The sequence below is a fragment of the Larimichthys crocea genome, chromosome II, assembly GCF_000972845.2.
Source record: "Larimichthys crocea isolate SSNF chromosome II, L_crocea_2.0, whole genome shotgun sequence".
NCBI lineage: Eukaryota > Metazoa > Chordata > Actinopteri > Sciaenidae > Larimichthys > Larimichthys crocea.
Genome location: NC_040012.1, coordinates 7,090,803 through 7,234,981, shown reverse-complemented (window position 1 = coordinate 7,234,981; position 144,179 = coordinate 7,090,803). Strand labels below are relative to the sequence as shown.

At 40.8% G+C, this 144,179-nt stretch overlaps 2 protein-coding genes and 1 long non-coding RNA gene across 8 annotated transcripts in view; 2 read left to right on the top strand and 1 right to left on the bottom strand.

The window, feature by feature from the left end:
• Window positions 1–13,707: 13,707 nt before the first annotated feature.
• Window positions 13,708–15,664, top strand: LOC113744049 (uncharacterized). Of its 2 annotated transcripts, XR_003461249.1 has the most exons (5): window positions 13,708–13,759; window positions 14,562–14,748; window positions 14,838–15,003; window positions 15,117–15,196; window positions 15,384–15,664. It is a non-coding gene; the product is annotated as an uncharacterized LOC113744049 (long non-coding RNA). The 2 variants fall into 2 exon arrangements; XR_003461248.1 differs by having other exon boundaries at window positions 14,838–15,196.
• Window positions 15,665–55,894: 40,230 nt separating this feature from the next.
• Window positions 55,895–114,848, top strand: LOC104931262 (netrin-G1). Of its 3 annotated transcripts, none has more exons than XM_019276240.2 (7): window positions 55,895–56,182; window positions 61,862–62,477; window positions 82,641–83,284; window positions 101,242–101,414; window positions 104,610–104,636; window positions 105,687–105,731; window positions 112,128–114,848. In XM_019276240.2, the coding sequence occupies exons 2-7, from the start codon at window positions 62,112–62,114 to the stop codon at window positions 112,364–112,366; spliced, it is 1,494 nt and encodes a 497-aa protein (XP_019131785.1). In that variant the 5' UTR covers window positions 55,895–56,182; window positions 61,862–62,111; the 3' UTR covers window positions 112,367–114,848. The 3 variants fall into 3 exon arrangements, with proteins under 3 accessions (XP_019131785.1, XP_019131784.1, XP_019131786.1); XM_019276239.2 differs by lacking the exon at window positions 55,895–56,182 and adding an exon at window positions 56,997–57,589; XM_019276241.2 differs by lacking the exons at window positions 55,895–56,182; window positions 105,687–105,731 and adding an exon at window positions 56,997–57,589 and having other exon boundaries at window positions 112,128–112,393.
• A 10,342-nt stretch (window positions 114,849–125,190) lies between these two features.
• The window catches only part of LOC104931257 (guanine nucleotide exchange factor VAV3), a 55,136-nt gene continuing 36,147 nt past the window's right edge, over window positions 125,191–144,179 (bottom strand). For all 3 annotated transcript variants that reach the window (XM_019276259.2, XM_010746218.3, XM_019276258.2), the window contains exons 20-27: window positions 143,752–143,882; window positions 139,058–139,123; window positions 138,771–138,805; window positions 138,503–138,619; window positions 134,420–134,507; window positions 133,837–133,966; window positions 127,515–127,663; window positions 125,191–127,088 (exon numbers count right to left, since the gene is read on the bottom strand). In XM_019276259.2, the coding sequence (XP_019131804.1) occupies window positions 127,047–127,088; window positions 127,515–127,663; window positions 133,837–133,966; window positions 134,420–134,507; window positions 138,503–138,619; window positions 138,771–138,805; window positions 139,058–139,123; window positions 143,752–143,882 (758 nt within the window). In that variant the 3' untranslated portion in view covers window positions 125,191–127,046. The remainder of the gene's footprint in view (window positions 127,089–127,514; window positions 127,664–133,836; window positions 133,967–134,419; window positions 134,508–138,502; window positions 138,620–138,770; window positions 138,806–139,057; window positions 139,124–143,751; window positions 143,883–144,179) is intronic.

The window sequence follows — 144,179 nt, the reverse complement described above, 5'->3', positions numbered from 1 at the left end:
AAACAACAATATGATGACAGCTGTGGGGTGTCAGACTACTGTCAGTGAAATAAAACACACAGTCCTGATGGAGCAAATGAGCTGAGTTCTCTCGTTAAACTCTGAATAAATAATACTAAATAATAAAAATGACTGTTTAGATGTTTTTATCACATGTGGCTAGCACTATATGTCACTTATTCACCTGTATTTATCCCAACAATGACAATGTTGTAATGTTTTAGGTATTTTTATTTTATTTTAATAGGATATAACAATAAAAAGTGGTTAATGACTGGTCCTGCACTTGGGGGCTTCAACTTGAGTTTCCCGATGGACAGATAGCTTTTGAATTGCTGCTGACTGATTCTGATTATTAGCAGGCAAACAGAACTAACTATTGTTTGCCCGACTAACCTACTTGACTCAGTCCTGGGATTGCAGTGGCCAGCGCTGGTTCCAGAGGTTGCTTGCTGCTTTTTGAGGCTACCTTCATGCTAGGAAGGAGAGCGTGGCGTGACAGCAACTACACCACTAGATGGCACTAAATCCTATACATTGATCCTTGAATTATATAGATGAATGCTCAAGATTGAAACCAGGTTTTCAGGGGGCTTTAATTAAAATTCCAATGTTGCCTAAATCTCACTATTTAAGTGAGAAAATCAGTGGAAACAGGGTTATGAAATAATCACAATATTGTTTAGACGACATAATAAAGTGCAATTACAATGTGTGTATCCTGTATCTGACCACTCGTATTACATATTGCCATAAATAAATAAGTAAACTGTGAGGTGTAATTTGTTTTCCTTTGACAGTGAAGTATATGACCCTGCAGTAGAAGACCCACCTTTAGTCATCAATGATCTGGGGATTAGCCGCTGCTGGTTATCTGAAGTCACCGATGACAAAGATAGAGAGAACTAGGCAGATTAGACGAGAGTGGTATATTTTTGTGCTCTCTGATCGGGTGAAGGAAATGATGGATGGACTAATACCTGCCTGCGTCTTTCTCCTCTCCTGGCTCGGGCTTTATTGAGGTCTTTAGATTCACTTATCTACAGGCCCCCAGGTTATCACTCTCTACTCCTTCAATGACAAGTGCCACCTCAGAGAAGGCCTGCAGACACTCTTTCCCCAAACAAAAGAGTTCACAATCTTGCTTTTTCCGTGATGCAGATCAAGCATGAAGCCGATGTTTTTGCTCAAGTTTCACAAACAACAGATTGCATTGTATTTTAAAGAAGAGCAGTCCTTGATCCCAGTTGCAGTGTAGTCTGGTTACACCATCTACTGCTTTGCATGTAGTAAAATTGCTGCATTTTGAGAGAGGCTGGCAGAAAAATCCCACTCTTTTGCTCTGACCATATGACTGATAACCATTGTTTTCATTTTTAGTTTTCTTATCTAATTCTGCACATTGGACCGCAACCAAATAAGCAGCAATACCTTTGCATGGGTTTGAACATCTGTGTTTGATGATTGTCAATATTGTGCCAGTTGTCCTTGTTTTCCGCTGCCAGCGCAAACACACAAAGGCTGAAAAACTGAGGTGGCAATTCAGTTCCGTTTGATCGGAGTTTATCCTTTTGACCAGGCTGTATTTAAACAAATGGTGTAATCTCACTGACTGGCATATGAAAGGGGTGACCCAACACAATTACTGGTGCTTACATTCAGGCTGTACTTCAGCTAGAATTGGTGTTAGGTTTCGAAGAACCTTTGTTGTCTGATTTCTGATTTTGTTTTGTTTGAGTTGAAAGACACTTTTTGCAAGCCACAATTGTGCCATATGAATTTTACAGGCGCGTTAGTTTGAGCACTTTGCATATCTGTCTTTGCATGAATGATATTCAATTGGATTTTTGTGTCTGTATTGGTATCTAAAAAGAACCTTAGCAACAACACCCACAATTTTCCTTGGTCATCCTATTCAGCTGCATAGAGGTTGCTTATCTACCTCCCCTTCCACTGCCCCAAGGGAAACTAGCACCACTTTTCCCTATATGAGGCTGGATGGTGTCATTATCCAGGATCAAGTCCAGATCCCTGTCACCACCACCACTAGGCATCACTCGATGGAGTATTGACAGCATGGACTGCTGTCTCTCCTCGCTGACGATAAATTAACTGGTACACACCACCTAGTGATAGATAAATTCAATAACTAAATATGTACCCTGTTAAAAAAAACTGTCATTTCTATTAATTAGTGTGGATGTCCAGAGAAATAATTTACTGCTGTGTGGGTTATGAAGAGTAAAGCTGGGGCTTTTATAATAAGGATTATGTGCAGCTATTATAAAACCACAGGTAAGAATTCATACCAAGAAGTATTACAACTAAGACTTCCACTCCAGTGCACCTCTGCCTCAGCAGTAACATTTATATAAGAATCCATGTCAAGAAGTTGCAGGAAAGTTTGGCAGACAGTTTGCAAGTGTGACACTTTGCAAGGAGAAGACGGGAACACCATGATGTCACCTGGCCCGCTTACTTCAGATGTCCCGGCTTCTCTGCCTCAGATGGGGGACTTGTTTCAAGGGACGCCCCAGGGCTACGGTGCCTCAAAGAACTCAGAGAAATACCATTGACCGTCTCGGGAGCACTTCCTCTTCAAAGTGCAGGTGCATTTAAACAAAGAACAGTTACTTAGCTGACTGTGCAGTGTCCACCTATAATGTCAAACGTTTGTATTTTACAAAATTGCAAGAAGTAAAGGCTCAAAAATCGAAGACACAGGTTTAAAGGTAAAAGAATAAGAAGCAAACTTAAATGTATTTCTATAATAACACGTCTGAATATGTCTGAATTTTCAATGTGAATTAATTATCATTTTTTTTATATTAACAGTGGATCAAATGACTACATGTAATGTGAAAAGGGTCATTTTGATAAACCCACAAATAATTTTAAACCAACTCTTCTCTAATCAGCAGGTAACTGCCCTAAAGATCCTGTTCTCAGGAGTTGGTGGAGACCAAAGCAGCGCTAAAAGTGAAAATTGGACTCATGCAGAAAGAGAACCTCAAATGAATACTAATGCTAATGTTGCTCTGTGTATACAGGCTGTGTAAATAGGCAACATGTTTGTTGGTACCAGCGTTATATAGTAAAAACAAATGTGTTTACAATATTCTGTGCTGCAAATGTCGAGCTTCCTTAAACCAGCAGGAAGAGCTCGAAGTTTGGTGATGATTCTTCTTGTGTTTTTTTTTTCTTATGAATAATAATTATAATAATAATATGCTATATGGACCTTTTCCACACCTGGCTGTGTTCACAATGTAAGCCCCCAGATGTTGTTTGCCATATTCAGTCGGTATTCATCAATCTGCATGCATGTGCACCGTGTTAATGACATGTGTTTATCCATATTCGGACACCTAGATATTCCATATTAATGTAAGTCTGCATTTTCCTGCAGTCACATTTATTCTCTTCCATACTGCATTTGTTTTATTTGTGTACAAGGATCTTCATTACCTCTTACATAAGGGAAAAAAAGAAATAAGACTGTGATGAAGCATCTTACTGACTAAACAACAAGTTCCACAACAAATGCATCACAGTAATGAAAAATAAAGCCACTGATGCAATGCTGACGGTGGAGAGGGAGGAGTGGGAGGTTACACTTTGTAGTTTGGAACATTTTTAAATGAATGTCTGAAAGATATCTGGATATAAATATATATATAGGATGAATGTAATCCAGCCCTCTTTGAGGAAGTTGATAGTTTTGAGAGATAGACAACAGTGAAAAATATTTGTCTAAAAGTAAGGGGAAACTGCTGGATCAGCACTGTCAGGCATTTTGAAGATTAAACTCTCAAAGAGGAGCCCCTTTTTTTAAAAAAAAAGAAAAAGAAAAAGTGTCTGCCAACTTACATCAGTGCATTCCCTGAATCCAATCTAGAGCTAGCAGCCATGGTGACAGTCAGTGAGCAAGGGAGAAACAATCGGCTTAAATTCTGGGAAGTCTTATCCCACTGGAATGGATGTAATTCATTTAACAGGTGTTAGACAAAACAATTATTTCTTGGAAGATATTTTTGATGATAAATACACACCAGACACTGATATCCAAGTAATTACTGCGTGGCACATCTCCTTTAAACCTTCTTTAAAAATAAATTCCCAGTCTGCAAATTTCAACCTTAAAATTCATCATGAGTTGAAGGACAATGGCAGATGAAACATTATCCATCTGTTCTGCGTCCACTTGCAGTTCTCCCTCTGCCTCTCTCCTTCCCTCCCCCGGTGAGGCGGTGGCAACCTGCGCATTACAAGTAGAAGGCTGATGATTACATTGTTGGACTGAGAGCGATGCTCATGGTGCTGTAATCCCAGCAGTAATCAATATCTCTGGCCGCTTCCCCGTCCCATCCCTTCTACTGCATGTAAAATATCCCCGAGCAACACTTAGCCCACACTTTAATTATTCTCTCAAAGTCATCAGTGGCTGGAACCAATACTGGTCTTGAGCATACTACAAATGAATCACGGTTTTTGTTTAGGGTCGGTTTACGACACGGGGGACTGTGACGATAAATGATCGCCGCTGTGGAAGTTTTAATGTTGGAAGCGTTTAGTGAAAATTAGAAAATCATTGTGGATTAAAAGAAAATACCCTTTAAAATGTTTTTAAATCTAAATGAAATGAATCCCTATGCTATAGTACAGGTATTTGGAGGAAAAAAAAAAAAAAACTAAAAAAGACTAAAATTGCTTCACTTTTAACCATTTTGCAGTAACTGTCACCGTTATTTCGAATGCCATTTACAGCCAGGCAGCAGCCTGCCACACAACACAAAACATGCATTAGCCTTAAACCTAAAATCTTCTCCTCCTCTTCCACGTGTGGACATGCACCTGGGCATGCCCAAAGGAATAGCTTTCTGGCTTAACTTAGCATAAACACTGGAAACGGGACCACAGCTTTTCAGGCTCAGAAGGTTACAAAAAGAGATAGCTCTCTATTGAGAGACTGTGGATAAAAATCTCAATAGAAATGTTTTAAAAATTGCTCTGAGAATGTTTTTCATGTGAGGAAAAAAATGGATAACCTTTGTGACTTCAGTTGGACTTTAAAGATGTGGCAACCATTGGCAGTATCATTAGTGGAAAGAACTTTTGAGCGAGCTTCGTAATGAGTTTATGTTTCCAATCACTAGTTTCAGGTCTTCTCCCATACAGCACAACGCTCATTTTGTAAATTATGGTTCCATTTAAGTAGGTGTAAATGTGAGTGTGAATGGTTGTTTGCTTCTATGTGCCCTGCAATAAGCTGGCAACTTGTCCGGGGTGTACCCGGCCTCTTGCCCGAAGTCAACTGGGATAGGCTCCAGCCCACCGTGACCCTGATGAGGATAAGCAGTTATAGATCGATGGATGGGTTCCATTTAGAGTAAAAAAGATGATAAAGCAGGGTAGGGTGTGGTTACCTTCATTCCCTGTGGGTTTGTCTTCCACATTTCTTTGGAAAACCAATTTACAATAGGTCACTTGCTCATTTTCAGCTCAGAAAAACCGAGATGGTAACGCTCACAATGCCAAACCAGTGGTTTGAAAACGCTTCTTCAAGAACCAATCGGGGACATCATGGGACTTGGTGTCATCTATGTTCTTATTTTACAGTTGTTGACCAAACGTAACCTTTTCAGGCCTACCAGCACTTATCTGACTTGCAATTCAGACATAACCCTGTAAAATTCTCAGGAGATGATAATGAGTCCAAGAGACCTTTTTTAAGCACAAAACTTAGAAAGTGATGATGGAAGAGCTGGAAGCTAAAATTAGATGACTGCTTCCTACATATTTTATCTCTGCTCATCATGTACAGGCAAGCTGGAGAGAGGTCAGCAGTCCAGCACTGAGACAACTTCCCTTCCTTCACGTTCCGCTGTGGTCGCCAGCAAATTACACTCAGGTCGAGTTCGCACGTCTTTGTATTAGAGCAATGAATTACCAGTATTGACGCATTAAGGTAATTTTACCTTTGTTAATTTAACACAAAACAGCAGCAAGAGATCATTTAGCACATGCAGAACTGCTGTTCTGATTGTTTGGGTTAATTATACTTATTTTGTCTGCACTGATACTTTTGTTTGTTTTGCTTTCCAATGCACACTTAATTCTATGAAAGTATTAAGACAGAAAACCATTTGTGATCTTAAATTTATCTCCAGATGGCTGCAAACAGGTAAAAAGCTATTACTTTGGTTTTTGGCCTCGGTGCCCCAACTAAACAAAATTTCTTTTCTTCCAGCGTTCATTTATGTTGATGCAGCTATTGATCATGCTCACAAGGAAATTATGTCTCTAGGCTTCGATGTTAGTAGGTGGGCCAGGACATTAATCAGGAAATCAATCGAGCTGTCGATTGGCCCGGCTGTGTTTGGAAAAGGATTGCAATCTAAAGAGTTGGATTGGAGTGAGAAGCTACTTATTCTGAAATTACACAGCAATATTCCAATTTGTAGGAAATTTGAAATGGTATTAGTTATGGTGCTAAAGTGCATTGCTGGCCAATATCTTTCGGCTTATATCACAGCACTGGAACGTATGATTAAAGGTCACTATCAGTTTGGCAGCATTTATTGGCTTTCTGTTCTTTTTTTAAGAGTGAGGCAGGTGATAATTTATATTTTTCTTGTTGTCAACAAACCCCATGAAAAGACCAAAACTAAGAATTAAATAATCCTTCTGAGTATGTAGCCAAAGTCTGATAAAGCTTATTCCCCGGTGCAATAGACCTTCAAGTTGTCCAAGAACTATTAAAAGCACATTAGCGAGCCACAGTTTATTTTGAGACAATCCCTTATAAAACCATCCTGCTGCTGTAAATACTCACAAGAGCACGGCTGAAAACTACCCCCAACAATCGCACTGCTGGTGTTTGAGTAATGTTCCCTAAAAACCACAGTGCCCCCACTGTTTCCAGAAATGTCCATCCATTTTCTACGCTTATCGCTTATTATTTTTTGTTCCAGGTCTGCAGTTCATCACAGGGCTAACACATGGAGACAAACAACCATTCGCACTCACATTCACACCTACAGGCAATTTAAAATCACCAATTAACCCATTGGACCGTGAAAGGAAGCTGGAGCATGTTGACAGAACCCATGCAGACATGGGGGAAAAACTCCACACAGAAAGGCCCCAGCTAGCTGGGGGATTCAAACCAGAAATCTTCTTGTTGTGAGGTGACAGAGATAACCACTGCAAATTATGGGAAATTGTTGAGCTTGACTACTGACTACATTTAAAATGGCCATAATCAATATGTTTGAAATAATGTATCAAATGGCCGTGTGAAAGGTGCCGCTCGAAGTTAAGATCCTAAACGAATCTGCAGCTTCACAGAGCAAGTTTCACTTCCTTGCTTAGTTGTCCGTCCTGCAGTATCATTGTTTTAGTTCACTCTCTATAGCGTCAGTCCCTGAACGGAGCTAACAGGAGAGTGAGGAGGGCGCCCAAATTAATGATAATGTGCACTACCATTATAAACTTTAAGGTGATGATATATCAAGTTGTTTCCGCTGCCCCCAAGTGGCCAAAAAATAATCAGTTATTACAGGTTTAGGGGCACTTTGTTTTGTTGGGCTCAGTAGAGATAAATGGGCTTGGGGCTGAGTGCCACAGACATGATATGAAAAATAAAGAAGTAATAAGTAATGTGGGAACACGGGGCATAAAAACATGCAGCACTGCCCAGCAAATAACTTTAACCTGGTTTGACTTTCGCTGTAAGTGCGTTGCAATATTATCTGGCAGGGCGCTTTGGTGGCCAATTAAATATATGCGAGCGCATATTTTCCGGTAGATTACTTTGTAAAATGAAAGCCATATTTTTACTGTTTACTTAATAACTGTCACAACATAGAAAAAAGTAATTAGCACTGTGATAAAATGGCTGTCAATCACTTTTTTTCAAGAGCACATGTTATAATCTAACGTTAGAAACCACTCAGCGGTGTTTGTTTCATTGTTTCACCAGTAACTGAAGCAACATGCCCTCACCAACACAGCCAGTAATTGCAAGTCTAAATGGCTATTAATGTTGACAAGAAAAATACAAAACACAACACCGGGCCAATTACAGTATTTGTTTCAGTACATACTGTTTGTCATCCAATAAATGACAACCTAGAGAACAAGTGTTTTTGTAGAATGAAACTGAATTTATTTGCACCACACATTAATAAAATATTAGCAGCCTGTTGTGTTTTTAGATTGTTCTCAGCGAAATAGAAAGCCACACTAACCTCGACATGCACCCAGTATGCACAGTTCTCCTTTTTTCTGCAGTTATTCACTCGACAATAATCTATCCACTATAATTCCCATGCCACTCCCCTTTGTTGTTTGCAAATTGAGATGTAAGGTGCGCCAGTTCAAACATTAACACCACATCACATCAACATGCAGACTACATGTGGTTGGAATAATGATCAAGAGAACAACAATGCCACTGTTCTTGGGGTGAGGTTGAGGTTCTCTCTCTTTTTTTTCCCCCTGCCTCACCATCACAAGGCTCTTTGACATGCTATGAATCACTGGCGTCTCTCATTCCATCTGTCAACCTGTCTCTGTTTCTATCTTTCCCTGCCTGGGTTTCTCTCTTCCTTTGGACAACTTCAAACATACCAGCTCCTTTTGACAGCTGCATCTGTCTTTGAGGTGCTGGTCATCAGAAAATGGTATTCTAAATAAAAAGAAAAGACAAAATTGAAATTTCTTTACCGTAATGCAGTTGCTCCATTGGGTAAATGGCGACATAGCGACATTTTATATTTCCTTTCAGAAGCTGTAGGCATTTTAGAGCCTCTTTCAGAAGATATACAGTAATTTCACAGTTTTATCATCTTTTCTCTTGGACATGCAAGTTTTCTCCGAGCTGTACAAGTTTCTTACTTTCTAGCTTTGAAAATGCCCTTGCTAGGATGGATTATGCGCAATGAAAAGAACCTGCAGAAACAAGTTTGATTGCACCAAATCTGTCAGGGAGGATCATTATCTCTAGAAAGTTTCCTACAGTGAGCAGCTGGGAAATTGTCAAAAACCATCTTGTTGTGGATGCAAATGAACCCCCTTTGAACTCCACTTTATGTATGTAGGTGTTTATAGCTGTCAATCACCATTAAGATTTTGAGAGTCTAGGAAATAGTGCACCGATTCTCATTTCTAGTCACCTTCTGTTGTTTGGATGCCACATTGCTGTAGAAAGATTTGCCACATTTCCTTTAAACCTGGCTAAATATTATGATAAAACGATTTGTGCGTTTGATTCCAAACGCTGAGCCACTGGATGCGACTTCTTACGGCCTCAGACTATATAGGATAATATTGGATATTGGATAAATAAACAGATTATCAAACATACAGAAGGAGGAGGTCGAGGAAATGTAAAATCATAGTGCATTTAACAAGGAATCATTCAGGTTGTAAACAAATGTTTAAAATGAAAAAAATGAAAAAGATATGTGATATTCATATGTGGTTTTATGTAGGCTGTGTACGATAGTGCCAGAGGATTAAAGTGGGGCTGTCAGGATTGGCCGATTGTGATTTCTTTTTACCAAAAAACAGCTTTTTATGAAATTAGAGCCTACTGCTAGTTGGCATTATGTTTCTCCTTTTTTAATGACTGAAGTTCTTATTAAAAAGAAAGAAAACAGACTACAAGTAGATTTTTAATTGCAGGGACTCAGGATATATTAAAAGACACTGTATAAAATAATAAAAAAAAATATACAAGATGAAAACAGTTTACAAAAAGAAAAACAAAGCCCATGAATGAAATATAAACTGGTATTTGATTTATACTGTCATCCTAAAAATATCAAGTGGAGCGATCTATTTTATTTCAAACTCTTTTTGTACTGTTAAAAACTGAATGAAGGTTATGGATGATGGACATGTCTGTGTGTGTAGACAGAGCAGATTTACCTGCTCTATAGATTCAGTCAGCATGACCCACACTTGAATGCTAATAACACGTATATATTGTGTACTGTATATACTTGTATATTGTTGTATGTACTGTATTTTTACATCATTATAACCGTACTTCTGTCTGTACATGTGCTGCCTATTGCATATTTTTTCCTGGAAGTAGGATCTGTACTCCGCTGCTTTTTCTCCCTGCTATTTATTTTTTGTGTGTTTGTGTGCAGTTTTTTCTAAACCAGGGAACCAACAACACAGGATGTTGTATGCTGTATAGATTTTAGTGCTCTAGACAAACCTGTTGTGTACATAACACACCTTAACATATGCAGTTATTCTGTTTCTAACATAAAAAGCAGTTGTCAAAACAAGTTTAAATTACAGTGCTACAGCATGTTTATGTACTGTACATGCCATTTTTCGATCTTTTTTGCATCTTTGTATTACAAACTGAAGGCTGTAGAAGTATCGTGGCAGTGCTGCTGCACAGTTGACTTGACTTGCCTCGAATGTATATAATGTATGTATAATTTTATTTGAGAATCTCGAGTGTCAGACATGGGCACAAATGTTTTCTGCTAAAGTACAGATAGACCGTTTTCAAGGCTCCTCTTTTTTCCCCACACAAACCATTGTGATCATTTCGTGAAAGATGGTTTATCTTTCACCCAATCATTTATCATCATGTATTTTTCCAGTGAAATATTCTGCCTCTGTCTCTCGCAGATTGACAAATTTACAGCCTCCCTGTAGCTCGGTTGAATCTTGTGTGGGAGATGGATGTGACGAAGACTCCCCGATGTTTTGGTTGTGACATATTTGGAGCGCAAGAGATGTGGAGATTGGTGAACTCTGAATTTATACATTTTAGCAGCTTGACAGGGACTCAACAGTTTAGGTCACAGAGTCGAATAGTAAGTACACTGTTAATTTTAAACTTGATAAAAAAATATATAAATATTTGTGATGTAGATCATGAGGTGACAGTTTTTTGGGGGGGTTTCTGCATTATTGCACTATTACAGGAACGCACTTGTAACCATAATACATCCAGCCTTATATTTTAAACAAACACTATATTTAAAACAAATAACTCAAAAGGTTAATAAATAAAACTGGGCAAAACAGGGCATAGATTAATGGAAATGGTGGTTTAATGCTGAATGTGCATCTGTTTATCTGCTGTTTATCTTCAGCGATAATTATAGCCCACAGTACATTTTGTGTGTTGTGTTGTGTTGTTATGCAAGCTAACACAAGCTGTTTTACCTCTAGTGCACACTGTCCACTAACTCTGTTTAGATTTGTGTATCTCAATGTATATATTAGCAATCTATGTTTTGGACATGAGCAGCAGGAATAATATTCAAACATAACATACTGTATTGTATCTCTCGTCATCTTACTTCAAATCTATTAGAGTTCAGTCCTTTAGTATGCTGTTTGTGGCCACTTAAATCTAGTATGATTGAGGTTACACAGTAAAATCATTGTATACATAACCACTGATTTTTTTTAACCACTTAGAAGCAGTTGAATTGAAGTGTTTACCTTATACACTTGTTCATTTAAAAATGTCAGCAAACGTTTATTTATATATCCAGCAGAGATTAAGCAACATTTATTCGGAGTTGTGCTTGTTGCCAGCCGACAGATCTAAATCAATCAATCACTGCCGTTACCTACAGTCTAGTCTCCACAGCTTTTTTTAGCTGTAAACAGCTGGAAATGATGCTGATGAAACCAAAAGCAAAAGCTAAAAGACATTAAAATGCTGACTGTGATTTTGTCAGTACAGGTGAACCCTTTAATGTTACACATCTGAGAGACTGGAAGCAAACCTGAGCTAGCAATCTCTTTACAGACACATCCGGCACTAAGTTCCGCTACGACATTAAATGGAAATCATCCAACGAACAGTCACTTATGATTGTAATTCATAGGAGGCATGGGTTAAGTGCTACTTCATCAAATGTTGCTGCCAGGAAGTCAGGCTTCATTCAGCGGCTAAAATTATTAAGGTTTTGGCAAATGTGTATTTCTGGAACGATCCTATTGTATTCAAAAGCCCTTCAGTGAAGTCAAGGAGCTCTGATGGATCATGTTTAAAAGCTTTAAATAGAAAAACATGGTCCTCTGGTTTGGTTTATTCCACTTAGAATTTATTTGTCAGTGCCATATAAAGTACTTTCAAACCAAGTGACCTTCTCCTGCTTTACACGTTTTTAGAAAAGTGACACCGTTCCTCTGATTTTGTTCTGTCTTCTTCGATAATAAAAAGGTGGATATGAAAGCTGGATCAGCTGTGTGTGATCACACAGTAATATAAGCTTTTTGTTAGCACACTGAGGCACTCAGGTAATTATCCAAAGCGGTCTAGTCAATTCAAAAAGCAAATTTCTTCATAACATCACGTGTCTGATCATATATTTGTCTACGGTAATGAGGTTACAGCTGTTGAGAAAGAAGCTCCACAAAAAGGATTTGAGTGGAATATACTTTGAAGAATGAATGAGGCTTGTGTATTAAGCTCCATCAAAAGTAGAAAATATCTATTTTTCTAGTGCTTTTCCCCTTTCCCTGTCCCATAAATTCACTGGAAAGACACATTTTTGGATTGTTTTGGTCATTTTGCATGCAGTAAATGAGCGAACAAATCCTAGAATCTAAAGTGCAACGCCCTATCACCTGCACTTTAATCCATCCTGTTGCTCTGTGCTAGTATTAATGGCACAATGTCACTTTGGCTTCAATAAAAGTAAAAAAAAACAACAACTCTAAAGCACCAAATTCCCATCCTTCTTATAAAAAAAACAGCAGGTGAGCCCATTAAAAGGTAACGCTTCAAGCTGTAGTACTGGACTGTGTAGTCGACTTTTTGGAAAATTCATTCAGCAGTTTACTTTCCAAGGAAGTAATTAAGGGACAGTCTTTTGCATCATAATTAATCATTTGTACATATTCCGTCTAGAATTGCCCTTCCAGACTCCCCTCGCAACTGCTACTGAACTCCCGTATTAGCTCATAGCCACATTTAGTAACTAATGTTTCAGAAAAGACATTGCAGGCAATAATAAGTGTTAGTTTGGAAAAAACATCAGTCAACTCTTTCCCTACATTTGTACTTGCTAAATTTACACCTGTAGTGTGAGGTGCAACATATAGACCAGTTTCACAGCAGATAATTTGACTTGTCATTGCAGAAAAAAAGCACAGGTGAAAGTATTGTATTAGCGATGGCCCAGTTCCAGTGAGCCAGCATGCACAATACCAGCACCCTGAAAGTGGCTCACCTAAATGGAATGATATTTCATTTTTAACATCATTTTCCTGCTATGACAACACAAAATATCTGTTGTGAAAAAGATCTATTCACTGGATTTCAGCTGGAATTAGCAGGCAGATAAAACCACCATAAAACCATAAAGGCCACCAGCTCTGTGCCTGTCAACACCCGTCAACTCCATCTTCATCATACTGGCTAGATGTTTAATAGTGACTCAGGATTAAACCCAGAGGCAGAAGCAGTGTATGACCAGAAAACTAACAAACAAAAAAAACACAAGGAACTGTTTAGAGGCAGATGTTCATGAGAACAGGTGTGTGGAAAACAACAGAATAAAGGCTGAGAAGTTCAGGAAAAAATAGCCAGTCAGCAACACAGAACTGGCAGCAACTGAGTTCTCATCCATGAATACTGTGACTAATTACTGATGAGGAGCAGCTGGGTGAGCAGGTGAGCGGGTCAGGAGGTGATGAGCAGGAGGAGCGGTGACGGCTGGTAAGCAGGTGAGGAATGGCAGGTCAAAAGCAAGAGGTTGAGGTGAGTGTGCTGAACTCTGACAGTGTCTTTCCACCAAAAATTAGTGCCTGAAACGGTTTTTGTTCAGGACTCTTACCCCTAAAATACACTGCATGCGGAACGGCTCCAGAACGGCTCACGACAGCGAACGGCCACCGAGTGTTGCGAGAATGCACAAGATCTGATTTTGGACCTCCAGAATCAACTTCTTCTCATCCATGGTGTCGACGGGGTAAAAAGACCCCTGAAAACCCCTCACCTGTTGACTTCAGGTCGCCCCCAGCCATTATGACGTGTTCTTGTAATGAAACTCGATCCGTGGTGAACACAGAGTATTTTATTTTGAAAAACAACCAGGGTTTTATTTTGTATTTTGGAGCCGATTTCCTTCCCGCATAATTTGCTCTGCGCTGAATTTATGCACCGTGCTCCGGAGTCCGTGAAAAATAGAAGCTCCGCGTACGTGTTGCGGAGGGCTGCGCAGTCGTTCTGGAGCCGTGACGCAGTGGGACCGGAAACTGTGTGAGCTGACACATTGACTAAAATTTAAATGTATTGGCTCCGTCACCGGGGTGGAGCCGTTCCACATGCAGTGTATTTTAAGGGTTAGAACCTGAGAAACGAGCCCACGTTTTCATCAGCATCAAGAATGCGTCATCAGCTGAGCGCTTTGCACAGTGTATAATACACAACAGAAATAAATGGTGGTAGCAAGCTTTTATTTTTCTATTAGTACAGATGTGTTTTTATCCAAAAGACAGGCCATTATTAATGAAAAGAAGTTGAAGATGACAAATGGTATATAAAATGTTTTTGTTTGCAGGCATACAGGTGCAGCAAGGGTGGATTGCTCCTGGCTTCAACAACAAGCTGTTCATGAGCAACTTTCAGGTGTTTCAGGAGTCCTTTAACTACATTTGTTGCCACCATTCTGCAAAGAAAAAACACCAACCCTTTGCTTATACCAGTAAATAAAGACATCACCGACACGAGTCGCCTATTTGTCACTGGTATTGTGACTGTTTGCCATAGTGTTCAGGACTTTTTGAGCGCAGTTATAAAAGTGCCGCATCAAGACCATGTCTTTTTTTAACAACAGATGGAAAGCACCTCATTGTGTTGGAGCGATAGACAGCAGCCACTTCCCCATAATAGCACCAGAACCACACTCCTATCACAACAGAAAAGGATGGCATCCTGTCACGCAGGCTGTTGTTGATGGAAAAGGTCCATTCAAGGATGTGTGTGGCAAATATCCTAAGCAAGTACATGATGCACAAGTGCTGAAACAGTCCTGTGACTGTTTCAGCCAACACACTGTCAATATCTCTGGTCGTGACGTAGAACACTTGGCTGATGAAGCATTTCTCTGATACAGGCCGACTAACCCAGCAGCAGCAGAGGTACTATCCCAGAATAAGCATCGTATTGTGGAGACGACTTTTGCAAGATGAAAAGGTAAATGGAGATTTCTTCTTAAGAGAAATAAATTGGACCTTACAGAGAAGATGGTTCTGGTCTGTTGAGTGTTCATCAGAAGTTCCAGTCATGCATGCAGACTTAGAGCCGACTGTTCCTGTGTTACAATGACGACAACAGCAGGCCACTAAACATTCTTCTTCTCCATCCTCTCTTGTACCTGTAGACATGCCAAGTGATGGCGTCACGGTCCGTGCTTCAGGTCAAGGAAAACCTGCTATTTTTTTGGTTCCAGCTAGAGTCTCCTTTTCCAAACCAATTTATTTTTGGTTGAAAAGGTTCAAAACTAGGTGCGTGAACCGGAACAGAACCTGTTTCATATTGCTAGAAAAGGGGTGTGAGGGGAGCTACTGTACAAGCGGAGGGAAGAGAAGAATAAACAAGTGAAAAGACGAACGGCATGAAGTAAACTGTGACTGCACAGGAAAAGGCATCATGTATGTATCAAGTATTTAGCACAAAAATAATAATAAAAAAATACAAGAGATTTCCTGTTTCATGTTCGAAATCCACTCAACTTAACCAAATGACAGTTATTAGTACTGAAGCGAACCACATTTTAGCCGGGTGCACTTCCATATGATTTTGTTTGACAAAGTATCAAATTGTAATATCTGTTCCACTTTAACCATCTGGATAAAAGATTAACACCTCAGGACACCAGACCAAAGGAATAAAGGTTGGGATTAGCCTTCCGCTATATCACACAATGTTAATGTTTCTTAGTCCATTCCCCAGCACAGTTCAATGAGCACGTCCATTAAGTCAATTAAGTTCAAGTCAAAGTCAAAAGAGAATGGGCATGTGCTTGGGAGGAGAGTGAACAGAATCGATGGCCGCCGTGTATGCTACCACCTTGGCAAGAAAATGATGTTTGATGATTGTTGGTGAGCTGCATTGTGTGTCTGCAGTAGAAGATCTGGCTTCTCTCATTCACATGGTGGCATTTTCTGACATTGTAAACATAGCACATGACATAGTGAAAATATGGAGGGACGTTCAGTGTTCACTTCAGCGTTCAGTCTATGTCATTTCTGGCAAATGCCCAGGATTGTGCTTGGTTGTGCTTATGGAGCATGAGCACAAGCAACAGGGTGCTGACTGCAGTCCACTTAAAGGTGTTGTTGTTATTATTAACAAGCATTTTCTGAATGTTACAGCAAACCATCATTTCTACTGTAGATAATTTATACTGGGAGTCCTGTGGAAATGCAGTTTTGAATGAAAAACACAGGTGTTTATAAGTGTCCCGGTGTTGCAGTGTTATTAATTACACCTGGTCTGTGTTTTTTTTTCTTCTGCTAAATGTCAAAATGTCTGCTGTGAAAAAGGTCAATAGTATACTGCTTACTGACGTTCCAAACAAAAGTCAACCAGACTAAACTTCTTTCATTGTAGTTTTTCCATCATTCACTCATGAGCGTGAGATGATTGACTATATTAAGCATATTTCTCTTTGATGGTTGTGATAGAGAAAACACAGGAATGTATTGTGCCCCTATGACTGATGAAGGTTTCCTTTAAGGGCGGATAATTAAGGGAGATGGTGTGAAACACGAGAATGGAAAATCAGCCTGAAGCATTTGGGGATTTTGTGGAAATCTTATAATTAAGTTGTTTTTTTTCAAGAATTAATTCAATGAAGATAAAAAAAATGCTTATGGAATTACAGAGGCACTTTTATTAATCTCTGGTTTGATTCTGCTACATAAGATATGCATATGTATAAAGCAGTGCATGGATGTGGAAATGTATCTACTGTATAATGTCAAGCATTTACATAGCACATGTGGAGAATTAATCCTTATTATTTAATAAAATATCCATTTGTGTGTCCGTTGTGTGAAAACCACAATGCGTGAAACAAACATTTGTCACCAGGTAACACTGTGCTGTGTATCTCTGCAGGGTTTTCCCCTGTTAGACTGCGGAGTATTGGCCACCACAGGGAACTGTTTCTTCACCCCTTAATGTCTAACATCATTCTTTAGATTTAAATATCCTATTACAATTCAATAGATGGAGAGAAAGGGGATGAGCGTCTGAAGAAAATGCTGTGGACCTGCCTGGGAATACTAAACAGATTATACATATGCGTAGAGGCCAACACTCCTCTGTGAATAGAGAGCTATGGATTTGCCCAGACTCTGTCTCTGGCATTTTAATCCAGTGGGGAGATTAAAGCAGTAATCCACCTTGATTTTGAATAATTTGACACATACTGTACACAAGGTCTTCACCACTGCAGGTTCAATCTTCATATAATTTAGGGAGGTTTTAAAAAAATATTGTGTAGATATATATTTTTATAGATGCACAAAATGTCCAATAATACGCTTCAATGTCATTTTATTGAGAGAAAAATGAGTTGTCAGGTTTTGTTCATGATTAAAAGAGGTTTTCCTGCCCAACCTTTGACACTGTTTCAGATCAAAATTCAATGAGAGATCTCGTGATCTTGCCAATGATCTACAAAAGCTGCTATATTTCCGACATAGACATCAGTTTTACCAGTGCTATTACTGCTCAAAATCAACCTAAACTTTTCAGCTGCACAGAGACGGAGGGTGGTGGGGGGTGACACCAAATGTTTTAGAGTGAAGCATTTTGGGTCTTTGAGCTCCAATTTTTGGCCCCCGGGGGTAAAACACAGACCTGTCTGTCAGCTGTTGCTTCCAATGTATATAACTGCTAGAAATCTTGTGACACAGATTGCTCCTGAACTTAATGCTATGACAGTGTCTCGTGTGCTGTGCTGCCTGTACTGTCTTCATGGTTTTTGCTGCATCTTGTGCGCTGCAGAATATAGATTACATAGCTGCTTGCTCGTTTTATTTTTCGTTTTAATCTCTCTTGTATTTAGTATATGTATATATTTTTTAGTCTGCACCATGAATTAATGAGAAAAGACTGCCGGTGCAACTTTAAGTCCCCCTCCAGTCAAAAATGTGTTTTGCTTATTGTTACTTCGCTTGGGTGCTTGAGCTTCACTCTGCAGGATGATGTATGTGCAAAGTTTGGAGGCTGCTAACAGGGGGAAAGTTTCTCTGTCTCTCACCTCAAATCTGAGTTTGAGATGTGTTCGTACAAGCTGGATTTTATGACATCACAACTAATTTGAAAGCCAAACATGGTCCACAGTTTGTCTGTCGCACAAACACCGAGACTTGACTTTTCAGTGAAGTAGGAAACATCTTTTGTCCAGCACTTAAACTTTTTAAATGAACAATATTATATTCATATATTCATAGATTCTGGATTTTTGAGGGAGAACAAGTTGAAGATGTCATTTTAAGAATTTTAACTAGTTCTTTAATACTTATTAAAACATGTCTGGAGGAGATCTTTACTACAGCAATTTCATTAACATTAGACAATGCTGCTGCACACAATTTAGGTCCAATGCCAATATTCAGTGCCAATGTAGGAAGCAGCATGTCCCTTGGTTAGTGAGGCAGAAACTGTACTGTAAGAATGTGAAGGTTGGTTTGATGGATGAGCATGGTGTGTCAGACTTCCATGGAGACCACAGTTTGTCTAAAAGTTTATTTTCCACCTCGCCCTATTTGTGACCTCGGCACTCAGTATGTTGCACTGAGCAGGGCGATGTTTTTAGTGCTGTTGCTGAAAAGCTGGGCACAACCTGTGGAAATTCAGTCGGTTTTAAAAGTTGGTTTCACTCTAGGCAAAGATGTTCTTATGGTAAACGGACTGTACTTATATACCATTATATTCCTTTCTAGTCCTCAGACCACTTAAAGCGCTTTACACTACATATCTCATTCACCCCATTCAAACACATTCACTGATGGCATTGGCTGCCATGCAAGGTGCCAACTGCTCATCAGTTTTAGGAACTAACCATCCATTCACATTCACACACCGATGGCACAGCCTTCGGGAGCAATTTGGGGTTCAGTATCTTGCCCAAGGACACTTCGACATGCAGCCTGGAGGGGATCAAACCGCCGATCATCTGATTAGTGGACAACCCGCTCTGCCTCCGAGCCACAGCCATGTAGCCAAGACAATAAACACTGTTTTACAAAAAATGGCTTTGAAAAGAGAAACCTCTGCTGCACAACAACTAAAATTGTGTCCAGATGGCGACTATAGATTTGTGAAACTCTCGCAAGATTTGTACACACTAATTCTGCATGTAGGAGTATATTGCTACTAGAAATCTGCTGTTCGTGTTCACATGAAACCAAGTCAGCATTTACTAACCCAAACCATTTTTCCTAAACCTAACCAAGTATAGTTTTGGTGTCTAAACTGAACCAAACACTGACTGAAAAATCCCTACGGCTGGTCTTTGAGTAACGTACGGAGCACAAAGGTCACAAATGGAGCTAGGCTAACTTCTATTTATAGCCTTTGTACTGAGCTAGGATAAACTTGTCCTGGAGGTTACTGAGCACTGTTGGCCTTGATGGAGTGTTCCTTTAAAAATACACCATAGACCCTCAAAGGAAACCTCCAAATATAGTTTTGATATCCAAAATGAACACCCCAGGTTAGCTAGTCTGTCAGGTTCCCCAACAGTTTGTATCCAACCAGCACTTGTCCTGGTGATGATGGTGCTGCCTGTAGGATATCAGCCATAAAATGAATGTACTGTACTGTATTGATCACTGTAGGGAAAGTCTCTTTTCACTTGTACCTGTCACAGTGAGGTTAGGGCTCGCAGTCAGAGAACAATGGTTGAAACTGGGAAGGTGGTTTGATTTCACTCACACACATTTCAGCAGGGGCTTGACTGGGGCAACAACATGATTCCATCCATCCATTTATCCGTTCATCCCTCTGTCCGTCCGTCCGTCCATCCATCCATCCATCCATCCATCCATCTTTGGATTTGCTATTCACATGGAAATGTGAAATGGAAAGAAGGTATTATTTTCTTCATTCCCTGTCAGAAAGGACACTATGGGGTAAATCTTTTCTCCGCGATAGCCTCAGGCAGTCAGGATCTCATTGCTATCACCATGCTCCATCTTTATAATCCTGCCTTATTCAAATGGTGACTGTTTGCCAAATGTTGGTATGTTTTATTAAATCCTCATGTCTTTGGATCCACTTGGCTGAATCATGGAACTGGATGAGACACTGGCACAAAAAAAAACAACAACACACATTTACAGACGCGTATTGAAATTAGACTTGAATTAGACCAATTTCAGCTAATCTCCTATTTTGATTTTTCAGAATTGAAGCTTTAATGTCTCTGAATATATCTTTAATAGTCGAGGAGTTAAAGTGTTTGGGAAGAAAGTGCATTTACCAAAATATTCATGTGTAAATAATTATGGAAAAGACTGCATGCTTTTAGCAATATCCAAACTATTAATTTCTACATTAAACATTTAATAATCATCATCAACACAGTGGAATGATGTGCATAGTTTCGTAGCCTCTTTATACAAAAACACCAAGTGATGTTATGCATATATTGTACACACTGTATAGCTTGTTGCCCTTATCATTATTTTTAAGAGTTATGAATCATTATGCATAAAGCCGGCTTTTCTATTCAAGTTAACGACTTGTTATCAGCAGCTACTGGACAATCAAGATGATACATTTCATCTATGCTTCAGTATCATTGTATGCTTCCTATATAGGATACTTAATGAATCAATTGAACCAGTCTTTAAACCACTATATAAGGAGGGAAGGAAGGCCAGTGGTGTGCTACAGTGAGCTCACCAACAAATCAGACTGGAGATTTAGAATTTAGGTCACGCTTCAGTTTTTAGCTGATCCTGAAAATACATTAATATTGAAAAAAAAAATTATACCCTCTACATTTTTTTGTGCGTACGGCTTTGATCACAAGTGGGCATCTTCTTTTTTTTTCACTGCTCTGTGTGCCATCTTTAGCTCAGCGGAAAGCCAACAGTCAGGAAAAGCCAAGACGGCAAAGTTTTCAAGAGGATTACAGGCAGACTTTGTCAAACAGCCCAGGACAAGGAAATCACTTTCACTAATCCCACTCTCTGATGTCCGCCCCACAAAATGTCCCTTTCATCAGCAATAATTGAACACTGAGCAGACTACCATTGTGCTCGAGTCATTTCCTTTGCCCTTAGCCTTTTGACTTTCAAAGTATCTCGTCCTCCCTGTCCTGACATTGCTCTGATACTGTGCGTTGAGTGATTCTTTCACAGTGCTGCTGGCTAGCCTACACGTCTGTTCATATCTAAATTACCCATGAAAAATTCCTTAAACCCCAACGTGATTAACTGCTCCTGTTCCCTGAATTTGTTCCTGCATGCCACATAATCTGTTTACAACGATAACGGTGACAGGTTTAACACCAGAACTTACACCACTACACCAAAGAGAATGGGTCTTTCATTTCAGACAGAGGAACGTTCTTATTTCTACTTGGCCACGATTGATTTTTCCGCCTGCGATGATAACTGTCGCTGGCAGATTCAATCATCTGTAGGTAGCAAGCTAATTCAGTCGACATTAGCTCCATGACTTGGTTGAAAAGGCCGCCTCTGGCTAACTCTTTAATATTTCCAGCTATTGAGTTGTTTTAAAATGTGAATCTTGCAATAGGGGTTTTGCTATGCTATGTTAAATGCTAAAAGATTAAGACTAAGGTAAAAAAAAAAAAAAAACTGCATGTGACAAGCAGAAATTGCTGCATCCTCACCAGAAATTGCAGTGTAGACCTAGTTAGCTCTAGTATGGATTGGATGCATAGCTGGCATTTTGACAGAGCAGGAGTTACTGCTACTGTTATTGAGTCCAACTGTGTTTTTCCAGCTTTGAGAAGTCAAAATATCTGTTACTAGTAAGACATAGAAAAAAATCAGATCAGGTTGGTATTTCCTTCATACATAACCCTATTTGTTCATCTTATGTTCATCATCTTCTCTTGCTTCCAGAGTAGAACTAAAGATTTTTTGGGGGGGTGATGGCTTACATGTGTGTTGGCAAATGCAACTTTATCTATGTTGGCCAGAGTTGCTTAAACAGTACAACAGCCAAGAGACACTAACATGCTATATGTTGCCGTGCTATAAATACTATAAGTCCACCACCCAAACTCTTTTTATGGCAAGTATCCAACAGCACCATGCACACCGCTTTGCCCTGTGGAGAAATCCAAAGCTTGACAGAACTGCAGTGCCTAATTAGGGCTGCTTAACTATCATTGAACAATGTGTTTGGGGAACAGGTTTAACGAACACATATTAAAAAAAAAAAACCTTTAATTATGGGGCAAGCTGTGTGTCACAATCAATCCAACACAATGTAGATATTTAATTCAAATGTGATTCCACGTGTTCTGATTTATTTCAGTTTAACCTCAATACAGTGATACCCTACCTGCATGTGAACCACGATTTCAAAGTGCTCTGTCCCAAACTGAGTTAGCGAAATGTCAAAGTGGCCTTTGGGTATTGCTCATGCATTTACAAGGAAGGACAGAGTGTTAAAGTTTATACATTTGGGCTTGTTGTTTTGTCTGTGTTTCCCCAGCAGCAGGGAGTTCTCAGGACCTGCCTGGATCTTCACACGTAGTTTAGCCTGGGGCACTTTAAACCCTCTCCACAACACACACACACACACACACACACACATATATATATATACTCATAGATATATATATATATATATATATATACACACACACATTGACTTCTCTCCTCTTCCACCTCTCTTGTCTCTCCTTTTCCGTGTCTGTCTCTCTCTCCCCTTCTTCCTTCCCCTGTTCAGCGTTCAGTTAGTGAATCCCTCAAGTCTATACCGGACCACTTCTTTTGACACACACAGCAAAAGCCTGTCTATCAGCTCCTGCACTGACAGGATGAGGCCAAGCATCCCCAAAAGTTGTGCCGGTGTACGTGAGTGTATGCAAAAGTGTGAATACAGTACTTACTTGCATGCTTTTGCATGCATGTGATGAAGTTTTTATTGAAAGAGTCCAAAACAAATGCAGTAGTTAGAAACACCACATGTATATAAAATAGTCAAAATTGTTCGGACAGTAGTAACAGAAGTGTTTGTAGTTAATTCATCTAAAATTTGACATGACCGGTTGTGTTGTTTTTTCAGTTCTTTGCCCTTTTTGTGCGTTTTTTTCACTGCACATTTTTACAATCAATGTATTTGGCTAAATATAGCACCATTATATATCAGGATATATATCACTGTCCTGGATCCAGTTCTACTCACTCAGGTATTTATAAAATTCATAGTGATAACAATACATGTGCACAAATACAATAGTAAATACAAAGTTGTTTTCATCATGTCAACCAGATGCAGCACTGAGGGAGCGTGGGGGGGTGCTCCTGTGCTATATTTGATTTCACAAGGTTTGTATCGACTTGAACTGAAATCATCCCTGCCGGAGTCCATCATGTTTGTTCTCACTTTACATCGGCCTGACATTGATGTTTTCCAGCTTATTTAATCTTCTTATAAATCACTAAGCAGATTGGCTGTGGTGAGTTTGTATTTTCAATATCCTCTCCGTAACAAATTTTTATGAATGCCTGAGTGACTGAAATATTTAGGTTCCATCTGTTAGTCCTCAAGGAGTGTGGTTTATATGGACAGATATGATGGCACAATGACTAATATAAAAACAAGCTGCTTATTCCTCAGTTTGAGTCCTGTTTGTCATTACTGTGAGTTTTATTGTTCTGGAAGGTTTTTATCAAAACTATTTGTGTTTTTCTCCTATTTAATTGCAATGTGCTCTTAATTAAAGAACAAAGGTGCAGTTAGGTAGGATAAAAATGCGCAAACAGCAGTATTCATTCAACAATTTCATCCAGATGTTGTAGATGTTCTTCATCAAAAGGGATTAAAGCTTCTGCCATGGGTGGGTATTTTCAAAAGCTGTTGATATAATTTCAATTAAAATATCGGTTGCATTTAATCTTCTCTCACTTTGACAGTGAACAAGTACAGAGAGAACTTACAAATGAGTCACAGGGTGATTGTCTTCCACCGTTGCACCTTCATGACAAAGCGCTCAAGAAAACGAGGCGCGCCTTGGACAAACTGCCTAGTTGACTTTGCTTTCTCTCTTCAAGGACGTTTGCTTCATCCTTACCTCTTTGTCTCTGCAGGCTTGACTGGTGCGATGGAACAAAAACGTTGACACCTTGTTTCAACAAATGAGAAATGACAAATGCATAAATCATTCAGGCTCTGCCGCGTAGAGATTTCAGTTTGACACAGTCTCAGTCTGTTTGGTGGCTCCGCTGATGAAAACTTCCCCGGAGGACGACGGAAAGCTCGCGCCACCGCCGATGTGCTAAAATGGTCAGCGTTGCTCAAGCATAAAAACCTATACCATCAAAAGAGCCATGATGATGTAAGATAATGTGCAACCGTGCAGACCTGACCACACTTTGCAATTTCCCACATTTAATTATTCATGCATCTAATTTTAGCAGATTATTCGCTTGGTCAATATAATTTAAAAATAAATACGTTGAATCAATAGATGACTGTAACAGCCTCATTGTGACTGTATTGCTACTATATTCTGCTTGAACTCAACAGTGAAAGACTCCTTTCTACAGTGTGTCAGAGGTCAGTATTCCTCCGTGAACTAAAACAATATGTGAGTTTTCCAGAGAGAGATCACCTTATCGAATAAAGATATACAGTATACCAGTACTGCAGCTAAGATAATATTGCAAACGCACCAACGCAAAGTGGTTAGATATTTGGTCTTTACCTTGACAGCATGTGAAAAAGACACAATATTTCACTAAACCTGTAAATAAAGTGTTTCATTTGTCCCCCCCTCCAAAAAAAGCAATTTCTTCCGGTTTCATTAACATGCAACGTTTTAATTATTCTCATAATACGAGCATGAAACGCAATTACTGTAAATTCAATGTCTTGCATTCTTTCAAAAGTTACTGTATTTCCCAACAAGACCAATATTCCACAGATGCACTAATCTGTCTTCAAGCCCATCCAATTATCTATTTAGCCAAATGTATAATTACTCGTCTGTGTGCCAAGAGTGTTTATTAGGATTCCTTACACACAAATTAAATTGCCCATAAACAATTTCTAGGAGCCATTAGTGCATCACAAGAAATGGTTCACTTAATGAGGGGGCGGGATGGGGATGTTGAGATGAGGAGACGGGGGGGTTGTGGTGAATTCGCAGCATCCAGTGACACTGGGGAAATAGACAATTAGATCTTGGCAAGCTAAACTGCTGTACACTATCATGATGGCTTGTTTGAAATCAATATAACGAGCTGCACGTAGAGTGCTGTAACACTTTTTTACATTAAACAGATGGAAATAACCCCTCCTGTTCATGAATGAGCGCTCGTGTAGAGGGCTGCGTTGGATTTTAAAGCAAAACACTGAGGGGTGAGCACAACGGTGTTATCAAGAGGCCATCTTCCTGTCGCTGACGTCTTGTTGAAGTTGGTCCATGACGCCTCCAGAAGGCTAAACAGTAGGTGTGTGAGTGGAATAATTAATCTGTGTAGCAGCTGTCCCTCATTTATGATGATTGATTTACCCACTCAGTACCCCGCAGTTAGTGATGTGCAACACAGAATACATATTTGGACAGAGAAATACCTCTGGAATAACCCAGTCACTGGTAGAAGAAGTACTCGGATCCTTTACTGGAGTAAAAAAGAATGCTTAATTACAAGTAAAAGTACTCTGTTACAAACCAGAACCAGAGATGGTAACATTACAGTGCTAGGGGGAAGGGTTAGACAGTATGTATGGCTTCAGTGCATAATCGAAACATGATTTAAGATCGCCCAAAAGCAACTATTTGCCAACATGTATAACAGACTTTAAGAAAATGTGCAGAATTATTATCAATTACCAATAAATAATAATGGCTTCTGCAACTGATGTGTATGATCACAGTATATACGACTTTAAATAATAATGGTTGAGCAACATATTAATGTTGTTTTTTACTGTTCAATACTTAGTAAAAGAGTCCAGTGGTTTCCCCTTTAATGAGTCAGAAGATAAATGAGTAAGGGGAAGAAATGAAGAGAAAACAAAGATCTGCAGCATGAATTTATAATTTATACTTTTTTTTTTTTTCAATTTTTGTCAATACTTTTTCCAATTCTACCTTGAACAGTTGATGAAATAAATCCATCTGGATAGTTTCAAGGCTAAATGTTACTTCAAACAACTTATAGACTGATCTGAAAGGCAACAAAGTTTCCAACCAGGAGCAGATTTTGTTTTGAGGGGTCTCAAGACAAAAAGTTGGGAATCACTGTTAAATCTTGTTTTTATATTAAATGTGCTTATCCTATGTTTATTGAAGTAAAATCCTTATATGCAAAGTGACTAGAAGCTCTAGCTGTCAAATGAATATACAAAGGTAAGAAAAATGAATGTAGAGGAGTCGAAGTGATGGAAAAGAAAATAGCACCCAAAAACTGTACTTTAAAAAGAGCTCCAGTGGTGACATTAAATAAACTAAGCCGTTAATTCAGTTTCTTGCCACCCTTAATATTGACATCACTCTGACGTTTAAATTGTGTCGTAACATTTCTGCAGTAAAAGCCAACCGAACACGTATATAGTATGTTTTGAACTTCTCCAAACAAACCTTGAAGAATATCAAACTTTGACCACAAGAGGTACTGCCATAACTTATTCACTACCAAGTGAGGATTCATGTTTTGACACCTAACTTCAAAGTATCCTGATTCTATTTCATGTTGGCATTGGAGGAAAGTCAAAAGGATACCAAATGCAAAATCCGTCACCGAGGTCAAAGCTTCTTTCCCAAGATGACAGAGGGGTCGACAGATTCAGTGTCAGTTCAGAGATACAATGCCACCTGTCCTTGAAATCCTGTTCTAAGCATTAGCTTTGTCTTTTCTATCCGGCATGACCAGCTCTCTTTTCTCTTTAGCTGCTCTTTCATCTGTTATTTAATGGAGGGATTGCCAACATGAAAGACACGACCACTTTGCCTTTCATCACAATGACATCATCCCTCTGGCTACACCTGAGAACTTGTCTCATTAAAATTGAATGCTGCATATTGAGAAAAAAAATCCTATATAACTGCTGTTGTTTGAGTTCAATCAAAAGTCCTGCTTAGACATAAAGGTTTAGGGTATCATCGGGGGTCTGAAGCCTCTGCACCAGTAATGAATCTTAAAGGGAACTTCTGTTTTCGTTTTATACTTTGGACCATGGAAACACTGTACTCCCCAAAGTAATTCCAGAGAACACGAAACATGACAGCGTCACTATCAAGTTATTAGAAACTGGAATTATCCTTCAGCTGTTATCTGGTTTCTGGATTGTAGAGTTGTTCATGTTTCTATGTTGACTTGATTTTCAAAGGGTTGGTGAAGACATTCAGTCTTGTTTTTCAGCGCTTCCATTGGCCGTGAACACAAATTACTTTCACATTAGTTGGCGTGTCAATAATCAGCATTCACAAAGCAGAAGGAGGTGCGTTTTTCATCTGTTGTACAAATGAGCGGATGATTATTACTTAGAGCCCACAGGGCAAACACCTGCACAAATAGATACGGTGTATTGATTTGACATTATTACTTTAAATACAAATAATGGATTCTTGTCCAACAGGGAATATATTATAAATATTCAAGTGCTGGACAAAAATGAACAAATTGTCATTTTCTACTTGTACTTTCAGGTCTCTAGGTCTGCACTCACAAAAGATTTTACCTTCTCCAACCTACCCAACCTTATGTGTAACCGAACTAATTGCCAGTCATGTCGATGGGAGCATTTACAGTCCTAAATAGTTTTGGAAACTCAAAGTTTAGCTTCCTCTAAGCAGTGTGGGCGGTGACTGACTGATACATGTTTTCTCGTCGTCTGCTTACTGTAGCTGTTTTGCTCCTGAGACCGTTCAGTACTACAAATCTGTACGCTCGACTCGACTCAACTGCTGCCAATGCCGGCTACTTACTCACAGCACTGAACACTTCCTGTGCATGTCGATCTGCAGCTTGTAGGGCGAGGAATACCGAAGAGAGCGCTCTAGGAACTTTGGACGGCGGACTCAGCGTTTGTTAGCCTTTTTAGTATGTGGATTAACACTCACAGTTACAGTTTGGTTCATAGTTAACAACCTTTAGAAGCTGGTAGTGTTCTGATTGAAATACCTTCAACGTCTCCATGTCTTATTTCTGATGCTGTCATGATATCTATATGATAAAGTTGCACAACACCCAATAATCAAACCCTACATCAAACAGAGGCAGCATAACACTCAACCCTCCCAGCACTTGAATATACAGCATTTTCTGTTGTTGCCTGTTTGTGAGTGTTGACTGCATATTCCTCAGCTTCCCTACTGTTCTCTGCTGTTCCCTCAGTATCGCAGCATCGCTTTTCAGTACAGAGCAGATTGCTATCCCAGCTTTGCAATCCTCTCATCTGGATCCTGATAAAACCCTTCAGCACCCATGTAATTGTGACAGTCTCTTAGTACTACTGGAAAATATATATATAAGGCACACCAAAAAGATGTATAGGTAATTCATATTTATCACATTATCTGTGTGCTTGAGAAAGAAAGGGAGGGAAACGGGGGTGGTGTTGTTGCTGCGGCGCCTTTTTTAACGTCATTAATTACAAGGCTCACACATGTAAGTAACATTAGTACTTTTACTTTAGATTAACCCCAACGTTTATTGGAGAGAACCCTTTTGAACCAGCTGCACGGATTTTTAAAAGAAGCTTTCTCTTTTCTATTGAAGTACTAATGTTTCGCTGTACTCGGTCCCCCGGAGACGGTAGAGACATCTTCAATAGAACACCTGCCCTTATCAGTGTGCTTGACCTATTTCCCCAGCTTCTTTGCTCCATCTCTCCCTCCGTACAGCTCGGACTACAGAGGACAGGTAATCCCATTGACACTAGCAGAGACTGATGTAGTGCACCTGTGATCTGGTTATCTTGCCCTATCTCGATCTCAGACAGAGCTGGCAGCAAACCAGCGTGGTTCTTGTAAGAGTTATAGGGTGGTCATAGATCATTGACTGGTGCTCAGCTAAGTGAGCATTAAACTGGATCTTATTAGGGATAACATTGCATAGCAGAGTTTAATGATGCTGCCGATAATGGATGCAAGGAACGTTGCGCTTTCACAGAAAGAGACAAAAAACTCAAGGTAACAGTGCTGGTATGTATACATCGCTATATGAAGAAGACCTTGACTATATACTGTACTGTAGCAATACAGTATGGGTTATATTATATCATGCTGAGCTTGTGTGCTTTATTGGAATACCAGTGCAATGTTTTGTGCTTTTATTTTTTGGTGGGGGAAACAAAGTGTTTTGCACAAAGCAATACACAAATCAGACTGCTGAGGGCTGTTCCATTATGAAAACAAAGATATGTAAATACATATAAAAAGACTCCCGAGTATGGTCAATAAAGAGAAAGAGCTAAACATAAACAAACTTAAATATTGATGGAGGAAGTGAATCTCCTGGGAGGGAAAGCAGAGGCGTCCTCTGGTGCCTCCGCGTCTCTCTGAGCTACGAGCGAAGCTACAGGGAGCTCCTGCAACTATAAAAGATGTGAAGCAGCAAACGCCGTCTCTATCATTGCTTGGCCTCTAGGCACTTAACTCAGTTTTTTACTCATTTTAAAAACATAATGTGCACTCTGTTTTATCACAACGGTGCAACTCAATCCGCGCAAGAGTTGTCCACTCATTCAATTAATTGATTTTGCTGTCATCAGCCACTCTTCTCCTGCGTACTCTCTCTCTATCCCGTGCAGTCTCTCTTCCTCTCCGACCTCTCTGCGGGCTCTTGATGGCAGCCCCGAACGGTCATAGCGAGGCCCAGCAGGTATTTAGGCTTTCAACGGCTCAAGATAATGTGCATCTAGTCCATGAAGCTAAAAATGTAGCTACTCAGGCCTCCTTAATTCATTTAGCCAAGCCAAAGGAGGCTGCGCGCTGGATATGCAAAATCCATCATCGGGCAAACTGCCTCCAAGAAGCTGAGATGAGTGCATGGAAGAGTTTTAATCCTTTGTCACAATGGCTGCTTTTCATCAAATACGACTGAAGAGCTGCATATCGTGAAGGGACACCACAGGGAAAGAAAAGAGAGGTGTTGATTAGTCTCAGTAATATCAGATTAAATCTATTTTGTCTGGTGAATTTCTCCGGTTTGCGAGCTTTTTCTGATGGTTATTTTTTCCTCTGCTACAGTCAAGCAGGTTGCATCTCCTGCACAACCCTAATCTTTCTTGCTAAGGAAACCAGGGCAACCACCTTCTGACAACTCCCTCGACTCTCCTGGCTTATAGAGTCAGACAGCGAACACATGCATACACAAAGGCACACGCCAACACATACTGTAGGTGGTGATAGACAACTAAGGGGAAGAACACATTCACACAGATACTGTATATGGTGAGAGACACGCAGACGTGCAGAGAGAGGCTGGCAGATGGATGGATAGGGAGTAAACAAGACACAGACAAATGTGCTATAAATGCAATTCATATTTTACTGTTTGTTATTAATCACGCAATCCTATTACCGTTAAGAAATGCCTCTCCGTCAATGTGACAAACATCTCGGGAGCATTTAAAATGCTACAAATATCCTCAATGTTCCCCTAAAATATATTTTATACCCAACTTGCTGTTTTTTTAGTTCATAACTTCTAGCATGGTGGAGTTTATTAAAAATTGATTGAGTCTTGTCTACCCAGACGTATTTGCTCGGCGTTAAAGAAAAATGTCATCTGCAAACTTTAAAAAAAATTTTTTTTTATGTATTCACACTCTCACGCCAAATTTTCTCTCATGGCAACAGAGGTATTGAGGCCTGTCTTTGACTGATGTGCTGTGGCACAAGTTGTCTTCGGCTGACATGAGGACTGCAGAGGATTTTTGACAGTGTTCACTACAAATATCCTGCTCCAAGTGGAGCTGATCAGAATAGACGCCTCTCTCAGCACTGCAAGACGAGCACCGCATCACAGTCTGTCACCACTGTCAAAAAGTGGGGACTGCAGTTGGATGCTCACTTTGCAACATGGCAATGGCCTGTAACATCTTGTTAAACTCTCAAATGTGTCAGTTTTTCTTTTCTTAGACCACGCTTTAAGTATAGGTCTGCGCTTGTTAGACACAGGATATAATATTATGGAGTGGAAATTGCCCAAAACAATATAAATAAATAAAGAAAATACAGCAAAAAACAATGAAGTCTGTATGAAATTTTCATCCCAGGTACATTCAATTCATCCCCACCTACATCAGAATGATTGGTGGTGATAACAAAATTTACAACAAGCTATAAACATTTCTGTATATGCAAATTCTCCAGTATGTCAGTGCAGTTAATCTTGCCAAGACAACAATGTCAACAAGCCACATTAATACTATGTTCATCCGGGGACAGGATCAGTGTGAATCAGGGTTGGATGCAAATATTCATCCATCTGGATATTTTCTTTATTGAGTAGGTATTTGGTTTTCTATTTTCGCATGCACACCTACATCTTTCTCTCTTACTGCACACTGCTGTACTGTAAGAGTCCTGTATGTAAGATTTAGAGGGCTTTATTTAAAAGAATATGACAGGAATTGAACATAATATTTATAGCTGTAGGTCATGTTCCATGAAGTTTGACGTGTTGAACCGCTTGTGTTTCTACAGTTGCCCAGAATGGATAAACTAAAAACTGACGTGGTTGCACTGGTCCCTTTAAAAATGGATGAGCAACTTCAGGTATCATCAGACAGACAGACAGACAGACCTGAGCCACACAACCTTCTCTCCACCATGAAAACCTGGAAGAGAAAAGACAAAACAAACACACAAGAGACAAAGCTCAAAGACAATTCAAACAGGTAAGAGAAAAAGAACAAACAGACAGAGGCAGAGAGTGAGCGAGACGAAAACAACGGCAGAGAGAGAAAGAAAGGGATGAGGCTCATATAAAGCACAGAGAAATAACTCAGATATCCATCCATCAGAAGTTAACTGGACACAAATACCTCTGTGCGTTGCTTTATTACTTACTGACTCACCCAGACAGAAATGACTTTCCTAGTTATTGTGAAGTGAAAAGTTATGATCACTACGCCTGCAGGTATTAAGGTATAGTTACTTAAGATTTCCCGTGAACACAGAACAGCATTCACTTAAAGTCTCTCAAGTTGTTTGTTCAATAAAAAAGTTTTCTGTTCTGACTCACGACCTCGATTCATAATATACCTGTTGGTCGGATGATTTTCAGTGTTTGCTCCATGAGGTAGGCGTGGGATGGCTTTTTCAAACTTGCTGTATGTCTCGTGTTCTGCTCCAAAAAGTTTAATAACCACTTTGAAAAGTACAGCAACTAAAATTTACTGGTTAAAATTTCATTGCATACATACATTGGTCACGCCCAATCATGCCCAACAGTGATGTCACAGTGTACTGGCCACACCCTGCAGTACACATTCACAAAATCAAGTCTTCTGTTGAACTTCTCTTTAAAACGTGCCGTGTTTTGTTAATTTCCCATTAAAGATGACGTTAAAGATGTGAAAGATGTCCACGCATTTGAAAATTTCCATTCTGATCATTGACGTGCCTGCACAGATTATGACATAACTTGGTGCATTTTCCAGTCCTGTTTTTATCATCAAGAAATAATTTCAAAGATAAGTCACTGAAATTGTAACTTGACAACTGCAACGGTCTTTTAACACATGTAGACACATGAGTCCATACAGAACACAATTCTTGTTCAGCTCATATTACATATTACTTGAGTGGTTGCCTGTTTCTGCTAATTGATTTGACTACTTGTATGACTCTACAGGTTCGTTTTCCAAACCTCCCAGGCTGAACAAGACAGATTACTGCAGGTTTATGTGAAATGTTGGAAGGAAGGCTTTTTGTTAATCATTGCGTGTACAATAAGATGCAAAGCTTGATACAAATAGGTTTAGTTTATGGTGTTAATTCCAATTCCTTAAAAATAAAACTGGTAAGAAACTACTTTCATTTTGCAAGCTCTAGGACAACAAGGACCTGACAAGCCAATCAACATCCGTCAGCAACAGAGCACGAGTGCATTAAATCATGGTACATGCTTGCGTGTTTAAGAATAGTCCACCATAAGATGGATATATCAGCAATTTAACATCACGATCAAAACACCATATTTAAGTTGGTTGTTGCCATTTAAATGCTGTTATAGATCCGCATGCGTTTTCGCCTTTCATCTTGAGGCGTTTCTTTGTTCACTTCATTTTAGTTTCTTTTGGTCAATTTAGTAAACTAGACTAAACATAACAACCGTTTCTGTAGCTATTTAAGTCTCCCTTCACTAAAGACAGCCAGAAGGTAACTCACAAAGTACATGCTGCATTCCTGCTGAGCCCTCTGGTGATAATAGCCTCCCAATGTTCAGGTACTAACAATAGATGGTGTGAATTAGTAAAAGTTAAGGGAAGGACAGAACAAGTCATTTGGGTAATAGGACCTTGTAATAATCTCATTAAAAAGAGGGAGATGAGCACAGGGACAAGACCATTATCTCAATCCATTCCCTACATTAGAGGTATTTATTACTTTAGTTTTGCAGTTCTTTTCTCATCAGCATCTTGATTGGAATTCTGCCTCCGTGTTTGGCTGCCGGGAGAGCTCCCATCAACGCTCAGGTGAAGTGAAATCTCAGACTGACGGAGCTTTCCCTGGTGACTCGGCAACATGGCTAATGGCCTTGCTCAGGGCCTGCCCAGGCATAGCTTGTCGATACAATTCTCCTCTGTTTTGCCACTTGCCAGTTCCCTTCTGGAGCCAATTCATGAACTGAGATGGTGTGTACCTTTCCCGCGAGGTCACCGTCTGTCTCCGCATAACACTTAGCCCCAGTCCACTTCTCCACATCCCCTCTGGTCCTCTCTCCTCTCGCTCCACTGAGCTTCTCTTCCTTGTGACAGGCAGTGCAGCGCAGTGCATTACAGTGAGTCAACTTGCTCTTTACTGTAAGGGTTTTATTTCAAGATATAGTGCTGCTCTGGGGCAATGAATACAGCCAAAGCACCACTTCACAATATATGTTTTATTGCTTATGCAGACTGTGAACAAAATTTCGAGGAAATTCCATATTGGATACAGTTTACAAGTTTATCATGTAATCCTGCATTTATCATTCATATGTCTTTAGGCATTTCCTTTCAGTCTTTATGCTGACTTTGACTTTGGCAAGCATCTCCTAATGTGCTGCCAGTTTTAATTTGGCGGTTTGGGATTGACCACTCATTCAAAAAGTAGTGATTCTTTATATCCCTATATATATGTAGAAGGGATGCCAAGTGGATACAGTGGGAGCCTGGGCGATGATATGACAGCAAAGTGTTCAATAAGAAGCTGTATAACTTGGCTCCCACAGTCATTGTTAACAACCACACTATTGTCTGCATATATATCACTGCATCCAGTCAGTAATTTCCCCCAGGCAAAATTTAGTCTGACTGCACCGTCATCCTGTACACATAGGTCTATCCAGTCAAGTGTGATTTCAGGTGACCCCCTCTCCCATCACATAATACCACACTTGACGTTCTTACCTTGAGGGTAACTAGTGGAGTGATGTGTGAGCATGAGATGTGCGTTGAAATGATTTGCCAAAAACCTACCAAAAGTGTGTGGTTCTTGTCAAATATATTCATTTCATTTTCATCCATCCTCAAGATCTAGGTTTGGGAGGATGGCTGAAGAGGATGTGCAGATTACTGTAGATACCTGAATAAAAATGAAATGAAAATGTCTTTTTTTTTTCCCCAGATCGAGCTCAACACAAGACTCCCATGTCAGAGTAAAACACTTTTATGGGTTGCTGCAATCATTCCAAATAATGATTTAGCACAAGTCCTTTTCATGTCTGTGAATTGATATCAAATGGTATGGCTCCAAAATATCACAATGTTTTAATTTCCGAGCATTCTCGACTTCATTGGTCCTTGACCTTAATCATAAAAGGCAGCGATGTACCTGATCTTCATCCTTCGCTGCTCCCTCACTCATCATTCTGTCAAGATTTTTGATTTCCTGGAAATGAATGACAATTTGGGTGTCACAGACGTTACTCTTTGGAAACTTTAAAAAGTTGTGATCAGGGGTCACACAGACTCTTGAATCTTTGCCTCCTAAAAAATGAAACTAAACTATCACAAACTTTTCCTCAGCCCTTACACTATATAGAATATTCTTAAATTGAATTAGGAATACCACCCTATCTGGTCAGGTATGTAACCAACTATTTAAGATCAGACATAAACATTTTAAGTTAGGGGATAAGCACATAAAGTTGTAGTAGAGCCATGCACGAAATTAGATCAAAATCTGGGAAATTAGTTATTGATCCAAAAAGGCACATTTCTGATTGGCTGATTCATCTGTTGAGTGATGCTGCTTGAAAGGCTTTCAATTCTGATATCACCACTCAAAGCATTTTGCCGTTGGGGAATAGCATCCAAAATGTCTCTCTTTGATAAATCTGCACACAAGGCTCTCTGACCCACCTTTTCTGAACATGCACCAAAACTATTATTTTTTGGAGCGACATATTCAAAGTAGTTCTGACATGATCTGACCTGATCCGGCAACATTTCCATACAAATCACTATAATGCACGGAAATATTTTTGCAAAGAAAGTTAGACCGTTTAAGATGCATGATTCACAATCTTAATAAATAATGATTCATAATTAATATGTGTTTCTGGAGCTCCTTGCCCAGTAATACACTGATCTTTTGGTCTTTTGTTTCTTTTCTTTCTCTTTTTTTAAGTGCGTTTGTTTTCTGCATTATGGAAAGTAATAAAAAATAAATACAAATATTAAAAAGATTAGACATGATCTAACTTGATCTTTAAGCACTTTTCTGTGATAACTTATCTAGGACTTTTCTCTGCTCAGTGCAATAATTGCATTCACCTGTCACTTGATAGGTAATCACTAAAATCTTGGTTGTATTAAAAATGGAATAAATATGTTTAAAAGTTGTTATAGGTGTCAAAAAACGATTGGACCAGTGCTTGTAGTGCACGCAGACATAGCTTCCCAGTCAGTTGTTGCAAATAATAAAGCTGAGTCTGAGTTGCTTTCATGACTTCATCTAAAGGAATAAAAAAACAAAAAAAACTTTTGCTCATCTCATTTCAGTGTGGCATAGTTTGTTATCCACCCAAAACATACCATCCATAATAAAAACAAAAACTTTGTAAGCTGCCACAAGTCAAGCGGTGAACAGCAGGAGGCTGTCAGGCAGCCGGGCTGAGGAGGTTATGGTTTCCACTCACCCAGTCAAAGTGCATATTCATTCACGCCGCTCCGCTCTGGTTCAGCACTGAACTGTTCAACTGTGTCTCAAGGGTGAGCATCAGACAGGCATAATTTTCAAGGCCATGCACTGTTGCTCTCATTACTATTCCTGAGCCATATTTACCTGTTTAACCGAGGGGAGAGAGAGTGAACAGGTAAGTGTCTGATCGGTTTTAACAACGGGGACTTTTGTTTTAGATTTTCGAATCGAAACCTTAAAAATTATGATCTGTTACTTTGGACGGCAAAATAAATAATTCACAGAGAACATCTTTTTTCGTCCAGCGGCCTGAGCATATGCCAGCATATATTGGGCAAAAAACATTCCCACCTGTGAGTCTCCACTTGACTGGGCATGTCTTTAGAATTTGGAGGGAAATGAGTAGACACAAGAAAAACACACAAAAAGATTGATGGCTACATTTTGTAATCCTGGCTCTTTGAAGTCAGTTGGAGCTATATAATGCTGCTCTGTCCATTCAACTTCTTGTCTTCATGGCTCAGTGTTCTGGGAATTTGCATGTACCTGTTAAACCAGTGTTGATGAGCTCACCCATGTGGGAACTGGCTCAGTATATACTGTAACTCCTCTATTGCCTTGTTTGTCTTGAGCTAGTGGAAAGCTGAGGGCTTCTAGAGAGCTCTGCCTCAACAATTTGCATCCCAGTATACAATAATCACTCTGCTTTTAAACATAGACTGTACCCCATGCTGTAATACTGACACAGAGACCACCTTATAAGTGGTCCCATAGTGCTGCCACTATACCACTGGTTTCTAACCTTTTAGGCTTGTTACCCCTGAGTCTACTTGTCAGGATATTCCTATTGGTCGTGAACTGTTTAAATGGTAAATGGACTGTACTTATATGGCGTTCAAGTCTTCCGACCACTCAAAGCACTTTTACAGTACACCCATTCACACACATTCATACACTGATGGCATTGGCTGCCATGCAAGGTGCCAATCGCCTTCGAGAGCAATTTGGGGTTCAGTATCTTGCCCAAGAGCACTTCAATACGCAAACTGGATGGGATCAAACGGCCGATCTTCTGATTAGTGTACAACCCGCTCTACCTCCGAGCCACAGCCGCCCCGAGCAAGAATATGAAGTGCTATTTAGTTTTACATTTTAACAAGAAATTCACAATAAAAATATTATCGGTCGGTCTGTAAAAAATCATTCTGCGACTCCTCAGATCTATGTATCTGCATTTAGGTATGTGCATTAGTGCCCTGCGTTACCTACTTTATGCATTTTCATGGTTTAAAGTTTTTTAATAACAGAGTAATTCTTGTATTATTGACATATTTGCAGTTCAAGTTTGTGTGTTGTCCTGCTCATTCTTTACTGACAGTCTTTACATCTTCTAAGGGGTTTGTACAGTATGGGTATAGCACTCTTGGGCTCTTGTGGATTACCCAACACTCTTGATACATCCATGGCGAGGCCCAAAGTGAGAAGGCAAAAGGGCAGCAATGTTTTGTTTAAAGCACACAGCTCAATAACTGTCACTTTACACGAAGTTGGCCAGAACTACCATGTTGAAAGTGGTGGGAAACCCAGTTGACATTGGACGAAAGTGCCAGTCTTTCATCCCCACGGGTCTCCCCCCAGTGTGTACTGCAACTGACACACACCAACCATCAGGGAGACGTGCCACTTCCCACGTAGTTTTCCCCTCGGCAAAGGTGGTGCAAACATACGGTAAATCACTCAAGGTTTGACTCGGTGCGCAGCACTGTAGGCCCCGGCATCTGTCTCTCACACCCACAGGTCTCTTCTTGGTCCACAGGTCTTTCCAACATCAACTGCGCGCAGGCAGAAAATGCCACCCACCAGCTATCGCAGCTGCCAAACAACGGATGGTGGGAAGCAAAATAGGCAGGTGTATGGAGTACAACAACACCTCGAAACACAAGCCACAGTCTCATAGGCGCATCGGTGTCCTCTTGGTGCCATGTAAGGACACAGTGAAAGACGCTGAGTGTCATTTGTAAACATTACTTACAATATGTGTATGTGAAATTAACATCGTAAAACGAACTTTATACAAAGTTTTTCCAAATTAAGAAAAACGACAGCTGATTGCAAAGTAAAGCAAATTACGCAGCCTTCTAATACATACGCAGCATATGATGGCGAACACACAGACCTCTCTTGTTTGTTTGTTTTTGTACTTTGGAGCCATATAAAAAAGAAAAAAAAGAAAAAAGGCCTCTGAACTATGTTAAGCTGTCTTTGCACACAAGAAAGCAATGGCCCATTAATATGACACGCAGGCAAATCCTTTGCCAGATCTGTGTCTCCTTCCATCTGTGGAATAACACAATTTATGATGCTGTATCCAATTATAGAAGGCAGAAACTTGTCAAGGGCAATGAGCTCTAGTGACCTCTGACCCTACAGCCGATTTGTCTTAATATCCAGAATGTCTCTGCAGATCACTGCTGCTGTGACATTCAGCTCATTTTCCTTCACTGGTTATGCACACGGCCAGCAACGACTTTATTAGAGAAATAATGTTTTAGTCATGAACTTTTGTCAGGCATCAAATGTATATCTTTATAAACAAAATACTCAGACTTGACTTCATATTAAGTGTAATATTACTTCAAATTAGCTCGGATGTTCTTAATTAATTGTCCTCGTCTTTGATAGATCTTTATTATTAGACGTCTGAAAGAAAGTCTCTGTCTTATAAATCAGAATATGACAGCACTTAATTTGACTCTTACTTCATGCCAGAATATAACTATCAAACAATCTCTGCAAGCATGTGTACGTTAGTCCACCTGTCACATGTGCATTTTACTTTACTATTGTGCACCAGTATTTGGAACGCATGTCGGCACAGAGACGCAATGACACCAGAGATTCACCATGGACCACATGTCTCCGTGCAGAAAAAAAGAGAAACGGTGGTGAGTTGTCAGGAAGTTACTGCTGTTCTTCTTGGTCGTCGCTGTCATCATCACGCAGCTCACTGAGGGCACGACAGCCAAAATGCTCAGAGTGCTGCCAAAACACCTTACAACCGGTGGGTCCTCCACCAGGATGGGTGGGCGTAGAAAGGTCAGAAGTGTGACTCCAGAGTCTGAGGTTTGCATCCATTCGACGCCCCATTTGTAGGTTAGACAACAACAACAGTGCTTTGGATAAAATTTCTTTGATGATGTATTCAGCATCAGCAACATTACAGAACATTTCCTCTTTATGTTAAAATAAAATGTGGTCATTATGATTCCTGCTGGGGCAAATTAAATCTAGAAAACAGGATTGGAAGTGAAGGAGTAAAAAGAACAACACCAGCTTACGCAGGCGTTTTCTCAATCAGTGTCTCGCTGTGAGCAAACGTGAACATACAGCAGCAGGTTTGGTGGTTTCACATGGTGATTCCACTTTGTTCTTCACACTGTTTTAAAGCAGAGCAGAGCTCTGTGGGAAAAAAAAGGTGATGTGAACTTCTGTGCATGAATCAGAAATTCGTGATATTTGTATTAAAGCCAGTTGTTGGGGTTTTCTTTGCTTATGTAGCCAGACCACTGTCAATTAAATGTGATCGAACCAAAGCCATACATAGGCTTTGAATGTATATCTAAATGTCCTACCCGCAGATGCAGGCCTATCAAGCCCTTCCAAACATACAGATTGGCTTTTTTTTTTTTTAATGTTCTCTGTAAATCCTGGGGGGAAATTACCCAAGCCCAGTCACCACCATTTGTGACAGATGGAAAACCTTTCCAAAGGGATTATGATGCCCTAGACTTGCTCTCGTTCTCATTTCTTTTAAAGCCCAGGTATCAGTTATCTGTCAGCCGAGCTCTGGATTGCCTTGACAGAGGTGCACATGTCTCGCCTCGCCCCTCGCCAGAGACCGGATGAAATTCCCCGTTATGACCTCTCTGTCTCTGCCATTCACAGCTGTCAGGCAACACAATGACAGGTTGGTGACATTTCAAATGCAACCTGATAGCACCCTGTTGGGTCTTGTTACCACTATCACCCCCCAACCCAAGAAGAGGCTTTATAGTGTGCCACATTCACAATTGCCCCTTAAAAATGGGATTAACTCTCGAGCACATAGTTCTGAGGGGAAATTGATGGACTGCTCTATTACAGGGGATGCTGTTGACTTTTCTTTAAAGATATTACTGATGGAAAAAGGTGGTTCAAGCATAAATGGGTTGGAAGCTAGACTGCTGTCAGCATGGCGTGGAGGATTGTTTCTTTTCCAGGATATGATTTACATTTATTTTTTAACAAAACTGCAAAATAATTGATGATGCACAAAACATTTTTTGCTCACAGATTCAGTAGATTATGAGACAATGCATGCAAAACAAACAGAAACTCTCAAAATAAAATTGAAGCATGTATATAATAAAATAAAAAAATCCATCGTCTTGATCTTTCTGTAACCTGAATCTGGATGTATTTGCTTTCTGTTTTTTTTCCATGTGGAATTGCTGTTGACAGTTAAAATCAATATACAAGTGTCCCTCCCCACTGGAAATATTTTCTTGTTTGTGTACTGCTTCATGACTGCACACCCACACTGATGCACTGTATGCGCGTTGAAGGCTACCACACGTTATCCCAAAAGACTCTCGTACTTATTAAATGCAGCAAACACAGAAAACATGTTCAATGGCACTGAAACCTGACTTCATTGCCTCCGAGGAAAGGAGGAAACGCACAGGTAGCGAAAGTCACAAGGAGCAAAAAACATTTCATAACATTTTCACAGGATGCTTACAACCACCCTCCCTCTGGATAAGAATTCATAATGTGAGCTCTCTACACTTACGCTTCGTGACTGCTACATCAATGGATTTATTGTTAAGGATCTGAAATTTTTGAGAATATCTAAGAACACGTCTTCATTTTAAAACCATAGAGAAAAGAAAAAATTATAATATATGGGCAACATCTGGAGGTTTTTCAAAAGGTTTCTAATGTTTATGAAGGCAATATTCCAAAAGTCCACATGTAAATATATTTATTTAAATTTAAATAGTTTAAATAAATTGTAGTTCTTTTTTTTAATTTTGCAGTTTTAGGTAAACAAGACAAAGACCATGAAAACCAGATGCCACAGCCGGCCGTAGTAGCAGATCAGAGAAGATGGCCAAGGCAGACCAGACACAGCATAGAGAATCCAGACAATTTTCAAAATAAAACACCCTGTGCAATCTACAATCAAAATTATTTAAATACATATCCTACTTACTGTATGGTAGAAGCACATAAACCAAGAACAAATGACCAAAAACGATGCCACGCAACGTCATAGAGCTGAGGCCATCCTCAAGCACAGTGGTACTTTGGGCAAACTCAGCATGCTAATGCAATGACAATGGTAACATGGTAATCTTTAGCAGTATTTACCCTGTTCACAGTCTTAGTTCATCATGCTGGCATGCAAACATTTGCTAATTAGCTCCAAACAATCTAAGAAGCCACGCTGATATCTGGAGCCGTTCACGACTGGGGCCGAAGTGCTCGTGCCTCACTGATTGTAATTATATTAGTCTCATGTGTGTGCAGTAAAACACATGTTGTTCAGAAATCCTGCATTGAATGTGTGTTATTGTGCAGCAAAATAACAACCAAAAAAAACTGACATTAACTATTTTTGTTGAAACAAAACATTAATGTACTTTTAAAAAAATGTTGTGTAGGCACAGTGTCCATTGTGGGCTCATGTGGTTTTACTTCATGGTTGATATTTATAACACATGAGTCACAATGGAGTGATTGGAGAAGTGTTGTATAGCTCAGTGGGAACAAGTCTGAACCCAAAAGCATGACTCAGAGACCAACAAGGTAAAGTAAAAGTTCAAATTTACTCATAGTCAGGGACAGGCAAAAGTCAAAACCAGGCAGGCAGAGGAAAACAAGCAAATATATCCATAAAGGGATTAGGATGAGCAGAAAGACCAAAAGGCAGGCAGGGGGTGATGCAGGCAGCACACAAGCAGGCAGTAATGGATTGCTAGGACGCTAAGGCGGCACAACAGATGATCTGGCTGAGAATGAATGGAAATAGGCCGGTATATATACTGCAAGGCTGACAGGGAAAGTGGAAACAGGTGTGCAGGGGAAGTCAGGTGATGAGGAATGGCAGGAAAAGGGGGGTTACTGCAGGGCAAGGAGGGAGTGGCAGGACCAGAAATGACAGGGAAGTTATGGCGAGTTCTAGACAACTCGAAGCTTTCCACCCTCTTTGTAGAAAAGTAGAATTGTGATACATTTATAAACGCTGAAAAATAAAATGTATAATGGTGTTACCTCATGCATAACTTTTAATTCTGTACCAATCAACGTTTTGAACCCATCGTCTCATTCAAGGCTTTTTCTTTATCTACATTGTAGATTAACACTGAAGATGTCAAAACTGTGAAATAACATAAAATGTGTTTAGCCCCCTTTTGCTTTGATTACAGCTTTGCATATTCGTCGCATTCTTTCAGTCAGCCTCCTGAGGTAGTCCCCTGAAATTCTTCTCCGTTAACAGCCGTCTCTTAATTTAAGTTAATTTGTGGGATTTCTTGCATTCTTCGTATTTGCTGTTCACAACAGTAAATACTGTAGCCCTATTTCACTACGGTGCTGAACCATATTATGGCAAGTACCGCTCAACTAAGTAAGGAGAAATCACATCATTACTTTAAAACATAAAGGTCAGTCAATCTGGAAAGTGCAGTTGCAAAAACCATCAAACAATGATGATGAAACTGGCTCTCATGAGGACCGCCCCAGGAAAGGAAGACCAAGACTTACCTCTGCTGCAGAAGATAAGTTTATTACGGTTACCGGCCTCAGAAATCACCAGTTAACAGCGCTTCATATTAGAGCCCACATTAGAGTTCGACAGCAGACACATCTCAACTGTTCAGAGGATGCTGTGTGAATCAAGGCTTCATGGTCAAACCAGCCACTACTGAGGAAAAAGAGGACTGCTTGGACAAAGACACACAAAGAATGGACATGTACATGGACATACATGTATGAATGGTCTCTTGGTCAGTTGAAGTCTGAAAAATGGTGTTCACTTTAGTTTTGGGCCATCATTTTTGAACACATGCAACCACTGAAACCCTGAAACAAACGCAGCAGAAGGTTTAAATAATGAAAGTATTTATCCATCATGTTGACATTGCTTTGCTGCAGGTATACACAAAGAGTCTTGCTTCAGAAGGGACTGGACAAGGATTAGCTTTAAACATGAACGTAACGCAATTGCTTCTCTAACCTATATACGTCTGCCACCTCCCTCACCGCCGCTGTGTTTTTGTCCTTCCTTTTTCAAGTGTTCGAATCTATCCATCTATGGATAAAAAAATCCATTATTTAACTTGCTGCGACACATCAGCAGGAAGAAATAGAGGACACACTTAACGACATGAGCACCTAGCCTCGACCCAGGAGGTTAAGAGACAATTCAATGCTTGATTGAAAAAAAAAAACAACTTTAATGGAAGTCTGCATTTGCCGTTCTTGTAAGCACTCGCTTTTTTGTGCAACCCAATATTCCCATTGGTTTCCAGGCTCTAATTCTAGGCTAGCCACAATATGAGTAGAAATAAAGCCTGAAGGCAGCTTATTACCATATGCTGCCCTCCTCGTCCCTGCACCGGCTAAGAGTAGTGAGAGACTGTACTCTATATAATCACTGTCTACAGCTGCACCAGGGGTATAAATATACTTCCTTACATGTTTGACATTCTTATAAATGACATTCTCTCTTTCAGTTGCATCAAACCTCCCAGGCCCATTAATATCTGCTCTTCCATTACCTCCAAAGTAAGACAAAGAGAAGTATCCACGAGGAACTGTTTAAATAAGTCATTTTAAGAAAGAAGAAATTACTCAGTGCATAGAATGTGTAGTAATTTGCAAGTCTCGTCTGTTGCGCTCTATAATGCAGGAAATGTTATAGCTTAAACAGAAAACGGCAAAAGCAAACATCATTTTACTCCTGAGGGGCAAACAGAGTATAATATCTGCCTAGGTTATTAGTTATTTAACTTTAAATGATAGTATATAATAGTATAATAGTAGGATGAATTCTGCCTCTATCATTGCCACTCTCTGTTCTTGCATTGTGTAACTTTGGACTCTGGGATGGGGTGACTGGATCATATTTGGAGTATATATATTTTCAAGTTTTCCCTCTGATGTTCTCTGCCTCAACCTTCTGCTTACTCAACCATTCACAGAATTTCTTGATGGCTGTTAGTTCAGTCCATACGACTGGGAACTTAAAGCACCAGAGGAGTGTTGGTAATATTTATGGAACAAGTAAAGGAGCCAGGAGGTGGAGGTTTTCATGCCGAAGGTCAGGAGGAGCCATTTTAGGGAATACTGTCGTGCCAGAACCTGAGCCATGCATGCAACTGTGCTCAGCAGCCTTTGCGGACCTGGCAGAGGCTAAAGGACCTTTTGCTTATGTACAAATTACGGTCATTAATGAGCTTTGATGGACATATTTTCAAACTTTCTACAGAGCCAGTCTAGCTGGATCACTAAGCTAATATCTAACTATACGTGAAAAATCCCAAACTGTTTCTTAAACAGCAGCAGAAAATAAATTCTCTCTCCAGAGGAATCTTGAATACTCCTCCGTTGGACCTGTGGGTAGCCCAGTTTTAAATATTTATACTGTTAACTCTTGCTTTCGTTTGACACTGCCGTCATGGGGACGTTTTGTTGTGCATGTTTAATTCATTTCCATAACTGTTTAAAGCCAGATATAACCACCGTCTGTATCTTAGATCTTTTTTTCTGACTGACAATCAGCATGTAGTACTTTTCACCGTTTTTTTCCCTAGATGTCACAATCTAATTGAAAAACGTAATGATTATGATTTAGTTTAGTTTACTTGACATCTAAAAACGAAGTCTTTAAACTGGCCAAACTGCAGAAAAGAGGGAGAGAAAAAAAGAAAGCAACAGGGAGACAGGATTGTAATTTTACTAAGTGAGTCATCAAAGATAGCCATTTAATCCCAGATTTGTCCCAGACGGGATGCGAGAACTCGTTTGATCAGGAAATGAGGCCAACGCTGGGCCTCCAGAGAAATACCCAAATCCATTTTGGCGATTGAAGTCAATTCAGGGAATGAAAAGATCAACAAACTATCTATTTGTCCAATGCAAAGCCTGTGGTTATCTAATTAAGTAAAATGTACACAAATGAGAGTATTGCTGGACAGTAGTCTTGTCTCTTGGGGGAATTTCTAGAAATTTTGTTGATATTTTAGCCGTCGAAAGACAAAAAGAACAACCTGACAGCTGATTCGGAAAGAGACATTTGTGACATTAGAAACATAGTTATTCAGCAGAGGTCATGAGTCATCCATTAGATCTATGGCCTTGTAACATACACACAATTAAACGTCTATCTTTTGGCATTGACGCAAACATGTAACACTGTTATGCAACCATCACTCTCTCACACACAGAAATATCACAGCTTCAACGCCCATCCTCTATTATTGAATAGAAAGAGAGAGAAAACTGCAGGTAGTCTGCGTTTAATATTTAAGTGGTTTCGCTGGATTCCGGCACATGCCTTGCATACTGAAGAAAAACTGAGGATTTCTCAGCGGACCTGGCCTGCAGACCCTGTGGCCTCCACACCTCTCTCCATCCCACAACACCCGCATACTCACCCACCCACCCCACCACCCCACCACCGCATCTCTCAACCCAACCCTGCCTTCTTACACAAAGCCTGGTCTGCACCCAAACACTTCTGCCTTCATGCCTTATTCATTTTCCATAACATGAACATCACAAGTAAGTCTGTCTGTCAGCCACTCTCCGGATTCTAGGATTAATGTAAATCCCGACAAACAAAGAGGATTCAGTAGTGGATGATAATGGATAGGTGCTATTTGCATTGTAATATGAATTCATTAGATCTGTCTATATCCACGAGACGACGGCTGACTATTTCAGCTCTGATGTGACGTTTTGTTTTGTGCGGGAAATGCTTCCTCCAGATGAGCAGTGGAGATAGAGGTGTCCTTGTTCATCTGGAGAAATGTTTATCATGATTCCTACGCACTCCTTTCTTCTCTAACAAATCAACTGCAGCACTTTTTCACCAACATTTGGGGGGAGATATATCCCGGCACGCTCCCTTAGGACCCCCAATTCTGAGGCTTCTCGAAGCAGGGTAGGACGAAATGTTTTATGTTTAAAATGAAAAGAGGTGTCACTAAATGCACAGGGACTGTTTGATTGCTTCACTCCGGTATGAAGGGCTGTTCTCGGTGCCTATCACTTGATGCCGGTTCGCCCTCATCATAAATAATGCAGCCTGCATCCTGCCCACCCAACAAACACCTAAATGAAGAGAGCCTGCATTGCAGATTCTCAGAATGAGTAAGGTTACTTCAAGGAGCACGGCAAAACCCGAACGAGAAAATAAGAGGAAGCGTCTGACGAAGGGAAGCCGCCGTTTGAGGGCGGTGTTTACAAATGTGTGTATTCTTGTTAGAATGATGTGTGTGTGTGTGTGTGGATGTAAGCGTGCTTGTGTGCACATGTACCTGCTTGTGTGGGTGGAATAAATAAAGGCACCATACATATCAGGGGTAGTATAGAGGGAGAATAGAGAACTCTATGGGTGAGCCTGTAAAATACAGTAGGTCTATCTCCAAAAATATCGTGTTTTCTTTTGGGGGGGGGGCTAAGATTGGCATAAAAAAATATGTGATGACAGTTATCTTCCACATAAAAGTCTGCTCAAGCAATGCTCCAGAAAACTTGTGGCTGAGACATTCCAACAATCGAAAATCTGCTTCCCCCTCTGCTTTTAATCACCTGAGTTTCTGATGAAACACCTTAGCTGGAGGCATGTCAGTGCCTGTTAATACTTGGAATAAAGACAAACCAACTGTTCTCCGACTGCGGCATACCAATGAACAGCCGGATGTGTAAACACAAGCGGTTATAAGTGTTGCTAATCCATTCAGAAATATTTGTGGGCTGCAGTTTTCAAATGTTAAAGGGTCATAGGCGTTTTACTTTCTAGTAAGTCATTAGCCAGTCATCTGCAAAGTGGAATATTGCATTTTATTACTATCAATAAAATGTTCTTACTGTCAACTGAGTCTGTGTTTATAAAGGTAGCAACTTTTCTGTTCTGGCAAATTCATATCTTTCGCCACATTACTGCCAAAACAATGATTCAGTGGCCTCATACACCCAGAAATATTAACTATGAGGATAGAAATAGAAAAGCTTTTTTATACTGTCTCATGTTACAGTGGATACTGTCAACCCACAATAGGTTAAAACTCATATTAGTCGATGTAAAGTGCAGTCCATATTCTCTTTAACTCACAGAAACATTTAGATGTCATTGACATCCAACATACTACTACATACTGAATGGATGGAGCAGTGCTTCTATTCGGATTAGCTGGAGGTCGAAGAATAGGTGACCGAAGGAAAGATGGCACATTTATTATAGGGACGCTTTAAAGAATCAGTAATTTCATACTAAAAAGACTTGTTTTGAAAGGTAGCATCTTCAGCTTGATTTGACTGGCTCGGATTCCTGAAGCCTCATATAATCTTTTGGCTTAACTTTACGCCACATTAAAATGACGACTGTGGATTTTGTGGATTTACGCTAAGAAGGAATCACTTAATGGCCATTACGGACGGCAAGAAGAGTTGCAGCAAACCGAAACCTTGTTTAATGTTTTTACATCCATAAAGACTTGAATGTATTTTTATATCTTCAAATTTTGTGAATTGCAGCTGTCTCTGGGCCCGGTCTCATCCCTAAAAACTGGATTTGCTCTGAGAATGACCCTGACATCTAACATTGTCTGGACTCTGGACTGGATTAATGAGGCTACAGAAGTCATGCTTGGTAATTCTTAATATATAACACGCAGTAGGTGATGAAGTAATAACATGCCATGTTTAGTGGCTGAAGACAAGCTGCATAATGTTCTCGGAAAACAGCAGTCAGCCAGTTTCTCCACTATTCTAATTTCAAAGTGAAATACCTGCAGTGTAAGGGAGCTAGTGGGAGCGAGAGGTTTGTTATTCATTGAGCTGGTTGGATTTTTCCAAGACGTGATCTCTTTCCTCCTGATACTTCAGCAGCTTTAGCAATTGAGTTCTGTTTTATGAGCAGCACAGGTCTCTGTGGTTCATAACATCCCGATATGTTAACCTCAATGAAAAGAAGATTAGGCAAGGGTGGGTGAATGCTTAGTCAAGCGTTCACACACACAAATCAACAGAGTGGACCTTACTTTACAGTGTAATGCTAAACTACTGAATCAATATTCTTCTAAGTGCACCTAAACACTAGCGAGCATCAAAATGTGTTACCCTCAATCAAAAGCAGATTAGGTAGAGGTCAATGACTACCTTGTCGGCTGCCAATGGTCCATGTTGGAAATAATGAACCGCTCAGAACATGACAGACACAAATAGCATGATATATGAGACTAACACGCTCAGCACGGCCTGTGCAGACTTAATTGATAGTCAGGTGATTAATAAGGCAGAACACAAGAAAACTCCAATCAATTAATAGTTTGATGTTTGCAGGACAACACCCCACACTGCACTGCCTGTTAAATACAAAGATGCATGTAGTAACGATTAAAAAACAAAACAATGAATGGCTGCTTGGAATTTTTAATTAATGACAGTCGCAACGTTTGTCTGTGCTAAACTGTGTTAATATGCGCCCGGCGTTAGTTGGTTACACTCTGCTGAATGTCTCCTGAGTGCCTCTGCGAGACTTATTCAGCACTACTGTTCCCTGTAATACAATCCAATTTATAGATAATTGATTCTGGGATATATTCCATCTTAGTCTGCCTTCTGGGAAGCAGGCAAGTGGTCACACAACTACTGAAAAGCTTCAAGACATGAAGAAATACTATCTTGGCCTGATTCCTTGTAATGATTTTCTTATTCATTCCCCCTGACAAAAAAAAAAAAGATGTGATTTAATAAACTTTGCTATATGCAGGAAACCCATGAATCAGGGTTTGAATATTACCTAATGCCGTCCTGGCAAAGGTCAAACTACAGAGCAATTAGTGTGTTACGGTCAGCGATTACAAGTATGTAATCTGAAATATAAGCTCGCCGTGAATACTGTAGTGTGTTTGTCAGGATGTCAATCCGCCAGAAATCTTGCAAAGAAATCGCAGCTCTCCTCTGCACCACGAAAAAAAAAAGTCTAAACCTTGTCAAGACACAGCAAAAGAACCTCAGGGAATATGTGGACTTTTTGGCATGCCGTACCTAATAAATGTCAAGAGGCTCGCATGGGTTTGTAGATGTGTGGATCAAAACTTGGAGCTATCAGAATCAATGCTTTACCACAAAAGGAAAAAAAAAACATGCAAGGGCTCCTTCAGTCTATCAGCTGGCAGGATGTTCTTTTTCACCTCAAAACCAGCAGTATTTCTTTTTTTTTTACTCCTTGACTTCCAAGCTTGTTTTGTGACATCTCAAACACTTTGATTGTATCCATATGAATACAATCTTTATCCAAGGTTATCGTCTCATTAAAATGTCAATAATCCTATAGCGTGAGCCATTCACAGCGCGCACAACCACGATTAAACACTCAAGAGCATCGTCTCGTCTGTCTCTCGATGTGAGAGAGCAGGAAATAATCTCAAAGTGTCAATTGGCATATCGCTCAGATGGGAATAGTTCACAGTTATCACCTCATTAGAGGTAAAAATGTAGTCCTTATCTTTAAAAGAATGCCTTTTTATCTCCTCTCAGATATTAAGGGGAGCTGTTGATGAACTGATCTGTTGTTACGGTTAAAAATGACTCGTGCCATCCATCATGTTTTGAAATGTAGCACAGCTCCCAGAGAGGTTGGCATGTTGCCCGCATCTCTCAAGGCAAGAGATGCCGGCCTCCAGCTGCTTGGATGCCCTGGTTTTGGTGCAGCTGAGGTGCCACCCGCTTGCCTCGTATACCTGGCAGAGAATGGAAATGTGCCACCCACTCAACTCAACTCGACAAGACTTTTGATTCCATATCCCAGTGTGCAAAGTGCATTTACAGAGTACATCTATCTGACTTTGTCCTCAGAAGCCTTTTGGATTTTGTTCTGTCAGTGGTTTTCCAATGCTGTTCTTCCTAACAAAGCCAAGTCCAGGTTCCATCAATGAATCTTAATGGAGGTTGGTGTGTATAGATTGGAAATGCTGTCAGTGTTCAAGCGCCGAGTTCCTGCAGCTGCTCTACCTCAACTCTTAGTGATTTACAGAGTTTCCTGACGGACAGTAGAGTAAACTGAAGCTAAATGTAGCTGCCATAGTTAGTTAGCTCCGTTAGTTATCTGTGCTGCCTGGACTATAGGCTCAGAGTGTATACGCTGGACAGGAAGAGCAGGTCAGGGGGTGCGGGGGATGCAGACAGGGAACAGCAGCGGGGCGGGCGGCAGAACCAGAGCCAGGCCAGCAGGCAATGTAACCGGTCTAAACTGAGGCAGAGCATGGCAGAGGGCAAGGGACAGAAGAGAGACAAAGAGAAAAATAGAGAAGGACACCAGACGAGTAGATTTGGGGCTGACTTTTAGTCATTGGTGAGAGCTTCATGAGATAAAGCTGAAGAGACTGTTGTTACCATGTGGTTGCACTCACAATCACGCACATCAAAGGTAAAGTAATCATCACAAATGTGTGTCCAAATTTACATCAGTAGCATTAAACTCTGAAATTGGGTACTAGTAGAAAATACCAAATGTTACTTGAATCATAACAAAATGCAAAAGTGATGAACTGAGAAAAGGTCCACTAGTATTATTTCTAAGGCTTTCGAAGGTCCAGTGTAGAAGATTCACCTATGGACACACCTAGAAAGATGCAAGTAATGAGAGGAGAACAAAAAGCGAAGTGTTCTTTGCAAACAGGAAACAGCAGGGTTCATGAGTAAACCTGGTCTCCATTTTGAGAAACAGTCGCTCCAGCAACACCACTAGTGTTAGCTCGGTAATCAAACTGAAGTGCAATTTCCTTTCACTTCATTTATTCAGCTTGTGCCGAACATGTTTTGTTCGTGCTTCTGGGCTTTCACACTATGCTGTACAATTAAAAGATTTTTCGTGGAAAGTGTGGTGTGGTATGCACTGCACTGATTTACCAGCAGCAGCAGTTTGGTGGAGTTTGGGGCCTAGTCCCACCTCATCACTCCCTGTAGATATGTATACATAGAAATTGAGGAGCGACGAGCAAATACCCCTAAACATCCCAGTGCCTGTAGGTGGGTGCTGGTGCTGAAGAACAGGCAGTGATGCTGATGCAGGCAGTTATGGCATTGGCAGAGCATGGAGAGGGAGAGATGGGAACTTAAATAGACCGCCAAGTTTGGATTGGATGATTGCGGAGTGGGAGGCGTGTCACGTGTGTGAATATGCAGTGCAGTTTGAGTTGTCTGCCTGAACTGTCTCGGCGGCGGCGCTCCATTAAGCTCAGTATCCGCCTCTGTGAAGTCACTTTGAGGAAGTTGAGGGAGAAGAAAGTCAAAGAAATATGGAGAGAAATATTAAAGTTGTTAATTCAGCTGTGTCAGTCCCATCCATTATTGTTACCAGTCATGTGGCTGTATCTCTGTTAGCCAGCTAATTTTGTAGGAAGATGACATCTTCCATTTTGTTTTTAGTTTTCTAAATTCAGAAGTCTAATTGGTCGAACAAATAAGATATGTATGTAGTGCAGGCTGTACTGGTGTGGAACAACACAGTCATGTGATGTGTGTTTGTTTTTTCATAATTATGTCGTCCTATGTGCTAAACATAATGAACTTATAGTATTTTTAATTAATAGAGATGAAGATTTTAGGACAGAGAAGTAATTGCTGTGAGTTTTTTTGTCTCTCTTTCTGTTTCACCATAGAAATAAATAAGTTACAGACTTAATCATTAAATTTAAAGTGTCTCAAATGAGCATGACTTTCCTCCAACGCACACACGGACACACTGCGGTGTTTGAACTAATTCCAAAAGCGTGTTTCCTGACTCCTTCCCATCTTCCTTCCTTACCCTGATCACTTCCTGTTCTAAGCTGCCACTGCAGTGGCTTTGGCATACTCTCCAGAAAAAGTGTCACATATTCCGTGTACACAGAGACTTTTATGTGTGGTAACAACCCACTCAAATTCACAACTATGTCTCACTTGGTGAAAAGCTACACTGTCATATGCCACCACATGGTTGCTCAAGTTGTCACTTTAAAGGTGAAGTTTCACTCCAATTATCAGGAGGCTTCTGGTGACGCAATCAGCAAAGGTAAACAGTTAGAACAACCGTCTCTCTCAAACTCTACTACAGATGAGTGATGTTTGTCAGCGCTGTGTGTATTTCACTTTAATTATAGCCAGGAGCTCTCTGAGATCTTTATGTAAATCACCAATACCTGAAAAAACAACTTTTGGGTTAACTTTCACAGGGAACTGGGAAGTTATCTAATATTTATAGCCCCTCTAATTGCATGCCATAATTACAACCTTGGCCTTAAGAAAGGCTTTGGAATAAATTGAATTAATTTGGCAGCCATAAGTTGCGCCTGCATGCTGATTCACTCTACTCTACCTCTAGAGAGAAATCTGATTAAATACACTAATAATACATTTAACCCAGATAGAAATGCTTCATGAGACAAAGAAGCCTGAAGCTGGATGGAATAAAAAACAGTGTTATTCCAAAATCTCGGCCCAAGTTTGGAGAAAATCTTAACCCACACATGGTTGGATGACAACAGGACTGAGAAGAGGCTGATTCTTTCTCCCCATCTTATCTCTTTAGGTTTTGTTATCCTCTCTCTATATCTGCCTGTCCTTCTTTCTTTTCTTTTCTTTTTTTTGCTTCCTCTTGACTGCTCACACACAAACACACGAACAGGGCTGCTGATCCCGTCCCCCCTCTGCGGGCTTCCAACATGCAGCCGGGGTCACGGATGATTAAAGCAGTGGCAGGTGGACTCCACTTTGAAACTATCAATAGACCCCCGGGAGTTGAATCAAACAGCAAACCCTCCATCTCTGTCAGGCCGAGCTCTCGGTGGCACCAAGGGAGAGGACGCGCCGAGGGCGAGAGGGCAGACTCCACCTCTGCATCCTCATTGTACACTGCTCAAAAACCGTAGAGCATCTATGGAGGAATTCCTGACCCTCTGAAGTGATTTTCAAGCAGGCTTTGTGGATTCACTCAGATGACCTTTGACCAGAGAGGCCTGGGGTGGGGGCTGTCTGCAACTGTTCGCAAACATTGATATTAAATGAACTATGGTCTAATAGTTACTGCAGGATCAAAGACGAGAAACCAAAGACACACGCGAACAAGGTTATTTTTGACAGATAAATGTTGTTGAATTCCTTATTTGGATTATTTTGAACTTTTATTTTTAACCAGGCTAGCAGCAACTAAAGACAACACAGTTAGTCCGTCTGTCGCTACGGCGCTTGAAATTTGCCTAGAAATTTTGTACGGTCCCCAGAGGATGACTTTTATTGACCTGAGTAATGAGGTTGACATTTGTGGCTTTGAGTGAAATGAGCAGCTGTTGCATGGATTTACATGAAATCTGATATAGATTAGTCTGACTTTCCCTCTGCTCCCATCATCAGGTCACAGTTTTAATTTGCCCAATGCTTTGGTCTTTGACCCAATACCTGGTTTGCACAAATCCATCTGGGAAGTCTATTATAGGCAAAGTTCATCTATTTATCCTCCATATTCCATTTTACTCAGATTTTGTCCTCAGAACCCCTTTGGATTTTGTTATGTCAATGGTTTTCCTAAACTGCTGCTAACTGTAGCTGCTGTATGTAGTTAGCGACAGTTGGTTAGCCGTGCTGCATGGACTGTAAGCTCAGAGCGCCGGGGGAGTGTTTCACTGGCCACCACGAAGAGCAGGATGCAGATGGGGAGCAGTGCCTGGATGGGCGACAGAACCAGAGCCAGGCGAGCAGGCACCGTAATCGGTCTCAGCAGAGGCGTAGTATGGCAGAGACAAAGAGGCAGAGGAGAGGACTATGACAGAAGAAGAAGGAGGATAGAGAGTGGCAGAGCAAAGGCCACCAGACAGGGGTAAATCTGGGACTGACTTTTATTCCTGCATTAAAAATAAAGGCTGAAAGACAGATGCTGAGCTGGACTTCTTGCTGTTGGACTATCTATCTATCTATCTATCTATCTATCTATCTATCTATCTATCTATCTATCTATCTATCTATCTATCTATCTATCTATCTATCTATCTATCTATCTACACTTCTAGGAATCTAAATTAACCAGCACCTTCATGTATGTAACTGTCATGGCGGTATGGTAGTATTTCCAGGAGGAATAATTTAATGGAAATGTCAAGAGCAGCAGTCGCTCCAAGCAAAGACTGAACTCTCTGATACAATGTGAGCCACTCTACCTCAGTGGGGATGAGAGACTTGTTGTCATTCAGCTCGGGTCTCGACCAAAATCTGCCTTTATCAGAACAGAAATGGCATTGTCACTTTTTTAATGGGATTACAGCTCTTTCATTGCATATTAATTTGCGAGAAATCAATACGGGCCGTGGTTCTATTTGGGGGGAGGGGGGCATTTTAAACATTTAGCTGCTTTGCGTGTACTCTTGCTTAAAAAAGAAAGAAGAGTGATGAAGAGCAAAGAAGAGAGGTGTTGGAAAATGAGAATTGAATATTCAGAATCCTAAAAGGAGATGGAGATGGAACGACAAAAACAAAGAAGGTCAAAAAATGGAAAATGAGATGGTTCGTTCCAGTGGATTTATTCGTACCTTTTTGAAACAGAATGGATGGTAGGGGAGGGAAAAAGGAAATCTGAATAACTAAGTGTAAGAAAAAGGGAGGAAGGAACCAACTGAAGTTACAAATAAATCACAAACTACTAAATAAACTGTTACAAAGAACTTTAAATCTTCATTTCAATCTATGATATTTTACTTTCTTCATTCAAAAAAATCCAACATGTGAAGCTGAGTACTGAGGAGGAGCTGTCCACGGTGCTGAACATAACAGTAAGAAAACTGATGAGTTAGTTAAGACAATCTTAAAGAGCAACTTTTGCGTCTCTTGTTGCAAACACAACCCCGATAATCAGTCCCGGGTTTGCTCTGCATCTCTCTGATGAATCGCCTCTAAAAATATGAACGATGAAAAAAAAATAAAGAGATGCAGTTACAGATCCCACAAACTCAGAATGTAGTTTGGAGCCTTTATTTACACCGACATGGGATACGGTCTGCTCAATTACTGTGGTGACCTTCAGATGGGCGCGGTTGTTCTTATCGTGCAATCTCCACCAGTTGGCATTACACCACAATTAAAAACGCGTGTTCAAAGCCGACCTGTCACCGCGGTTGTTTGCCGCGCTGCTTGGCACCCTGTAGTGGAGAGGGTGACATCTGTGACTCCTCGCCAAGGGAGCCCGGCAGACGCACCTAACTGGAGTTATCCTTTCAGCTCTAGCCTTCAAAATTTCACCGAATAATTACAGCAACAACTCCGACCAGGGGGAGTTTTTCCCTTCTCCTCTTTTTTTCCTCTGTGTGTGTGTGTGTGCAAGCGCAATTCCCCACATTCCTCCACGGAAGGTAAGATCTTGTGTTTGCTTTTTGTTTCCCTTTTATTCCTGAAGCCGTGTTGTAGAGATAATACTCTTTGTCTGACGTGCTGGCAAACGCACAGACAAATAATATTTGAATTACATCTGCTTTTCTCTTAAGCGATCCTGCAACTTAGTCTACATCTTAATTGTGTTGGACTTTGAATATCAGCCCCGAGAGCCTCTGTTAACTTTCAGTGGATTTACTCTGCACACGCAGCTCTAATAATAAAACCTCGACGAGTCTACTGCGCGGTGTTAGATAACACTTGATATTCTACCTTATTTCAGGCGGGCATTGTGATCACTGTACGGCTGTGGCTTTTAACTGTGTGCGTTTAAGGTGGGAGAGTTGCACGCTGCTTGCTGTCGATGCGATGCAACACACCGCCGAGTAATTATCGGGCAACTTTGAACCGAATATTCCACCTTCTGCAAATATGTCTCCGTTTTCTAATGGTGGTAGTTCCTTAAAATGAAGAAGAAGGGGAAAAATGCTTTTTCAGGAATTTTCCAAAAGGCATCCATGCAGGGTGAAGTCACCTGCTTAGTTAGATTCAAGCGATGAGTTTGTATTTTAAAACACAAAATAAGCCCCAGTGCCACAAAAACCACGATCCAGAGGCTCAGACACTTTTTAGTTGGCACGAATTTAAGATTTATTTTTTTTTTTTTTTGCGCATTTGCTCGAATTTAACAACCTAAAAACCAAAAGCTGAAGTTGAAATTTAGCAGCCAGTCAGTGTTATCTTTAGGACCCGGCGGAGCGCTCGTATGTAACTGGACATAGTGGCTCCATTTGAGGAAGATTGCTTATCTCTCTCCTCCTCTCCCGTCCACAACTCGACTGGGTTAAGAAATCTATCCAATCCAAACGACCCCCCCAAAGAGTTTCTCTCCACTGGGATGTCTTTTTTTCTTTTAAATACGCGTTGATGGACTTTAATGAATTTGCGGCCACCGTGAATCCCCATTGACGGCTACTTGAAGTATTTTGTCGTGCGCCATTCCAGCGATCGCTGCGCCGAGAGCAGCGCTGCGTAAAAGCCAAACAAGCCTGTGTGTGGACACCAGGCGATATTCGGCGGTGGTTTGTAAGCGTGAAAGAAAGAAAGAAGAAGGAAAGAAAAGGAGATTTTGAGTGTAAACGAGTCCCGGACTGTTATTTGGAATGAAAAAGCTGCTTTAGTGAGACGCAAAAGTTTAAAGAAAAGTTAAGAGGCAGAGGTTGTCTCTGCACTTCAATGCGCGCCTTTTGCGCATATTTTATTGATCCACCTGGTGCGAGATTTGGGGTGAATTAGAAAAAAGAGGAATCGGTCAGAGGCGTGTGAAAATCAAATACGCTGTAAATAACTTGTTGCATGAGCAGCTCGTCCCAGGAGCGCATTTACATGTGAGTATTGTTCTGAGCTTTTCACACATTGTGTCTTTTTTTCTTTTGCATGCCGTCACTTGTATGATCGTGACTAAATGGGCAATAATAGGATAATTACAGTGGGCTGTTTCATGGGCGGAACGTTACCAGAGATCAGGTTTGATGAATGAGGGATGAGAGGCTCGTGTGAAATGAGATTAAATAATAAATAAAAACGTTGCAGTTTACATCCACAGCGTTTTACCTCTTTGAGAAGTTTCACTGTGCTGAGGAGGATTTGTTTGTTTGTGCTCATAAATCTGGATCTGTCGTTGTTTCTGTCACCCTCCTCTCAGTCGTTCATTAAGGGGAATAATGTGACTTTAACCTGTTGCGCAGCAGGTCAGTAAAGTCAGATCTAGGTGTGCCTCGCCTCTGCGCAAAATCTGACCCAGAACATCATGGACACAGCTTCGGTTACTGTAAACATCAAGGTTATTTCTAAGAAATGGTGGTCTCCGTTCAGTCTTTATTTGATTTCACTCACTGTGAAAATGATTTGACTGACTTTTGCTCTGTGCCCTCAGTGTGTTTCTGATTTTATGAATCTTACATGTCCTGGATTTATTTGAATTTTTTAAATGTTTCCAACATCCTCTGCGTTTTTGCATGTCAGTGGCTCAGAAAGGGAACTTTGAATAATGTATGGCAGACAGATTTCATGCGAGGCAGTGATGCAGGCTGCATGACTCCCCACACTGGCTGGGCTCCACACTGAGGGACCCCTCACATTGTCACCACATCATTCGCATCCTGCCAGGGGAGAAAGCTCTTTGCGGGAGCCAATCTTTGTTGTAAATATTAAAAAAAAACGACTCCAGTTGCAGAGGTTAAAAATGAAACCATGGGTCATTAATTGCTTGTTTCTTTTTGCTTAACGCTCTTGTGCAGCAGGGATTCTATTGAGGGACAAGGAAAAGCAGGACTGAGGGTTTGATTGAGGGACCCAGAGAGAGGAAACGAAGGAGAGAAAGACAATAAGAAGACAAATGCGTGCCAGTATAAACATGCTTCTTCTTGCCAGTCGATCCCACCGTGACTCATATGGAAGGCTTGGTTCTTGGCTCTGCGAACGTTGGACACATTAACCCGTTTATTGTTGCGCTCATCAGCCAGCCACAAAGCATCAGTCTGCTCAGATTGGCTATGGATCAGAAGTTATTGGTTGGAAGTCAACAGAATCAATAAACACAACGAGGCGGTGTTGTGCGCGTGTGTCTCTGTGTGCGTGCACATCCAAAATCCTGACCAGGTGCTCGATACAGAAAGACAACAAAATTGCAATTGTTGCAGGATAAAGCACAGAGGGAGCATCTGTCTAGGCTGTGTTTTTTTTATTTATTTTAAAATCAATAAAACCGTCATGGTGCAATCAGTGATGTCAGTGTTTAAGCTACTGAGCCTCCAGTGTGGAGGGCCAGATCTGATGTTCTGTATTTCAGCACCATGGACAGCTTCCCCTCATTCTACGTCGCTGCGTTTGAGAGCCAAGAGGGGATCAGAAAAGCCACACTCAGAGACTGAGAGCAAAGCCACACTTTAGCGGGATTACTATAAAATGAATGGAATACATCCTCTATGGTTTTTAAGAGTCCTGCATGGGAGTTTGTAACCAATATAAGCCACGGGGCATGGCTGCCTGCTGACTTTTTAAAACACTCCGCCATGCTTGAGCTGCCCAGGGGATGCAATGCAAGCGGACACAAGGGGGTGTTTCAGAGAGGCTTCAAAAACAAGTGAAGGGAAAGAGACAGAGTGAGAGTGAGACCGAGAGAGAGAGAGAGAGAGAGAGATGGAGAGGAGAGAGGTGAGGTGGTCAACCTAAGCTCTAAGCTCTCTCTCTCCCTGCATACGGAAAAGCTGCTCAAATATTGATGACTTTTAATATAGAATCTGACCTCATATTTTTCCCTCGGTGAAATTACGGCGTTCGCGATTCCCCGTGCATTTCGAGTGCCACCGAGTATGAAGCATAAATGCACGGACAGGAGGGGAATAAGAAGGCTGTAATTCAGTTGTATGGATTTTAATGAAATATTTTGATGTTATGCGAAGCGAGGGTGGGATGGCACAAGAAATTTTTATTTGTTAGAGACGTCTATAGTCTCTATAGGCGATGAATTTCTCTCTTAAATCATGTGAGAATACAGATTTGAAATATATAATATTATAAGTTTTTCTCCCTCTTCTGTCCACGGGGCTTCCTGACACCTTCCTTTCACCTGTATAGATTTCATTACTCACGGGATCTATGAATTAAATCCAGTTCTCCCACGGTTAGCTCTATTTGCTGTCACTTATTAAGCCCTGAATGTTCCCTATTAAATAAAAATAAGATAAGCGACCTCCACCCCCCTGCCGCTGGTACCTAATTTGACTGTTTTTATAATGAAAGTCAACGTCAGTATTATGAAAAGGGGAGTTTATCCAGGTGTGTGTGCATGTGAGATGAGATTGGACCATCCCATGACGCGCCTCTGATCAGGGACTGACATTTATATTTATGATTTGATACTCGCAACCTCGTGAAAGAAATGGCTTATTCATCACTCAGAGCTCCAGCAGCGTTATCAAATTTGTAATTGGCCCCTTTTTAAAAGGAGCCGGCTTGATTGACATGAACACATTTAAAGAGTCAAAAAGTCTTTTCCTGCCGTGTCTTTTTTTTTTTTTTTCTCGTTTTTTTCCCACACCTCCCACCAGAGGTCTGTCAAATGAAGCTGGCCATCCATACCTTCTGACACGGTTCACTTTGAAGGGTCTCTCGAGTTTGAATAGCAGATCATTTCTCGGGCTCAGACGAACATCTTTCATTACAGCTGGAATATATTCAAGCCTGTAGTCATTTTGTAAAAGAAAAAAAGAAAAAGGGGGCATTAGGTTGGGAGACGGAACGCAGTAATTGCCTTAGATGTAGTCAAAACCCAATCAAATTGGGACAAATTTGCAGTCTTAGACAAGACGGCCAGGTTAAACTACTGAATTCTAATGCCTCCATATGTCGGCGGGGAGCACAGACACCAGGCTGCGTGTGTGAAGCACAGCAACTCATTAAAGTTTCTGTTGCCCAAATCTGATCTGAATCGTTGTCGTCTCACACGATGAAGCTTTTATTAAAACCCTTTCCATAATTGATTTGATTTGACTTGATAATCTCACTGATCAAAAAGTAGCTCTTTCCGCTGAACATAAAAGACTCTCCACATGTGTACCTAAAAAAATCATTTCAGCAGTGGCTGTCAGTCACGGGGGGACGGGGGGGCAGCTGTAGCCTGAAGGGGAGAGAATAAAGCTGCTGACCGGAAAGTTACCGGTTCAACTACATGTGCCAGCTGGTTGTGCCGGCCGTTTTTTTTGTAAGTCTGACTCTGCGTTAGGATAAATGATGTCATGTCACACTGCAAACTTGTAAGAGGCTTTAAAAGAGAATAACTGTACATGTTTTTTAGAGCTATACCCAAAGTAGGCAAAGGTTAAATTGAAATGTAAGCACATTTTTCTAAAGAGACACTCCCGGGAACACAGACTTCTTTTCACTAAGGCAAAACCTCAGGCCATCTGAGCACATTGACCGTCAACAGTAACTTAACTCCTATTTACAGACTCATTACTCTGTTGGAGGCAGCTGTATATAGCTGCTCCATTTTATTTTCCCCGCACACGTTTCTTCTTTTTCTTTTTTTCTTTTTTTATACCTGAGACATTGAGATCGTGTTGGTCTCCACTGACTGCTGCCAGGCACCATTACCTGACGAGTTACACCATCTGACTGATGGCTTGTGATAGCTCGGAGAAACGTACAATCCCTCAAATAGACCATTTCTGTCTCCCAATTTTGCTTTAATATTTCCCAAATGCCTCTGAAGGCATCGGGACAAACACGACTCCACATTTGGTTATTAAGGGCTGAGAGTCGGGAAAAGCAATATCTTAAATGCAGTGACTTGACACATGGAAATAAGCCTTTTTGTATGAAAATCAAATGGAGATTAGGCCATGCAGGACAAGCTCGATTTGAATAGTATACAGTGATTTTGGCAAGGTTATTATTGAGGGATGCATATAAACAGTGGAACCTTGAATGGTGTTAGTGTGTACATTATGTGTGTTTGTGCACTACTTATCCACCTCAGTGCCCTTAAACCATGTTGAACCTCCGTTAATATTTTAATCCAGTGTTTCAAATGCTTTTGTTTTGTCCCGCGATCCGTTTAATCCACCAAACTTGTCTTTTTTTCTTCTGTCCTCTAGGATGCTGCCCATGGCGAAAGTCACAAAAGACGGGAGATCAAGCTAAGACGTCTGACCGACGCTGACTTATGAGGAGTGCCACTCCTCTCTGTACATCACATCTGACCGTTAGTTGACCCGACCCTTTCATCAGGACTTGTGAAGACTCAGGCTCACTTGTTGACACACCTCATCAGCCAGGCAGAAGTGGCAACAATCAAAGGCGAAACAACCGGATGGAGGGGGTGCAAGATGCTGCCACGGTTCCCAGATGCTCAAAGCTCCAGTTAATTTAGAAGATTCTCAACAATATTGTCGTTTCTGTGACGAAGCAGAAGCTGTTAAGTCAAAAAGAAGTTCCACAGCAGACATCCAGAAGACAAGATCAGCGATGCTTTGGCCAGTATTATTCACTCTGCAAGCTGTGTGCAGCAGCGTGGCACATGCCATGCAACATTACCCGGCGGCCTGGGGACACTATGACGTGTGCAAGTCCCAGATCTATACGGAGGAGGGCCTGGCATGGGACTACATGGCCTGTCAGCCAGAAGCCACCGACATGACAAAGTACCTTCGAGTGGCCCTCGACCCCCCAAATATCACGTGTGGAGATCCGCCAGAAACGTACTGCGCTTTGGTGAGTCGTAACCTCGCCTGTCCCCTGATGGAGACAAATGAGGCTGTAGGCAGGATCACACAGCATACTGGGTCAGGGATAGAGAGCAGTACATACAGGGCAACTTGCTGCCGCTGCAGCAGAGATTGATGTACACACAGAGCCGCTGTGCATTAGGATACAAGTGCTTACATCCAGCGGCACACTCACGAGATATATACACACACAGGTGCAGACACACATCAAATATGTACACATCTTGGAGAGGCAGGTGTGAAAATACACAGATGCACACAAATACACAATAAAACAAGTGCTCCACAAGGACAGACAGGCATCTGTGGACGTATAAGTATATAGGTATACCTATATATCTATTCATATATGAAAATATATTTCATTTTTGGGCTCTCTTGCAAAATGTTGCCCACAATTGCAAAACTGTTTCATCGTCTCTTCCGTTGAAAGCAGTTTTTAGAAAAATACAGTACATACTAATATTACTGCGTTAACATATTGTTGTATTGGAGTTTGTCAACTGGCCCTACAATCAGAAGTACAGACACACACACACACACACACACGCACACACACACACACACACATTAAGGATCAGTGTAAACAGTGACTTGGTAAATTGTACTGGTGTCGTTATTATGCACTGCATGCTCACCGCAGTGTTTAGCGTTGTGTTTCACTGGGCCTTATCAAACATTATCAACAGTTCACACCCAGGTTGAACTTGTTTAGAATCATACTCACAGTAAGCAGCAAGAGCCCATAGGCTTTAGAGTGCTTCATTAGAAGTCGTGAGCGCGCCCAGCCAAGAGCTCCTGCAAGTAAATATTTACCAATTAAAATGGGCATCTTTAAAAAAAAGGAGAGTTTTCATTCTCGCTGCTCCAGATGGCACTGAGACGTTTAACGGCACTGTAGGATAAAAAAAAGGAGCCGGTGACATTCTGTGAAGCTTTATATCAGAACAAACAGTGGAACCTTTATCAGCCCGGTAGATTATCCTGAATACACAACATTTACATAACACGGGGAGAATAAAGAGCCAAATAGAGTCAAAGCGATTCATTCCACCACAGTTACTCCTGGCATATAAAGATGGCCTCTCACGATCTTGTTTGAAAAATTTAATGACGCTCATTCACCCATTGCTTGTTTTACTCTGGATGATTGGAACTACAGTTGCTATAGTTACAGTTCGATAATCAAGCTCAAGGTTTTTGCGCAACCTTTTTTAAATTTATTCAGAATGATTAGACAATGGTGATACATGAAAGCTGCATCTACTTTGATGTTAAAACAGAGCTGATCTAAAACTAAATAATGTTTCTGTTCCTCTTGACATTGTTGGATGATGAGGCGGTTCCTCTGATTATCCCAGCACTGGAACTGCATGATCAGCTGATGCTGCATACCAGTTTACCCGAGCAACCCGACTTCAGTGATGTCTGTCCACCACTTTGGTCCAGGCTGAAATATCTAACAATTAATTGATGAATTGTAATGAGACTTCTTCGTGAATACATTCATGTTCCCCAGAGTATGACTCCTGCTGACTGGTGTTCTGTTGGTTTTTTCCTCTAGTGTCAATAGCAGGTCAGACTTCACTGCAGATAAATGTTGAAAAACAATAAATAATATTAATAAAAAGCTAAATCATTGTCCGACGATAGCCGTTAGGTTTCATATTGCAATCCTCTCCATGTAGATTCCGTTTACCTCCATGCAACCAGAGCAGGCTCAAATATGATCGTGATCAATACTACTAAAATCTTGATCCCTTACCTACAGATTAATTTCCATTCAATTGCAGATCTGTTTATGAAGATTATGGATGCATCACCAGACCAAAATAGTACAAATAGTCAAGACTGGTAGGACGGATGATAAATGCATCATGTAGAAACAGAATGAGTTTGATCACCAAAATAAATAAATGCACAAAAATGATCCACCTGCCATAACAACACGTGAATGATCTTTGTGTTGTTTTGTTATGTGACATGTCACATGTCCTTACATCTGACAGCCAGGCATGTCTATCACCTCTGACTCTGAATTTCAGGTCACCATTGTCTAGATGATCAGGAACACGGGGCTCCTCCTCGCACTCGCCTAAGCTGCCGTTGTGCGTTTGATCTGTTTACATTCTCGGCTGGCACACAGGCAGACTGACACCGGTGACCTTATCCACCGGTGCTTCCTGAGCGTTTGTTGGAGATGAGAGGAGCATGCAAATGAGCTCTTTTAGCCAGTCACCAAGTTGCCTGCAGTTGTGAGCCTAAGTCTAATCACTTTCCCCAGGAGTTGGTTTGCCTCATAGTGGATGGTCCGGAAAAAAAAAATCCTACATGGTTCATCCTGCCCCCTCTTTTTCCCCCACCGCCTCCTGCCTTTTGCTTATGATTCCCATCTCTGTCGCTTGAGGATGTTTCTTTTTTTTTTTGTCCAAACTGAACTAAACAGTTATGACAGAGTCTGTGCTCACGTAAAGGACATTAATCATTCAAGAGTGGATCTTTTACAGCTTAAGGTTTGACCTTAACTGTTGGTTTTAGTTCTAATTCCAGCAGGCTTGCTTTCTCTTAAATGTTTAGGACATGTAATAAAGACAGTGTCTAGGACAGGTGTTGTGCATCAGGGAGTTAGCCCTGTTTTTATTTTTAGCTGCAGACCTTCAGGGGTTCTTCAAAATGTGTTGGTATTAAGGCTGTTCTCCTGTGGTGCGCTGTGGCACTGTCACTCACTATCATCCAACACCAGTTTATGTTTTTTTTTTAACTCTCTACAGTCACAGGCAACACTGAAATACATACGCAGTTGTTTATGAAGGACAGAGGAGGTTGGATTCATTGATATATGGCACTGCGCCATCACTTTTCCTCATTTGCATAATATTTCTTAGTCATGCTTTCTGTTGTGATTAATTAAAATAAAATTACATTTGTTGATATTCAGCGTTTTCATACATTACTGTGAATACATGATTCAATTAGACGATTTGGTATGGTCATAGGTGAGACCGTTTTTATTACACTATTATACCACATGAGCCCTAATGAACAACATCTGTTAATGCATAAGTACGCCCACTAAAAAGCATCTGCATCCCAAACCTCCCGTAATCAGTTTTTTTTTTATATGGTTTACAGACATGAGAGTGTTTTTAATTACAGCAATTTTCTGCCTCTCTTAAGTCCAAATCAAGTTGGCTTTGGTGGATTTAATGGCAATTTACCAAAGTGGCAGGCCATTACTTTGACTTCATTGAGAGAGCAGGTTTAATTTTGATGCAATTCAAATCATTTGTAGTTGCTAAGTAATGGGCACGGACATGTTTATTCCACAAAACACAAAAAAGGCACTGTGGCAGCCATCTGGCACAATGCCACGTTCACAATCTGAATCTGCTGGGCAAAAAATCTTGGTGGAAGAGGTTGAAAGACATTCTGTTCTCCCACAGCATCTACAGTGATCTGGCTCTAAACGAATGAATGAATGTGAGCTTTGAGTGTAGATGTCATCGGCCCACATGCTCCACCAATATCTGCAGCCATACTGATTCATCCATGCCACAGTGGCAGTGTATAAACATTTGTGAGACTCGTTCAGTGATGCTTATTCCGGCTTCTCCGAGTCTAACTGGGTAGATTCTCGTAATTCCTCTGAACTTTATTCAGTCCTCTACGAATGGATGAAAGGAGTTGCGGCTGCCAGTTCACCACACGGCCCCCTCTGAGGCTTAGAAAAGAAAGACGAGACGAGAGCTCCCACTAAGCTTCTCGGAGACTGACGTTATTGACAGTCAATGCAGCAGACTTATCTTTGTTGGGAATGACGAGACTCATTGTGAACTTTCAATCGGTGTCTTACATGCCCACTAGAACTGACGTAATAGACTCTAGAAAGAGAAATAGATTGTAGACTAGAGAAAGAGAAGTAACCTTTGCTTTGTACTGACTCCGGGAGGTCATTGACAGAAGTAGTGCATCTGTAGAAAGGCAAGTGCACAGACTCCATCTCCTAACTTTGTCGTTACACTTTACCTAACCATCAGACAGCTTTTCTGTCCAGAGACTGAAGCGTTTATATCAATCTAATCTTTCTTCAAAGCCACCAGAGTCATTCACCACCACAGTTGGTTAGTTTATTTGTGTCAATGTGTGACTTTGCCGTTTTAACATGTTACTTCAAAACTGCTTTGTTGTTGTGGTTTGAGGCAGCAGTAGACCAGCAACTCCTGTGTGCTACAACGGTTTTTATCAAAGGAGTCTGGTGGCTTTAGAGATACATTTATCTAATTTGTCTAATCTGTACAAAAAGGGCTGTCTCATGGCGAGTGGTGAGATTTTTTTTTATAAATATAGCTATAAATGTTGTGGGTTTAGGTTAAATCCTGAAAAACTGTTCAACCAGGATCACAATCTTTCCTTAACTTAAAGCTGCTCTAATAATATATAGATTACCTCAAATAAATAAGTAGAAATCACTACTACTTGCTTACTCTTAGGGCTGCCGTCGTCCTCATTTTCAGTTGCAGCAGGCAGGTGTTTTCAGTAAAAGAGCTCAAACAAATTTAGATGCTCGCTGGTGAAGATAGTGGAACGTTTAGCAGTGAAAGAGCCGAATATTTCCCCCAGGAGCTGGTGGAGCAAAAAAAAAAAAAAGGGAGTGAATATTGGACTCACGTTCAGCGGGTAGTCAGAAACACAACTGCAAATATTCTTGATGTGTAGATATATATATATATATATATATATATATATAATGTCTGATAATGATTTCTGTCATGCTTGTTATTTATGTGTTTATGTCTTCATCTTCATATGGTAATAACTTGTCAATGTTGTGTTTTTTTCTCTGACTCTAAGGAGCCAAAGAATCAGTGAATGCAGGTTTAATCAGCTTCCAGTTGTCTAAACATAAACATGTATACACGCTTAGTCGTTTTTCGGGGCAAAAAGGTTGACAGTGAACAACTTGCATATGTCCATCCATCTATTAACTATAACCACTTCTCCTTTCAAAGGGTTGCGGGGAGATCAGTCAATAATAGGGCAAACACATAGAAGCAGACAACCATTCACCATCACACTCACACCCCGCAGGCAATTTAGAGGCACCAATTAGAGGAGGGGGGGACGGGGGGTCTGAAGAAACTTCACGCAGACATGGAGAAAAACATCCAAACTCCACACAGTTTGAGCCTGGAACCTGACGGCGCTATAAAATCTCCTTGTTACATTGATAAAATTGCATTCTGGGTGACATTCAGTATCCTACAAAATGTATTTGCTATTGCCTAAGATCTTTTTTTTTCTTTCTAGGAGGCAGAATCGAGCACCCTGAATTCAGTAAAAATGAGGATTGATCACATCTTCATCCAAACCTCACTACTCCCTATTAGGGATGTAACGATACACTCAACTCACGACTCGATCGGTCACGATACGATTTTTTCACGATTTTTTAAAATCAAAATGAGCTACAGACAAATTATGACCAAGTAAAATGATTATATTTATTATACTTTTTATTTGTAGGAAAAAATCTTTCTTTACAGAAACTCTCAAACAGTTTGTGTTCTCTTATAAAAAGTGCAACTTACATCTTAAACAACAAAACACATGACAAATATCTCTTTTCTTTCGAAACAATCTCACAGTAAACTGCTGTTAACTGGTGTGATGTGCAGTTTTCGCCCACGAGGTGGCGTAACCAGGGCTCTAAATTAACTTTTTTGGTCACCAGCCAATGTGGCTGGTAAGTTTTGTAAATAACAATAAAATAAAAACAGTAAAACTTGCGAGCAGCACGCGTCAATTTCCACAGAGCACCTCGAGCGGGCGAAAGCCCGACACAGAAAAAGCGAAGAGAATCCGGTGGATTTTCAAAATAAAATACCCCGTGCAAACTGCCGGTCGTAAAAACAGACAAAATATACACACATAATAATTCTCACACATAATTCTCAATTAAAATAGTGCACAGTTATTATACATAGTTCACTATACAGTGTGATTTTCAGACACAGCCTGTCAGTTTGAGCAGCAGTACCATGAATAGAGTGTCTGTGTTTACTAAAATAACAGCAGTTCAGAGGTCACGCCAGAAACTGCCATTGCCCCTCTTTGATCCCTGTACCCTTCTTCTCAGGGTGGGGAGTGGGCTCACTCATCCATATATTTGTTTGGGGACAGGGAACAGTTGGAGCGTTTAGCTTCCTGTCAACCCGTGTGCCCTTGACTCTGTTCTGAACTGGCCCTGCCCAGCACATCATCACCGCACCACTGCGTACCAAGACACTGAGATGACATGCAACATGTCCCCTGACTCCCAGAGAGGAGGGGGAGTCATCATTTATTCTTTCACTCGCCTGCCACATCTTTTGTCTCCTGGCTTTTTAATTTCCCTGTCCCTTGTTTTCTGTCAGCTGATGATGCATAATATCCATGCCTTGTTTGAACACTTGGAGGTTGGGTGCTCCATATGAGGTGAAGCACTTGACAGATAGAGATATGTCGGCATTATTCCCTGGGATATGTGACAGGTTAATTCTTAGAGGGTTGTAAATACAAAGATATGAATTATGCATGGAGATATAAAAGAAAGTGATGGGCTTTGTGGCCCAACTAGACAGACAGAGTCTTTCCGGACAGCTTTACATTTGAATGCATGTTTGCTATGTGAGACGTGTGGCTATAATCATATGCATAACTGCTTCATTCTTGTTTCCTTCTTTCTATGAAGCAGACGTAATACTTGTAGGAAGTTGAATATTTTCCGCAGGTGTATGCAGGATTATTGCTTTCTCAGCACAAATGATAATTGCAGGTTTCCTTTTGTAGCTGTACACAACTTACAAAAACATCCGACTGTCTTTCACGACTACAGATGTTGTCTGATATCCATATATATTCTTTATCAAATCAAGTTTTCTCAGCACTTATGATTGCCTGAAACAGATTGCACGGTCTTTATATTGTATTTCACACTCTGCTACTTTCACTGACATATGTGATGGAACCATCCCGCCATGACAGGCTGCCAAACCTTGATGTACTTTGACATTATGTTTGCCCACTGTGTGCTTGATATGACACGTTTCCACTTAGCAAAGCTGGGGGTTGAGGCGCGTTTAATTCCTGCAATGCAGGAAGTAGATTCAGTAGAAATATCATATTTTACACGAGTGATCATCTAGAAACTACACCCATAGCTATATTGATGACACCATGACGCGTCAGGATCCGTTTGACTCAGCTCAGCAGGTGACTCATTGATTAATCGCATCGTTCATTCACTTTGTTGTGGTTAATTGGAGCATGTTTCAGTGCTGTTTTTGGGACAAGTTGAGACAAACAGCCCAATTAGTCACAATTAGATGGTGATGGGTAGAAAGAAAAAAGCAGTGAAAAGCTAAAGTTTGATCATCACCTGCTGGAGTTCATCTCTATGTTTGTGTGGCTGGTCCATCCTCCAACAGGTTAACAACTACAAAGAACTGTGGAGGACAATATCTGTAAAAATAAATAAAATAATTACCTCATTGTACCAGAGGCAATGTGACACAGAAGAGAAACCTCTTGGGTATTTTTACATTTCACATTAAAGTCAGTTAATCAAAGCAATGTGTGCCTATGATCCTGTAGTACAAATAGTTAATTAAGTTTACCCTGTAAAACCAACTGCATTATTACACAATAAAGCAACCACAAACTACAAAGATGGAGTCTCTGTAGCAGGTAAAAAAAAAAAAAAAATCCTATAAATAGCCCCACCCATGAGATGAGCATCATGTCTGTGTCCCATGTATTTCAGCTGCATGAGAAAAACATGGCATCTTGTGAATTTATGAAACCTTTTATGAAAGCAGCAGTGGAAGAAGAGCTCAGATCTTTTACCAAGGAGGTCCAGTGTGTGAGATTTATTCTCTATTTACAGAATAAGACAGAGTTTAAATATAATATGCAAAACTATGTTTTCATTAGCGTGTAATGTCCTGAATCATCATTGGGCTTTTGTTAGAAATGAGCCCTTTCTATATCTGCGAAAAACACTGTGAGTCCTCTTCGATGGAGTCTGGCATGTTGAACCACCATGTTTTCTACAGCATCAGCAGAACGGACAAAATAAACACAGCCATCATAGTTTCTGCTTAATGCTAGGAAGGTGAGGCGAGGCAGTTGCAATCAGCAGAGGTGCAAGATGCCACTAAATACACAGTGGTCCTTTAAGTAGCAATATCACAATGTAGAAATACTCCTGATTGAATGTTCTGTTTTCAGATACACAGTAGAGCAGATTGAGGTCATATGTTATCATTTGTGAGCTTCTCTTTAGAGCAGGTTTGTGTTTTAAGTCGTGTTGACTTGTTACTCCCTAAGTAACTGACTTGAAGGATTTCCATATGTACACACACAAAGTTTTTAATTTTAAGTTTGCATTTATAAATAAGTAAACTGCTTTCTTCTCTACTCTACTTTTCATCCCTTTCCAGATTCTTTGTCAACAACCTTTACATAAGATATAAAAATATTTTTTTGTTCCCTTTAGCTATGAATTTTGATACAGGGAGACAAAGACTAATCTCATTTGAAATTGCTGCTTGAGGACCCAAATTGCAGAAGATAAGACGGTATTTTTGAAGTGATTCAAAGGAAATCCTCTTACCTCACAATATGACTCAGCTTCGTTTCCTCCCATACTACATTTAACCAATTTGCTGCAGACGCCACTTGCCAACGCGTTTTTGACGCTTGCCTTGCAAAAGGCGCACAGGCACATACAGGCATGAATGTTTCATCGGTGAATCACAGTGTTTATCTTACGCCTCAGTACACAAGAAACAAGTGTGTGTGTGTTGTCTGTCAATACCATTGAAACAGGAGCTCTTAGAGAGTGACGGTAATTCAGAGCTTTGAATGAAGCACTTTCGGAGGGATGGCGATGTCGTGGTGACCCATGGGCCTACTTTGAGATCTCCACTCTCACGGAGCTTCTTGTCTCTCCTGTTTTGCCGTGTCCATTTCAGCTCATCTACCTTTTCGATAAAGAAATAAGAGGTTAAGGTGGCGACCGTCTGCACTGTAATCTTAGAAATAAAAGGAATTCTTTACACCGTCAAATCAAATTCTTTTCACTCTCCCAGTCTTCAGTGCTTGTACGTCCATTCAACACCCTTTTTATACTTGACAAGCTGAATGGGATTCTTGTAAAAGATACAGTAATTGAATTACTCCAAAGCTATTTGGCAAGCATGGCTCCCCGTTGATGCCCAGAAAAAAAACTCAACTTGGCTCACACATCTGCCAGAGGTCTTTTTTTTTTTTGCAAGTGCATGTGCATGTGAAGGACTTCCCCTCCCTCAAGACACTGTCTATAATTTTGGCCAGACTGAGGAGTGTCAGGCAATCAAGCGGCGCTCTCATGGGAGAGGAACACTTTGAAAGCTTTAACCTCAAAAGTCTGAGTTGGTGGGAATACAGCTGTGTTGGCTGTGCGCCAGCTGTTCCTTTATAAAAGGCCACGTTTTAATACGAAACACGGCAGATAATCTCTTCTTTAGTATAATACAGGAGTAGTTTTATTAGTATTCCTTATTGCAGAGTAACATAAAGCTGTAGTGTCTCTTGTATGCTCTGGAAACAGATCTCAGCAGGAGAGATCAGCTTAAATGAAGTTAAATTGGAAATACTACAATGAACTTAATCGTGACAGCTACCTATCAATCAGCTACGCTGTTGATTATGCAGAACTTTAAGCCTTAATATAATTTGAATGGGTGAGTTATATAGAAATTTAGCCTCAGTAAAGTTGGCGTGAATGAGGAAATCAGCTACAGAGACCAAAACTGTTTTTTGTACCAGGCTGTAAACATGTTTATTTCTGCTGTGAAGTTGGACATTTTAACATGGGAACTTATGGAGACTGACTCGTTCTGTAGCCAGCTTCAAGTGGATGTTCAAGGAACTGCAATTTTTGGCATTTCCATATTTGCTACATTTCACAGCCACAGAGGATTTACTGGCATGTAGCGATGAAGACTGGAAAGAACTGAATACCCCTCACGTAACATGTAAGAGAAACTACGGTGGCTGTGAAACACAGGTAACAAAAACTATCCTTATTATTAGGGGATTATACACTAATGAAAACATACATTTGAATATTATATTCTATTTCTGTCAATGGACACTCCTGAATGTTACACTCTGGACCTTTAAATGAAGGCGTTAATATGTGCAGCATGTCAACATTGCATTGTGTTACCTTTAAAATCGGCCAGAAGTCAAAACAATGACTGTGTGGTTTTTTTTTTTTTGAAAAGGTCAAGCATTACAGGACAGAATTTTATGTCTTTGTATTTATTTTGATTTTTGATTTTGTGAAATCATGAACTGGGGTGTGGGTAAAAAGAGAAATAAAGGTGAGATGACAGGGAACTGTTGCGACCCACTTCCCCTTAGGAAACCCAGCCATCATGTTGTCAGGCTATATCGATCTCTGAGAAAGAGTGAAAAGACTGTGCTGTACAGAGAGAGAGAGAGAGAGAGAGAGGGAGAGAGAGAGAGAGGGGAATAATGTTCGTTTCCAAAAGTGGCTGGTGTGATTTTATCATGCTCAGAGAAAGGGTGACATTTCAGTAACGCTTTATTCCTCACTTTGGCATTTCAAATTAATAAAAAGACTCTAATAACTATGCAGATTGAAAAGATGGAGGGCGAGTTGACACACAATGAGCTAACACGCCGAACAATGCAGCAATTTCACTCGCACTGTCTCTCGTTCTTTCTTTCACTCTCTCAATTTCATCCCCGTTTACATCCGTTTCTCTGCGATGACCCCCGCATCTCATTGTAAAAAAGAAAAAGGGCTGAGTCTGTGTGTCCTCTGAATTTCTTCCCAATGAGAGAGCACTTGGAATCTCTCAGTGGAAGATTTCCATGTGTTTTAAAGCTGTTTGTGTGAAGTCAAAATTAATAATGCAACAACTTCAGCGTAGTCTACAATCAATGACAATCAAGACGTAGAAGACGCAGAAGTCTGGTGGTAAAGCGAGTCAGCTAAATTAAGTTGTTGGTAACTCTGTAGAGACTCAGACTAGCTACCTCCATTGCTTTCTATTTGTTTCTGTAAAATATGAAGATCTATTGTTGAAAATGATGGCACACTGATTAATCTAAACTGTCTCTTAGTGTATTGCAGTAAATGTCAGGATGGCGGTAAAAGTAAAACTTATAGGGACAGCTCACTTAATGACTCCTCCACCTAAACAATTATTAACCCTGGATAGCAAATACAATTTACACATTGCATGTAAACACACAAAAAAAGGACATTGCACAGCTTAATACGGTTCAAACTTTGATTCAACCAACCATGACCATGTTTTTTTCCAATTAAGAAAAGTGTCTAAGAAGTAAAACATTTATACAGTTAGTGAGTTTAAAAAGTTTTTTTTTACGGTAACTTTGTAGAGATGTTTCCAGACCTTAAACCGAGCTGAGCTAATCGCCTCCTGACTCTAGCTCCATACTTAATGCACAGACATGAGATTGATATTGATCTGCTCCCTCTAACTCTTGGAACGAAAGCAAATTAGCGTATTAAAAGTGTTGAACTTTTGCTTTAATGTTGAGGGAGCAGAGAAAACCAAGAGTCCAAGATGGATAAAGCATTTATATAAATGGTGGGACTAAACTGGCAGATAGAAAAATATACGTGCTGACTACAAATACTGCTGTTTGAAATATGTAACTACTGTATGTTGGACCAAATACTCGAGGAAACTTGACATGTTTTGACATATAAATCTTGTTGCGTGAGGCTGTCTTTATCCACAGTTCCTTTCTGAATGATGAGCACATATATTTTTTGTACAAACATACAACCATGCTCTATCTTTATGTGATCAAACGAGATGCTTGTAAAGCCATGTGATGTGTTTATGTTACACACATATCTGCCTGTGTTAAGTATTCTGTCTAAAGTGTCTTGACGAGAGCGATATCAATTTTTACCGCGGCGTTTCATCCCGTGCTTTGCAATACAGAGCACCACAAAGAGAGACGGGGGGGAGATCAGGCAAAAGAGAATTAAAGATCCTCTCATTATAGCAATGTTAAAGCTTTTTATTGAATCCTGACATCAGAGGGAGTCTAATCCCTCACAAAACCGAGCTCACACACGTAGAAATGTGCAGCCGCACACACTAATACACAGGAATATATAAACGTAGGCTCACATACAGATAAACATACGCAAATGCACGTCTACAAATGACTTCATATATACATGAAAATTCACATACACATGAAAGCCACACCATACCGTCCCCCATGATAATAAAGCGGTGTTAATTTTACCCCAGTGGGACTCTCTGCCACATGAGACAGATAATGAGGCCAGGTGTTAATTAATGTGGAGTGTGTTTCCTCTCGTTTGCCGACGCCCAGTGAATCCCAATCAAGGCTGCGGCCTTGTATGGCGGCGCGGTTGATTTGCCAAGCAGTGTACTTCAAAAGGCCAGACTGGCTGTGCTGCAGTCCTCAAAGGGACTGCTTTGGCGAGGGCTAACGCTCCAAAGGGCGTAGAGGTTCTTGGCATGTGGAAAATCGAAACAAGAGCCCCGGGAGGAGTTTGCGTTTTTTGTTTTTGATCAGACGTCTGCACCGTTACAGCAAGTTACAGCCGTCACCTCTGCACCATCTGATGTGCGATCTGCCGAACCACTTGATGCTCATGTTTTCATTTTGTTTGCCATGTGCGGCCTCACGCGAGGCGCTTAAAGGAACGCGCTGATGTGTCTCTGCAAGTTTTTACCTCTTCAACTGTAAGATAATTTGTCATCTGACAGCCGAAACAATGACTAACATTGCATAGCAAATACATTACATATACCACATAATGCTGGTTCCAAGTCTTTTTGGCTTGTGGCACCTTGAATTAAACAATATCTAATGATCAAAAGTCACAGCTGTTGGCCAGTTTAACAAGTGCTTTTTCCTTCTTTGATCATTTTGATTTGTAGAAGAAAAAAAAAAAAAAAAAGTATCCAACATCTCCCAAAAAATAAACATAATTTTGTCTTATTCCTAAAATCATCTTGTAATCCTTCAAAGTTACCCAGGCTGGCTTAAATTACACAATCAGGTATGCAGAAATAAATGGTATATATATATTAAACTTCTAAGCGATGCTCTGAAGAATCTATAGCTTTGATGTAAGGCGTATGTGATTTCTAATAAATGAGCTTGAACACGCTGGAATGTCAGGCAATCCTTCACATGTCCTGACCATTTAGGCTGTCAAACCATCGTGTGAGATAGTGTTTCCTTTACATGCATGCTATCGAATTGCCATTATCTGTTATCAGTTCTCAGACATTCACAATCCTCCAATCTCAGATATGATATGATGGAGCACTCACAGGTCAGATGGGCAATCCTCTTGTCCTTCATTCCTCTGAAGGTCAGAAGAATGAAAAGCCTGGCTCTGTTGTGAGCTACTGCTGGCCCTGACTGCAGGTCATTAAAGCTCTATTGAGTTTCTGCCAAAGCTCTGACTCTCCCAATATCTCACCATGGCTCATCTCAGCTGTCTCTTCCGTCAGGGCTTATACCAAGTCCTGAAAGGATCAACACCCAGTCTCTGTGTTCTCTTTACACTTGAGCATTCTCTCTTTTAAGAAGCAGACCTAGATCTACCTCGATATCATCTTTTTTTTATTTTTTTGGCCCGTCCTCTGTGTATCACCGCAGATGAATCATCCTCAGTTATATGGAGGTACCGTGTGAGTGCAGCAAAAGGAGAGCTTGCCATTTTGCACTGATGGGCATCTTGTGATTTTATCGAGTAGTGCTTCAGCTTGAATCATCGTCATTTTTGTTGTCCTGGATCAACTCCCTGAACACTGAATCACAGGCGAGTGACCACCAAGCTGGCATTTGTCAAATTCTCCTCCTCTGGCGCGCCCCGTGAATGAGGAGGTGTGATGAAGGGGGTTTGGGCCAACGACAGGTCTGCAGGTGTAATATGGCAGGTTTGGAGGTGTAAGGCCGATGTAATCCAGCAACACCTCAGGTCCAGTGGGAGAGACTTCTCTCACGGCCACAGAGGCTGTAGCAAGGAGGTAAAGTAGTACATTATACACAGGTAACTAGCATATATATATATATTTCCTTGTGTATTCCTTTTGTCTGTTATAGTTATAACAATAGACTGAATAAAACATGGATGCATTATCCGTGACATCACCCATAGGTTTCAGTCTAGTGGCTCTGGGCAGTTACCATCTTGGCTGTCCTGTCTTTTGCGACTCCGACTAATCCAAAAATGGGCAAAGAGGTGCATCGGGGCGAAGCTGAATGAAGCCTGAATGCTTGAAGACAAGTCGCCTGTGGCGGCACCCATCTGTCAATCATAGCGGCAATGGGTGAGTTATATATACACACATAAAAAATAAAAAAGATCAGCCTCATGAACGGGTTAATTAGCTATACCAAAACTGCTCTGTACCAGGCTGTAAACATGTTTATTTCTGCCGTGAAATTGGTCATTTTAATATGGGAACTTATGGAGACTGACATGTTCTGTAGCCAGCCTCAAGTGGCCGTTCTAGGAACTGCAGTTTTTGGCACTTCTGCATTGGCTTCACTTCACAGCCACAAAGGTTGCTGCCTGGTTATAAGTAAACAGAATCTCTTGTGGGATTCTTACGTCCTTGTTCATTGACCGCAAACAGACATGTTCTGTTGGCTTATCCAATTGTTTTCTGATTTTTGGACCACTTGTGTTTATGCGTCCCCTCAAATGTTATGTACCAATGTTGATGTTTAAGCAGTTGCTCTGGTAATGTCAAATTAAGTCATAAAGAAATAGGATTATCCTGCAAAGTTTAAAGTCTTTAGTCAAAGCATACCTTATCATCATCAACTATAAATGACTAAAAACCACCCATGCATTGAAAGAAAAGAAATGCATGTATAGTATCAGTGTAGGTGCGCAGTATGAATATGTTTTGGAAAGGTTGGTTGAAACTGGCACTAATCAAAATTGAATGAGTCATGATTTGATTGACACATAATTTGATTAATTGTAATTGCTGCAACTAACTATCAAACTGTGTTTTATAATTATCATTACACCCCTTCCAGTGTTGTTGCGTCTGGCTGAACCGCTACGAAATGTATGTATTGAAATGCTGTGGGTCTTTATTTATACCAAAAGTAAATTTCCCCCAGGACTGTTTGATGACTGACGGCACAGTATTTATTCTTTTTTTTTACTGAAAAGGGTACATCAGTCAAACTTTTTTTAAAAAGCAAAGGCAAATTCATTTAGCTACCATTTACTAAGTAAAACTGTCTCGGAGTGATTCCCTGAGAAACAAAGCATCTCAAGCTTGTCACAATGGTAAAATAATAAGCTCGCCTTGAGGGAGACGGCCTCAGTAAAAAAAAAAACTGTGGTTAGTTCAATCTCTGATCTGAGCTTTAAGTCCAGAACTCTGTCAAGTGAACTGATTGGGTGGATTGCCTGCACCGATCCTTCAACAGCAGCTGTCATTGGCTTAGAGAATTTATCTGCTGAACCACATCTTGTGTCAAAAGGCGCATCAACAGGTTGGACGTGTGTCAGTCTCGCAGGCCGTATCTGCCTCACATCTCCTGCCTGATGGATTTTTATATGACGTGTATATTTCAATACTTTTGGATGTTTTCTGTCGTGAGGAGACATCAATTGTTGTACTCTGAGCACATTTTTGTGTCATTTTTTATTATAATGTTTCAAAGATTTTGATATAATTGATGTGAAAGGAATACATTCTGTGCCGAGTTGTTTGCTCTGTCACGGTTGGTTGATTCCTTTAATAGAAACCACAATAAACCACTGAACACAACCATGAAATTACATCTAAATATCCACTGAGCCTTCACAACAGTCCAAAGAACTGCTTTATATTCCAGTGAACGCCATTTCACATTCCCAGCTTCAACTCTCTCTCTCACTTGTTCTCTTGTTATCCTACTGTGTGACACCCTGATATTGGATTGACCTTATAGGCTGCAGGGATCGGGACATCATTAGCTGCAACCAGCCGCAGACTCACTGCTCAGGCCTCCTGCATTAAGCCACTGCCACTGGACGGATCATATAGCATTGATAAAAACCAGTTGGGCTCAGTTACACAGTAGGCAGGGTGGCAATAGAGATGTCAGCAATACCAAGAAGAGACAGGCCATTAGAAGCCATTGCGACACTGTATGTAATGTCAATAGGTGTGGATTTAGGAAGAGTCTCTGACTGCTATGACATGAGATAATGGGGATCCTTTAAACACTTGAAATAAAATAAAAAGACGTTGAATAAAAGAGGTTAAATAAAAGGTTATTGGAGAGGTTTGCAACATAACTTTAAAGTCTTCAAGCCCTGAGATAACCCTAAATGACATAACCATGACAAGAACTGTTTTTGAAGGCTGAGTGGCACTCCTTCTAACAAATAAACTGGTCTTTATCATAGACATAAAGTGACATCACTCATAGGTTTTTCCGAAGACCCATTGTGGAGCTCAAAATGTGGTAGTTATGGCATCTTGGCAGTCCCGTCTCTGCCTCCTCACAGCTATTCCAAAAGAAGTGGATCGTAGGTGGACCTGAATGCTCAAACTAGGCACCTGTGACGGCACCTACCTGTCATTCAAAGCGACCAGGCTATTAATTATGCATAATTGTAAGCCTTAATTGTATTTGAATGGATGAGTTCTATAAAAAAAATCACCCTCAATACAATTGTCATGAACGGTGAAATTAGACCAAAACAGTTTTTTGTTCCAGGCTGTAAACATGTTTATTTCTGCATTTCTACATTTGAACATGGGGACTTATGAAGATTAACATGTCCTGTATCCAGCCCCAAGTGGCCATTCAAGGAACTGCAGTTTTTGGCACTTCACTTCAAGTATGCTGTTACACAATATAACTAAATAAATGGCATTAGAATCCACATTAAATTGTGCTGTCTGACAGCAATTCTTTTTTAAGGACAGGTCACATTTTTCATCAGGTCGATATCTCATTTTGGTACAAATCTCTTGTTTCTTTCTTATTCTCCGCTGACTATTTCCCTCTAACATAGCCATGATCACAGGTAAAAGATCAAGCTGAGAGGGCTTATTGTTTTTCAATAGCCGCCCCCCGGCATAGTACTGAAGCCCTGGGTCTTAAATGACCACAGAAGGTATTGATCTTCATAATGCACTGTTTTTGTTGTTAAATAACCACCACAGGAAATCCGATGAAAAGGTCCCGACCTTTCTCCAAGCCTATCATTCCGCTGTCACTGGGCTGTGTCAAAGCTTTCCAGTATGCAGCCGATTACTGGGAGACAGTAAATACCGTACACGCCACTTAATGTTATATTGAAAAAGTGGCTTTGCATTATTGAATGTTTAATGATGAAAGGGGTTTTTATTAAACGTTTGTCCCCAACCATCTTCCATATGTGAACAGACTCCTTGGTTAGAATGATCACTTCCCTGAAGGCCTGAAGTCGAAGCAAGCATAGAGAGAATCATTACGGACTGAATTTATGACTGCTTTCCACCGGTCTCTGAACACTTCTGCCGGCGTGATGAAGCAAATTTCTCTCTCTTTAAAGCTTCTATTTACTCTGCTTCTCACTGTTCTGCCGGGAAATTGTTTTTCTCATTAGCCACGGACGCCTCGGTCTGAGTTCTCTATATCTTCAGTGAATAGGGCTGCCATTTTGAAAGATGCAAAGGCAGCCACCCCCCGCTGTTCCCTCGAAACCGAACCGTGACAACAAATAAGTGAAAATTTATGCTCTTGAACGACAACAGGGAAATCACTCTCTCTCGCGCTGTCTGTGTCTCTTTTCCTCCCTCCCTACCTCGCTCTCCGCGTACAGTCAAGGTCTGAGGCTCTGCAGACCTCCAAGGCTGTTCAAGCACAAGTAGGGAATATAACGAGCCTGAGCGCACATCATTGGCAAACAGTTGACACTAGTACAATTTATCGTCCCCTGTGGCCAAACTCAGGCAGCCAACGTCTTCCCTATTACCCCTTAACTCTCTCTTTCAGATCTCCCTTTCTCTGTTTTCAGGCTACAGCGTGGCCTTTCAAGCTTTGTGTTGGCTCTCTGCACTGGTGTGTGGGTGTACATGGGCATAAAAGTAGAACGCTTTTAGCAACTGAGATCTTCCTTGAAAATACTGGTCTACTCTTGCAATCTCTCTCTCTCTCTCTATCCCACTCTCGTTTCTTCTCTTACTCTGTTTTAGCAGCATAACCCTTATTACCCTCCTAATTGGATCATGCAACACACTTGAGACAGCTGAGCAGGCCTAGTGACCCACAATCAACTCAGTCTTGTTCTGCCTCTTCATGTAGTTATCACTTATAGCTGAGCAGCGGGTCGCTGATAGCGTATCACAATCCCACAGGAAATAAAACGGACTGAGAAGATGTGTGTCTGAAAAAAAAAGGCAAGTCATGCATATGTCTTCCAGTGTGGAAGATAGAAACTTAGGGTCTTTACTCGAAAAACAAAAAGCAGCCCATCGGTCTTTTCAAATAAAATATAATGGCGTCTGCTTATCAGTATTCCTGCCAGTGATCTTCGCTTCACAAAGTGGCAGTGTGTGTTGAACGCGCCGCAATACCGGAGAGATAAGCGGGTAATGTTTCAGATAGCACTGTTCTCACCTTTAGATAATTTTGCGTGTAGAGTGTCGGATGATTGCTGATTATCGAACCGCTTTACAGTTGATCTGAATCTCATCTGCACTTAACCTCATTGTTCCTGGAGCAGAGGTGAGAGGAATGTCAATTGGAGTGTGTCTTGTGCTCTCTGGCTCTGTTTCAGCTCTCTCTCTCGCTCTCTCTCTCTATTTGTCATTCACTCACAGAAATACAGACCTGCATGTGCGCACACAAGCAAACACATTCAGAGTTCTCGATCCCTCTTCCAAATAAAACACAAACACATCAAGAGCTCCTCTTTCTCCACCACTAACACGCTTTACACAAACATCCAGACTCGGTGGATGCCTACGGTACGGCAGCAGACAGAGGCCCATGAAAAATGCATGTCCCTTTGCGTGTTTCATAAGAAACACTCATCGGGATTCCATTCCCATCTCGGCTGAAATACCACACAGGAATATCAATTACGCTGGCAATTTGGGTGGCAGTGGAGGCAGGGATGGCGCTGAACGAGAATATGGGATCCACAGTGTCATCTTAATGAGAGGGTCACTGTCTCCTCCAGCTATGGGGCCAGCATTGCTTGCGCAGATTATAAAACACACATTGGCCTGAATGTGATAGAAATGCTGTCGAGTGCAGCAGTGGAATCGTGATAGGATGGAGAGCCAATGAGGCATTAGGAAAACAAATAACCTTTCGTGGCAATGTGGACCAACAGCTGACCTGGGAGATGCTTCAGGACTTGTAATTGTGAAGGTGGGACTTTTACAGCCAGCTGCTTCATAACTAACAACTGTCCTTCTGGATTCGGGTTTTCTTCTGGATATTTTATTTAAAATATTATATATAATATAACTTCCCTTATATAAATTACAGTATCCCGACTTTTTCCACCATTTGTCCGGTTTGTTGTACAAAACTCCTCCTGCACAAAAGTGAACCAGCATGTTAAAATTTTTAGATATTTGCAGCCCGGGCTTTCATGTCTTATTTTTCACCACCATTCTGATCAAACTTTCATCAGTTAGTTTGCTGTAGGGTTACTTACTGCTCAGCTAGCAGGAAAAACGGCTCTCTGATCCAAATCCAAAAGAGACAACAGGAAACTCACACAGTCTAACACAAAAAGTAATTAAGTCATTCCCTAAACCACTTTTCAGCAAATTGTGAAAAATTAATATTATAATCTGCCTCTCATTGGACTGTAGGCATTTTGTTTTATTCTCAATGGGTCTGCCTTTTTTGTATTTCTTGAATTGTTACAGATACTGCCGGGGATTCTTATGTTATCTCTTATTTCTCAATACACACTAATAAATCCACAGTTGACAGCTTCTTCTTTGCATAATATAAATCTGCTCCTAACTAAGCCAATGTCAGCGCCCTGATTTCCATGTAAACTTACATGTGTGTATCTGTCGTTTCTTTATTATAGGAGAATCCTTATATGTGCAACAATGAATGCGACGCCACCACTGAGGAGCTGGCTCATCCTCCCGAGTTGATGTTTGACTTTGAGGGTCGCAACCCCACAACGTTCTGGCAGTCCACCTCATGGAAGAAATACCCGAAGCCGCTCCAGGTTAACATCACGCTTTCGTGGAACAAAACCATCGAGCTGACTGACGACATCATATTGACCTTTGAGTCAGGCCGACCGGAGCAGATGGTCCTGGAAAAGTCGCTCGACTACGGTCGGACCTGGACCCCATACCAGTTCTATGCCACTGACTGCCTGGACGCCTTCACCATGGAACCCAAGACAGTCAATGACCTCACCCAGCGCACCCTGCTGGATATCATCTGCACTGAGGACTACTCCCGAGGCTATGTGTGGAAGAACGACAAGACTGTACGTTTTGAGATAAAAGACCGCTTTGCCCTCTTTGCCGGGCCTCGGCTACACAACATGGCCTCGCTGTACGGCCAGCTGGATACCACCAAGAACCTGAGGGACTTCTTCACCATCACTGATCTGAGGATTAAGCTGCTGAAGCCAGCCACTGGAGCCACCATGGTGGATGAGAATAACCTGTCCAGATATTTCTATGCCATTTCTGACATCAAGGTGCAGGGCAGGTAAGGCCTATTCATATTTCTCTCCCAATAATTCCCACCATAAACAAGCACAGTGATAGTGGCAACTTCCTTTTGAGAGGCAGAACATCATGTTAGTTGCGATTTTCCATGACCAGTTAGGTTTAGGGAGGGAGGGGGGTGACTACAACTATAATTATTATAGAAATGTGACTATTCATAACAATAATAATATCAATAGTATTGGCAGTGGCAATCAAGCGCGACCACTGCAGCATCTACACCACAATCTGAGAGCTGGGCGTAGTCAACATCCATGACATGTGAGATGAGAGAGCAGAGAAACTCCAGGGAAGAAGCAAAGTTAGTAACATGCATTATTGGGACATGAATGTGTGTAGAGGGAGAGAAGAAGAGAAGAGCTCAGTGCATCATGGAAAGTCCCCCCGGCAGTGAAGGCCTATAGCAGCATAACTATGAGATGGATCAGGGCTCACCTGAGCCAGCTCTAACTATAAGCTCCATCAGAAAGGACAGTTTTATGGCCCTTTTCAGACACAATGCAGCAATGGAAGCACTGTGCTCTGGAACCTATTATTTCCATTGGCTTACACAGCACGTTCCAACCAGGTTGAACTTTATCCACCAGCGAACTGCCTCTAAGCCTGTCCTTAAATGTGGAGAGGGTTTCTGCCTCCAGAACACAAACTGGCAGCTGATTTCAGAGGAGAGGAGCTTGATAGCTGAAGGTTCCAGCTCCCATTCTACTTTTGGAGACTGTAGTTACTAGTTATATATAGTTATAGGTGAATAGATTGTAGTAGTGGATTTTGAATTATATTCTAGTTTCACAGCCTAATTTAAAATTAATGATGGTAAACAAAAGTTATGTTTCCACTCAGTGTTTCTCCCCAAAAAGAATTGTGTGTCTCCTTAAGGTCTAAAGAAACAAAAAGTTTCATTCTCTCCTGATAAAACATACACAGAGCAGATATTTTATTTTTAAATTGTGCATGGTTTACGTCTGTGTATACCCGTGGGAGTCTTCTTCACTACCTTTGTTGGTGTACCGCAGCGTGCCTTTGCAATTTACTGCCTTCAGCTGATGATGCTTTACAGATACATGTGCTGAATTCATGGCACGTACGTGATAAATAGCCACAGCCATCCTGATGTTGGAGAACTTTGCATATGAAACAAAATCGGTGAAATTACACGTGTTATTCTTTGCCGGTCTTTTCATTGACAGAGGTAATGAGGTGAAACGGGCAGTATCAATATTCAAACTGATGTTTACAAGCATTTTTTTCCGTCCATTTATTGATGATTATGGGAGTACACCACATTTCCACAATGACTGAACAGTGCACGTACACACAGTTCTACAGTTTCAGTCGTGGATCTGTAGAGTTTTATACATCTTAATCCACAGCATTTGATAAATCCGGATAAATATCTTAGACTTTATGACATTATAATTATCACAGACTTTCCAGTATTAACTGTGGTAGCCAACTGTGTGCTATTGAGAGCCGGCAGTTTGCAGGTTTTCATTCCAAACAAAGACACCACACACTAATTAGCACCACTTCAAGTAGAGGGGAAGAAGTCTTCAGTGAGATCACCCGCTGAGGTGATCAAGTGTGTTATAAAAATTAGGTTTATGCTGTGTTTCAGATGACTTAAATCACGTGAGTTCCTACTCCTCACGTGTTCTGTTTTCACTCCTCTAATATGACTTTGTTGCTAAGGCTGGCAGGGTAAGGTAAAGTTCAGGTTAATGTATAAATAGAAGAAGTCCAGAACAGAATGAGGGTCAGGGACAGGTCAGAGAGGCTACATTTAAATTGGGGAAATGCTGACTACTAATTAAGGAAACTAAGAAGAGTGTTAGAGCTACCACCCCTGGAATAAACCAACCTACCTTGTTCTGTGAAAATACTTTGTATGATGTATTCGGTGTAAAATCCAACATATCTTGTTACCCAATTTCCACAAATAGACATGATGATAATTGATTTTAGAAAGATCAGTGAAGTTAACAGTCCACTGCACCTTGATTAGAAGTGAACTGACACATTACGCACTGATTACACCCGGTCGAAACAAGCTTCAGTGCCTCATCATCTTTTCTGTAAGTCTTGCACAACTGCTCAGTGTTTACAAGCACAAAGTTCTTAGGTAGCGTAGAACGAGTTCAAAGGAGCCCAAAATTCAGTTCCTAAAATAAATCAGGAAAAGGCTCGTCCAGATACTGAACTCGAGACTCCTAAATTACTTATTATAACCCTAACTTGACAAGGACAGAGGGCTGAGATTGTCTCCCGTGAGCCGCGGCGAAGAGAGGAGTTTTAATACGTGTCTCTCTTTAATTTTTTATTGCAGACACACATCAAGATTCCACAGACATCTCATAATGCCATAATATGATATTACAAACATACTTTGTTTAAATGTTTTGCTGTACAACACTGTTGTCCTGTTTTTCTCTCACTATGACATTTGATGAATATGGATGTTTTTTACATCATCCCAAAAAACTTTGTATAATCTCACAAAGTTTCTCTTTACAATTCAAAACTATTCCAGGGTGTATTAAGTCTGCAAATATTGACATCCACAGTTCAAACACACATTGCCTATCACCATAATACAATGCACCTGTTTAATATCGTACTTTTTAGTCCAAATGAAACAAGTTCAGTTAAGTTTATCATTGACTTTCATACAGTACAGAGGTACAGAGAGGACATTGGACATATGGCGGCGGGGAAAAGCTAATAAAAAGATACAATACACATTTGTTACGCTCATTACCATCGTCTACATAAATAGGAAGGTTTACTGGTCTCCCTGAAGAGAAGAGCCTGAAGACAAATCTGATTTCTTATTTTACTGTTCATTATATGATGTTATAATGATTTTAAAGGCCGCTCTCTAAAGTGTTCATCATTTCTGATGAATTCTTCTTGATGAATAATTATATGAAACTTGGGGGCAGAGGAACAAGCTGTAAACACAACATGGACATATTATTATTTATAAAGTCCAACTTGTTAGCAATGTGTGTATTCATATAGAGTCTGGTTCATGGCCATCTTATTAACATAGGTCTAATTTTCGCTCTCCTTTTCGCTCTGGTCTGGTCTCCACCTACCAACCTGCTCCTGAATGCTCCACTATGTTCACCAACTTGTCTCTAACATTGTCTGTCTGCTATGAATTATATTTAATAACAGATAACAGCCACTCGTCATATTAGATATTTTACCTGTTTGATTTAAAACACTTGTCATGGTGAAGGCGAGTTTCTGGTCGACCCGTTTTCCAATTTTTTGGCGACATTAAAAAGACTTTGAGTGCATATGTCATTAACACAGCTTGCGATGCTTCTGTGTATAATATTTCCATCAGTGAGTCATCAGAATGCCTCTGTGATTTTCAGGGAATGGAAACATTGTCGTTTCATGACGCATGGAAATGGCCCACATGATGGTCGTAAAGCCTCTACAGCTGCTCTCCAAATGGGACCTGTGTTGCTTGCTGCAGTTGGTTTATATGAGGATAACTAGGTTGGTAATGACCCATTAGATGGGCCCTGGGTGAATTGAAACAGTTAGTCCCTAATTAGAATTCAGTCGACTTCAATGGCAGATTAGAACCATTAGCACGTTGGCTAATTGGTAGGAGACTAATCTTGTAATTAAGAGCATTTGCAGCTGATTAAATGGTAATCATCAGAGACATATCAGCGAAACGTGAAGACATTTAGGATTGCCAAGCTGTGGTTCCAAATTTAGCTTTGCCCTCTTTAATAATGAGTAGATTTATGGTTTAATCAATGACCAAGCTGGAGTTTTTGCTTTAAATAAGATTTTTCTATCTTTAATCATCTTTGACTGCTTATAATCAGTCACTGAACACGAGCTGCCATGACTGGCAAAAAAACACTTCATGACGCTTGACAGTGTTTGATCAAACGCCACAACAGGTTTTTCATAATGGTGGCATGTGATTTTTTTTTTTTCCAATTCAGCCCTATCACAGAGATATACATGTTCTGCAGTCAGACACACTCCTCCAATATCCACACTCGTACTGTAAACATGAATTGATGAGCTCTAAATTGCAAGGCCTGCTACCCAGCAGAGAATAGCATATCCCACAGATATCTTATTTTGCCATTCATTACAAATAGCAGCAAAAGGTTGGGTAGGGGGGAAATAAGCTATTTTGACCAATTTTCCATCCTGCCCCTGGGCATCAAATTCAATTTTCCACCAAAAGTTTTCAGTTAGAAAGAAAAGAAAATAAACATACGATTTCTGTCCAGAGGTGGATCAGTAACTCACTTGAAAGAGGGCGATGGAGGCGGGTGGGGAGAGACTGATTAGAGTTCCCACCAGCCTCAGCAGCCTTCTGGCTACAGCCAAAATGTGAAAGCGTTATCGCAGAATGGCCATCCTATCTGAGAATTCCCAGAATACTCCACACAAAACGCCGATAAACTTTCACTCAACCTGTGGATATGTCCACGAATGTCAGAGCTCTGAATGGACGGAGACATCCTGCCATGCTTTAACAACAATCAAATCAAATTCTGCCTCCACAATGATCAGTGAATGGTTCCGCCTCGTTTATTTATCCAGATGCTTTTGATTGATCTTCGATAGACGAGCTTTTCAACCACTTCTGATGAAGCAGGCAAAAACGGAGATGGGTCTATCATTGGTGAAAACAGCTGGCTCATCATCGTTATGAACACAGACGATCTTGGCTATTTTTAGTTCCAATTTCCAACGAGGAATGGAAAACGGGAGCGAGCTCTCACAATGAACTCATGTATAGATATTAGTAGTTTACTGTCATAGTTATCACAGAGTGGAGAAGAGTCTTTTAAATTGATTAAGATCTCCCGAACTTCATCTTCTGCTAAGAAATGAAAATTATCATTGATTCGAGAGGTCATAAACGGAAGGGCTATGATTTCTGCGTGGAATCTTGGGTGGAGGCCTGGAAGTTGGAGCAGCATCTGAGAAAAAAAGCTATTAAAAAGAGTGAAGATAATAAAGTGAACATGCTGAAGTTATCTTCTCCTTTTAAAGTTACACACATCCATTTCCACTGCAAAGCTTCTGCTCACTGTGACGCCCACTCTCTATCGCAGTGAATAAAGTAGCATATATATACAGATTGATCACATGTTGCACCCGTCAATGGTGTGAAACTGCTATCAGTGAAAGAAATCCTATTAACCCCTGCATAAACAATATTAAATTAAATTAACCCTAAAAACACCTTAGGCATGGGTTATTAATCTCAGTCTTTCTCTACCTGATCACACTTTAAATGTCAAATATAGATATTGTAAAAGATAAGAATTTAAAATGCTGGCATTTGTCGTCAAACTTAATGCAAGGTATTACAGAATCTTCCAATATTAACTTGTCTGGAGTAGGGTTAAATATTAAATACAAGGCATTTGATCCATGAACGTGTGGTTGGTACATCTTACGGTGTTGTTTTTTTTTTTTTCATGCTCACATGAAACTTTTGATTTTAAATTGAACTTAAAAGCGAAAAGAAAGTTGTATAGTAATATTTGCAATTTAAAGAAGGAGTCTACCTAACTAAACTAGTAAATGAAACAGCATCATCAGCATGGTTCATTTGTGGATTTGCACAAGTTGCGAGTACAAATCTTTAATGAACATCAGCTCATTACCTGCAGCTTCCTCAGAAGTCATTACGAGAACAAACCCCAAACAAAACAGAAGCAAAAACAGGCACAGCAATAAAACACAATGATATGTCAGATCTATGATCCTGGGAAGCTTCAGAATCCACCCATGACAACATAAGAGAGTCAGATTTCTCTCTAATAATCTGAGAATTGTTAGAGAGAACAATATAAAACTGGATTTACAAGGCTCAGGATCACATTGCACTGGAAATACTGGGACGAACCATCCTGCACGATGATCTTGTGTGATAGTAAAGCGATGGGTAAAAGCAGACATGAGAAGAAGAAAAAAAAAAAAAGGTAGAAGGGGGATTATTTTTTTCACCTGGCGGGGCTCGCCGTGCTATTGATTTTTAATGTTATTCCACATCAACGGAAAACAAAAACCTTGAACCGTGCAGGCTGTCCCACCTTTCACGTCTCCCTTTCCATCGTTCCTCACTTATTGATCAGATGTCTGCTCGTTAATTAAGACATGACCGCTACCGGCTGGCCGCGCGGTCAGAGCTGCACATCCACAGGGCTGCAGCAGGGCCTGGGAATGAGAGGCAGCTAATCCATAAGTGCTAATGTGCTATTTCTCTCACCCCCCCCCATGTCATTCTCTATTTTTCCTGAACCTTTTCTCATGTTTTTTTTTTTTTTACTTCACTGCTCCTTTCTCATTTTTACTTAGTATACAAACATGCTGTCAAAAGTACAGCATGAGAGAAAATCACTTCAGGGTCACAGGTTTTATGTCAATGTTCGGTTTAATTTAATTTATACAAATAGAAAAATGCAGATCCCAGACACAATAAAAACATCAAAGAAGATTGAAACATTTATCATGAACACATTATAAATGCTTAAAACCTCATTTACCATAAAATATATGAAGCAGCGGAGACTAATTAGTTGATAAATTAACTTTGAATACATGTGACCTTAAAATCACAATCCTAGTGAATGCAAATGCATGTCTGTCATTTGTTTTTTTATGCAAGAGAAATCTGTTTTATTTTAGAATTTGCCAGCTCTGTCTAGCTAGTTTGAAACGAGTATTAAAACATAAGAAATGCCATAGCTCGTAAAGACTTAAAGGAATGCATACGCTGTTGGGAAATATCTGCAGCGCCGTCCAAAAAAAGTATTTGTAGCATCACATAACTGCCAAAAATAACTGTTTCAGGAGGTAAGATCTAATCAGTTTCATTAAGGAACAATATGCCATTTTGTTTACCAGCAGGTCTCAAAACTGAAAATGCTATAAGGATGTGAGAATATCGAATGTTAACCATGTCTGCAGGCTTATAGGAATTAAAAAGAGGGATGTTTTATTCCCCAAACTGTCTTTCTACGCTGACAAATGTTTAAACAAAAGCAAATTTTATCCTGAACCTTCCCCTCTAAGGTATACAAGAGCATTATTTCAAAGACAAATTGGATAGAAAAGAAAAGATAAGATGAGACATTTTACTGTTATATGCTCCCCAATGTTCCCCTCGAGCTATAGACAAACCCCGTATCTCCCTCTCCCGGTGGGAATCCTGAACTCATAAAAGTATCGTATCGCGCACACTTCAAATGGATCCTTGCACTTTAAAAGAGTCTAAATTTGTAACTCCTCCACGGTGCGTTCATGTGACGGGCATCGCACCCCGCTGTACCACATACAGGAGATCTAAACCCCGAGGATACGGAGGGGGCTTCCAATGGCTGCATGTAGAAATTCCAGGAAAAGCAGTGAAATGATATTACACCATGTCATCTACTGTGTAATATGACTCATTTAAACTACTGACATTTCAATATCTTTTTATCCTAAAAATATATATATATCCCATGTAGCTTCATAAGACAGGACAGTTTGTGTCATGAGGGAATAATTGAATATTCCCTCTGGAGTGTTTGAGTGAAAGATGTTGCCGAGCATCTTGATGGATTGTTATTTAAAGTATTTCATGGTCATTCCTAAGATAAAGGTGTGCAGGGACATGCAGGAACTCTGTTTCAAAACATGAAGTCATTATCCTACTGCGTGGCCATCACATCGATTTGAGCGATCCTACCGTATCGCTTCGCATACATCGTTTACAGTCTGTGATCACTAATTCTCAATTTTCATTTTTTACCCAAATTAAACCTGTAACATCCTTTTGCACTTTTGTCAACTAATGCAATCTGCATGTGCAGATTCTACAAGTAAATCCTTAAGTTTCTATAGTTTCTTGTTCTCTAAAAAGGTTGACACATCATAGGATTCAACTGTTGAAAAGATGGCAGAGCACTGCAGTCCCACAGCGAACGACTAGCTTTGTAACCGGCTCTTAACCCAGCCCATGTTTTTATACTTTCCCCTCCTTCAGTATTTTCACATGCAAAGATTTCTGAACCCAGATTCACCCCTCATCTTTGAGCAATTTCTGTTTCTCTCCCCTTTGGGACGTTCGCTGCCTCAGATGGATGTATTTTCTTTTCATGTCTGCTGAAGACTGTGTCAAAGCCTGCTGTTTATTTGAATCACCCATTGCCAAAGTTCAGTTCTTGATCCACTATGTGCATTTTATATCATCCACACACAGTTGACAGGATATTTACTACATGGTTAAGTAGTGCAGCGCGGTCATGCCGGGGTCAGACTACACAATAAGACTGTCACTGTGTCAGATTAGGTAAATTGTGTTGTTGCCGACAGATTAGACGATGCCTCCTGACCTGAGAAGAAGGTGCTCGGGACCAACTTCTCTTAACAACAATGTAAAAAATAGTGGCATCATGTTGGATACAGATCCAAATCGGGCTGATATTGTGTAGTCTGACCCAAGCAGCAACCTCTGTGTCTGAGAAATTAAGCCAAAAACTGTAATTCCTCAAGTGACCACTTGAGGCTGGCTACAGAACATGTTAATCTCCATAAGTCCCCATGTTCAAATGTTGAACTTCACAGCAGAAATAAACATGTTTACAGCCTGGTACAAAAACCAGCTTTGGAGTTGTTTTTTTACTCAACCAATCAAATTATATTAAGGTCTAAAGTTATGTTTAATTAACAGCGTGGCTGCTTTGATTGACAGTTCGGTGCCGTTACAGATGGCTTATTAGAGCACCCAGGCATCATTTGGCCCGACTCAGGTCCACAGATGTTCCACGTCTTTGCTGATATTTAGATTAGCCGGGAGGCGAAAGAGGCAGAACATGCAACATGGCAGCGGCCATCGCTGCATATTTTAAGCTTCAAAGAGGAATATCGGTGATGTAACTCGTGTGCTGTCCATTCTCTTTACCGTCATTGTTCTGACCTCAGCAAAAGGGGCTTTAATTGATTCACCTCTCAACCATTGTCACCCGCTATAGGTGACCTAAACATGGCATCTTATCCTCTGGAGTTAAAGAGATCTGTGAAAAGATCTCTTAAAAGGTTTCAGTCTCTCTCTGCCATAATGATAGCCTTTGGAATAATACCTTTGAGACCAGCATTTAGTGAGAGGAGAAATGCAAATATAATAAAGTCTGTGAATAAAGTAATTCAAAAAAGGATGATACACAGTTTTCAGTGGCTGGTCAACAACTTCTATATGAGGTGTGGTGTTGATAAAGAAGCATTTAAAAATATACAGCCCTGCAATTAAGAGCAAAGAGCCAACAGAGGTGTTCACTGACCATTATTTAGCAGATGAAAATGTCTTTAGAGACATTTACGTGGCTGAAAGTGAAAGTAAACATAGATTCAAGCCTATAAAACACAGGACATAGCAAGACCGGACTGGAATCTCGTTGCCCCTTTAAGTGGCTACACTGCAGTCTTGCCCTTCACATATCCAAACAAGCCAACACACAAACCCTCTGGCTTTTATCCAGTCTCGCACATACTGTACACACATGCACATACACACACACACTCGCTTCCAATCCTCCAAGCCCGTGCCCTGTGAACCGTGACAGCTGTAGCCGGCTTGATTGACAGAGTTTGAAAGTCAGGTTCAAGTGCAGGTTCACACGACCCCCAGCGTTAGTTCGCTACCACCGTAAGGTTTTCACCGGCTCTGCCAACGCCTGTTCACTTATCTTCCACCAGATGCCTGTCACATGCTGCGATGTTTTCTGCCAGTCATCTACCAGTCTCCGGCGTTTAATTAGTGCTCATTAAGGCCCGGGCTTTCTTTGTAAATAATATATGGAGAGAGTACATCAACATAAGACGTCTCTGGAGGGACAGCAGCCATGAATAGTGAAAGCATCAACATGTCGTTTTTTGCTACAGTTATTCTATGATCAGGCTTTACTAGCAGTGTAGGAGACATGGTTCATGAGTGCATGGTGTGTGTGTGTGTAATATATAGAGATATATAGTATATAGTAATTATAGATATATATATAGATATATTATATATATATATATATATATATATAAACATGTTTTGCAGTAGCAAAACATGTTTTTTTCTCATTACATTAAAGTACTACCTTTCAGAACATTTTTTGTACTCTCATCCTTTATACTGTAGTAGGGGAGTGCATGCAGTAAGCAACACTTGCATGCTTCTGTGCTCACACACACACACACACACACAAACACACACACAAACACACACCCACCCCATTCAGCTTGCCTCCAATTTCCATATTCCAATATGTATGCCGATTTCTTCGCAGCTTCCTCCTTGTCTCAGCGGCTTACATCACATGAATGAAACGGCTCTCAGACTCGTGGGGCTAGGGTGAGATGGTGGGGGGGGGTAGGCATACCGTACTGTATGCCTACATCAATGCACAACTTCGATAATAGGCCCTGTCATTGAAACAAATCACAGCCTTTCAGTGGCAGTGGCCCAAGCTACGCAAATTCAAATTTCATTTCGCCTTGGCAGAAAATTGAAGCAGGGGGAATTAACTTGTGATCCATTCCTAATATTTCTCCAACAATTCGGGGGAGCCCTGGCGGGGGCTACTTTATATTTCAATGGGGGACGCAAACAATTTGCTTGAGATGTATTACATTACACCCCCCTCCCCTCCCGAAGAATGACAAAATTGGCCACAGCACAGAGCGCCCAAAAAAAAAAAAAAAACAAGCCTAATCAGACTCTTCAATTTCACGGTGACACAGCCCGGTGTAATGAGGTGACTCTGTGACTCCACTCCCCCCCTTGTGAGAAAGTTCAATGCCATTCAAAAAAAAAAAAATGAAGGAGTCGTTGTGAAGTGTTACTGTCAAACTCATTATGTTAGCTGGATTTTCCATGTTCCTGGTGAAATTACTTTTGTTGACATGAGAAACATTTTCCTTTTCTTCTTTCTTTTGCTAAAGGCAGTTCAATGTTTGCCTTATGCTAATTTGTTGTTATGAAACTAAAAATTCAAGTTATGCCCAACTCAACATTCAACAGTAAAAACTCCATGTTTATTTTTTAGATCCCATTATGCAAACTGTGTTGCATATAATGAAAAATGAACAAACAATATTTGAATAATTTTTTTAAGATAACCTTGAATGTTTCCTCACATGAAATTTGTATAGCACCTTTCAAGTCCAAGTGGCCTCACATTCATAATCCTTTCATTCAGTTAACAGTTATTATGTTTTTGTTTTGTTTTTAAATCGTGTATTTCCCAACAACATGAAGGTCAAACCCTTATCCAATGCTTTATTTGTAGGTCACTGTATAAAAGAGAAAAATAAAATAGAAGATAAAAAAATAAGCTAAATTGAATAAACAGAATAAATAGCGATTACAGTACTGTCACATTGAAGGGCAAGATACAAAGTGAGCAGTCTTACATTTAATTTAACCAAAGCCAGTGGTAAGCAAAGATTTTAAAAGATCGGCGAAGTCTGGACAATAAATAAAAGAGCAGCAGATATTCATAAACCAATCACAGCATTTTAAAATAAAGGTTTCAACACAACCCTGTGATGAACTGGCGACTCGTCCAGTCAGCTGGGATAGCCCCACCGTGACAGCCATTGCATTGGTAAAGAAGTAAAGTGGTAAAGAATTTAATGCTTAATCATTTTTAAGAAGGTAGGCTGACATTGTATCAAAATATACGTCTGAGCCAATGACTACTACACCAAGATTTCTGGTTGTGGTCTTTGACATGAAGCTGGCCACCAGTCTTATCATCATTCTTCTTTAAATCCAAAAACAAATTTTATTTATAATGTTCTTTTCTTTGACTGGTGATCTATAATATTAGCACTTTCCAATAACAGAGCGAAAGATTGTAAAACATTGTACAAATCATTTTTGTTTGAGATTCTGGTTCAGTGAAGGACAGATGATCCCACAACTAATAATCATAATAGAAACAGGACCGAATTCCTGACTTTAAAATTGAATGTTGCCGTTTTGCTCCCTGTGCAGCTCACATGATAAACAGTGTTGCTTCCTCTCATGTATAAGACATCAAAACAGCCTACCATTCCCTGTAAGGTGCTGGGCAGGTTATTCTAGTTTATCCAGGTAACACATTGACATTCATCTAAAACTTTCAGCAAGGCCAAAGTTTCACTCAACGGCCTTGATCTCTCCATATCTGTCAGAGCTATCACTAGTGAGGATATGTGAGACTTTCCAAGTGTCTTGTCGAGGAAAGTTTCAGGAAACTTCAGTATGTATTTATACAGCATGGAGGCGCATTACAGGTTCTGACCATGGGCGACTTGTGCGAGAGAACAGGTGAGATATAGAGCTGAGGGAGCCTGGTTTGCTCACTCAGTCTTATCAGTCAGAGTGGCAGTCATGGGTTAAATCTCTAATGGAAAAGAAAAAAAGAACTTCCCAAAAATACTGTACAGCCATTTTATGTAACATGTAACTCCTGCACAAACATTTGCAGGTTTTAGAAGTTTTTATCTGAAAACATTGGCTGCCACTGTTTGTTTTATTTTTTCCTCCCCAAAGGTAGATAATATGTAATTTATTTTCCTTATCATCATACTAGTGGTGACCAATGCGCAGACATTGTAGCTCCCAGCTCTTCATCAGTGTACGACCTGGCCCCTGTGAGCCTCAGGAAATGATACCCTACTACCACAGCTGCAAACAATCAATTAGGTCAATCACATCATTGCCTCCACACGAAAAAACGACAAAGAACCAAAGTTGAACCATAGGATCCAACATGAAACACACAGTGCTGTTAAATAGTGGAGTCTTTAGAAGCACTCGGTGTATTGCAGGTCAAAAGATGGCAAGGTCTTTGAATTATGATTGAAAAGTAAACTTCTAAATTGTGTGCGCACATTGTTCCAGCAGCAATTCAAGGATTATATTTCAATGTGTAGGCAGAACCTGCTGCACTGATATATAGTCACTAAAGTGCCATTGGAACAATGATTAGCCAAGATGATGAATCAGCTTTTTATATAAACTCAGCCCATGAATTGACACGTCTATCAAGCCTTATGTTCATCACTGGTTTGCACACATTTAGTAAAGACCTTGCACTCCCACACAGGTGTTTTCACTTATTCTGATTGAAAACCAGCAGGAATCATTTTGATTCGTCATGGAAGGAGAAGTACAGGTGTTACTCGTAACATTAACGATGACCCCATGGCTCAGTGAGCCATGACAGCAGATGTACTGCAAATTTAAAGATTTCTGAACTTCTGTTGTTTCTACTTTTTTGGTTTGTGCTTAATGAAAACACAAAAAAACAGATGGGACCATGCACAATACCTGAAAACCTCAAAAAAATTCAGCCATCATTAATTATTTACACCTGTGATTCTCTAACTGCGGAACAAAAAATAAAGGCAGATATACCGTAAATGAAAATTTGACCCACCTTACATAACAGGAGAACAGGGGAGGTGTCAATCAAACTCAGGCTGTACACACCCACATTGTCTTGAGCGGTCTAATTAGGCAAATAAGTGAAAACATCTGTGTGGGTGGACAAAACCTGAAGGGATATATTTGCTAAAATCAATTCATCTTTTTCCCCGAGCCCCGTGATATCTTGCATGAATTATGGGGGCATGACTGATGTGGGAACAACCTGATACGCCTTAAATGGGGTAATGCAATCATACCTCTGCCCTCTGCTCCGCAGGGGTGCATAATCTGGACAAGTGTCCTCAGGTAGCACTAAGAAACTAAGGTAACTTAGCACTAGCAAACAGGGGACAAGCTGCACAGTCTGCAGATGCATCACTTCACCATCAGCAGCAATGAAATCAATAAAGTAGATAAATATGTCACTGTATGAACCGGACGCTGGTTCATAATTGAGGCAAAGTATCATGGAAATAGGAGTAAGGTGGACATTACTTACCAGTAACTTCAATTATATTAAGTTCTTGTGTGGTCAAACCGGGAACATTAATGCACAGTTGATTACCTTTAGGAAAACTTTATGGGCTTTAATGTTACTTTCCTTGGAAGTGTCTGCAAGGTTGGACTTGAAAATGAGCAACAAAAATGAAAGTTTCCCCCCTGTCAGTTCAGGCTCTCTCTCACTTTGAGGTTCTTATTTAACGAGTTCTGTGCCTCCTCTCTTGTCTTGAATCAGAGACGCTAGAAGCTGTCACGAAGAAAGAAAAGCTGTGTTAGACATGGTGAGCCTGTCACCACAGTGCCGAACAGCCAGGAGAAACCAAGGTTAGGCAGCAGCCAGACGGGAAGACACAGGGCACTGCGGCTGTCTACTCCAGAATATGAACATAAACCAGACCCTCACCTCACCTTACTTCGCTGTAGAGATTTGCTCTTTGTTTCATTTAGCATGCAAATGTATTTAGTCAGAATAAAGACCAGGATCTGTATCACATTATTCACAAGGTGTTTCTTTTTTCAATGCGAGGATAAAAGAAGGTAATGTATAACTGAGAAGGTCATGACAACATTCATAATCAGGTGAAGCCTCGAGTCTAGCCTGTTAAATGTTAAAACGTTGCTCTATTCAAATACAAAAAAAAAATGGCACACACTTTATATTTTCTCACTTAGAATGGGATTTAATCCTGCAGACAGTCAGACAGATATCGTCTCTGATATTTATTCGTCCACACCAGGTCAAAGAAGTTAAAAGGGATATTATTTATGAACAGCATTTAAAAAGGTCATTTATTGAATTCAACAGAGGTCTGGACAGTTCAAGAAATAATCCCAATAAAAACAGTTGACAGCAATAATTATTGGGGCGTAGCTCCCGCAGGAGGCAGTTGTGGGAATCTGAGACACAGATCTCTCAAAACCTGAAAAAATAAAATAGAAATGATCGTTATAGTTGGATACCACCAGGGAGAAAATGCCGTTATGTGATTTTGATGAACTGAAGCTTTAGGTAGTGTCCAGTAATGACTGCGTCTACCTCTTTCCTGCACACATGCACAACAATATCAGGCACACGCTTCATCTATAACAGTGTTCATTTCATCCTTTCTAAGAGCATTTGTACCCCCAGCTGAAGAAATGCAATTGATGGGAAGGACAGAGACGTTAGATCTCCAGTGTCTCCTAGGGGAGGGTCACTTGTTTGGGTAATGGATAATACCAATTGCTAGTGGGCTCTGCATGGTATAAAAGGTCATTAAAACTTTATGAAATGTGTCTTTGTAATGGTGCAGGTTCAAATAGCTGGACATACAGGGGATCTCTTCCCTCTTGTGACCCAAACCGGGGACAGAAAAGCTCTCTGATTTCAATATGACAATGCCGGCGGCAAAAGCATCTCATCCTGGAGCTCCCCTGAGTCCACGTCCTCCACTCTATCAGCGTGCTACCCGCACCGGTTGGGCCCGATGAACCAAATTTTGCTGGTTTTTAATTAAGTGGAAGGTCAAATCTCATCGCTCTTTTCTTCAGGGAGCTGCTGCTGTCTGCATGGCAGAAGAACTACACCCAGTCATTAATTTTATGGAGCAGGGACTTTAATTGATTAAAAAGTTAAGGACTGTGGGGAATGCGTGGTAAGAGGCGGTAGCGTTTAGTTGCTGCGAATGCGGCCCGATATTCAGTCGCATCCATTACGGTTACTAATATTGTGAGACGCGACGTAACCTGAGGAAAGACCGTGGCTTTCTTGTACAGATTGACTTCTAGGAGTTATTTCCAACCTTAATGTTGCTGTAGCTGTGGAACTTATGTAACTGCAAATAATGTTGACTATATTTGCACATCAAGTCCTACATGATCAAGAGTTTTATTATCTTTACATCATTGAAAACAGTCCAACACCTGCTGTAAAAATGCAGTGAGACCTTTATAGACTGATTCTGGTATCACTAATGGTTGTGCTATTTTGGGCACTTTGAGCACCTCATCCCAGATATTTCTGTATTACTCACAATGCAGCTTCATTTTTAATCCTGCTCCCTATTTATAGGCTGTTACAGATGTTAATAAATGTGTATAACATGCTGTAATACACATATCTGTCTATAACAACCAAACAAAATGAAAACAACCTTTTATTGTTTTTATTGTTACAGTTTTTAGGTCAAATTGGTCCTTTGTTTCATGCACTGGTTCTTTTTTCCCCATGTGTTTATTTATTTTTTTCCTCTTTTCTTATAGGATTATATTTATTATAACTTTTTATCATTGTGCAGCCATGCGTTTATCTATTTTTGCTCACTTCTATTCATTGTCTATCTTTGTTTTTACTTCTTGCTCTGTGAAGCTGCATGTTTGCATGATATTTCCTTTTTATATATAAATCTATATGTATAACAGTTTTTACTCACATAACTAATGTATAAACAGTTAATGAAGTGATTGATAACACAGTAACTGTTTTAGTACACAAACATGCAATAATGCTTCATAACACACTGTAAAGGGTTATAAGCATATGTATGAACATCTATAGCTGTTACTAATTACAAATAATTTGTAATCTCACTTGTTACACACTATAAAATCATTGAGAGGTATTCTAAGTATATGAACCATTCAATTCCTGACCAAGCACCTCTCAACTGTTATATTAAAAAAGTGTTGCTCGTGTGTGGCTGTTACCAGACATCGACATTACTTTACAGCTCTTCCACTGACTTTCCTCCCTGCTCTTATCAGCTCTACAGAACAGGCTATAGTTTCACTTGTTTCCCGCAGTTATCTATCATTAATGCGAGATGTCACAGTAAGGCCAGGAAGTCAATTAGAATGGATGTATTTCTGACTGCTGCTGTCATTTCTCTGTCTCATGTTCACTGGCGATTGTAGGCAACAGATACCCGGCTCCGCGGTCTCAAATGGGAGAAATCTTCCCTCGGAAGCACTTTGTAAAAACAAACATAGTCATGATGTGAAACCATGAGCCGCCCCAACCCCTGGAGACGGGTAGAGTGTCAGATCCACTCGAATGTCTCCCCTCCCTAACTGTTTCTGTTTTTCTGTATCAACCTAACCTCCCAAGAAGCTGAAGTCACTAGCTGTAACCTTTTACCCTCTTAGGAGTAAAATCAAATACGGAGAGTTATATTTAGAATACATGTCCTACATGAAACTGTAATATCTCAACGTGACAACAAACACGGCCTCTGATAGAGCTCTTCACTGGCAGTAAACACAACTCTCACAAAACAAGGTTATATTCCGAAAAACCCGCAATTTCCCCTGCGCTCATCCAGGTTGTTAGAAACACACAAACTCAAAAAGCAACCCGAATATTTTCCACACGCTTGGAAATACAAGCACGCTTGATCCATGCGGTCAGAGCGGGGTTGGATTTGGTTGAGAGTTGAAAGCCGTCGGGCCTTCTCCCCTCTCCGTCTCCTGTCAGGAGCATCTGTCAACTCTGCCACAGTTCTGTCTAATAAACCAGCTCCGTCGATCGGTAGGGTTTCCTGCCTGAAGGCTCCCATGCCAAATAACACAGCTTGAAGAGAAAAACTTTGAAGAGAAAGAATAAAGAGAATTCTCAGACTACGCAGCTTCTCTTTATGCTATCATCTCTGCCATCAGATCCCTGCTTTGTGCTCAATTAGTAAATCTTACAGAGTGCCTTTCATTTCGCTCTCAAAGTGGCAAAAGTGACCTTATTCGCATCGCTGTTCTCTCCGCAGGGGCAGCAACAAATGAGGCCTTGTTTTTTTTTTTTTTTTAAAGGAGAGCATAATGAAGCTTTGAGGAGGCACGATCCAAGTCAGATAACCCACCAGGATTTCAATTTACCCCTGTCAAAACATTTAAAAAAGCACAAATAGACGCCGCAGCAAGGGCAGACTTTGTGCATTCCCTCCGGAGGATACTGATTCAATGGGACGCAGAGTGATGCCAATTCATGTGTCTTTCTCTTTGTTGTTATCTTTCCGTCTCAGGTGCAAGTGCAACCTGCATGCCAACAGCTGTGTGTTTGACAAAGGGAAGCTGGGCTGCGAGTGTGAACACAACACCACAGGGTCAGACTGCAGCCGCTGTAAGAAGCACTACCATGGAAGAGCCTGGAGCGTGGGCTCCTACCTCCCTATACCCAAAGGAACGGCAAATATATGTAAGTATATCCAATGTTCTGTAGATATAGGCTGGCTGTGGAGCTAATTTACTAGTGATACGTTTGGTGTTGGTGATAACAAAAGTTTATTGCCCTTGAGAGATTGCTGCACCTTCATTGTTCCTTTGCTTCTGCTGCATCTCTCCAAAATAATGTTTTTTTTTTTGCTCAGATCTCCCGAGTATGTACAGTAAACTGACTTCCTGCAGACACGCTCTGTCTTTTACCGTGTGGATAATGACTGCACTCTGTGAGAAGCAAAGACAGAAGTACAGCAGAACATCATTCTACTGACAGAAATCCTAAATTTTGTCTTGTGTCATTTGTCTGAATTTGACTGCTGGACTGAATGTTTATTCATGCCCCCAAACAGCCAATTTACCAACTGTACAAACATTATAGCTGATACACAGCTGGCAACAGATACACTGAGAGTGTCTGTTGGAGTGTGTCTTTGTGTGTGTTATTGCATTAATTTGTGGCACTCTGGGTGAATTTGTGTCTAGTCACGTCTTCCCATTGACTTTGTCTCTGTATAAAATAAATAGAGGATTGAGTTTCTGGGTCTGAAAAGTGAAGCCAATGTGGAAGTTATAACATAACATACATTATACTTTAAACATAAGGGCAACGTTTTAAAGAGACATATGGGTCGTTTGGAAGGCAGTGATACCAAATGACTCATTTTGTTACTGAGACTTAACACTTAATAACGCCATAGCATGTTTCACTCTTTTAATATTCCTCTTTTAACACTGAATTCGGTATCCCCACCTCAACCTCACGACAAGTGGGACCTAACGCTGGATATATTTTTTTCTGCCTGTTCACGTGGTAACTCTGAGGCAGAAGGTGCTCTTTTGCATTATCCCCATTATAATCTTGGACGGGAGTTGAGTCACATTTATCAAATCCCATGCCTGAGGCAGGGGGCTCATTGCCTCAATAAATCTAATACAGCCACTCAGGGATGTGGTGGTGGACGGCCAGGCGAGGCCAGATGGTGGAAGATCTAACCCTCTGGTCCTCCGTTCACACTGATTCAGCCTTACAGTCAGAAACACTCGTGGCAGCGGTCCGTTGGGACTGACAGCAGGCGCTTTTCAGACGCTCACTTTGATTGTCTGACTTGAATTCTCAGACATGGCACTATGATTAGATTTGTACATAGATATTATATTGCTATTGATCCGCTGATTTGGCGTGAGCACGCTGGTGCAGTAATTTCGTGCTGTTTCTTGATGATGAATTGAGGGATTACGCAGTCGTTTGTACGAGTGTGTGTCCTGTGCACAAACTGTGTGTGTCCGCACATGCACATGCCACACATTTGATTGCACGTGGGACTTTTTTTTTTTTTTTGTAGGAACGCTTGTGAACTCTAAGGAGATATTGCTGGATTTACCCCTGCGCCTCTTCTGTGTTATGAGCCTCCCTGCAATGTGGTGCTCGCTGTCAGATTGACAGGCCGTTATTAAAAAATCCAACACTTGGCCGCATCTGCACTGAACTGATGAAACCAAGGTCTAGCCATATCAAAAGCAATATTAGCACTTGTTTGGCAGTGGCATAAAATGCAATAATGTTGCACATGGAAGTGACGTAGCAATATTGGTCCCTCAGGTGTTGAATGAACACACTTTTGTCTTAAATTATTCTTATTTCTCTCATAAGTAAAGCCAAGGCCCTGTAACATGCCTTTATTCATTACGTGAAGCTCATATTTCCTATGAGGATATTAAACATACAGCGCTCGTTTCAAGACAAATATGCTGAACGTGCAAAATGTAATTATGGTTTAATAGCTTTCATCTGTCATCAAGTCTTCCTCTTTAATCATGGAAGTCATTTATCTCACAGGTAGGAACAAGGCGAGGTCTATTACACATTCAAATCCCCGCACGTGCAGATATATGGACATACATGACCCTTCATATAATAAATTAGAGAGAGCCCAAAATGGAGCCCTGTGTTGCTATGGGCCATTGCCGTCAGTGGCAGAGAGTGACCGAGAGTGACTCAAATCCACGGCTTCCCTAAAAAAGACGGAGGAGAAAAATCTGTAAGTTGCCCGCAGAGCCGAAGAGGAATCACTTGGAGAATTATGTTGACAGTCCACTTTACAGGGAGCGTCAACTCATCTCGTGTTCCAAAGCAGGTTCACAGGTTAAAGAGGGGTTGGGCGCTGAGAGTTTGATCAGACTGTAGAATGTGTTTTGGTTTCAAAGGGCAATATTGTTTGCCCTCCATTTCTCGCACAAGAGCGGCTATTGGTTAGGGATTGCAGCTTGCTTGCCTTCTTGCAAATTGGACCTCAAAATTTATGCTTTTTCCTGCTGCTGCAGCGTTGTGTACTTGCCAACAGTTGTTGTGGCGGCTCCAGACTGGTAATGAAGTGATGAATGAGGTGCAAACAATATGAAAAGCCCACTGAAACATAATCGTAGAAGGACAAAGCTGTGAAAATTGGAAAAAAAAGGATCCGAAATTGCACTAATTGCGGGGTAGGATTTGTCTGCTGATTACATTAACGAAACACAACGATAGTGAAGGCGCAGCCAGACGATGGTAACACATGTTCCAGAGAAGTGAATCGGGGATGCCAAAGTTAGCTCCAGTCTACTGCCTTTCATTTAGATACGCATGATGTTTTCCTTGTGTAGTAGTATTTTTGTTGTTCTTAGGGTTTTTGATTGGCTTCATCTTGTGTTTTATATACTGGAAATCCCCCTAACCTGACAATCAGTGAAGATTATGACCGGCAGTTTGAATCAAATCAGTCAAACAGCACCTGCAGGTCATTCAGAGATTCACTGATTCAGAAATGACACAGAAACTATCCACCAAACCACCGAGAAAAGCCAAGAGCCAACAAGCTGCGGATCACACGCTTATTTATTCAGATGAAAAGAATTTTCCCGTATTTAGAGTTTTGATTCTGTTGACATTTCAACACTAGCAGACCTGTTATTATCATCAGAGGAGGGTGGTTCTTGGACCAAGGCAGCGGTCAGGTTTACCGCAGAGCCATGTCTGCTGCTGCTTGGAGACTAAAGTGTTGGTGGGCTTTTTGCAATTATCCAAGGCAAAACAGTTTCCTCTTGTACTTTCTTAAAATAAAGTTTTAAAAGTAAAATAACACGAGACAGGCTTTAATTAAATGTTTCTTTGCTCTCTCTCTCTCTCTCTCTGCAGGTATTCCTAGTAATCATGGACCAGTGCGTAAGTTGATCAAACTTTTGACTCGTTTGACTGATTGTGTTGGTGTGAAAGTTTGTGCCATATGTTACCATTATCAGAATGTTTTCCACAGTACGTTTGAATAGAATTGACCAAATTCATATTTTGAGAAAGCATTGCTTCTCTTCAATGTAGTTTTAATAGTGACAATTCAAAATGACAATTTGAAATGAAAGAAACGACATTTGAAACAAACAGAATTTCCTCCAACAAGCCAACAAGTCATACATCCTATTTCTGCTGACAGTTTTGCAAACCATGCTTTCCTGTTTCATATTTTGGAAATATTTTTGATCTGTCTGGGAAATGAATGGAAACCAATGGCTAATTTCTTGTTTAACTTAAGCTTTGTAGATGTTGTGTTGAATTACACAGAAGCAGATTTCAAGAATGAATGGAAATAAATGTGTGCCTTAAAGGTTTCCTACCCTGCAGACATCCATTGTTTTAAAGAAGAAATAATGTAAAACTCTGAATCATCGTTTGCAAAATGGTCCGCACTAATTTTAAGTATATGATTAGTAGTTAACAAGCTCAATACTATATTAGTCCTGCATGTTTGGGCCAGTGTATCAGCCGGCACTATTGAGAATCCCTTTTTCTCTGCACTCTAGAATATTTGCTCCAAGCATACAGACAGATATTTGCCCAAAGCCAGAGAAAAGAAAAACATTTTTTTTCATAAAAACATGTTTCTCACCATGCACCCCAGCACATGTTGATGCCTGAAGGTGACTCCTCATACTGCATAACAAAAGCAGCTACCATATGTACATGTCCCTGCCTTTTGTCTTGTGAAACATTCCCTCATTCAAGTTGCATGCACACTATTCTACATCTATTACTCCAAACAAGTGGCAGAAATTTTGCAGTCACTCATTCAGTAGGCAACTTAGCCCAGATAGCAAATTATTGTAAAAAAAAAAAAAAAAAGCAAGACTCTCTGCATGCTGTCCCTGTGCTTTAACAACATAACAGCATGAATTATATGACAACTCAGTTTAATATATATCCTTTCCCATTTTTACACAGATCGAGCAAATGCTTCATCTCTTGGTGTTGCAAATCGTAACCAAGGTAGGCTTATAGGCTTTTGTAACTTCAGCATGACATCAACATTACAAAAGAAGAATTGATTGCTTATTGATTGACAATTTGAGGGGGGGGGGGTAAAAAAGTGTAATGTAAAATATGCAGACAGCAGTATGCAGTAGATTGTTTTCCCAAAGCCCGAACGCTTTCATCCTGCAAAGCACCGAAACACACGCTGGTCCTTACAAGGCAGACCTTTTGTTGTGAGAACACTGCAGGGAATGGACCACATGTCCACAGCCTCATAACCCCTTTGATCATGCCCTCTTTTTAAATACCCAGAATGCTCTCTGGGGGTGCACCCTTTCTGCCATGCTCACAAGGAAAAAAAAAAAAGGAAAGAGGAGAAGGAGAGAGAAGGAGAGAAGAAGCTCCAGGGGGGTTTATGTAGATTGATCTCAAGCTATCTCCAGCTAATCCTCAGGCCCAGATAGCCTGCACGACTGCTCTCACAGCCAGAAGAGAGGGAGGGGGGAAAAAAAATTAAAAGAGGATTTCCACAATCAAAGGGGAAGGTGTCTCCGTCTCTCTGGTCCGGACTCACAAAGCTGGGAATGAGATGTATCTATGAAAATAATACAGTGTCACTGCAGTCAGGGGGGGGTGAAAAGAAACCTGTTACTGCTCTGGAGTGGATTACAAACAATCCTGCTTTCCTGTGTAATCTGCATCATTACCATATAAAGTGTCGGAACACAGAATCAATCAAACGTAGATGGAAATTTCAACAAAAAAAGCCTTTTACATGTAGGCGTACTGCGTTTGTTGCACTTATGATAGCAGTTCTAAACGCTCCGCGTCAGTAGGTGATTTCATATACGACAAATACTTCAGTATTAGAGCAGGTGACATTTTCTTTGGCGGGAGAGGTGACATTTTATAGTGCAGCAGCAGCAGTGTCTTGAAGGAACAACAATTATTACAGTTATTAAGCATTTGCAATAACATGTTAGGCTGTTTTCATTATTAATTAATGGACACATTTGACTGATTAATCAATGAATAGTTTGAGAAGATCAAACCTCATAGAGCAAAAACATCTCTAATTTCCAGACATCTTCTTGTTTCATTTGACAGTCTGTGACAGTGAGAGTGAGTTGCAGTCGGAGAATGTTTGATTATCAAATCGATAACTCTGATAGTTGACAATTTTCTGTTGTTTGGCAGCGAGTAATCGACTCTTTGTTTCATCTCCCGCACTAATGTGCTTAAATCTCAGCCTGAACAAGGTTTGGTTGCAAATGTGATTGCAGGAAGGGTGAAATAACTCTTGATGACGTCCATACTAATTCCATACAGTACATTGCCACTCGTGTTAACGTGCTACTTTGCAACATTTACAGTAAACCAGTGTGTAAATATTTTAAAACTATTTTAAAAAGCAACTATGAAGGAAGATGTTTTTTCCTTTTTGTCAAGCTTAGCACTGGACGTATAGGGAAGGACCCTGAGGAAGAGAGAGACCCAGTTCATAATACGCCTGACAGCACCTCTAAAGAGGACTAAAAAAACAAACACACACATCTTGTTACATGCTGTAACTAGTTCTTCATTAAAAACATCCAGCCGCTGCATCCTAAGAAACTGACAATGACATACGCAGCATGTGACTCAGCCAATAGTTGCATACGCAGCATGTGCTCAAGGTTTCTGCCTGTTTGTCCTTGCCAGTGTCGCCATGTGCTTGCTCATGGTGGGGATTGTTGAGTCTCAGTAAATAATATTAAAAAAGAGTAATCTATATGGAAAATATGTAAAGGGCGGAGGGTTGGTGAAGCCACATTATCTTGGGTTAGTTTGCTTACCCTTGCTTCCCTTGCTTTGTGCTAAGCCAACAAACTGCTGGCTATAGCTATATATATTATATTATATTATATTATATTATATTATATTATATTATATTATAAGAAATAATAAAAATAGCTATTTATTGCAGTTTTAGTGTTTAATAAAATTATAAAAAGCTACAAATTCTGCATATTTGGTATCAAATTAAAGAGGAAGTTTAGCAAACAACTTCATAACTTCAATTTTTTTGTCAGTTTTTAAGAGTGAGCTGTCTGTTGATTGAGTAGGAAAAATGCTCATTTGAGTGAATGGTCACAGCAACATTCTTCAATTCTTCTAGGGTCTGGATGGTTAACATACAAGAGTTTAGTATCAGTGTCCTCAGCTGTCTATTTACCATAATAAGGAACATCCGGCATGTTCTGTCTTTAGATGCAGGATTGTATCCCTGTCACTGTCAAGTGTTACTATGCAGCTGACAATTTATATTGAACTTCAGAGCCTGGAGTCATGACTAATGATGAAGGCTTCATGTTAATATGATAACAGGAGGCATGGCTGAACGCAGGTTTCAGCTTACCCTGACATCATGGCAAAAGATATCGATTCAGTGTAATTGAAGCAACACTATTCAGCCTCCGAGCATATAATTAGCAGATCCTGTATCTGAAAACTGTCTCCAGTTATAGTTAATTGCACTGGTGAATCTATAGTTCTAAATGCTTTTTAAAACTATCAAATTAATCATTCTGAATATGAATTTTTTCTTCCCTGATGTAATTAAATAGAGGCGTGCTGTCTCTCCAGGGTCTTTCTTGTAAAGAAAGAAAAAGGGAATCTTTAATACTCACTCCCTTTCGGGCTTTCGCTCGACAGCAACAAAACTCAGCGATTTATGTAATCTCAGATCTGTTAATGTGAAATGACACATTTAAAAAGGTTCAATGGGACTTATTTCTACCACATAATATCTAGATCTCCCACAGAAAAAGAAGTGCGGTCCATCGATTTGTGACTTTCTTCCCGATATCACGCGGTGATTTGCTGTATCTCGGAGTCTTGAGTCACACAGCGTCTGAAGACATCAAGAATTCACTGAGATGAGAGGATTAGTGAGCTGCCTGAATATGTCAAGGAAATAAACAGATCGCCAGAGCCTCTGAAAAACTCACAACAAAATGAACAATATGTCCGTTATTAGAGTATAAAATGTGCCATAATTGACAAAATAATACAGTCCGTGTGGTATAGAGTCTTGAGCAGTACAAGAGAAATGTTATTCAGCTCTTTATCTTTTCCTGTTGTGCTGTTGCTGTGGTGAATTTCTCCATGTTGCTTCGTGCAACACCAAGGCCCGAGGACGGATCTGTCATAACAGTTATACTGCTAAAATGTCACACATCTGACAGAGGTGTGAGGTGCACATATGTCTCAGAGAGAGTATGCCGGTGCTTAGACGGGTTTCGAATTTTTATGTCTTCTCACTTGTGCTGCCAGCACAAGCATGAGGGTGAGTGATGTCACAAAGGGCAAATTTGTCAGGTCCCCTTACGTGAGACAAGGTTGTGTCATAAAAAAATAAAAAAATAAAAAAACATGATATTGTGTTTTATCTTTTATTAAAAGGGGCACTTCAAAAAGTTTGAATGTCTGTGAAAAAGATGTCATCGGGGTTATTTCGACATAGTTGGGCCTGTGTTACAAACTGGAGGTATGGAGTGTGAAAATATTGCCACACTTGCCAGGGAGGGTCTAAAAAGTAATACATTACTGGGTTGCATTATTGGAAATGTAGGATCCAGTTTTTAGCACTATATGAGTGTTTTTTTTCTGAGTGACACAAGATAATTGACTTATTTTACACTTTATTTTGTCCTGGAGCCCTGTGGCTCCACAAAGACACCGCAGGCTTAAGCCTCTGGAAAAGAAAACTAATTGGGCTACAGATGCTTTTAGAAAGACAATGGTCCTATGGGTCTGCTGCAGGACACACAGATTATCCTTTGGCCACAGGCAACAGAGTTAATGTGTAGACTAGACGACGGAGACTCAGCTAATCCCATGGAAATTTTTTTACCAAAACACACAGAGCAGGTGTTTTCCATTAACTGTAAAATTAGAAAGCTGACATTACTGATTGGGGTGTAGCCAGAAGGCCATTAATGCTTAAACCCGCTGAGGACACGGCAGCAGCACTCAGAGATTTAGAAGTCTATTTTCATGCATGCAAAGTTTAAGTACAGACACTTTTGCACTCGTAAGGTGTTAATTTTACTCGAGGTCTTGATCCTGTCCAGACCAACGCTGGGCTGGGCTCAAGCCTAAATTGCATGTATTGGTTTGGATTCAGATAAGACTTCATTATAAACATTGCAAGTATAATTAAACCTAAAACAGGCACCTGCTGCTGAGAGCGAACCAAAACAGTAACTTTTCAGTACCTAAAAATAAAAACAAGCTGATGGAGGACTATAGAATTCACTTTACATATAATATGTTGATCCAGTGTTAAAAAATATTGATTATAGCTACTTAAAGGTCCAGTGTGTGGGATTTAGTGCCACCTAGTGGTGAGGTTGCAAATCCAAATGAATGCTCTCTAACGTCTCACCCTCTCTTTCCAAGCATGTAGGAAAAAGCAAAAGATCTAGATCAGTGTTTAGTTTGTCTGTTCAGGGCTACTGTAGAAAAATGCCAGTTCATGTACATGGCAGACTCCGTGGAAGAGGACCCGCTCTCTCTGTAGATATAAAGGCTTAATTATGAGTCAACGGAAACCCAACAATTATTATTTTCAGGTGATTAAACACTAAAAAACATACTAGTGAATATTATGTTACATCCCTGCCAATAGAATGTAAATGTTACACACTGGACCTTTAAAGTATTCCGTCTTACATTTGAATCACCGGGTGACCATGGCAGGGAGGACAATATTTTTAAAGGGAATGAGAGGAGCTGATCGATGTCGGCCTTTATTACACCCAATAATATTATAGTAACTCTAATCCAACTGCTTTTGAAGCTGCACTACCGCCTCCAATTATGAAAATGTGTTCCTCGCGCTCATAATTTGGTATTGATTTGCCCTTTGAAAGAAAATGAATGTAAACAAACAGCTTATTCATGATGTGATTTGCAGATCAGGGCCTGTTGTGTCTGTGCATGTGTGTTTCATCTAAACATAGACATCACGGTGTCATATTCACAGAATTGATTCAAAGAGATTTAAAGTTTAGTGGCTGATTTTTTCGTTTGTTTTAATCTAATTTAATTTAATCTTCTTGTTCAGCGATCATACAAGCAGAAATCTAAGACCTGCTGCATCTGACTGACTACAAGGACTGCGACATTTGCTCTCACGACGCGATCACTACTCAGTCATTACATAAATGCATTAAAACAGTTAAAAGGCTGTGGCGCCAAATCTCTCAGGATTTTTGAAAATAGAGAGTAATTTACAACACTCACAATCCCATATCGACAATAAAGCCACATATCCACAGGCGTTATTTCTATTTAAAGCAGATAACAACACTGGTGGCGGCGTGAAAAGGGGATGGGAATGTTATTAAATTAATCGCAATACCGATGCCTTTTTAATCAGTTTTGGCAAGAGCGACGATTATTTGTGAGGTTTATTCTGATGCATGAGCCACATTACTGAAAACCAAAAAATGTGATTACTATTTATGCAGGGAGAGATATCCAATTACACAGAAATCTCTTGGCAAATATTACCTCTTCCAGGATTTCACCTCTGCCAGCAGACGGGGGCTTCCTGGGATAATTGAGTCGTGAGGGTTTTTGTCTGGAAATGTGAATATCAGCTTATGTAGTCTTAATCAATCTATATCAAAAACAAAAAAAACAACGTTTGGCGGCAGTCTCGGATATTCCGTCCCTTTTCTTCTAACGTCTTATTGTTTGTTGTCAAAGTTAACCGCAGAGAAGGAAATTAAAGCAATTGTTGAATTACCTCGAAATGCCTATTTGCATATCAAAGGGAGTGGTGGTGTAGGTGTAGCCAGGTATCCGTCCCATGTCTTCTCCTCTTTCTTCTTCTTTGAGTGTCATTGTGCCAGAGGGAAGCAAAATGTAATTCTCCCGTCCTGCAGAGAGAGTGGCTGTTTCACAATACGCTGGCATCCTTTGATTCACTAATCATTCATTTCACCTCATCACTGCCGTGGTTTGTTTTGCTCTTTTGTTTTGCCAGGATTATTTGCTCCAAAGTCCCTTTGGTGCTCCTAAAAATATCCATGAATCCATAAAATGTCTGTCTGTGTTCTTTTGTCATAAACAATCATTCAAGGGAAGGGTTTTCACAGGCTGTGGGCTGCATTCTTCATAAAGTACGTGCCCTGGTTATCTGTCTCCTCCGTCGTCTGCACACCACACAAAAGTCCTTGGTTTCACCCTCCCTAATGTGTCAGCTGTGCTCTAAGGACACAGAGTGATGCAGACAGGACAAGAAGAGGCAGCTTGTGCCCTGTGAACTTGCCTGTTGATGTTCTCTGCCGCCCTATCACTGAGTGATCTATTAATCACCCCCTTTCTGTCTCCTCTGCCCTTTTTGCTTTGTCTCCGCAGCTCGGGTGTGTGACAACGCGATGCTGCGCTGTCAGAACGGTGGCACGTGCCACCACCATCAGCGGTGCCATTGTTCCCCCGGTTTCACGGGCGTCCTGTGCGAGAGAGCTCGCTGCCAGGGCCCCGGGGAGTGCGATGACCAATTGTCTGGACGGGCCTCCTTCAATCATCCCCCCGTCGGCCTCCAGCTCGCTTTTACCCTCGTAGTGCTCCCGCTATTGATTGTTTCCCTTTGCTGAGAGACCTGGACGGCCTCCCCACCCTCAACCAAAACCCTAAGACCACATATGTTGAGACTGAACTCTCAACCGTAAGGACATGAAGGACAAAGGATGATGTTGCTAAGAATACAATATAAGCAACTCTTTTGTATCTCCAAGCCACAGTGGTAGGTGTTAACTAGTGCAACTGATGTGCACCGATGTGTTATACTAGATGGATTTATGAAAGGCTTGGTGAAGTCACTGCTGTCGTATGTCACAGAGGAAACGGTTGGAGCCCTCGCTGTCTGATTATGTCATTGGCTGATACTTCATTAAAGACAGACTGGAGACTCGGAGAGAGCTACCCACACTCTGCAAACTGTACAAAACTAGACACATGATTTCTAAGTATCATCTGAAGTTATTAAAAAATAATAATGTGGACGGGGACATCTTTAAACATCTTGCCTCACTGCCTCCTTCCTTACGTGTTACCTTCTCTCCTCCTGTCCCTCACTCTCTCCTCCTTCCCTGTGCTTTGGTGACTCTGGTGATTTTTCCTTTGCTGAAGGGTGTCTGTTGTTTTTTGCCAAATGCTGCACATGTATTATTATCAAGCCCCCTTGCCAAGTACCGATCTAGTACTTCTGCTTTCTTTTCCAGAGGCTTTGTAGTCATGCTTGAGCTCACCTGTATGGAGGGGGAAGAAAAAAAAAAAGTTGTAACATACTGTAACTGTATTTAATTTTTGTATAAAACAGATATTTTCATGACTACGCAAAACAGAAAGATGTATTACTTGTTTTCTATTGCTGCCGATGCGCCCTAGATGTGGACTATGAGCGTGAGGAGTTTGGTTGTATTATTATTTTTTTGCTTGTGCGGCATGGTTCTCTTCATTTGAGAGCTGCTGTCAAAACTATGTTTACATACACACTTACACAATACACTTCCACCAAAGGGAAAAAGAAAAAAACATGTCTTTGTCTTGTTGTTGAACCGTAGTAATTTTATTAAGTAGTACTATAACATTTGGGACAAGATGTGTGGAGTATAGAAGTGTATTGTTTGTAGATAGACACAAGCCGATGACAATAGCTGAATGTCATTTTAAAGGATTTTCGAACGCTAATCGATGCCAATTATTGACCTATTCACTGAAGCAACCGTTGCTGGTAACAATATATGAGTCAGCAAATGACCTCCCAGGTCTACGGTTGTTTTTTTTCCGATGTGCTGTAACCCATCCTTGTTGTGCTCATGAAATGTGGGAGAATCAGACAAATCTCAAGCCAAAATCCCATCAGCTTTATGTAAATTTAGCAAGAAGACTTGGGGGTGGGGAGGGAAAGGAGATTGCACGGTTTGTCGCAGAGGTTGTCCAGCTCAAATCTTTAATCAGATCTAATCCTTGAATCAAATGGGAAGAGGGGAAGGTTTTCTGAGCTGGTACGGTTGAAAGCCTGCATCCTGCTGCGGGAGCCTCCGAGAAGCGACACGTTCAGGAAATGAGCTTTAATTCATGGAGGGTCAATGAATAGAAATGAAGTCGCATCCCACTGGGTGACATATTGAGCACTGAGACCAATTTCATTTGAGAGATTAATTTTCCTCCCGAGGTTGTCATGAAACACCTAATTGTGTTAGAGTCTACTGTAAGTGCCTCTCATTAAATGACACTGTTGATGAAAAGAGTAGCGGATGACTTTTTTGACAGACGCCTGACTGGGAGCGCCTCTTTTGGGAAACTACAATTATTTAAAATGGGATAATATGATGTGTAAAATAACTGAAAAGGGTTGATCTGTCGAAGAAGCAACTATAGTATGACTGCCAATCCATTTTAAAGAGAAAATAAATCAATATCATAGAAGAACTAACCCAAAAAGCGATTGTCCTACCACAGGTTCACAAGGCGCAGCAGGTCAGGTTTTGGATTTGTCCATATATGTTGGAAGTAGTAATCATTGGGCTTTAATTAAGAGCAAATATGCAGTATAAAGAGTTTTTAAACCGTTCCAAACCAAAAATACATCTAAGAAATGGATTAAACTCCATTCCAAATTACACCAAGGCCAAGAAGCATTTCATATTTAATGGCTACAGGTTAGAAGGGAGAGAAGAAATGTCCACGACCACCATACTGCTGTCCCACTAGTGACTGTTGCGTATCGGCGCCTCTTTCCCGTTCTCTACTGGATGTGGGAAAGTTTACACTCAACCGAGCTAATCAAAGATAATGTTACGTTCGCCAAAACACATTGTTTAGTCCTTATCCTAAAAGAAATTTCTCTTGTAACATTTAAAGTGAAACATACTGTTGGAAAACTCCCAAACAATAAAGCATCTAACCTCTGTCTTGCTTGTCAAAGTATGTAAGCGAAGCATCAAACAGCGAATAATCGCAGGACTAACTAGTCCAGCTCTACACTGCAGTACAAGAACGATACCGTTTCTTAATTTTCATCTTTTCTGGTGGAGAATCTAACTTTTTTTGCCAGACACTCCCACCTTTAACCTGTCTTTTTTTTTTTTGCACAATATTATGTAACCATCGACTTGGATCTTTTTTTACAGAGCTCCTTTTAAAACAACTCGGTTGGAAATGGTAAGCTGTCAACTGGAGACAGTGTTTTTTTAACCAACTAATGAAGCTAAAGTTGGCCTTAATAGTTAGTTGGCTACAGCAGATAAAATCACCAGTGACAGTGGTTATTATAGCCGGCTGAAGAAGTGGCCGGCTAGAAATGGGAAAACCTCATTATGTCCATGTGTCTGAAATCGAGGACTTGTTGGAAAGAATTAAAGAATTTGATGAATTAAAGAATTTCAATGGTGAATCTGTTTTGGTTATCGTTGTAAACTTCATTCATGCCATGCAAGAAAAGAAAGCCTGAAGGGTGCAGCAACAGCAACAATGGGACCGGGTTTAGCGAAAGGTCAGTCACTGTTTCAAACTTGCGTATGTGACTAAAACTCACAAATAAGTATGTTTTTATCCCAAATACAGGAACAGCATCATCTATCCAGCGTTACGGTCGTATCTTCTTCTGTGATTTAACAGTTTTCTTCAAGGTTCCTCTCTCTGAACTGCCTTTGCAGCATGTGAAGTGGCACACTCGAGACCATTTGAGGCGACAGTTGGAGAAAAAGGATCTTTTCGAGCGGTGTTTAATAGCCAGAGTGTGTATGTGAAAGACAATTACCTTCATGACGTGTTAGTGCAATAAAACTGGTGTTTCATGACACTTGCTCCTGGCTTTAGGCGACATTTCGCTATTAGCACCAAAAAGTTTTAAGGTTAAATCCAAGTCTCTTGCACTTCAACGCAGATTATGGCACAAACAGTTGATGAACTACTGGATGGAGACCATTGCTCTGCCTCAAGTGCAACGCTCTGCTAACACTTCAGCTACGGAGGGAAAATGAGCACCATAATTCCTCCACATGGCTGTTAGAGTGTGGGCACGGGAATATTTAAAGCAACTTTCTCTACACCACATTTAAAGACCTAAGAAGGAGTTGTAACTACAGCATATGCATGAATATATAAACCTACATATTGGAGCACTAGGACATTATGATAATAACTTCTTGGTACAATTTTCTAAAGTGCGTCAGGGGTCAGAATTCAGCGCACGACGAAAAGACCTGAGGATATTATACGCTAGTTATGTTCCCCTCGGTTTCGTGTCACAGCATGTCTTGTCCTTCCTCCTTTCACATCTAAGACTCAGGAGGGGGTATTAGGAGGACATTTTTAGATGTGAGGAGTCCTCGTGTTCTGCCACCGTCAGCACTGGTGGCACCAACAGAACGTTACATAACATAAGACAAGGGGTATTCAGTATCTGGGAAAGAAGAGGGCTCAGCAACACGACTGGTGCACTCAGCTTATGAGCAATCCAATATCCATATTCAGTTCATCAATGACACTCTTTAAAATGCACAGCTCAAAACACAAAACCTTTTGAAATTAAACATTATGAAGAAAGTTCAGTTTGTGTTTTATTTTCAGAATCTTCAGGAGGATGTTTACTGTAGTTTACAGCTCACAGAGTTAGAGGTCGCAGGTATTTCCGCTTTGCACAAGTCTACTTCTGCGTTTGTATCAATAAAGTCGTCCTTGACCAGTCACGGAGCAAGTTTCAGCTGCTGGCTCCATCGTCACTGTAACAAAAGAAAGTGCGGCTTTCCTACAAAGACATTCTCTTGCATCTAGCAGCAGCAGCACTGTTCTCATAGAGCAAAGGCAGCCAGACAATGCAAGTTATTTTATTTATTTATTTGCTTGTCAGTAAGCTTTTGTTTGTTCAAAGAAGAGATAGAAAAGAAAAAAAAAACATTACACCTTGCCCTGAAAAATTTAAAGTAATTACTGTATTGTGCAGTTTGAGACGTTGATTTCATTCTATTTTTATTTTCTAAATGTCACAGTCTATAATCTGTGTCTGGGCAACATGAATTGCTTCAACTTTAAAAGGTCTAGTCACACCATAAAGTGGCACAATTAAATCAATCTGCTCATCTTCGTGAGATAGTTGCCTAGGTGAGCTTATCTCTAGCACACTAGTTTGGTGGGACCATGCCAGTTAACCAGCACTGAACTGTCTGTCTGTTAGTTTGTTTGCTGACTAATAAGTATAAATAATCATTTAATTTGAAATATGTATCCATGCCATCGACTCCTGTCAGCAAAGAGTTCCTTTACTGGAGCAGTGAAAACTCCATGTTGGATATTAAAGGATGTTATGAATGAAAGTTGATGAAGCTACCTCTCCACCTCCACGCAAAACTGTCCAGACAGCTTGCTCTTGATCAATGGCGCTCATTTTGTGTGTCAAAATACACTCAACACGACAAATGTGTGTAGATGTACATTGTCAATTCTGTTGAAATGAACTGATTTCACTACAAAATTGTATCCCTTAGAAATTCTGATGTGACGTGGCCTTACAGCTCAATCCCACCATAACGTTCAAGGTATGTTTCAGAAGCGTACCCAGAATCAGAATCAGAGCAGATCGAGCTACAGTAGCCAGAAGTCAGACAGAGAATCGGCATAAAGAGTCAGGTCGATTTTCAAAATAAAACACCCTGTGCAGACTTCCGATTGTAAGGAAAACTATTTAACTGCGTAGTCTACTTACTTATGGTCGAAGGCACATAAACCAAGTAAAAATAACCAAATCTGAGCAAGTTAACAAAGTCTGCTGGGCAAAATTCTCTTCTTCTGAGATTACTCCTTGTGGGATATGAAGCCGCTTGGAGAACAGACCAAACCTTAGTAACCTGCAAAATTTTATCAGATTTCTTCCCTTTAAAAAAAACAACAAACTTATATTAAAAAGATGTGCAACTGCAAAGAGAAATCAGTGATAGAGGGTAGGATTTTATGCATCCACCTTCTACATATCATCACATGGGTCATGTGTTATTTTAATTAAGATGTACAGAGACAGGAATAGAACAGGCAATGATGATGCTTGTGAGCGGTGGAAAAGTGATTCAACTTTTATTAGATGTGTATAAGGTAAGTGCTCTTTGAACCCATAAAAAGAGGCTGAAACACCCGTGTAAAAATGCACCGCGTGTGCTTTCGTGTGTACATTTGTGGCGCGGTGACTCATCAGCATCCATAGGCCTCTCCAGTGTAATCAATTTTTCAGCTTCCAGCGGCAGAAATTGTATCGACTCCATTTATGTGGCAACACATCAGGAATGGCACTTATGGAGGGGTGGGAACAGCATCCCATCTGTGGCTTTATCAAACTCCTATTCACATGCCTGACATCGCAAGGACAGCTGGTGGGTGGTTCGCAAGGCTTGGCGCACAGAGCCACTAGAATCACTGGTACACTAGAATCAATAGACAGAACAAAGAGGAAGTTAAACTGCCTCAGCTGGATCGTAATGGAAATACCTTTCTGCCTACTGCTCTTTCAGAGTTTGAAAGTGACTAAACAGAGAACTGCCTTCATCCATTAGTTCAAGAAAAAGGTTCATACAACACAGGTCATGAAGGCTGTATTATACACTTTGTGACGCAGTCAATATGAGCGTTAAATCATGCGCTAAAATATGGAATTAATATCATTTATTTGAAATGTATAGGCAGCTAAGCAGGACTGTTTGAATTGGTGCTCTAAGCAAGAGCTATAAGAAAAAAAAATCTGCTTTCTTGTCACGGCCACAAACCAATCTGATGTCCCCTCATTTCAATACAATCTAGGGCAGCAATCGGCTCTTTGGCTACAGATGGTAATCCTATTCAGTGTCACACACGATCACAACTCTTGTCTATTTTTTTCTCAATGCCAAATCCTGCACTCCTGGCCTTCAGTACCACACCTAAATTGCAAATCAAGCCCGGCTGGGATTGGCACCGCAAGGCCCCCCCCCAACCCCCTGCCCCGACGCCCTGTTGAAGAAATTATTTATGTATCACACCGAATCCATCCATAAATAAAAGATACGATTCACAGTCTGTTCCAGAGATCCCGGAGCTTCGAAGAAAACGGTTTATCCTCGTTTTTTTTTGTTTTACATGTACTAGGAGGGATGTGTGGATGTGTTATGTCCCCCTGGTTTCATATAAACACCTCTGCCTGGGAAAACAAAAATAACATGTAGTAGAATGTGTAAGAAATTATCACAGGATCACACAAAGACTGATATCAAATAAATAAAAAAAACATACCGAGGCCAATGTTAACATTTTATATTTTAGCTCTACCATACTTAAATAGGAATAGAGTTAGGGTTAGGCACCCTGAGTGCCAGAAAGGATACTGTATATGTTTTTGCTCAAAGGACGTTGAGCTATGGAAAGCATGCGCATATTTTGCAAATTACCTTTTTGTTCATCTCTCTTTATCTTGTGGCACCAATCATGCACATAGTCTTGGTTTTATTACAGGATTCAAGACATCTATGAGATATCTTGATCCACCTTGGAGTTGAAATGAATTTAATTAGTGATGCTCACAACAACATCGTCACACAGAAGCAGCCGTCGAGGTACAGTAGATAGAATGGAGTGATACGTGTGACACAGTCGCTGCTTTTCAACGTGAGTCGACGCGCATCAAAGCAGGGAAATAGGTCAGTGATGCATCCTGATGTGTTTGCTCGCGTCAGCCCGAACTGGCACGGGTCGAGATGCCACTGCCACCGTGCAGGCTTTACATACGGAGATAGCAATGAGTACAAGTGCTTTGATGGCCGTCGTACAGTGTGAGCTGCCCTTTACGCAGAAATTCAAAGCACAGCCTTGTTTTAGAAGCAACGTCCAGTTCATATGGTTAATTCATAGACCTGGCTGTCAGTTTTCAAAAGGGCTGTTTCTTTGGTAAAAATGCGGCAGGTGCTGAACACTGGCACGTTTTTTGTGCCGACTTTAGTTGCTCCTTTAATGCTAGGTGGATGAGAGAGGATGACAGGAGGTGGTTGCAATCTGCAACTACACCGCGAGATACCAGCGTTTTAGTTTTTTGTAATTTGGGCGACTGAACTTCATCATCCGATAATGTTTTGTTATGGACGCCTCATCCTTAAACTACCAAAACAAGTGAACCCTGTACTGTGTGCAATTGCGGTAATTGTTGCCGATCTCCAGCCGCTAGCAACGTCTGGCATTATTTTAACAAAATCTGTTAAATTATTTGCTCCACATGTTACAAACCAGTGTTGACAATGGCATCGATTAATCCGAGGACTGCTGTCTCGTGTACTGGCGAAAGGAGAGACACAGGTGGTGGCGGTGACAGAAAATCCCAAAACAAAGAGCTGCTACAAAGATGCGGTTAGAGAGGAAACACACAGACAGACAAGTCAGAGAGACAGACCGGCAGGGACACGAGAAGAGGTAGATAAAAAACAGTGGGGAGAAATATGGGGAGGCAAGACGGCATCACAAAAGCCAACCATGAAACAATAGTTCCCTGATGAAAAGAGGCAGCAGTAAACACAAACTCCCCTCTTTGGCAGGGATTGGAGAAAAAGAAGGAGACGGAGGAGGGCGAGAGAGAAGGAGCAGGAGGCGCGAGAGACAGACGGGCCCTGCCAAAGCGGGCCCCCCCAGTGACGGCCAGCGCAACCTCGTTAAATCTGTCCGCAGGAGTCACAGGCAGATGCTCTGCTTTTCCTATTATAATGACCGACCTGCTAAGCGGTTGGCGCCGCCACGCTCCTCTGAACAACTATTGACCTCGAAGCTGTCACTTGGTTTCACACCAGTGGCCGGTTCCAGCTCGGCAACACAGAAGGGGCTTGTTGCACCATAAGTTTTAAAGCAGGCCTAGATGTATTAAGATTGCTTGTTATTAAGCGTTGTATATAATGTCTTTCTGCTGATTATGGTCTTTATGTAAGGCTTCTGCACTCGGCTGTGCTGCATCAGATAGTGTAGCTACAAATTCATGATCACCAATTATGTCTTAAGACCTTCGAAAACACGCTCCCCAGCCTGTGCAAATTGGCATTAAGGATACGAAAGTGTTACCCATTAAGGCACATTCATTCACCCATTTTAAATTTAGGAAACCCACCGCCGTCGAGCATCAAAGCGCAGTCAGCACATGGAGCCATGAGTCAAGAGGAAGTAACTAGGGTGAGGGAGAGAGATAGAAAGGGAAGGAGAGAGACAGACAGAGGAGTGAGAGCGGCGGCTCTCGGAGGATTAGCTCATTTAGGCTGCTTTGATCTGTGAGATCTTAATTGCTGGGTAGCGCTGATAGAGTCCTCACAGAGACTTAACAACACTATCCAGACGAGGATGGGAGGAGGGTGGTCGTGTCCTTAACTTCTTCTCCTTATTGCTTCCTTCTCAGGGTGAACTCATCTCAGTTCCTGGGTGTTCTGGTTTAATTGTATTTCTATTAATAATTAGGGGGAATAAGCGTCCTCATCCACGTTGGGAGCTCTCAGAGGATGTACTTACACAGATTTGAGTGAATTGCAAAAATTTCGTGGTGCATGCTACTATGCTGATATTCAGCAGTTTAGTTTCTTTTGTTAGTATGCTAATAATTGCACCAAACACAAAATGCAATCGAGGAAGAATATAGTTTGTTTTGCAGGTTTTACTCATTATAAAACAAAGTATTGGAAAAATTCCAAATTGTCTGTCCATCTAGCAGGTGTGGATACATTTGGCCTGCTGTTTGCACTAGTCAAAGCCCTTATACTTCAATATAGCTAACCTCTATAACTCAACAGCTGTAAACATGTTTATTTCTGCTGTGAAGTTGGACATTTGAACATGGGGACTTATGGAGACACAGACGGATTATCATGACCACAGGCCCCTGCCTACGCACACGCTGTCCATTGTGATGTGACACTCGGCCTCTGACCCATCTATACCAGCACTGATGCACGTATCATGGCCACACAGTGATGGGACTTCACGTTTTCATTCTCCATACACACTCGTTGATTCACAGCACACACTCACACTCGTCTTCGCTGCACAGACATATTGTAGCATCCGCCAGGACGTGTTGAAGAGATGAGGTTACCATGACGATGAGTGAGTTAGCAAAACGTCTGTTTATTGCCTGGAACATTAATGGTTACTGTCGGCCGTAACCATGCCAACAACAACAACAACAATAACAACTTCAGCAACAACAACTCCAACAACAACTTCAACAACTTTAACAACAACAACTTCAACAACAACTCCAACAACAACTCCAACAACAACAACAACTTCAACAACAACAACTTCAACAACAACTTCAACAACAACAACAACAACTCCAACAACAACAACAACTTCAACAACAACTTCAACAACAACAACAACAACTCCAACAACAACAACAACTTCAACAACAACTTCAACAACAACAACAACAACTCCAACACACACTTCCTCGCTCGTACCAGCCTTAAACACATTCAGACATGAGTCAGACTCACCTGTAGCTCACCTGCATCATCTTTTTCTGGCCTTCTTCGATGAAAGGTCCTGGATAATGTCAAACTCCAACTCCCGGACCAGTTCGGCTTCTATGGCCATGAGTGACAGACTGTTCAGGCGTCTCTGGGTCATTTTTTATCCTGACCGTTCTCCCTCGCAGTTTGTGACAGGAAGCGTCAGATACAGTCTCACAGCGATGTTCACATTAGGAAATGTTGACTGTCACTCCAGGCCGCCTCATCCTCCTAATCGGACGCGCGTTTGACCCCGGCTGACGTACGTACGTCATTGTGTCGTCACACATTACTCGTTAATATTATAATTTCTAAAACATTCAAATGATTTCATTATTATTTTATTATTATACTACATTTTCAAAAAACATATTATTTTTTTATTGTACAAAAAAATCGGTAATCCGTCTATGTATGGAGACCATAGACATATATACATAGACGCCGCATTGAGCGGGTTGGTCGTTGGTCGCGATACGTCAACGGGTCCGCCATATTGGATGTGGCAGGTCTGCCCGTAAACTAATACAAGGAAATGGACTGAACTCCTTAAAGCGCCTTTCTACAAAGTTCTTTAAGTTATTGTCTCTTATACACCCATTTACACACACACTAATATATCTGGGAAACAAACAGGCACCAAACCAGCCTCAAGTGGCCACTCAATACAGCTATTGGCACTTCAAGGTTGCTGTTTGCTGGACAGCAATATGCTGGATCCTGCTCGAGGCTTCAGTCAGTTGAAAGTAGATTTTCCTTGCCACCATCGCCAAGTGCTTGCTCACTGTAGGATTTGTTAAGTCTCTGGAATTAATATTATAGAGGTCTAAATGTGCTCTCTATGGAAAGTCTTGTTCTGTTATGATTGACTTTATAGATAAAATGGATTCGGATTGAAACAGTAGCACCTGACAGATTGGAAACAATAAATAGATGATTGAAACAGTAGCACCTGACAGATTGGAAACAATAAATAGATATTTAAACAGACAACATTTTGACCATGATTGATAGTCTTGATAGTCACATAGAGGAATTGCTTCAAGAAACGCTGTGGTCCTGGTTACAAAAAGATCATCTTCACGAATTAACAAAATCTTTTTCCATTGAAAACATCTGCCTATATTTATGAATGTCTAGTCTTTCAGGAGTGAACAGGTGAAAGTCGCTTCAAGTTGTTGTTTTTCTGATGAGCGAGGTCTTACTTTCTTCAGTGTGCACAATAAAATCGATGATCTTTGATATATTTTAAACACAGGAATCTTTATTTACTGGCTAACTATTTGGTTGAGTCACCTTTCATCAAGTCAAATCCTGATCTTTATGGCATGATGTCATCCTCGCCGTTAAATAGAAAACGTCAGCTTCGACAGCTTCCGTGGATTTTGTAACAGGACTGGACTTTCTTTTCCAGATTCTTCCTTTTTCTTACAAGGCGCCTTTTTCTTTTTATGTCTCGTCTGAATGCAGAAAAAACTCTGTGGTTGTAGTTTCATGATTTTCTGAGGAAGGGGGTTGATGGTCACAAGTCAGCAGTTGAATATAAATCTTACAGATAAAGTCTTTTGGAGAGTCGGGGTCTTTTGAGAGGAACCAAGGGCTCACCGTGTTTTGCTAAATCCCTGTTTAACCCCCGTATAGAGATCCAGAGGGGCTGACGGGCAAAGAGCGAGGGTTAAGGAGATCATTCAGACAGATGAAGATGATGCATGGCTTCCTTCTCTCTGTGTCTGCCTTTTGTCTCGCTTTCTCTCTCAGATGCACACACACATGCTCTTAACCCACCACCCTCTTTTTTCCCCCCCTGTACTCCGTGCAACCTTGTACACTCATTTCTCTCTTTCTCTGGCTGCTGTCCAACTTGTGTGTTGTCGCCTTTCATCTCTTCGGCTAAGACAGGAAGAAGCAGATTAAGGAAAGGAAGAGTATTAGGGGAGCCATTCTTTCTCCATCTCTGTGACGGGAGGGTTACTGTTAGCACAGCAGAGCCCTCCCTCTGCTGGGTTCGGTCATTAGAGAGGCTGCAGAGCAGAGGGGGGGAAAGTAAGCCTGCGGGAGTGTTTACATGACAGGAATACTCTGTAAGACTCTGCTGTATAAACGCATCTGGTGGATCTTGTATTTAAAAATCCTAAAAAGCAATTGGTGGAGCTAATTTATTAATATCATATCACTCAGGGGTTTGTTTTGGCTCGGTATCAACAATTAACTCTCTGACTTCTTTGAATTCAAAACTCCAGTGTGTCCCTGCCTGCCTGCCTCTCATTGAATATGAATTACGAGGCATGTCGGTTCAGTATCCTGTATGTGTTTGAAGGAATGACGTGTTTTAATTTGTTCAACCCGGATTTTTTTTTGTTTACGTCTTAACAGCTTAAGATTCCTGACATACAGTACAGAACAGTTCACTCTAGTGGAACAGTTTTCTGAGTATGCAACAAATGCATCAAACACTAGATATCTGATATTTTTTCTCAAGCTATGTCAGAGGATCAGTTTGAAACGGATAAAGACCAATGGCTTGCTGTAGGCTTGGATTCAGACTACAAATGGTGCATTTCACAAATGACTCTTGCCTGCAAATGGGAGATTATTTTAGGAGTTCTGGAGGGCGCTCATATGCTCATCGTTGACTCACAGGTAAGGTGTCAAATTAACAGGAGGACAGATTGAAAGTTGTTGAATCGCCCCTGTTCAGTGACTTCATTGGAATTACGTGTTCCTATACAACAACTGCTTTCAGGTGTTTCTGTTCTTTTTGTTTAGGCATTATTCGAGCGCCGGCAGCACTCCACTGCACCTCCACAATCGTGTCAGACACGACTGTGATTTGTGATGCAACCCGCAAAGGCTTTGTTCCCGCAGAAGTAACATTTGTCTGAGAAGGGGGGAAAAAATAGCCCATCAAATTTCAGAAATACAATTCAAAGAGTATGCCTTTATTAAATATTGATGTCACACACATGGTTAGCGGGATGTTAACGTTTGAAGGGGAAAGCAGCATCGCTTAACGCCCTCGTGCTACCTTGCTCTACAGTGAACAGCTGTTACATCACCCTTGAATCATTCCGAAACCAAAAAGAGTCGAGGTAAACACAAAATCTGTGGAATGTAAAAGGACTCTCCGGGTTTCCACAGTGACTGATCAAAAGATGAAAGCGCGCACAGTGAAATACAGACCTATAACTTGCACTTTTCAAACTTATTTGCCTTTGTAATTCCTTTTGTGCATATTTTTTCTCTTTGATGACTTCATATGTCTGAAGCCAAACAGAAGGACACTGAGAACTCTTTTTTTCCCCCTTAAACATTGTCCAAATGTGTCTTCATCCTTCTGATGATTCACCAGAATCACTCACGCCTCACGGGGTAAAGTCTTAACTAGTCAGTCCTGGCTTAGATCGTCATTTCATGAGAAAGTTACATCAGGAGTCTGATACCGCTCTCGTGTTTGTCGCTTAAATACGAAGCAGCCGGTTAGTTTAGCTTCAGTATGCTGACTGGAAAACACATGGGGGGAAAAAGTTAGGGAACAAAACAACATAACAAAATCCATCCTGGTCGGTGGATTCCTGTAAGCATACTAATCCCTGGTGTCTTTTTTTTAAATCGCTGTGGGGTTGCCAGGCGACTCGGAGACTCCAGGAAATCACCGCTGCTGGCCAAGAAATAGTCTCTTACACACACAACCCCCTCATGAAAACCACAAATTGTTGTTTTAAACTCACAAGATTTGACATGTTAATTAGTGAGCTCGTAAGCAGATTTCATTACTTCCAGAGAGAGCCAAGGCTAGCTGGTTTCCACCTGTCTTTACGATAAGCTGAGCTAACCGGCTGCAGGCTGTAGCTGCATATTACATTTATTTATTTTTTTGGCAGCGACGAATATTACTTCAAATTTGGGTGGGAAAAATGAAAGCGTAAACTAGTTTTTACATTTTTTTTCGCCAATACAGTGCCTTGTAAAGATCCTTAAAGATCCTTAAAGTTGAGGTGAGATTCCAATAAACAAATATTTAACAGTAATGATAACAGAATAGGAATCAAAGCTCATAGACATAGCTTTATTAGCGGTGGACGTGATTTCCTGTTGACTTGCAGTCAACACAAACACCACACGTGAATGATAGATCAGTGTTTCACACTGTGGCGCTGAAATCTTTCCATCTTCTTTTTTTTTAACGGCATCAAACCACATTTCGGCAACTGCATTTAAATATCTCATTGTTTACGTCCGTCCAATGATTAAAATTCTGAAAAATAAGAGAAAGTTGAACACAAAAGTCTAAACAGCCCAGGGGGCTATAGTGTTCCAACAGCCGCTGCTCCTCCTCAGCTCCTGCATTTCAATTTGGTGGAGTACCTGGGTGGTGCGCTGTCAGCAGGATCTGTGTTCCAGTTGGGTGACTGAGCCTTCCTGGTATTGAAACATGATGACAGTGAAGGCAAGTCTCACACCAGCCAATGGAGTCATCAATAATAAGACAAGGTGAGCAGCAAGGAAGGAGAGAGAGGGGTTATCTGGGCACAGCACATGCACTTCCCAGTGGGCCGCGGGGGCAGACAGGTACCGCGGAGAGGCAAGATATGGTGTGACGCTCCTGGAATCTGTGATATGACATCTGCTCTGTGTGTGAATCTGTCAGAGGGCAGGAGAAGGTTTTTGAGGGCACCGCTGCTTCCTCTTAAGTCCGAGTCCCTGGGTTTTATCAAAGAGATCTGAGCGGCGTGGTGCTACCTGGAGGTGAATAGACGTCATTCATCCAGCAAAGTCAGTACTCCTCTTCCACGTAGGTAGAAGGAAACCAGCCCACCTGAGAAGCAAAACAACGGGACACAACTCAGGCAGCAGCACAAATATTATATATATTTTTCATGTGGTATTTATCCTCTCTTTCTCCCAGTACTGACTACAGTCCTTGTCACCTCCACCAACTCTCCTCCAAGTGGTTTTGTAATCCACACAAAGAGTTTCACACTCCGTTTCTTCCTGCCAAGATCAAAACAACGTCCGTGCAGTTGCCAAGGCCAACCAACAACGTGATCCCTCACTGACTTCCCACTACAAAGTGCTCTCAATGATGTCGGACAATTCTTTTACCCCTGCAACACCCAGGCACCCAAATACCCGAATTTGTTGGGGTCAAAACATTGCTGATTGAGCTTTAGTTACATATGATAAGAGCACAAAAACACTGATTGATGAAATAAAAATGTGTCCATGATGACAGCACACCTACCCTGCCGTCAACCTCTCCCTTCCACCACCCATTCGACATCTTGGTGAAGATCCTGATAACGTCTCCTTGCAGCAGGGAGAGCTCTCGCGTGTCTCTGGCGCAGAAGTCGTATCGAGCCACTGCAACGGCGACCACTCTGGGAGAAAACACTGAGACAAAGAGATCCTGTTGACTAGATTTCACAGATTTTCAGTAGATTCAGAGTGATTTAGTTAAGTCCTTGGAGAAACTCTCCTGGACTAAATGGACAAGGTTTATCTCAGGCACTGTTTTCATGAAGCTCTCTGCTGACACATAAAATATCACTAAGAGTGTCACACTCCATTCAACAATTTAATCAGCATCTAATCAGAAAGTATAGATTACAGATGTTCCCTCTGAGTACTGCAAACTAACTATTCACAAACTTGAATACTCACTAACTTTGAAGTGAAAAACTCTTTCTCGTTCTGCACAATCTAATCCGTCATTCAGCATTTGGAGAACTTCTCACCTGTGTCACCCTCTTGAAGCCACTTTTCTCCTCTGCATGGAGAAATCCTGGGCTTTCTAAAAGTTATCCCCTTAACTCTTAAGTTCGCCAACTTGGGAACAACTCGTAAAGGGTGAAGACTAACTTTTACCCTCGCAACGAATTGATTATATTTTTAAATTGGAATGAAACTTTGAAAACGTTAGCTCGAGGTCCACCCTGATCGAATGTAGGTTTGGCAACTCTGTGTACTACAAGCTCGGGACAATGAGATGGCAGACTCAGTTCACTAAACTCAATTTATCTACCTTAATACACAGTGGCACATTTCTTTGAGCTTTTGTAGTTTCTACAACACATCTCTCACAGGTATTAAAATAACTAGAGCTATATTATAAAGAAGATGAGAGCCATGTCTCATGGGCCTGAGTCATACTAAATGTAGAAGCAAAAACCACAGATACAATGAGGGAATAAATCACTTCAACTAGTGTGAGAAATATATACAGCTGTTCAGCTTTGGAGGTGCCAAACACAGAGTGGAGATGACAGGTCATGGGTTATCACACTAAAAAGTTCATGCGTTGCATCAGCACTGCGGGTTTACAAGCTTATTCCTACACATGCGGGTCAGGGTTTGTTACTCCTTCATGCTTATGATGCCCACACAGACGTTAAAGCCCACACACACTTAGACGTAAAGTAATCCGAATAGGCTATTGTGCTGCGTTCATGCCGCGTTGGCAGAATTAGAAAATTATTATTCCAAGATAGTAGCCTTGTAGTCACACCTGGAAAAAAAAATCATATTAAACCTTAATTAACATTTTTATTGGCTTACATATTTCCTGTGGTTCATCAGGAAGTGAAACCACACAAACACAAAGTGTGCGTCCTCTTTTTAATTAGCTGAAATGATACCGTCGTTGTAAAATAGAAACATAAATGGCTTTGCAGCTCTTTGTTACGTGTTTGTTGACAAGTCTGCAGTTATTCTGGCCGAGACCTGCTGACAGAAATTCACAGTATTTCCAATATGGAATCAACAGAAGGCTTATACCAATGGGTTTTTTTTTTCCCCCCACATGGCATCTTGTACAGACTGTGCTACATGACGTAAAAGCGTCATCATTAGACTACATTATTTAACACGGAGGGGGAGAAAAAGCTAAAAATGTGCGGGGAGGAAGGGGGGGGTGCGGCAAGGGAGAGACAAAGAGAGTAGAAAAAAAGCTGTACCTGTACCTGACCAGAAAGGCGAGGAGGAGGGAGGAACAAAGCTGCAGCCGCCAGGAGGAACTACAGAGAAACGGGGTGAGTGATGGAGGGTTCAGGCCGTAGTGGGAGCAAAGAGAGAACATAAGCAAAGTAAACACGAGTTTGACAGATAGAGAGTGAGAGATGGTAAAAGAGAAACGAGAGAGAGGAAAAGTTGGCAAAGTCAAAGAATAAGCAAGTGAGGACAGGTGTGATAGCGGAGGGCAAAACAGTTAAAGTGACAATTTGTCATTGCAAATGTGATTTTTATATATTTGATATTATTTATATTCGTGTGTGTATTGAGTAAATAAAAATACATACTTAACATACTTCTATCATCTATCTTCTATCTCTTGCATACATAAGTATGCAGACAGGGTCACACACCACAGGGTTATTTTTCATCATTTGGATTAATAATTAATCCATCTTAATGCTCCAACATACAATGATATTTTAAACCATAGCAACTTTTAAGGAACAGCTTGGAGAAGGCTATTACTTGTTACAATATGACAACGCCTGCCTATAGAAAACCTACATACATACAGTCCATAAAGAAATGATTTTCCCAGAGTTGTTGGTAGTAGTCGGTGTGGGAAAAACTCAGCTATTGTCAGACAGGCAGTGATTCAGGCTCTGGGGCAACAGCAGGTGTTGCAAATACTTTCTCTGCAGTCCAATTAGAAACTTCATACGAGAGAATGAGAAGAAAGATATTTTGATGACCTCGATAAACACATATCTACATATGAAAAGCTAATAATGGGTTCCAATAGTGCGGGACACCTCTTTTGCTCTCCACAGGTATGCATCCAACGCGAGCGGTCAATACCACTCACACTACAAACGGAAACTAGAATGCTTCTACAGCTTCTGCATTCATGTGCAGATATCTGTTTATTGAGATTAGGAAGAATATGACTGGCCTGCACATCTCATTTATGTCGTGTTTATGCACACAGTAATTGTTAACGGTCTGACTTATCACCCAACAGCAGTAGCAGACCTCGCAGCTGATGCTCTTGTGGCTGAATGGGAGCAAATCCCTGCAGCCAAGATTCCGAATCTCGTGGAGAGCTTTCCCAGAATAGTTGGGTCTGTTGTAGCAAGCGTATTGTTGCTCCGTGTTTTTTGAATGAGGTGTTTAGAGAGAATCGCATATGGTTGTAAAGATCAGGTGTTCAAACGTCAACATACTTTTTCCCCTCGTGCGAGGAGTGTAGCTTTTACAGCCTTCTCCGGGTCCTGCTGCATAATAATTAGCACTAACAACCTTTTGAGCTTCAGACCAAGTGAGCCAAAGCAGCAGCATGGGGGTAAGTATACGTCTGGGCGCAGCACGGTGCCCTGACAAGGCAACGGCTGGGAATCCAAGCTGCACAGCCAAAGACTTCTGCTTCCATATGAAATCCCATCTGAGCCAGCAGACCCTCACAACGAGAAAACCGCCTCGTGTCATGACAACAATATGGTTTCATGCCTTCTTCGTCTCCCCGACAGCGATAAGTAAATGCAGGCCAATGTGTGTCAACTGTTTGTCTGACCAGAGCGCAACTATACACACGTCTGCAGGGTGTATATATATGGAAAGGGACACATGCTGTATGTGTACTAGAAGTTGATATCTTAGAATTATAAAACAAAGTAATCATATTTTCAATATTTCTCTCGTAATATCTCATCCTGACAGAAACTGTGAATAGTTTTCACTTATAATCATTAATTTAAGGCAACAGAATTATACATCCCGAAAAAACACTGATACTTAACTACAAAATGACCCGCTTGACAGACAATAAAAGATATTTTTAATTATATCCCAGTCCAAACACTTTAATTAAAGATGCTGGCTGGGTTTTTTTTTTTTTTTCCCCAAACAGATTACTCCAGAGTTGTGATGGTATTTCGGCAGTTGTGCATCTTGTGATTGTTTACTCAGACTCGCATTCTGTTTTTCTTTGCTATGAGGTGTCTGCTTTGAGATTCAAACCATTTTGTGTGTGTGTGTGCGTGTGTGTGTGTGTGTGTGTGTGTGCGTGTGCGTGTGTGTGTGTGTGTCTTTTTTGTTTTTTTGTTTTGGCATGACATCTGTCTTTCCATGGAGGCTGTTTACCAGACAGAGAACGCGTTGCCCACACTAAGTCTGTCTACGGGGGTGGACGACTTAAGGCAATAATAATCTATCCCAGAATGCACTGAGGCAACGACGGGTCTGTCAAGGCTTCCTCACAGAAGGAAGAGCGGTGAATGGCAGCGATGCACAAACACACCTCTTGCAGAGCTGCTTTGAAGCCCGATGCGCCGTGAGACCGACGCTGCATAAGGAGGCAGAGGGACAAGGATGTAGCAGAATTTTACATCCGAACAGACACAAAGGGCCAACTTTGACTTTGTTCCACCCGTTCGGCTGCTTTCCTAGGCTGCTGCTGCTGCTGCTGCAGCGTCTGTGGGTGTTTACACACACTCTTCTCTTTAAGTTAAGACAGTTTACCTCCAGCTGCTTTCTGCTCTTTTACATCAGATCATATTTGCAAACTTTTTTTCCCAGTTTTGTGGAAACAGGCGCAGTCCCTCGATTGGACCAGGGGTATCCCCCCAGGTGTATGTCAGCAGGCGGCTGTCATACAGTTTTCTCCGCTGCCAGCCCAAGTGAAATGTCATGTCGTGTCAGGAAAATTGTGAAGCCATCTCAGAGCTGAGCAGTGTGCGGAGTGTGACGTTTGGAGTAGCAGGCTCCTGGTGCTTGCCTGGGGCATTGGGCCCTAACTGGGACCTCTCTGCCAGGCTTGGCAAGCCGCCGAGCCTCCTTTCTATTTCTTTCACTCACTGTGTCTCCCATTCCCTCTTCTGTTTTTGCTCTCTCCTACCCCATGCCGTCCTTTTATACCTCTCTTTTACCTCATTTGTACCCGGTAATGACATTTGTATGTATCATTTGTATTTGGATATTTTATTTGCGTAAGGAAACGTTGTTATTTATATTATGCGGAATATGATCGGATCAGCTAGAGCACATCCAGAGCTGGCCCGGCTTGCATTGGATCTCAGCCAGGTGTGAATGTAATCTGTACAGTTTGACCACATTTTCAAGGAAATAGTGCAACTTTTTGGGGAAAATGCTTTGTTTTCTTGCCAAGACTGATACAGTCTTGCGTCTGCATGTTGAGTATTAAAGTAGAGCCAGGAAATTGTTCCTTAGCTGAGCATTAAGGCTGGAAAACATGGGACATTTTTTTGTCTGGGCGCAGCAGATTCTGCAGAACCACAAAAACAATCAAGATATTTTGTGTTAATTAGGGGACTTTCTCACCTCAATATTTTTATTTTTACTATCCCATATTTGTCTCTCTCTTTCCTTCTTTCCTCTCTTCTCCTCCTACACCTTGTTTTTGCCTCATCCTCTTCCCTCCTGCTCTCGCCTGCTTTAAATCCTGCTTTATCCCCCCGACTTCTGCAGGTCCAGCTTGTTCACGTGCTTCCAAACAGCGGATGAGAATCTCTCCAGGGCCAGTTATGACGCAGTGGCTTCACTTAAAAAATTAAAAGTAAACACAGGAACGCATTCATTCATGCCCGTTAATGACGGCAGGCTGGAATCAAAGAGGCTGCTTAACCTCTCGCTGTGGAGGTAATTTCGCAGTCTAACAGTGGGCGCATGTTTCGTCCTGACCCTGTGAAAGCTTAATTGTGTTTCAGTCCAGTTTTAGTTTGACCCACATGGAGGCCTGCCATATGATGTGCTTAACGTCCATTAGATAACATAAAACATCCACACAGAGGGCCAACGATGGTTATATCACGTCTTTTTTTTCATGTTTGATTAAGAAACTTTTATAAAATTAAAGTCCTTATTATTTTGCTTTCTTACAAAAAAGATTTGATCTAAAGCTGCATAACAGCTCAGGAAGAATACTAAAGCTTGAGGTTAATTGAGGTTGAGTCACATAGAGTGCATCATCTATGACGTGAATTTCCATGTGAATACATTTTTTTTTTAATGTTTGATATCTTACGTCATATCCGCACTCTCTGAGCAAGACCTAGATCCCGTGTCATGAAGAGAAAAGGTCTGTATGTGGTCAAATCTAAGTGATTTATGCACCTGCTGAGATGTTTTACTTTATTATTACAATGACAAAAGAGAATCAGGCAAGCAAAACTAAAGAAAAAAAAAAACACTGCTAGCTGTTCCACAGGGACTCGTGTTAGCTCATTATAGTGTGCTAAATAATTCCAGCATGTCTCACACGTCAAAGATAGTACTGCCTCGAGCAACAAGACACAGTTTTGACGAGCATCTAATAACCAAGCAAATGCTGTGTCTGCATAATTCTGCGATGTAAACTAAGACGTTCCTCTACTGTTCTTTGAGGCGACGGCACACCATGTGAGTTTTTTCCGTCACACAGAAAAGCTTTACAAGCTTTATCTGTACTGGACTGTTGTAGCAAATAAACCACCAATACTCAGAATCACTCTCATTTATTACTTTTGACTTCACGATCTGATCTGAACTGGTAGCATTTCCACCTGTCAGACAAGATAGTGTCAGTGAGGAAAACCTGGATGTTTGTGAAGCAGACTCACCACTGCCAGCCTTGGTAATGGCCCTGGGCATGTTTCCATTGGAATTTTCCCTATAGGGAACCTGCAGAGTGGTGTCAAGACTGCTGAAACCCTCCTTCAGAGAGTACTGCTTGTAGTATTCAACCAACTCCTGTGTAAATCAAGCACAATGAAACAAAACAGGATGAATCTAGGTGGCATTGTGCACTAATGTGGGAATGAAAGCACACGCATGTGGTAGGTGCTTGTTTAATCTTGACAATACAACAGCGAGTGCTCCTGAGCAGGGGGAAACTAACCACAATATATCTTTCTATCTGCCTATTTCAAGTGCAGGTACTGGAAATCATCTAATATTAGCTACTGCCATACAATACCGCGAGCAGCTGCTTGCAACATCCCCTTGTGGTTTTGTGAGTGTGTACATAAATGTGGAAATAAACATCGAGGAGACATATTTTTATCATTGTTCAAAAGAAATGTAAAAATACCACTTGCATGCAGGGGCACAACTCAAGAAAGTGCTGCAAAAGTGGTGTAATGTCAAAAATGATTGTGCTCAGGGAACAAATATCCCAAAAAAAAAAAAAGTTGAATCCTTTACCAGCACAGTCTTGAACAGCCGGCTCTCAGCGATGTAAAAACAGCCATCCTTGGTCAGAATTTTGATGTGCTTGACTCTATCGTTGAACCTGTGGAGGATGAATCAGACATGGGTGGATAATCAACTATACACGCTTCCACATCAATCCAGTCTTGTGTGGCGAACCGTCACGAAGGTCCATCTGAGCTGCCTGAGGAAAATCAGATCAATTTCAACTCGCATCAAGATAATTATAGCGGCACCCTACTATTACCCAATTTGGGTGGAAAACAGAAAAAGAAATCAATTCATACTGTACACCAGTGGATTCCAACAGCTTTGGCTTGTCAACCCTTTAAAATGAAGCAATGACTACTTGTGTCCCTTCATCACAAGTGGATACGAGTTGTGAGCATTAAAGTATTTCAAAAGAAAAGCAAGAAAGAAAAACTGCCTTCTTCCCTCCCCGCCTTTAATCATCAGGGATACCTTTCTCTTGTCATCACAAGGTTACATTTCTCTCGGACACGCTGCCCAGATTTGAAACCACGGCCGTGTCTTCTTATGTGAGTTAGAGAGTGCCACACTGACTTTGAAAAACCTGTTCAACTATCAAAACAGTCAAGCATAACTTAGTATTAAAAGTAAGTATTAAAAAATAAAAGAAACACAAAAAAGTCCCCCAAATCAACTTTCCAATCCAAGTTTCATGGTTTGTTTAGGAAACACATTTGAGTATCTACCTTCACTGAGAGGCCCACTTCCATACTATGTACTTATTCTACAGCATCATCTACTAAGAACAGCAGTCTACTTTTTCAAAGCAGTCATTTTGACATGACATAGCAGGGTCAACGCAGGTGTTTCCAATCATACTAAGGTTACATTCCTTTTGTTACAGCAGAGTGAGCCGACATGCACCACAGCAGCACCCTGACTCTGTTTAACCCGAATGGAACTGAACCTTAATTAGTATCACTGCTAATACCTGTGTTTACCCTGTTATTTCACGTCAAACTGGCCGCGGTGAAAAAGCTCGATTGTCTTTTTGCGCTAACAGGAAATGATACAAAAACGTTGTGCCAGCAGACAACAACAAAACATGTTTCAATACTGAATGTAGATTTTTTTCACCGCCGTATACAATAGGCCTTTTTCACAGCACGTCACTTAAGGTTCAATTAATAACATTAACATTAACATTAACGAAACTGGAACACAATGCAGATATTAAAAAAGTAATCTGATGCTTATTAATTCAATTCATTATATCTTTTTTTTGTTTAATAAGTTGTTCTCCACAACTCGACGCAACTCTTATCACCAACAGACAAAAGACCGTGTCGGTTTATTACTCAAGCATTTGACATTTTGAAGACTCTAACACATTCAGCTTGTTTTTCAATAATAAATGTGTATTTTGGAGAAAAAAGTTTAACTGTTGCAGTTGATTCTGAGGATGGACGATGTAATTTTGTCTGCTCACTTAATCGAAGATACAAAAATAACTGAAAAATATACAATAGAGTACTTCATTCAATAATTAAATGATTAAATTATCATGTCATGTAAGAATTATAGCTCAGACTGAGTACTTTGCTCAAAAGTAATGCGGGTCAACCTTGCAAACACGTACACACTGTTCAGCACATACATATTGTAAGGCACAAGTGGGGATGTCCTGTCAAACCAATTGCAAGCACAGCGCTCTCCCATACGGTGACGTGCAAGTTACACTGGAGATAGATCCGCATTGTAAATCTCCCACTGCAGCATATGACGGATAAGAAGACTATGGCCATGCTGCAAATTCACTGATACATTATGAATATATGGTGAATAATACATTATGGATGTGGGTTGAGTTATATGGTGCATAGCTCATGGAGACAGATGAGCACTGTTTGGTGAGTCTTTCTAGGCTCCCATGGCTGCACATGCATACACAAACACGCAAACGCACACGTTTGACATTAGACAGTTCCAGTTGATTAGTAGCAGCTCTCTGTATAAAGTGTCATTATCTCAAACGGCCAGCCTGATAATGATCTTAAGCAGTAAGACAGGCAATTAGGATTGGACTGGTTCAGAAAGTGGCCCTGTGCATCAAAGCTTTGAATGAGAGACGGTATGAGTCCACCAAAACCAAATGGGCTGGAATGGTGTGTCGCCGGCTAAATAGTCTTAACACACTTTCTCAGAGCGCACCCTCAGTCGTTATAATCTCTTGGAGCCGTCACGCCAGGTCGGGAGGACTCGATAGTCCTTTTCTTTTTTTTGTAAAAAGACTCAACGGGCTTTGATGTAGCCTGAAAGATATTCACTTGTGAAATGGACAGTGTTCTATTTCAAAAGAGGGGTACTGAGGCACTCAACTTGCAGATAAAGCAGTCGTGTATTAAGGCCTAAAGGAATGGATGCTTTATCTACTGTTCAAGTGCGATGCTGGCGCTCTTTTGAAATACTTTTTTTTTTTTTTTAAGGCCGATAGCGAGGAGAGCAGCAAATAGTATGATGAAAAGCTAACAGGCTCCTCTTGAACATATGTCTGTGGAGAAGTGACGGACAGTTGATAGATGGTAAAACGGATCATCCAATTCCACCTCTTCTCCCATGCCGCATTCAGTTGAGATGCAGTCGGCTCCGACTGTCAGAGTAAACACGAATTAATGGCAACAAAGATAAATTATGATGTAAGGTCCAAACTTAGCCTGTACCATTGACACAGAAATGGGCCGGTTAAGTAATATATTTTTTTTTTTACCGACGCTCGGAGCATGGCAATAAGGCATCAACAACAACGTCTCTTTCCAGAAATAAAAACAGACCTCAACACTTTTCATGGGGACTATTTTTTTGTGTGTGTGATTCATACTGTGATTAAAACCAGGGTCAGGGAAAATAAGATTTTTTTCAAGGGCCATACTGAAGGACGGAAGCAAATGTGTAGCCACAATGTCTGATTCATTGTGAGCTCCAACTTCAGTTATTAACCTATTTACAGATTTTCATTGTCTTTCCACTTGAAGGACAGGAAATGAACTTAAATGCAGAAGAGGAAGGTGAATAAAGAGAGGGGAGACTTACAAAATAAAACAGGAAACACTAAACAAGAAACTCAAAACCGTGACAGAACCTAATGCCAAGTAGCTTGTATAGATTTTAAGCTTGAGAAGGAGCCAAATCCTTCTAAAGGGAGCTACTGGGTGTGTTTAAACTTTGCTTATACCACACAAAATCCCGTCTTTTTCTTATTTAGCTAACATAATTCATCCTGGCGACATCCTGCTGCAGGCTTTATATAAATATAATTAAATAATGTAAATAAATATATGGTTTCAGTGGTTAAACCCACTGTTTGGAATAAGGATCTGCATGTTAACCACTATCGCACCTTCCTTAACGAATCCAGATGCCGTTTTTCAAACAATGCCCATTGCTCACTTTGAATGAAAGTCATAACATGATTTCTGCAAAGCCTTGAGATTTTTATAAGCCCCGTGTTTTGATGAACAACAGTGGTCCACAATCCATTAATGTTTACTGAATGGAATATGAGAGAGACAGATATCTCAACACCTTGCCGAAACAATTTGCTCGACGCCACAAGGGAGTAAAATGCGTTTCCTCGCAATTTGAGTGAAACAACCCTTTAAACTAAAATTCTGTTCCCCCCCGCCATCTGCATTTCAGCGTCAGCTGTGATTCATCAGACTGGCCTAACTTTTTCCATTCTTCAGCTGCGGCTGTTCTGTGATTATATAGTCGACATAACCTCTTGTTTTTCACTGACATGAGTGGAACACAGCGTGATCTCCTTCTGCCGCGGCCCTTCCACTTCAACATCTGATGAGCTGTTTGTTTTCAAATACCGCACCATTGTTACACGGAGCTGTTATTTGCATGTGGGCATTTTGTTTGCTTGAATGAGTCTCGCCACTCTTCGCCTCTCACTCAATAAGGTGTTTTTTTTTTGTTTCCCCACCAGGCTGCTGCTGACTGCATGTGCTTGGCTTATTCCACCGCTCTCGATAAACTGCAGTGAGCGTAAATTTGACATTCATTATGGAAATAAATGGAAAAATAAGCTGTCATGTCACTTACTTTATACTGATGGCGTATTCCGTGCACTCTTTACTCCTGTGTCGAACCAGATAGGTGCTGTTTCCTCGGTCCAGGAGCTCCACCTCAGCCTGGTATCTCTCCATAGGCCCTGCAAACCTGAACCACCCAAAGAACGACTACTGCACTTAAACTGCAATCAATCATTGTGAACACGAGGATGAGGACGGTCAATACAATCAATAAAATGGAGTAAGGATGACTTGTGGTTATTGTTAACAATCTACAGCCATTTGTTTTTATCACTTACCAGAGCTGGGCAGAGTAATCGACAGGTTTTGGAACCTGGCACAGAAAAGAATTGTGGTTATTTTGTGTCTTAATGGAGTCGATACAGAGAGGGGGGGTGGAGGTCATTTGTGGTAATGTGATATTCAAGCCACATCTAATGGCTAAAATCAGTCTTCTACAGCGTAAAAGTGCAATTGAAAAGCACAACATTCCTTTGCTAAAACATCAATAGTAGCCATTATCCACTGAATGCATTGTAATCACACTAAATGTGTCTTATTGATTACGAAAAATATGCACACTTACACGCGGGCAAGGCCTCACAGCGTCACTTGGAAAGAAGCCAGTCTTGCTTGTCCCCTGAATTCTGCCCTGCAATGGTAACTGGCTGTTAATCGCATTATGTCTGGAAGCAACTATACCTCTCTCTCTCTCTCTCTCTCTCTCTCTCTCTCTCTCTCTCTCACTTCCTTTTCTCTTCCCCTCCCCACACTCGCTTCAATAAATCCTCAGCAATTAGCACACAACAAGCAGTGCATCTAATTTGCAGCCCAAGTTAATTATGGTTCAAACTCTGCCGGCAGTTAGATTTGTACTGCATCAAAACAAGAGCCTCGTTTAACACTAAATAATGGATCTTATTCTGGTCTTTGAATACCCAAACAGCGTGAGCTCCCTTTGCTTGCACTAAAAGACTTTTAGCTGGCCCGCCTCGAGCAAACACAAGCTTTATATGAAAACCATTAAATCTTAAACAAACATAGTTTTTTTTCTCTCTCTCTCTCTCTGGCTAAATAAACCAAATTGATTAAACAAATTACTTAATTTTTAATACAAACTCCCGCTCCTAGATCTAGTTCAGTTTATTTTAGAACCTTAATTCTCCGTCATGTGCATTATCTTCTGGACGGTAATGTGCATATACAGTATATCAGTATTAAGCTCCAGATAATTTGAGTTCCCAGTCCTGAGTTGGAGGTCAATTTGAAGTCCATCTGAGAAGACAGTGAGTGTAGAGCTCTTCATTCGGCTTCCTGCCCTGTTTACGCTGTCCTCCTCACTCCTCTTTATTAGAGTATGAAATGCTTTTTGGGACCGTGCAAGCTCCGGCAGTAACTCGATTGAAAAAGCGCATCTTTACCCATCTCTGTGATTCATTCTGTGTAATAACATTTCATCAAAGGTTTTTTTGAGAGCCCCTCTCTATTTGTTATGCCTTCGATAAGCGTATGATAAAGATTAAACTTATTACTCCGTTGGCATAAACAGGCAGCAGCCAAAGGATCAAATGAAATTACGGTGATTGATTGTATTGTTCTGCCAGTGGGATGGGGGATAATCGCCTCCTGGGTAACAGGGGATATGAATTCTCAATGTTCTGTAATTCCATCCTCTGGCGCCACTGGGGACGCTGAAGATTAAAGGCACCCTGTGGAGTTTTCATTGTAAACAAATGGTTTTGTTTAGGATTCAGTGTTTTTTCGCCGAAATGCATCGTGTGACTCGACAAACCTGTTGAAAAGACTTATTTCTCATGCTCTGAAACTTGTATTATTCCTATCAGATTGGAGTCTTCTTAATTTTAATCTTCTTCATCACTTCATCCTACACGTTAAAGCCAAGCGTAAACCAACCGTGACGTCACCCATTGATTCTGAAGTCTTGACTTTGGCTTTGAGGCTTGTTGCCATCTTGTGTTTGGATAAGAGCATGGAGCATGGAGCTGCCTCTATCCTGACTGTACGTGACTGAGTCTGTTTTACTCTACACAGGCCTATAATTTACAAAATGGACATCATGCTGTATTGAAGAAGACTTGAAACTACCATCAAGTGAGTTTTCTTATAAATTTACATACAGGCCGACTTCTTTTTACTGTCAGTAGAGCCGCCCTTTGCTGGCTATGAGAAAGAATTCAGGTTTCTGCATTAACTTCACTTATCAGACCAGGAAGCTCCATCTTCTAAAGCTCACTACAGCCGCCAGTCGTTGATATGTTTTAACATCCCTCAGCTTTCTCACAAAAGTGTAAATCTTTGAAAGTGAGCTCAAGGTTTCTGCCTCTTAAAGGAAGTTTTTTTTTTCCTTGCCACTGTCGCCAAATGCTTGTTCATGGTGGGAATCGTTAGGTCGCTAAATCATTTTTTAAAGAGTACGCTCTAGAGCAGTGGAAACCTGTGGAAAGTGTCATGAAACATATAGATAAAATGTAAGTGGGTTGAAACAGTAGCACCTGACAGACTGGAATCGATAAATAAATATTTAAACAGACAACATTTTGACCGTGAGGTCAAGTTGGGTTTTTGTTATGTCTCGTCATTTCCTGTTTTATTTTGATATTTACCTGTCCTCTCGTTTCAGGTCACTTGCCCTTCCTCACGTGTCACCGGTCTGATTGTTTCCACCTGTTTCGTCCTATGATTGATCACCTAAGCCTTCTTTCTTGCCTTAGCCTTGTTGCGTGAGTGTTCTTTTGTTTTTTGCCTCTATTGAGTGATTTTTTTTGTTGTACATTTCTTAGTCTAGCCGTTAGTTTCTTAGTGCTTAGTAAAGTTGTTTTTCAGCCTCCCAGGAGAGATTTTTGCAGCCTTTTGATTTTCCTCGTTGTGAGTGATTTTGATTTTGGTAATAAGCAGTTTAGAGTTTTTTTCCTCCTTTGGAGTGATTTTTGTTTTCCATAGTTTAGGCCTGTTTTCATAGCCTCACTCGGTCGAGGGTTTTTGTTTATTCAATAAATAAGCTCATTGACGCCTCTGCGCCTGAGTCCTGTTTCGAGTCCGGCCTGACACACAGTCTCGATTCGTTGTAGTGTGAACTCACTCACTGCCCTGCAAAGCTAAAGGATAATACGCTAACTGGAGTTTTGGTGGTTGTATTAACATATAAATACATAGAGAAATAAATAATTTAGAAATGTAAAAATTTGGTACTAGTAAAAAAAAAGCTTAATATTAAGCTATATTAACTGGACTTTGTCACAAGTCAGTTAGACAGCTCCAACAAGTGAGCTGTGTCGAATGAAAGCTAGCTGGTGAATTAATTTTGATGAACCAACATGTTTATTTGAAATAAAAATGAGGATTTTGATGAACCAACATGTTTATTTGAAATAAAAATGAGGCTGTAGCTAAATCCATGAGACACAAACTGAACCGCTGTCTTAACAGAGTATCATTCACTGCCATCTCTTATTCTGACTCGAGTGGAGTTCATGTGATTTGGTGTGTTTAAGCTTGCTTTTAATCACATACTTGAGTAATAGGAAACAGTACGGAAGCCCTAAAGGGTCATACATACATACATTTTTTTCCACCCGTTTTCCCGTGATAACAAGATCATTTCCCTCCGTTTTCCCGTGATAACGAGATCATTAATTTGAGCTCTCGAGAAAACAAAACGATAGTCTAGTGTATTGAATTAAGTGCACCCGTATTACAGAATGTATGGCAAATGCATGTAGTCCATGATACGGAGCAAACCTATTACGCCACTGTAAAATCCCTTTGATCCATAATTTCTGACAACGTTGATACACTTGAACTCAGGACCATCCTGACTGTTCACTCACTCAGTATAAAGCATATTTACTGTAGCAATTCATTCTCAAAGTTCATTATTTTGAATTGAAAAAGGCATTATGTACAATATTTACTGTAAAAACTCCCTGTAAAATACACTAGACTATCGTTTCGTTTTCTCGAGATCTCGAATTAATTATCTCGTTATCACGGGAAAACGGAGGAAAATTATCTCGTTATCACAAGAAAGCGGGTGGAATAAAATGTATGTATGTATGGCCTTTTAGGGCTTCCGTAAAACAGAGAGACACATTACTATGATCTATGGACTGTCTCTTCACCAAATTCAAATGAACTGAGCTAAAAAGAAACACATTGTGTCTGTTGGTGGTATTTTCCTCCTCACATTCACCTTTTTCTAAACTCCGTAAATCTGCATTTCATCTCCTCATGTGCACCGAGAGGACACGTAATACAAACAATGTTGGAACAGGGTAGGAGTCCTATTACAGCACCATTATGCACAGGACAGGAATACACACAGATGTGTATTATCATTTAATTATCCCCTGCCAGCATGCGCGGTTACCATGGTAGCAAACAATGCAGTGCCATCAGGTGACATTCTGCGAGCTGTTCTATCAGCTTACAAGAAAGTCTCCTGGCATTCATGGCCTCACCCTCCGCCCTGTGCTCTGTCACAACAGAGAGAAACATGGAGCATAGGAAATCAGGCTAACGGCCAACAACTCCCAGCCGGGCCTTTGGCAAAGACCGCCGTCTGATCGGAGCGCCACCAGAAGGAGGATGAGGCTTTAATGCCGCCGTAAAGGAGTGTGAGGAACAGCTAAAGGGAGGCTGCCGGGAAGACCCCAGATAAATCGCCATCCTTTCAAAAATAGATAAGGTCAAAAACGCTGTCAACCATTGGCTGACCTCGTGAGATGGTTGCTAAATGTGCCTGTACACGAGGTTGTGCACCACCATTAAAACATCCTCCAGAGGCTGAAGTGTCTGCTGTTTTATTGTCCAGCCGTGGCACTCAATTAATCAAACTGAAGCCACTAATTGGTTAGATCATCTGATGTGGGCTGTGAGTCAATTTGAAGAGTGAGAGAACAGATACCCCCTTTTTGTAATGTACAGATTTTGACTGACATTTCTAATTATCACTGACCTCATCTTAATGTCATATTTCTGGCCTTACCTGACACAGGATGTGAAACACCCACAATGTAATTTGAGATAACCAATAATAGCCAAAGGGAGACGAATTGTCGATGTCCCCTCTTTTATATAAAACCTTTTTTCTTTGTCAAATAGTGGAAGAACTGGCAGGAAAGAGAGAAGAGGTGACACGAGGCACGGATTCAAACCGATGACACTGCAGAGACATCGCGTGCGCCGAGCCAGGCCGCGTGTTATTTTTTCATAGAGTCACAGATGTTGAGATAAAACGAGGATGAGCTGAGTGACACGCACCTGCCACCAGGAGCTGTGCAGGTCAGCAAACATCAGTTCAATGATATCCTCCTTTTGCATGCTTAGTGGGGGCCCGTAGTGGGGAGAGGGGACGCCGCTGTAGTCTCTGATCACAACCATCCTGGGTAAACCTAGCAGACAAGGAATACAAATACAGTTATGTAGACATTCATCAGAGTCATACAGCAGTGTAGGAGCAGTCAGACCTTGTGTAGTCTGATCGATTCTGGGTAATATGATGGAGAGACGTTTTAAAAAATGGCATAAGAAAGATGAGATCTAGGAAAAAAACATAAGAATCACAAGGGGCTATTTGCTGAGACTAAATTGGAAAGCGCAGGTGGACGTATAAGCAGAATAAAATTTGTGATTCTGATGCTTTTAAGTCCACAGGGGCCCCTTACTCTCATTAGAGCTAACTGTAACCT

Excerpts from the sequence above, each read along its gene's own strand:
- LOC104931262 (XM_019276240.2), top strand. The coding sequence starts at position 62,112 with ATGCTCAAAGCTCCAGTTAATTTAGAAGATTCTCAACAATATTGTCGT. Across the intron at positions 83,285-101,241 it reads GACATCAAGGTGCAGGGCAG|GTGCAAGTGCAACCTGCATG; the intron begins GTAAGGCCTATT and ends TTTCCGTCTCAG. Across the intron at positions 104,637-105,686 it reads TAGTAATCATGGACCAGTGC|ATCGAGCAAATGCTTCATCT; the intron begins GTAAGTTGATCA and ends ATTTTTACACAG.